Genomic DNA, 144,179 nt, shown 5'->3' with positions numbered 1-144,179 from the left:
AAAAAATTAAAGTTGTAGCAACAATAGTCACACGCGTGAGTTCTTTGGTTCTTGTAATAGTCTTCCAAGTATTCTTAAAAAATTCATAGCATTTGTGATAATTTAAACCCTCTACATTGCTTTTGTTGTCTCCTCCACATAAAGCAACCAATTCTTTGAATCATATTTTCAAAAATGGTATTTTTGAAATTCCTATGCGTAATAACTATATTCTTCCCCTTTTATTTTCTTTTACTGAAATTCCTTCAACCTCTCATCCGTAATCATGCCCTAAGTTTCCCATAGAGAAGAACATGGGTTTCGATCAGAGAAGGTCACCAATATGTAAACTAGGCACTTGTAACAATAGCTACCCTAACTTCTCCTGACACTCACTCTTCCTACATCATGAAAAATACACTTCCAGATAACTTTTTGATTTAGAATCACACATGCAACAAACATCCTCATCAACATCAAGGAAAAGAAAACTGCAAAGAACAATCCTTTTGTAATATCCTGTGAGGAAAATTTTCATTTGATTAAGAGGAAACTTTTGGTACTTGTTACGATAGGTAGAACATTGAAAATGTGAATGACAATTCTCTTGTGTATGTACATGATTCTCTATGTACTTATTTGTCGTTCCTCTACAAGCGGTCTTTTTTTATGAGGAACTATCATGTGGTGTACTTGTTTGGTAGCTTTTTTTATGAGGAACTATCATGTGATGTACTTGTTTGGTAGCTTGTTTGTAGTTCTAAATTCATACTGTGTGAATGGATGTATTCTTGTCGCATAAAGGAAAATTCTGTGATTGTTGTTAGAGGTTAAGGAATTTAGGGTGCCAGGTACATCCTTGACATGTAGAAATCGAAGGAAACACCAAACTCATAGGTGAGAGTCCATGGCATCCTTTTCTTTTATTGTGTTTACCTTTATGTCTCAAGCCTCTTCCATTGCATATTGGAAGGACAAAAAATGAGCAAAAAAGCCCAAAGAAAAAACTCAACAGAGGTGACCACTGTTTTTTGCTCTCTCCATCTCTTTGTGTATGTACAAATTGTTTTTTCTTTTTCCTTTTTTGTCTTTCCTTGGATTCCTTCGACAAGCCATATCAGAGTTGCGAATGTCACGTCCACCATCGTTCCCTATTGTTCTGCAAGAGGTTAGATTCGCACATTTCTCTTCAAGTACTTCCTATCCATCGCATCAGCCAAGTCTACTCTCCTTCCATTCTACACAAGGAACTTTTGGGTTCAAAGCAAATTCATCTTGCAACTCTATGTAACCCTAAAAAAGGAAAACCCTAAACAACATAACAAAATTGGCAATGTTGAGTCAAAGTCAGATAGGCTGGATTTGGCAGTGGCTCAAGAATGCAAGACAATGGAAATTGGCACCTCCAATCAGCCAAAAATTGTTCAATTTGAGGTTGCAGATGCACTTTGGAGCCAGTTGGGGTGTAACACATGAGCTTTGGTTAGAAGAACGGGCGTGCACTCCCTCCTTTACACTCATAATCACCACTTTGAGCTCATGTTCCACATGTTTGGATCCAAGGGGCTGATGAACATTGCTTTGAGATCAGCAAGGGAATGCGCTTCTCAGAAAATGTCAGTTTATTTTCACATCTCTTGCAAGTTGCACTACAACCAAGGATCCCTTGGAATAATCAAAGAAGTTGTTTGCAAAGGGATAAAGCAAAAATAAATTCTAGGTTCTACTTCTCATTCCTCTTATAAAGTTGTTTTGCTCGGTGGTCTTGGTGTTGGCAAAGGTACTTGGAGTAGCCTCATGGAAAAGCTTCAGTCCATCCCTCATATCTCCACAGGCAATCTTGTAAGAGCAAAGTTTTCCAAGACCCTTGTGTCATCATATCGCACAGGTGAAGGTGCGTGAACATGTCAAAACTCCCGAACCAAGGTAAGCTTCTACCTGACCATATCATGGTTGAACTTCTTTTTTTGCGACTTCAAGACGCGGATCCCTCTGTTGGTTTTGTTCTCAATGTCTTTCCTTGCACAGTCATCCAAGCCACCATGTTGAACAATGTTGTCGACCATGTCAACTAACTTCCAGCTTGATGATGAGGCTCTTGTGGCTAAATGCCTAGCCAGAAGGGTCTGTAGGGATTGCGGCAAGGATTACAACCTTTCTCATGTTGATACCTGCAAGCATGAACGTTAAACCCATGATGGGGTCCTTGTGCGGAAGCGAATGAAGGTGCTCTCAGAGAGCAATTGCGATTATACTTGCACGAGAGAAAAATACTTGCAGAATTACTATTGTTCACAAGGGAAGCTTGTAGATGTGAATGTCGGTCTAGGGGCACAACATGTTTGGGCAGTCACGTAGTGTGATCAAGAGCAGTGTTTGAACCAGCAGAAGCAAGGTAGGCAGTTTCAAAGTACCTGACTAATACAAAGAAAGAAATTGAGAGAGAGAGAGAGAGAGAGAGAGAGAGAGAGAGAGAGAATGAGTTCTTCGTAGAAAAATGTCAACAAGAAAACAATCAAGAATTTTAATTGCTTCACATCAAACTCCTTAATCGTGTCTGTAATTTAATTGAAAGATGAAATGCATTTACAAATTGTTGTCAGAGAATCCGTAGCAAAAGAGAAGAGAAAATAGGAGGGGGAATATGCTTCCTTCCACATGGACACAAAGCTTTGCTAGTATGCACATTGCATGCTCATTAAGCGTGCGTTACTTTTTTGTGCGATCTCTTTACAATTGATGGTATGTTCTACAGATTATGTGAGATAGAGAAAGAGACAGAAAATGAGAGAGAGTGTCTGTATGTAAAGCAAAAATAAAATCAACATAGCTCGAGTTTGAATTCAACATACATTGCAGATATAAGAGTCTTGCATTGGATGAAATTTGACAAAATAGGACATCCTCTGACACCAGAGTAAAAGTGAAACTTTCCTTACCTTGTATTTGTTGCGCTCAAGAATCTTGTACGTATAGTTTTTTCCTCAACCTTAGCAAAGTATTCAACAATGCCTTTCTTTTTTAGCTAAGGATGATGCAAGCTTGGATGCCCTATTTGCCCTTTGAGCATTGATATCATTGGACAAATATGGGAATATGTAATACAATGGTAATTCCTTTAAGTAAAGTGTTACATAAAACCTTGAAATTTTCTACTCTGGGATTACAATAGCTGTAATTGGAAAGGAGCAGAGCAGCTAGCTCTCCAGTATAACCTGAATGGGACAAAAAGGCTGTTGATTAGTAGAGCTCTAGAACGGGTTATCAAGGAGTGTTTGCTTGACTATGAATCCAAGTTTTTTTAAGGGAGGTACTACAATAAGTAGGAAGCATGATCTCCCTTCCTACACCTATCAACCCTCAAGAGTACCCAAAGTGCCATTTATACCGAAGCCAACTATCCAACCCCAGTCTCCATTGCATTTTGTTCATGTGAATGCCTTTCTAGTGACTCAAAGTGGAGGAAAATTCAATGGTATCAATGCCTAGAATTTGGCCATAAGAAGGCCGAATGCCCACAAGGAAATACCCCAAAAGTAAAGCAAAAGTATGACTGATTATGACAATTGCAGGATAGCCCAGTTAGGTTCCTAACCTTTCCAGGGTTAATTTTTACCAAGCAAGTACAAGAGTTCCTTAATTAAATCACATCTTCCTCCCTTATTCAGTCCCTTCTTGGATCCATTTTTCTTTCTCCTTTTACCGTCGACATCAAGCCTACCGAACTACGTCGATTTCCAGACGCATCCGTAGGTCTCACCACCCGACCGGGACTCACTCCCATCCAACCCCAATTTCTAGGACATTGAATGATGCCAAGCTCAAAATATATACCAATGGTTATTACTCTTAGCCAGAAAGGACCATCTCATGTTGCATTCCATAGGTAAACACCTACATCGGCCTTCTCCAAACATGTAAGACAAATTTTACACTTAAAACTTCTATGTTATGCTAGAGCTATCCATGTCAAATCTTATCGATAAAGTTTTTAATCCTAATTAAAATTTGCATTAGGTTCATTGAGTTATAATCTCTTAGTTTCTATTTTCTTTTAATGTCTACTCAAAAAAAAACCTTAAGAATACAACAAGTCTCTTGGGAGTTTAAAGTTTTATTTCGACGTAAGTTTCAAGTTAACCTCATCTTGGGCGAATCTCAATTGTTTTCTTTACATCATTTGCCATCCATAGGTCATCTCCCTGGAAGCGATGGAAGTTTTATGTTCAAGCAACATGGTTATAGGCTCAAGATGGAAGGTGGTAATAAATGGTGAAAGGGATATGCACCACATATGGTAAAGGGCAAAGTAGCATATGGGCTACAACAAGTCACATGTGGCTATAATGTGTAGCATGTGTGAGAAGCATGTGTTAGGGAACTCTATGCAGGAGATTGTATCCATGCACATAGGTACATGCTAGTATGCTTGGCTTTAGGGATTGGTCACACACAGAGTGTAAGCTAAAGGCTTATCCCAACATTAAGGCCCCGCAATTTGGAATATGATTGATAGTATGATGAGTTTCCATATGCAATGAAAGATGGTATAATAAAAAAAAAATTGTTTATTTTTAAAGTGATGCAACACCAAACCTCAAAATTAATTTGGTAACAAGAAAATAATGGTAGCCTAGTGGTACCAATACTTGCCATAAGCGCTTTGGAAACACTCCGTGTTAGAAAAAGTGTTTTTAAAACATATCATACAAAAGGTAGATTGATATAAGGATGATATAATGAGAGGGAATTTCTACTCAAAATTGTACAAAATGTGTTAACCTAATGACATGATAGAATTTGCAGCTCAATAGCCAAGCAACTTACTTAGCTCAAAGATAAATTACAATATGAATAGAATTGAGTCCTATTGTTTTCTAGACAAATTATTGACAAGTATACTCCCCATAAGTACTTCCCATTTGAGCTTGTTTTTATATCATAACTATAATCGAAAGTTAGACCCAAGGCTCTTAGTGTTAGTATAATAAATTTAGCCATAACGAAGTACCTTGTAAGGTACATATCGGGGAGTCACTTGATGTTTGGGTGTTAAATTACACGTACACTTTACTCGCTAGCTATAGATTGACATTTTGTCTTCTTATATTGGTCACTATACAGTGGGAAAAGATGGTGATAACGACTAAACTCCTGAAGTTTAAAAGAAAATGTTAATGAGTTTGAGGAAACCGAGTATGCAAGATGACATGAGAATTGTTGTTAAACAGTGATAAAAACCCAATTTTTGCTCAAACATGGGTTTTTAGTGAAGTGGTTGTTCATAAGGAATGAAAATTTGAGTTTCTGAGTTTGTCAAGCTGAAGTAAAAATTTTCTAAAAAACATGGACAATGGGAATGTTGAGTTACTTGAACCAATTCTTTTACTCTTTTGGTTGCTTGGGGATGGGAATGGAGAGAGCTTTTGGAAGGAGCTTTGAAGGGAGCTTTTTCTAAGCCTTTCACTGGTATAGTATTTACAAGAAAAAAAGCTTTTCGTGCCTAGTTGAAGAGAGCTTTTTGAAGGAAGCTTTTTTTTTGTTATTTCACAATCCAATAGTACATTCAAAATAACATGTGCATATGAACAAAACCTTCGTTTTCATCAGTGGAGTTGTCCGATAACTCCACCATTTCCACATTTAACCTTGAGGACATATCCACACATATTTTTATGACCAACAAAAACTTTGTGGACAAGGTTGAATCCAACACAAATTGAAATTGTCTACCTAATGTCACACTATCTTTCACTTGAGTCTGAATGTCACCATTTGTAGTGGAAATGATGGCAAACATCTCGTTGTTACTACAACCCCCATGATCTACATGATTGACCATGGCATAGTCATGGACCATAATTGAATTGGGGGGGGGGGTTCCACCATTTTCTCTCGATTTTACTTGTAAGAAAGTTCCATCAACTAGATTAAGCCACATGGCATGGGAGTGGGAGAATCAAGAAGGAATATTTGAAGGTGGTTCCATGAGAAAACTCCAAGAAATGGGAATGGGCTTAAACAAGGTTATCCGACCTTTTCATGAGATGGATAACAAGGTAGGGACTGAAAAAAGGAGGATGGGCAAAGTAGAAGGATGTGGAAACTGGCATAATGATGGCAAGAGGGGGGAGGTGTGTGAGTGTGAAAGCGGGCAGCCCAACAAGTCAAAGTGAGGTGTAGCAACATGATGACGTGGACGATCGAGCGTATCGCGTTGCAAGCAGCACACACGTGTGAGTTGGGAGCGGGAGCATGTGGTTAATCCCACTTGTTGTGAATAATAATATGGGCATTGCAAAGAGACAAGAGAGAGATTTACAAAGGCTTAAATTATATTTGCAAAGGTCAATTACTATCATTTTATTATTAATTTCATAACATAATTGAGTTCTGAAAAAAATTGGCAAATTATTATTCCCTTTCGGGATGAGTTCCCCGGGAGCTTGGGAAATTTTACACCACCGATTAATAGAGAATGCATTGGGGTTATAATACTCAAAGGTTTATTTTATGAATTTGCCCGGAATTCCTTCCCAATTTTTTCCACTTGCTAGCGCCCACCCAACAACAATCCTTCTCTTGTGTTGTTCCCCCGTTATAGGTAGTTATACTCTCTCTACTTTGCCATGGCCAATCTCCATTTTTTAATAGATTCGCCGACATCTTTTGTTCCGCGCTTAGGTGTGTTACCAAAATACCCCTCTAATTTGTGGAAATCCCCAAAATACCCCTCAAAATTTCAAAAATTTCCCAAACTACCTTTGTATCTATTTTGGTTGGATTGTTCAAGATTTCTAATCATTATTCCTTTTTGACAATCGAGATCCGTTTATGAGAGCTTAGCATATAATTGGACACAAATTACCTCTTAAAAAAAGGCAATTATGTCTAAAACTAATGAAGCAATTCATCTCCAAAGCCTAGTTAACCAGCTGAATTCCTAGTTTTAGCATCTTGTATTGGTAGAGTAGGGCTCCCCAATCTTGTATTGATAGACTAGGGCTTCCCAATCTTTTACTGATAGAGTATGTAACCATGATTTAAAAAAATCAAACCTATATAATCTAGCGAGATCCTCTCACCACAGCTTTGCAAAATCCCCCTCTCCAAAAAAAGCCAATAATGACTTAAGTTTGCATGGCGGCATCTCTCTCTCTCTCTCTCTCTCTCTCTCTCTCTCTCTCTCTCTCTCTCTCCATAAGCACGTTAAGAAAACCAATAGTTCAGAGATTCCTTTTTGTTCTCCCACCCCCTTGAGGGCCTGGCCTTCTAGCCTACCCCCACATTTCTATGCACCTGCACTCCCCACCTCGCTTAGCCTTGCCCATTGGGCCTCCTACCCTTTGCACTTCATCTCACCACGTACAATCTCAACACCCATGAGCAACACCTTGTCAATCTTCAGCTTCCTTCTTTTTGCTGGCAAGGAAACTCTAACTCGATTGCTACTATACAACTGCTAGTTGTTGAGTGCTCCCTTCTCCTACTTTTCTGTTGGCCAACCATGCCCTACCACGCCCTCCCCATCCCCTTCCCATCGTTAATTACCTTTCTACCTATCATCATGAGTTGGTCTGTCTTTTTCTCTATCTCGGACCCCTCCCTTCATGCTGACAACTCCTTGATCTCCTTTTTGTGCTTGCTCTTCACTCTCTCCCCTAAGTCCCTCTGTCTCTCACATAGATTTTCTCTCTTCCCATCCCCCCCCCTTTTGTGCATGCACTTTTGCACCTTTAAAATGCATATGCATGTGTTAACTGAGTCAACGTCAGTTAACAAAAGCTACTAAAGACCAAAGATCGAAGATGTACAAATGCACATCGAGGATGAATACAAAGAAGCAGTGAAGATTGGAGTTACACACTTTTCACATTTTTTCAAAATGGCCATGTATTGTAATTTTTTGAATATTTTAGACATTGTGATAATTGTAACGTGTTATGGGCTCAATAAGAGTTCCAAGATGTAAAGCATAGGTCACTTAGTATACCTAGGTTGCAGATACAATAAGTGTGGAGTTTCAAAGGTCTTGAGCGCCGGACATTATACATTTTAGACCTTGGCTAAGGTATAAAAGCCAACATTGTAAACATTTTATTAAGTTTTTGGATAAGAAATACACAACGTGAGCTAACGGTGCTTACTTCTCTCCTTCTCGCGCTTCCTACTCCCTCTCCGGTTGTCACATTGCGATTGCGTTTGTTGCATTGCGATTGCGTTTGTTGCATTGCAACCGCAGGTAAGAGCTCTACACATTGACGTAAGCAGTTCACAATATTTCGTAGCATTTGGCATCGCCGACCCGCGGCCTAATTTCATCATAACTAGGAATTTTCCCTTTGTAAATCAGAAACTAAGCATAGGCGGAGTATTGGGGCATCATTGCTAAGCATTTAGATGCATTATGGGTTGAAAGACTTGACTAGTGTATAGAGGCTACAAGAGGTTGTCAATCTCTCGAAAAACAACTAACAACTCGCATCTAACCCAAGCTACACTCAAGTGACTGAAATCACCAAAAGCCAATCGCTCATCGGCAAGCAAATCAGATCCGTTACAGCATCAAATAACATCCAAACGTAACGAAACTTATAGGAAAAGTTTATAAGACCTAAGCACACATGCTTATGGTCTCAAACCCCACTTTAGGTCAAGTTCCAAAATCACGATTATTAACAGCAGTGGATTTTGGACCTAGTCGTTTTCGACCCAGAATGCATCTAAATGCTCATCAATGATGCCCCAATACCCCGCCTATGTTTAGTTTTCAATTTAAAAGTATAAATTCCTAGTTATTATGAAATTAGGCCGTGGGTCGACGACGCCAAAAGCTACGAAACACTATGAACTGCTTACGTCAATGCGTAGAGCTCTTACCTGCGGTTGCAATGCAACAAACGCAATCGCAATGTGACAACCAGAGAGGGAGTAGGAAGCACGAGAAGGAGAGAAGTAAGCGCCGTTAGCTCACGATGTGTATTTCTTATCCAAAAACTTAATAAAATCTTTACAAAGTTGGCTTTTATACCTTAGCCAAGGTCTAAAATGTGTAATGTCCGGCGCCAAAGACCTTTGAAACTCCATACTTATTGTATTTGCAACCTAGGTACATTAAGTGACCTATGATTTACATCTTGGAACTCTTATTGAGCCCGTAACACGTTACAATTATCACAATGGCTAAATAATTTGGGAAATTACAATACATAGCCATTTTGGAAAAATGTGAAGTGTGTAACTCCAATCTTCACTGCTTTTTTGTATTCATCCTTGATGTGCATTTGTATCTCTTCTATCTTCGGTCTTTAGCAGCTTCTGTTAACTGACGTTGATTCAGTTAACATTTCTCCCTTCCGATTTTAGTGCCCGTCCTCGGGCACTGTTGAAAGGTGTCCCTGGAGGCTGTGGAAGGTTTTGATTGATTGTTGATGGCCTGATCTTCATGTTGTCGTTGGATTTGTTGATGAGGTTCATTTTGCTGCAGCATCTTCATTGGTCTAAATAGTCGATTTTGAGAGATGATGTTGCATTTGTTCGTTGTAATAGCATCATGATGAGGTTGATGTTTATTTTTGAAAAGTATGTATAAGGGAAGTAGAATGATGAGGTTCTAAATTAGGGTCTAATACTTAGATGACCAAAGGAAAAAAACCCAGTGGGAAAAAAGAGCCTTTGGGATACGCGCATTATTGGAGTATTTATTATCATGGAAATATTAATAAAGTACTCAAGGGATTATTTGCTGATAGATATAGAATTAAACATTGTGATATCCGTGGAAGTTTACTGGGGCGACGCCAATTTGCCAAGGTCAACACCAAGCGATGGGGAGCGTTGGGCAATCACCAAGCCTGATATTCGCTCGGTGCTGACTCCATCATCACATGTAATGATTTTTAACCCCAAGGTCAGTACCAAGCGATAGGGAACATTGGGCAGTCCTCAAGCATCCTATTTGCCATGTATTGACTCAATTGTCGTATGTAATGACTTTGAGAGCAAGGTCAACACCAAGCGATGGGGAGCATTGGGCAGTCCCCAAGCTTTATATTTTCCCAGTAGTTACTCAACTGTATTTTTGTAATCACATCACCATGGTCTTCTTCGTCGGTTACACCAAGGTCAACACCAAGTGATGGGGAGCATTGGGCAGTCCCCAAGCTTTCTAGTCGCTCAGTAGTGACTCCATTGAATTTTTTCTTACCATTGTCGGTTGTCATGCCCCAAGGTCTTTGCTGGCACTTGTAATGGCTTTAACATGAAGGTCAACACCAAGCGATAAGGAGTGTTGGGCAGTCCCCAAGCTTCCTATTCGCTCAGTAGTGACTTATTGCATGACTTGTTAGTTAGCATGAAATTGGTTTGTTTCCTGTTGTAGTCCACTCAAGGTGCATAGATGGAAGCAAAAAGAGTGTCTGATGCATATGTCCAATGATGGGACATCCTATTTATGCATACACAGAAATGCATGGAAAACAATATGATGTGCAAGAAAGATTTTGAGGGGTTTTTCAGAAAGATGGTGTAGCTATAAAAGCATATGACATGACTTTGCAAGCTGGCACCCCTTTAAGAATGGTTTTCATTGATGAGGATATGTGCTCTCATCTTACTGTGTATTGTGCGTGAGTGTTGGACTGTACGACACTCCACCAATTGTAGGTTAATAGACTTCGACTCTTGTGCTCATCTCATCCAACATGAGCAACATGACTTTAGATATGCTCAACTCTTCCAGTTTGAGCATAAGCCTAATAACCACGACTCTTAGCACAGAGTTTAATATGACTTGAAGCTTTGGGACTAATGATTTTCTCATTTTATGGCTCAGCAGCCCGACTGTGACTATGCCAAAGAGTGTTTTTTGCACCCTGGCAACTTGACTTTTCACCTTCTTGTGCTTACTACAAACATTTCTTCAGGTAAAAGTAAGCTTGAATCCTCAAAAGAGGATTAGTGAAGGACCAAGTTGGCATTGAAGGTTTCTTTTGCCATACCTGTTTTATCATCTTTGAATCTACATTCATGTTGGTTGGGTTGTCCTTCTTTGACTGTGAAGACTCCATTCTCTGTTTGATTCTCCAATTGGGCGTGGTGATAGGAGTCTTTGATGTTGTTGTAGGCCTCTCTTGACTGTCAGCATTTGGCTTTTGACTAGGAGCATTGGAAGACTTAGGAATCCAAATCTCTTAATGACATTTGTAACTCCTTTGTTGACTCTCCCTTGCTCTAGGTCTTGTTGAGTTTTTTAAATTTTCATGCAGGTCTGGTGTAGTTGCAGTTGGCTTGGGTTGACTGGTAGCCAAATCTTTGTATAACCTGTGTAGAATCCTTGTCTGAGAGGAAGATCCTTTGAGATCCGTCTTTGTTCTGTATCCCCTTGAGAGTTGTGGTTAACTTTAGCATCTTTCGATGTTGTTCTATTGTATACCTGCTTCTTAGGTATCCTAGGAGATTGTCGATGTTGATACCTTGTGGGCCTTCTTTCTTGGGAGGGACTTGATGCTACTTCATATGCCCTTACCTGCGGTTTTGGTACCCATATCTGTCTATTACTTCCATAGTACTCTTGTGCTTTGCAGCTCCATTGTGATGCTATCCATCCCATGTGTTTGTCTTTCTGTGTTGATTTTCCGTACTTAATCCAAACTAGATCATTGACTTTGACTAAACTGCTTGAAAAAAACACCTTGCTTGACTTTCCTTTGTTTCCGTGAGTACTTTGGCTGATACACCTTTGCTTTTCTGGGTGTCCCCTTTGAGGTTTCCGTTGGGTCAGCAATTGACTTTAAGTCTTGAAAGCCTGACTTTCTTGAAGAAGCTAACCCATGAGGGTTCTTTGATGTAGAGGCATACAGTGTCACACCTTCTTTGCTAATCGATGGAAGTTCCACTTTAGCTTTACCTTTGTCTGCAACCCCGTTCTTCTTAACTTCTGGCGTTGGGGGCATTCTCTGCTCAATAGCTTTCGTGGTTGCTCTTTGCTCTGTTTGATCTGCACTTGCTATTTCCTGATTTTCTTTAAGCTCTTCTGAAGTTCTAATTGTTGGAGATGAATCATCTTCAATAAGCTTTGCTTTGGCAACGGTCTCCATTTTAAGTGTGCTTGAGGACTTTGTGTTGTCGTCCACGGGTGACCAGTCTTGGTCTTCATTCTTTGTTGTCTCATTAGATTGAATCCTGTTTAGATTCTGAATCTCTGACATCTTTTGGGCCATTGGCATTCCCATTATGATGTCTTCTAGCATATCCTTTGCTGTGATCACGTGGAATTGAGTTGTGATGATCTGTGAACTTACTTCAATGGTGGTGGAGATGATTCCCCAGTATTCTTCTCGTTTGTTTCCGGATATGCTCACAAATTCAGGAGCATCTTCCAATTGTGGTTGTCTACATCGTTTCCAAGTGCAAAAAGACATGAGGTTTTTATCTAGCTCAAAATCTAGCTTTACTTCTTTTGACAGTTTTTCTTCATTCTCACCAACAAGGTTGCACTTGATCTTCTTAGGATTTGTGCCTGAATTGACTGCTTTTGTCGTGGTAGCGTCCTTCGATTGAGCTTTATCTGCATTTTCTTTGCTTTGACCACCTGCTTCAATCGATGTTGACTCAAATGACTGTGATACTGTACTTTTTTGCAATTGTTAAGCATTGTCCTCCAGCATCTAGGTAACCTTTGATCTTAGGAGATCCACTGTACTTTTTGGCAGAATCTGTCTCTTTGGAGGAGATTTTGGTGGTAACCTTTGTGTAGCTTTTTGGACTTTAGATTCCATTGACTTTGACTTTTTTGTCACATGTTCTAGCAGCTTGAGGCTTTGCATCATCTTCAGATAGTCCTTGACTTCAAGTTTAGCATCCATAGGGGCTTGTACAAGGTCATGAACCTTCTGGGAATCATTGCCATTTGCATCTCGATATGCATATGTGAGCTTGGTCTCATGAAATTGCTTGAACGTTATGGGATTTTTTGGTTTTTGACTCTGACTTGTGGAGATCAACTAAAACTTTTGTCCCTGATGATCTTCATAGAAGAATTTTTCTGCAGATTTTGATGGGATTTGGGTTAGTGGGAAACTTCCAACAACCATATAGACTTTCAATGGTTTTTGCTTTAAAGGGGTCTGCTGGCTAGAAGTTCTTGGGCTTCTAACTGGTGTAGCATTTTCTGGTACTAGAGCTGAGCTTGATGAATTTGCAGCTCCCCCCTTCCTAGGGTGATCACTATAGCCTGCTTCATTGTGAGAAGTCAAAACTGTTTGGCTTTGGTTGAGTCTCACCTTTTGGGATTGTGAAGGTACACTTTGGGTAGCACTGTTGACATTTGGCATATGTAAACCTTCTGCATAGTTTCCTATGTATCTTCGTGAAACATGACAAATTATTTCCCAAGTCGAGCTGTAGATAGCATTATCTTTGCCCTGATATTGTCTATCCCATGGGTCTCCTATGATATGAGCTTCTGTGGTTTCAGGACCCAAGGCATCATAGATGCTAGGCTCTCGTCTATATCTACGACTGTTTTGATCAAAGTATATGCTTGTTTGGTCACAACATCGAAGCTTGATTTCCGATGGAGGAGAGTTTGGCTCTAAACAGATTTCTGGGTTCACTTGGGTAATATCCTTCAGCTCTAGAGAGGATGGGCTATAATGTATTATTTCCTCTGAAATGAACCATCCTTTCTGATCTATCACTGGACGCACTTCTATGAGCTGGTATGTGGGCCGTTCAAACATTGGTTGATCATTTTTGTATAGTTTTCCCTTTTTGGTCTACATAGTGTGCATATGCATTATGTGTACCATACAAAGCTAACATCATTCTGTCTGATGTGTCCCTTAGACTCGTGAATGATTGCACACTTGTGGCACTGGATGCAGAATCATTTGCAAACCTAACAGTCTTTTCACCCTTTGGTGATATCTCGATACCTTTACTAAATTCATGCAAGAATTTGTTGTTCAAAGAATCAATTTTAAGCTTTTTAGGTGCATGTGCATCTTTATGCTGATTTTGTACTTGCAGTGTTTTTATCGATGCTTCTAATGGTAATGCAGCATCATCCGATTGCATTAGAAGTGACAAGTTAAATGCACTTAGATCGAGCTTCGCAATTCCAATTTGCTATGTACCTTGCTTGGCGGTTGATATGTCCCTGTTGTCAGGATTTCTTTGACAATCTTCAGAAAATTGTCCACCTTTTCGTCCACAATCTATACGCCATGACTGGTGGTATTTCATTTGGTTCTATCATGTCAAGCTCTAGTTGAGAAGTTTCTGCTTCTATGCTGGCCAGGTTGTCGGCATCTTCTTTTAAAACACTAAGCATCAAGCTGTAGAATGCTCCATCTTGACCTTTGTACTGTCTTTGGCTTGGTTCTCCAATTAGATTTTCTTCTATTGGTTGATCTCTTGGATCTTGCAATCTGGTTCTCGACTATATATCTGACCACTGTAATCCATGTACAATGACCCTGATTGCATATGCACTAATTGGATGCTTTGTGGACTTGTGCAGGTTTCTAGATAAACACTTGGGTTGACTGTTTGAACTTCTATCTGCACTTCATCTTTGAGCTTGCAATACCTGGATCCACTAGAGTCTGTGAACATCTGGGAGTTCTCTAAATTTGGCTTTACTCTGATCAATAAGATCTTGGCTCTTGTGCTGCTTTTGCTATTCATCAAGTATCTATGGCCTTTTGAATGTGTATACAAGACTTTATCTCCATTGTAGCCATAAAGCTGTTAAATCTGCTCTGTTCGCAAACTCTGATTCCAAGAATCTGGCTTAAGTCTCAATTTTACGATCCAAATTTCACCAAATTTGATTTGTGGAGTCTACTTGATGTGCTTGACCCAGTGGTATACTCAGTTGTGCAAAATTTCTCAATTCTGGAGCAAATCTAAATAATCGCGATTATTTACTGCAGGTTTTTTTTTTTGTTCAAAAGTAAATAATCGCGATTATTTCCTTTTGATAATTTTTGGTCAATTGAGCATGTACACTTGTTTAACACATCAATATAAGCCTATGAGTCAAGTTTCACTGAATTTGAACAAGATTTACCAAGTCACACTCAAGTTCTCGACATTCAGTAAAGATTTCAGTTTTTATCAAGGTTTTGGTCTATTTTGTAATCCAAACTTCATGAGCCTTTACAAAAGATGTTTGCAATCATGCTTAGAGTCTATGGTATCAACCTTGATCAGTTTTGAGCCAAAAGTTAATAATCGTGATTATTAACTTTTGACCTAAAATGAACAATTTTTTCAACTTTTTCCCTAAGCAGTCTTTTTATGATCTATTTTGAGCCTATAAATCAAGTTAAAACTTATTTGGACAAGATTCATCAAGTTTATCAACTGTTTCATGTCTGCAGACTCTGATTTCAAGAATCTGGCTTAAGTCTCACTTTTGTGATCCAAATTTCCAAAATGGATTTGTGAGGTCTACTTGATGTGCTTGAGCTTGTGGTATGCCCAAATATGCAAAATTGTCAATTTTTGGAGCAGATGTAAATAATTACAATTATTTACTTCTGTTAATATTTTGCAAGTTTTTGTTCCAATCTTAACACAGATCTGTTAAGCACCTCAAGTTAAGGTCTCTAACCAAGTTTCATCAAGTTTGGACAATTTTTGGTCAAATGGTCATCAATATTCTGTCCGCAGACTGACTTTGTAAAATTGGTGACAATTTTCAATCCAATGATCCAAATCTTATCATATTTGGTTTGTGGGCTTATTACAACATGGTAAAACTAGTGGTATGCTGACTTGTTCAAAAAAGTTGAAAATGAGACAGATGTAAATAATCGCGATTATTTACAACTGATAAATTTTTTCATCTTTTTGATCAAGTGATCATGTACACATGTTTATCACATCAATATAAACATAGGAATCAAATTTCATCAAGTTTGGACAAATTTTTCTCCAATTTACACTCAAGTTTCAAAAATTCAGTACAAACTTTAGTTTTTACCCAATTTTTTGCTAGTTTGGTGATCCAAATCTTTTGTGCCTTTACAAAAGTTGTTTGTACACATGTAATGAGTCAATGGTATGAACCTTGGTCAAATATGAACTGAAAGTTAATAATCACGATTATTAACTTTAGGCCCAAAACTGACACTTTTTTTAACTTTTTCATTGAACAGTCTATTTATGATCTATTTTGAGTCTATGAATCAAGTCAAAACTTAATTTGGCCTAAAATATCAAGAAAGTAGATTAACTGAGTTTTGGTCAACTCTTGAAAATTTTACCTCAAAGTGTCCTTGAGCGTACCCACTGGTTCGTACAACTTTTAGGCTTACTGTCCAGTTGGATTGACTGGTTTGGAGTCTTTTAGTGCTATTTCTAGTCGTAGACCTGAAACTCTGCAACTTCACATAAACAACTCACAGATGATTTGTTTGGAGCAAGCAATGTTCTGAAATCCACCTCGGATCCTACTTACCCTACTCTTAGATTCGAATGCAATAGAATTGTGGAAAGTGTCCACAAACACTAGTTTTCTTGTTTTTTTATGGTTTCTTGAGCATTGATCTTAAGACTTGTCTCACCTTTCAATCATTCTCCAAATCCTAATCTAAATCTACAATCCTACAATCCTAAAGGCACTCAGCAAATACGATTACTTCCAAGCTACCTCTACACATCAAAAGATGACAATCTTAAGCTATGCGGTTTCTAAAAAGAAAGTTTTACTCTAGGTGAACCTAGAGGAAGTTAATGGACAACTACACAAGACGCTCGTGTTTTCCCTAGTTTAGGTCTATTCGTCCTCCGCAACGGCGCCAAATGTGGGACGCATCTCTAACCTCACCATCCTATCTTATTGCAGTATTAGCGAGAACCACGATTAATTTATCAAACCATGGGACGAAGCTGACTCGACTAGTGCATAGAGGCTACAAGCGGTTGTCAATCTCTCGAAAAACAACTAACAACTCGCATCTAACTCAAGCTACACTCAAGTGATTGAAATCACCAAAAGCCAATCGCTCATCGGCAAGCATATCACATCCGTTACAGCAAATAACATCCAAACGTAACGGAACTTCTAGGACAAGTTTATAAGACCTAAGCACACATGCTTATGGTTTCAAACCCCACTTTAGGTCAAGTTCCAAAATCGCAATTATTAACAACAGTGGATTTTTGACCTAGTCGTTTTCGACCCAGAATGCATCTAAATGCTTAGCAATGATGCCCCAATACCCCGCCTATGCTTAGTTTTTGATTTAAAAGTGTAAATTCCTAGCTATGATGAAAGTAGGCTGCGTGTCGGCAACGCCAAAAGCTACAAAATACTGTGAACTGCTTACGTCAATGTGTAGAGCTCTTACATGCGGTTGCAATGCAACAAACGTAATCGCAATGTGACAACCGGAGAGGGAGTAGGAAGCGCGAGAAGGAGAGAAGTGAGCTCTGTTAGCTCACGCTGTGTATTTTTTATCCAAAAACTTAATAAAATCTTTACAAAGTTGGCTTTTATACCTTAGCCAAGGTCTAAAATGTGTAATGTCCGGCGCCCAAGACCTTTGACACTCCACACTTATTGTATCTGCAACTTAGGTACACTAAGTGACCTATGCTTTACATCTTGGAACTCTTATTGAGCCCGTAACATGTTACAATTATCACAATGGCTAAATAATTCGGGAAATTTGAATACATGGCCATTTTGGAAAAATGTGAAAAGTGTGTAACTCCAATCTTCACTGCTTCTTTGTATTCATCCTCAATGTGCATTTGTACGTCTTCTGTCTTCGATCTTTAGCAACTTCTGTAAATTGACGTTGACTCGGTTAACAGTATGTTGTCATTTCGGCACTCCCAACTCCCACCTTCCCTCCCCCCACCCTTCCCACTACGGGCCACCACTTGCCTCTTGTTACCTTCCCACTGCCTAAGGTGTCAGCTCCACTCGCAAAATCCCACTTCCACCCACAGAAACCTCAACTTGTGTCATAAAATCTAGTATCTAGCCAACCTAAATGATTTTCTCATATTAAATTGATCATTTAATGTGGGAGAATAAACACGAACAAGGGTTAGAATATGGACATGTGCTTATGGATTTGTCTCAACACGGGGCCAAGGTTAAGGGGTCCAAATGAGAGATGGTCTGTTAAAAAGAAATGCTACCTAATGGAGCTTAAATATCTTAGGGTTAGCTTCATTAAAGACCTCCAAAAGTTAGTGTTAAAAGGTCCTTTGACCTTAGGCAAGCTAAGGCTGACCTTGAGGTGCGAATCCTACCCAAGCATGAGGTGCTTGTTGTGCTTGCTAACTAAAGTGTTTGTGGGAACCTTTCCCAAGTTTGAAGTGCTTATCATGCTTAAATGACTAAGGTTCTCAAAGTGTTCAATTCAAACATAGACTCTTAAGAGGCATAAATTGCTTCCATGCTTAAATGACGAGGTGCTTGAAGTGTTCAATTCAAACATGATATCTTAAGAAGCACAAAAGACACATGTCAAGATCCTCCACATGTGGCCCTCATGATGTGCTTAAATCTTATTGTATCAATTTTAAGGGAGTCCATTGAAAATTTAGATGCATAAAAATAAATAATTAAGTTCTTTCTTTCAAGAGGACACATGTCCAAATGGTATAATTAAATAATACGAGAGAGAGAGAGAGAGAGAGAGAGAGAGGTGGACCAAGCATGAGAGGGGGATATACTCTCCCCCACTCTCTCTCTCTCTCTCTCTCTCTCTCTCTCTCTCATTGTGTGGAGTGCAAAGTGCAAGAGCTCCATCTCCTTCTCCAAGCCTGTTGAGAAGTGGAGAGCCTACACCAACACTCTTGGCTATGGAATGCAAATCCAACCAAGACCCATGCTTCAATGCTTAAGCTTTTCATCTTTTTCATCTTTATTACTATGCTATTATGCTATGTTAAGCAAGAAGAGTGATGATAAGTGAGGAACTATGTCTTTCTCCTATGGATGATTCTTCTTCCTTCTTCCTAAGTTTGAGGCCTTGGGACTGAGGCTTGGGATAGATAATACTTTTTGCGAAGTTTACGTTATGCTTGATGCATGAAGCTTTCCATCTTCATTGCATCACCTAGGTCACAAAGGAACACAAAGATTTGTTGGAATTAGGGTTGCAAAGAAACACACACAACTTGGAGAAGACGAAGGAAGCTCAAGGCACACAATAGAGAGTGTGTTACTTAGTGTGCAATGGAAAAAAGATAGCCCTAGAGTGATGGGCGTATATACAATGCTCGGGGGAAAAAACCTCCTAAAGAGGGAAAAAATGCCATGGCAGTCCTAATGTGTTCACACACATCACTACCACATGTATATGGTAACAAATTCCTCCTGGAGTGATGCAGTGAACGAGAGCTGGCACATGAGTAAAGGGAAGTGCCATGCCCTGAGGACAGGATCAGTCCACAAAGGGGAGTAAGCCCAAAGCTTTGCGGAAAGCTTCAAGCTTCTCACAAGACAATGCCTTTGTGAAAAGATCTCCAAGGTTGTCCTGTGTTGGCACATAAGCCAAGCTGATCTCTCCTGCTGAGAGCCTCTCCCTGACATAGTGGTAATGCACCTCAATGTGCTTTGTGCGAGCATGAAAAACTGGGTTCTTCGCAACTGCCAATGCGCTCTGACTGTAAGTGTAGATAGTGTTGGCAGTGTCCTGTCCGACACCCAAATCAGCCATAAGGCGTCTGAGCCATACACACTCAACCGTAGTTGTGAAGACTGCCCTGTACTCAGCCTCACAACTCGAAGTGGCCACAGTAGGTTGCTTCTTGCTCAACCATGATATACATGAACTGCCAAGCATGAAACAAAAACCACTTGTGGACACTCGCGTGTCAAAACAACCAGCCCAATCTGAGTCCGAAAAAGCATGTAAGTCTGGCGGCAATGATCCCCCCTTGGGATAAAACAAGCCAAGTTGTAAAGTGCCACTAAGGTAGTGGAAAATTCTCTTGACAGCCTGCCAATGCTTAGACCCTGGGCTATGCATAAATCTGTTGACTTGTGAGACTGCAAACTGAATATCCGGCCTCGTGTTGCATACATAAATGAGGCAGCCAACAGCAGTTTGGTAAAGAGTGACATCAGCAGGATTGCCAGCATCATGTAGACTCAACTTCAAACATGTTTCCATGGGAGTGGCAATAGGTTTGCAATCCTCAAGTCCAAACTTACATAGCAATGTCTCTATGTAACTTTTCTGACACAAGGCAATACCACCATCACACTGCTTAAACTGTATGCCCAAATAATGATGCAACAGCCCCAAATCTTTCATCTTGAAAGTAGCATTCAAATCAGCCTTAAATTCAGCAATATGTCTCTCATTTGGTCCAGTGATCAGCAAATCATCAACATGAAGAACCACGATGAGAAATACATCACCCTCACGCTTTACATACAATGTGCTTTCTGTTGGACTGTTACGAAAGCCTTGTTTGACCAAATGAGTGTCAGCTTTCTCATACCAAGCACGAGGAGATTGCTTCAACCCATACAAAGCCTTGTTACATTTGCACACTTTGTCCTCTTGTCCTTTTATGACAAAACCGCGAGGCTGCGTTACATAAACTTCCTCAAATATGTCACCATTCAAGAAAGTAGTAACAATGTCTGATTGATGTACATCCCAACCAAAATGAGCTGCCAATGCACATAGAAAACGCACAGTAGTCATACGACAAGTGGGAGCAAAAGTCTCTTCATAATCTATGCCTTTTTGCTGTGCATAACCCTTTGCAACAAGTCGAGCCTTATGGCGATCGATCTCACCATTCGGCTTGCGTTTCAACTTGTAAACCCACTTCGTACCAATGGCCTTTTTGCCAGGAGGCAAATCACATAAAGTCCATGTGTCATTTTCTATAAGTGCATCATATTCTGATTGCATGGTAGCCATCCAATTTTCTGAATTCTCTGCTTCATCAAAAGACAGAGGCTCCTCAACATCATGTAAACTAGACACAGCCAAAGCATAACAATCTGATGCATAAGATGCATGGCGAGAGCCTGAACGAGTATTACTAGACAAAGGTGCATCCAATTTACTATCACGCAAAGTGTGCACCAGCCATTTTTGCATACCTCTAGCCTGCTCATTTTCAGCCCTTTCCTCATCAAGTACATCATGTACATCTGCATCAGTAATAGGCTGACCTAAAATAAATTCATAAACCCCCATAGGCTGTACATTTGCCTCATTGGAACTTACATTCGTATTTCCACCACTGAAAAGAGGCAACAAAGTGTCATAAATGTCTTGTGAGCTTACATTACTGTCTCTAGTACATGACAGCAAGGGCTGAACAGCATCTTCCACAAACACTACATCCCGAGAAACCAGAATACGTTTTGTTTGCGGATGATACAACCTGTAACCTTTGCTTTCAACACTATAACCAAAAAAAATACATTTGACAGCCTTATCATCCAATTTTCTGCGCTGCACTTGTGGCACCAAAGCATATGCCAAACAACCAAAAACACGCATGTGCTCATTAGAAGGTTTTCTATCATGCCATGCTTCATATGGAGTAATAGACTGCAAAGCTTTCGTAGGACACATGTTAAGTACATAAGTGGCACACATAATGGCCTCAAGCCAAAAAGAATGCGGTAAAGCTTGACTTTTGACCATACATCGTGTCATTTCCGTCAATGACCTGTTTTTCCTCTCAGCAACACCATTTTGCTGAGGTGTATAAGATACTGTACATTGGTGTTTTATACCACAACTAGCCAGAAATGCATTAAATTCATGAGACATGTACTCCCCCCCTCGATCGAAACGGAGGGTGCCCATAGTACATTTCGAGACATTTTCAACCATAGCCAGAAATTGTTTGAAGCACATAAAAACTTCGGACTTCGCTTTAAGCGGAAATACCCATACATGCCTGGAGTAATCATCAATGAAAGTCACGAAGTACAGGTAATTGCCCAAGGACGGAGTTTGCATGGGCCCACAAACATCACTATGCACAAACTGCAACCTGCATGTGGCCCGAACTGAACCATCTTTGGAAATTTAGAACGCTGCATCTTACCCAAAATACAGCCTTCACAAACATGTTTGACAGGTGCTTCAAGAGGTGGCAAAGAAGCAACCATATCAGATTTTTGCAAACGCAGCAAACTGGCAAAATTCAGATGACCAAAACGTGCATGCCAAAGTTTTGCATCTGAAATAGCCCTTGAATCTGCAACAGCATTTGCGAAATTTTTTCCACACTTGTCATACAAAGTGAGCTTATACAGCCCACAACACAGAAGGCCAGATGCAACAATTTCATCACCAAAACTGAGATCATGAACTGTACATCTGTCATCCACAAATTTGACTACAAGTCCAAGTCTAGCAAGTGCGGATACAGACAAGAGATTCTTCTTGATCCCAGGTACATAAAGTGCATCAACAAGTGTGAAGGAACTGCCATTAGTAGCAGTGAGCACAATCTTTCCAACTCCCTGAACTGGATAAGACGCGTTGTTGGCACAAGTGACTGAATTCCCATGAGGGACAGACTCGAGAGAGGTAAACAATTCACAATGTGAGGTAATGTGCTTTGTAGCACCACTGTCGAAATACCACACATGTGAATCTGCAGGAACTGACAAGCATGCATCATGGACAGCAGGATTGTAAGTGCACTCTACGCTAAAAGCCCATTCTGCATCAACATCAGCATTACAGTCTCCTTTCACAGAAGACTCAACAATGGCTGCATTTGTAGTGGAACCAGCATTTGCAGTGGAACCACCCTCTTTCTTCTTAGCCTCTTTGGCCTTCAACTTAGGACACGACTTGATCAAGTGATCATTGGCTTTACAATAATGGCAACGCATCTTCTTTTTGCCCTTATCACCAGAATTACCAGACGAAGTACTGCCAACAGAAGCATTAGGAACATAATTTTTGCCACTCGCAGCAGAACCATAAGAAGTGGCTGCATTACTGTTACCACCCTTTCTTTGAGAAGCAATAAAAGCATGTTCAACTGCACGCTGCCTAGTTCTCTTTTTTCTCAAAAGTGATTCTTGCAACAGCAATGTGCATAATGCATCAAACTTGACAACTTCAGGATTTCCTTGGGTCATCAGTCTCCAAGTACTAGCAAAAGTCTGGTAGGAATCTGGTAAGGCATCAAGAATAGTCTGCACAAGGGAAGTGTCTGAAATGACTTCACATGCAGAAATAAGCTGCTCATTGATATCCTTGACACTAGCAAGGAAAGTGTCCATATCATCTTCCTCATGCATAATCTTTGACTCCATCTCTTTACGCAGCAAAGCAATTTTAGCCTCATTGCGGCTTGCATAAAGACCTGCTAGAATATCCCAAGCCTGTTTTGCAGATTTTTTAAAACGGATGTAAGGAACAATTGTGCTCTTCACAGAAAACGCAATCAATGCATGAGCATGCGCATCCTTAACATCCCAACGAGCTTGTTCTGCCATAGGCAAAACAACTCTAACAACTGCAATCCTTGCAGCAAGACCTGCAACATCCTCAACATCGCCTACATCCTCAGAACTAGGACGTACATCAGTGCCCTGCACAATGTTCCAGACACCCTTTGACACAAAAACATGTTGCATCATATAAGACCACATAGGGTAGTTGTCCCCATCCAACCTGTCCTCAGCAGCAAACATCTTGAACACATCTGTGTTGTTGTTGTCAGGCATGGTAAATGCTGCACCTGATGTGAAAACTGCCCAAAAATAGGAGAAACAGAGCGGGAACAACCTGTGCTATATAGCACAAACCGTAGAAGACTATAAGGCACCTGTTATGCAGAAAACGGCATTGACAAAAATTCTGCAGAAAATGACGAAATAGCCTGTGCAACACTGCCTGTAGTGGAAACGGAGGCCGAAATGAGCCCAAATCAAAATTCTCAGCAGACCAAGCTCTTCGACCTTTCCCAAAAATTTTGTCGACCTGCGAACGCTCGCCAAAGCTCACTGATATCGGAGAAAATGAGCAGGTGTGTGCTGGAGCAGCTGGCGACTACGCCCCGGAGGACGTGACCTGCTCTGATACCAATTGTTGGAATTAGGGTTGCGGAGAAACACACACAGCTTGGAGAAGATGAAAGAAGCTCAAGGCACACAATAGAGAGTGTGTTACTTAGTGTGCAATGGAAAAAAGATAGCCCTAGAGTGATGGGCGTATATACAATGCACGGGGGAAAAAACCTCCTAAAGAGGGAAAAAATGCCCCGGCGGTCCTAGTGTGTTCACACACATCACTACCACATGTATATGGTAACAAGATTGTACAGTGGATCAAGTCTCTCTTGATGGGAATCTATAATACAAATACCTTTTGGACGGGAGAGCGTCTCCAAGTAAATACAGCCCTCAACTATTGTCATGTTCTCTAATACTCTCTCTCTCTCTCTCGTTAAAGTATTGTTCATACCAAGTTAATTAAGTACTATGTTTGTAACATTTAATGCCTAGTAACTTGTGTGTAGCGGAAAATAGCATAGACATAGTGAGCATTTCACTAGAATAGATTTCTAATGAGCATAGCAAGAGTGCTTGGATGGAGAGAGCAACAAAAAGCATAACACCTAGTTAGATAGGCATGACCAATACTTCAAAAGAGAGAGAAATTAAGCTATTGACAACAGTTGAGGACCGGATTTATATAGAGCCGGTCCCCCCTTCAAAAGGCTTTGTATTATAGGTTTCCCCATCAAGGGAGACATTTTACAATACAATTCTTCATGTTCCTTCAATAACTAGCTAGTGCAAAGTAGATGGAAGCTTCAAGCACTAGCAAACACTTTAAAACACAACATCAATTCCCTCACGGTCTCAGACCCAAGACCTCACACACCTTTGAATATGGTGATAGCTAGCGGGGTATGAGAGTAGATTGAGAGGAAGAAGGAGTAGTCTACGAGAAAGACGTACATCTCCTCACATAATCACTCATATTAGCATAGCATAAATTAGTAATTAGCATGGTAGAGGAGATGAGCATGCATTGAAGCTTCGCTCTTGGATGGATTTGCATCACAAAGCCAAGAGTTGTTGGTGTAGGCCTCCCTCCTCACAAGCTTGGAGTAGGTGATAAGCTTTCCATTAAAGCTTGAGAAGGAGAGAGAGAGTCTTCTTGCTTCACACATGAGCTAGTGTGAGTGTGTGTGCCATAATGCCTTTGAAAAATCAGCCCCCTTGTTACCATATACATGTGGTAGTGATGTGTGTGAACACACTAGGACCGCCGGGGCATTTTTTCCCTCTTTAGAATGTTTTTTCCCCCGAGCATTGTATATACGCCCATCACTCTAGGGCTATCTATCTTTCCATTGCACACTAAGTAACACACTCTCTATTGTGTGCCTTGAGCTTCCTTCGTCTTCTCCAAGCTGTGTGTGTTTCTCTGCAACCCTAATTCCAACAATTGGTATCAGAGCAGGTCACGTCCTCCGGGGCTTAGTCGCCAGCTGCTCCAGCACACACCTGCTCATTTTCTCCGATATCAGTGAGCTTTGGCGAGCGTTCGCAGGTCGACAAAAATTTTGGGAAAGGTCGAAGAGCTTGGTCTGCTCAGAATTTTGATTTGGGCTCATTTCGGCCTACTTTTCCACTACAGGCAGTACTGCACAGGCTATTTCGTCATTTTGTGCAGAATTTTTGTCAATGCCGTTTTCTGCATAACAGGTGCCTTATAGTCTTCTACGGTTTGTGCTATATAGCACAGGTTGTTCCCGCTCCGTTTCTCCTATTTTCGGGCAGTTTTCACATCAGGTGCAGCATTTACCATGCCTGACAACAACAACACAGATGTGTTCAAGATGTTTGCTGCTGAGGATAGGTTGGATGGGGACAACTACCCTATGTGGGCTTATATGATGCAACATGTTCTTGTGTCAAAGAGTGTCTGGAACATTGTGCAGGGCATTGATGTACGTCCTGATTCTGAGGATGTAGGCGATGTTGAGGATGTTGCAGGTCTTGCTGCAAGGATTGCAGCTGTTAGAGTTGTTTTGCCTACGGCAGAACAGGCTCGTTGGGATGTTAAGGATTCACAGGCTCATGCATTGATTGCGTTGTCTATGAAGCGCACCATTGTTCCTCACATCCGTTCAACAAAATCTGCAAAACAAGCTTGGGATATTTTAGCAGGTCTTTATGCAAGCCGCAATGAGGCTAAAATTGCTTTGCTGCGTAAAGAGCTGGAGTCAAAGATTATGCATGAGGAAGATGATATGGACACTTTCCTTGCTAGTGTCAAGGATATCAATGAGCAACTTATTTCTGCAGGTGAAGTCATTTCAGACAGTTCCCTTGTGCAGACTGTTCTTGATGCCTTACCAGATTCCTACCAGACTTTTCCTAGTACTTGGAGACTGATGACTCAAGGAAATCCTAAAGTTGTCAAGTTTGATGCATTATGCACATTGCTGTTGCAAGAGCCACTTTCCAAAAAAAATAGGACTAGGCAACGTGCAGTTGAACAGGCTTTTATTGCTTCTCAAAGAAAGGGTGGTAACAGCAATGCAGCCACTCCTTATGGTTCTGCTGCGAGTGGCAAAAATTATGTTCCTAATGCTTCTGCTGGCAGTACTTCGTTTGGCAATTCTGGTGATAAGGGCAAAAAGAAGATGCGTTGCCATTATTGTAAAGCCAATGATCACTTGATCAAGTCGTGTCCTAAGTTGAAGGCCAAAGAGGCTAAGAAGAAAGAGGGTGGTTCCACTGCAAATGCTGGTTCCACTACAAATGCAGCCATTGTTGAGTCTTCTGTGAAAGGAGACTGTTTAAATGCTGATGTTGATGCAGAATGGGCTTTTAGCGCAGAGTGCACCTGCAATCCTGTTGTCCATGATGCATGCTTGTCAGTCGTTTCTGCAGATTCACATGTATGGTATTTCGACAGTGGTGCTACAAAGCACATTACCTCACATCGTGAATTGTTTACCTCTCTTGAGTCTGTCCCTCATGGGAATTCAGTCACTTGTGCCAACAACGCCTCTTATCCAGTTCTTGGAGTTGGAAAGATTGTGCTCACTGCTACTAATGGCAGTTCCTTCACACTTGTTGATGCACTTTATGTACCTGGGATCAAGAAGAATCTCTTGTCTGTATCCGCACTTGCTAGACTTGGACTTGTAGTCAAATTTGTGGATGACAGATGTACAGTTCATGATCTCAGTTTTGGTGATGAAATTGTTGCATCTTGCCTTCTGTGCCGTGGGCTGTATAAGCTCACTTTGTATGACAAGTGTGGAAAAAATTTCGCAAATGCTGTTGCAGATTCAAGGGCTATTTCAGATGCAAAACTTTGGCATGCACGTTTTGGTCATCTGAATTTTGCCAGTTTGCTGCGTTTGCAAAAATCTGATATGGTTGCTTCTTTGCCACCTCTTGAAGCACCTGTCAAACATGTTTGTGAAGGCTGTATTTTGGGTAAGATGCAGCGTTCTAAATTTCCAAAGATGGTTCAGTTCGGGCCACATGCAGGTTGCAGTTTGTGCATAGTGATGTTTGTGGGCCCATGCAAACTCCGTCCTTGGGCAATTACCTGTACTTCGTGACTTTCATTGATGATTACTCCAGGCATGTATGGGTATTTCCGCTTAAAGCGAAGTCCGAAGTTTTTATGTGCTTCAAACAATTTCTGGCTATGGTTGAAAATGTCTCGAAATGTACTATGGGCACCCTCCGTTTCGATCGAGGGGGGGAGTACATGTCTCATGAATTTAATACATTTCTGGCTAGTCGTGGTATAAAACACCAATGTACAGTATCTTATACACCTCAGCAAATTGGTGTTGCTGAGAGGAAAAACAGGTCATTGACGGAAATGACACGATGTATGGTCAAAAGTCAAGCTTTACCGCATTCTTTTTGGCTTGAGGCCATTATGTGTGCCACTTATGTACTTAACATGTGTCCTACGAAAGCTTTGCAGTCTATTACTCCATATGAAGCATGGCATGATAGAAAACCTTCTAATGAGCACATGCGTGTTTTTGGTTGTTTGGCATATGCTTTGGTGCCACAAGTGCAGCGCAGAAAATTGGATGATAAGGCTGTCAAATGTATTTTTGTTGCTTATAGTGTTGAAAGCAAAGGTTACATGTTGTATCATCCGCAAACAAAACGTATTCTGGTTTCTCGGGATGTAGTGTTTGTGGAAGATGCTGTTCAGCCCTTGCTGTCATGTACTAGAGACAGTAATGTAAGCTCACAGGACATTTTTGACACTTTGTTGCCTCTTTTCAGTGGTGGAAATACGAATGTAAGTTCCAATGAGGCAAATGTACAGCCTATGGGGGTTTATGAATTTTTTTTAGGTCAGCCTATTACTGATGCAGATGTACATGATGTACTTGATGAGGAAAGGGCTGAAAATGAGCAGGCTAGAGGTATGCAAAAATGGCTGGTACACACTTTGCGTGATAGTAAATTGGATGTACCTTTGTCTAGTTATACTCGTTCAGGCTCTCGCCATGCATCTTATGCATCAGATTGTTATGCTTTGGCTGTGTCTAGTTTACATGATGTTGAGGAGCCTCTGTCTTTTGATGAAGCAGAGAATTCAGAAAATTGGATGGCTACCATGCAATCAGAATATGATGCACTTATAGAAAATGACACATGGACTTTATGTGATTTGCCTCCTGGCAAAAAGGCCATTGGTACGAAGTGGGTTTACAAGTTGAAACGCAAGCCGAATGGTGAGATCGATCGCCATAAGGCTCGACTTGTTGCAAAGGGTTATGCACAGCAAAAAGGCATAGATTATGAAGAGACTTTTGCTCCCACTTGTCGTATGACTACTGTGCGTTTTCTATGTGCATTGGCATCTCATTTTGGTTGGGATGTACATCAATCAGACATTGTTACTACTTTCTTGAATGGTGACATATTTGAGGAAGTTTATGTAACGCAGCCTCGCGGTTTTGTCATAAAAGGACAAGAGGACAAAGTGTGCAAATGTAACAAGGCTTTGTATGGGTTGAAGCAATCTCCTCGTGCTTGGTATGAGAAAGCTGACACTCATTTGGTCAAACAAGGCTTTCGTAACAGTCCAACAGAAAGCACATTGTATGTAAAGCGTGAGGGTGATGTATTTCTCATCGTGGTTCTTCATGTTGATGATTTGCTGATCACTGGACCAAATGAGAGACATATTGCTGAATTTAAGGCTGATTTGAATGCTACTTTCAAGATGAAAGATTTGGGGCTGTTGCATCATTATTTGGGCATACAGTTTAAGCAGTGTGATGGTGGTATTGCCTTGTGTCAGAAAAGTTACATAGAGACATTGCTATGTAAGTTTGGACTTGAGGATTGCAAACCTATTGCCACTCCCATGGAAACAGGTTTGAAGTTGAGTCTACATGATGCTGGCAATCCTGCTGATGTCACTCTTTACCAAACTGTTGTTGGCTGCCTCATTTATGTATGCAACACGAGGCCGGATATTCAGTTTGCAGTCTCACAAGTCAACAGATTTATGCATAGCCCAGGGTCTAAGCATTGGCAGGCTGTCAAGAGAATTTTCCACTACCTTAGTGGCACTTTACATCTTGGCTTGTTTTATCCCAAGGGGGGATCATTGCCGCTAGACTTACATGCTTTTTCGGACTCAAATTGGGCTGGTTGTTTTGACACGCGAGTGTCCACAAGTGGTTTTTGTTTCATGCTTGGCAGTTCATGTATATCATGGTTGAGCAAGAAGCAACCTACTGTGGCCACTTCGAGTTGTGAGGCTGAGTACAGGGCAGTCTTCACAACTACGGTTGAGTGTGTATGGCTCAGACGCCTTATGGCTGATTTGGGTGTCGGACAGGACACTGCCAACACTATCTACACTGACAGTCAGAGCGCATTGGCAGTTGCGAGGAACCCAGTTTTTCATGCTCGCACAAAGCACATTGAGGTGCATTACCACTATGTCAGGGAGAGCCTCTCAGCAGGAGAGATCAGCTTGGCTTATGTGCCAACACAGGACAACCTTGCAGATCTTTTCACAAAGGCATTGTCTCGTGAGAAGCTTGAAGCTTTCCGCAAAGCTTTGGGCTTACTCCCCTTTGTGGACTGATCATGTCCTCAAGGCATGGCACTTCCCTTTACTCATGTGCCAGCTCTCGTTCACCGCATCACTCCAGGGGGGATTTGTTACCATATACATGTGGTAGTGATGTGTGTGAACACACTAGGACTGCCGGGGCATTTTTTTCCTCTTTAGGAGGTTTTTTCCCCCGAGCATTGTATATACGCCCATCACTTTAGGGCTATCTATCTTTCCATTGCACACTAAGTAACACACTCTCTATTGTGTGCCTTGAGCTTCCTTCGTCTTCTCCAAGCTGTGTGTGTTTCTCTGCAACCCTAATTCCAACACCCCTCTCTCTCTTGGTCGACCCCTCTTGCTAAATCCTCTTGCTGGCACCTCATTGGACCTCTCCAGTCTTAGCCAATAGGATTTAAGAAGCATAAGTGATAGCCTTCTGACATGTGCCCCCCTTTTCCCTCTTGTGGGAGATTTAGGTAATTAATTAATACAATCAAACTCTCATTGGACCCCTTTGTCTCCTGGCCAATAGGAATCAAGCAAGCCATTGGGCTGTTGAATGATCATTGGACCCCTTGGGAGACTATCCAATAGTCTTCTAGAGAGCTTAATTCTTATTGGTTCGTTTATTAAGTGTTTTTAAATGAATTAAACTAGATTTACTCTAGCCTAATTCTCATTGGTCCACCTCCATGGCCATCCAATAGGATTTGAGTGCACCTTGTGGGCATCTGGGCTAGGGAGTTGACATGTGTCCCTCATGCCGTCTTTGTAAAGGAAGCTTGTGAGTGTGTGTGTGTGTGTGTGTGTGTGTGTTTCTCTCTCATCCCCTACTTACAGGGCTCGCCCCCTTCTATGTAGGAGCCTTGAAGACTTTTTTAGCACACTCACAAGCATCCAATTTTACTAAGCTTGAGGTAGTGGACACAACCTTTGAATTTTGGAACCTTAGCATTTTGGAAGTCTTAATGGGCTGAACCTTAGGGTCTTTAAAGCCCATTGTTGCACATTGCTCTTTTGTAGATGGCCCCTCCTTTGGATCCCTATTTTCCCTACTGTGGTCGGTCTACCAACTTAACCAATATTTTAGCTTTTTCTCCCGTGGCACTTCCCCAAATTAAATAATTAGTTTAACATGAGAAAATCATTTAGGAGAATTAGATATTAGTTATTATGATAATGTTTATGTTTATATCATCAATTAAGTTCACCCTCTATGTTCTCAAAGTAGTCTCACAAAAATGATCACTCTAATTCTCTTAATTCTGCTATTTTCAAAGTTCATAGACCATTTCCATCACAAAATGCTACGTGAGGAACTTAAACAAGCAATCTATGAGATTGGTGGGTGCTAGCGCCTCGTATTAAGAAATGCAAGAGAGAGAGAGAGAGAGAGAGAGAGAGAGACTTTATTATCATCCTCGCAGGTCAAATATGACCTATGGGACCAAAGCTACACGTGATGTAGTATCTGTATGGTTGATAAGTGACTCTCGATGCTCCAAATTGTGGTGATGAGGGTTGCAATGGAGAGCCCACACTGTGGCTGGGAGAGGAAAGTGTGTAGGTCTAAGTCATGGCTGAAAATGTGAGAGAAGCAAGTTCGGATGTGACCAAAAGCTGAGCATTCTAGTAGTGTATGGTAGTCAAACTCTCAAACTTGCAGAGAGCATAATCTGCACAATTGATTTGATTCTTCTCCATTGCCCCAATGCCTTGTCTCGCATTGAAGGAAATAAAATCTAAGCTGAATGGCTACGATAGTGCGTATCACCGACAAGGGGATAGGCTCAAGCATGTAAGTGTAAGTACGGTTTCCTCTTTCAGCAAAGAACATGGTTTTGTAGTTGGGGGCAATATGGGTGGTGTAATGTATGAAGCATAACCCATCGGATTTCTCCCAAGTCGTAATACATTGGTAATGTAGAAAAGCTTCATTCAGTTGGAAGTAAATTGAAGCATCATGAAACAAGTGTAATGCATCCGATCTCCCAAACCACTTCTTTATGTCTTGCATCCATCCTATGCTCAAGATCTTGCTTTTATGTGTTTTTTGAACTTTTTTGATTGCTTCCTATGCAATTGTAGGAAGTCGATGTGAGGGGTTTTGACGCATCTTTATCATGTACTCCACAACCCTTTTCATGCCCATAACCTCAATTGGAAGAGATCGTGACTCAAGAAGTAGGAGCATATATGGTGTTTGTGTCTTAGCTTGGAGAAAGTTTGTAAGAGAATGCTTTTGGACATTCTCAAACTCTTTCCAAGTAGACTTTGAGATGCTCCCGCCCCACACTTCAACTCCATAAAGAAGAACCGGTGTCACCAATGCATCAAAAAGGTACTTCATGAGAACCCAACACTTGATGTTTCCTGCATTACACATGTTTGCAAATGCATAATATCCTCTCTTTCCTGCTTCCAAAAGACACATAGCATATTCATGCCACTTGTGATTGGACGGAACCTCAAGGCCAAGGTACTTAAAGCTCTCAACAACTTCAAGTGTCTCATTGTTGTACATAATGCATGGTTTCTCCTTATGGTTGGTTTTCACAAGCATAACCTTTGTTTTGGATTCATTCACAATCAGCCCACTATGCAAGCAAAAGTTCTCAAGGAAAACCATAAGCTTTTGTGCATCTTCTAAAGCGTGTGCTAGAAACACTACATCATCCGCATACAACAAAAGCATGATTACCACATTGCAAATAGTGACCTCTTCAATGCCTTCTTCTTTCATAAAGTCAAGTACCATTTGTTCCAATTGATTGATGTATAGACCAAAGAGCATTGGTGACAACGGGCATCCTTGTTTAACCCCAATAGTGCTTACAAAAAAAATTGAAATTTCTCTTCCCATGCGCAATTGACAAATCACCTTCTCATAGATTCGAGAAACTGCAAGCATAAACTCACTTGGCACTTGGAGTTCTTCCATCCTTCTCCATAGATTGTTACATGGAATCATATCAAAGGCTTTCTTAAAGTCCACAAAACAACAATACAATCGCTTGCCTTTCGACCGACTTTCCTCCATGAGAACACGAAGAGTGACAAGATGATCAATGGTGCTATGACATCAACAAAAACCCGCTTGTCCTTTTGCACGCTTGTCATTCTCTTCAGCCCAATCACTCAATTTCGTCTCCATTATACACCCAAACAACTTTTCCATAAGAGACCAAATCATTAGTCCGGTAGTTGTTTATATTCTTTACATCCCCTCCTTTATGCAAAGGCTTAACCCAATTAGTACTCCAATCATAAGGCATACCATGTTGAAGTGCAAGGTTGCGCATATCACACATCCACTCATGGGTAAAATCTCCCATCCATTTGATCATCTTCGGCTAGATACCTTGAAGATCTCCAGCTTTGCGAGTGGCCAACTTTTCAAGCCCACCGCATACATCCTCAATAGTAAAAAAAGAGGGCATACATGGGAGTGAACCATAAAATGGTTTTTTTTAAGTATTTTCTTGCTCATATAATTGCCTACAATGTGTGTACATATCTACAAGACTCAAGTTACCAAAATTCTCAACCCGCTTGCCCCTCAGGTTTCTCCTAAATCTTCCACATGCATGTGCCATTTCTTGGACTTGAAAAAGTTGTTGCTTTACTTCCCATTCTCTTCTCTTCTTTTGAATCAATGCCTTGTATGTATGCAGGTGACTTTGATAGTTGTCTTTGTCCGTAGTTGAATCAAGCTTTATCAAGGACTTTCGAGCATCTTGAAATTCTTTATCAGACCACCTTTTGCGTGATCTATCTTTGTTGATACAATGGATATGCTTTATGGCAAAGCATTCTTTGGCACAAGAATAAATAACTTTCTTGAAAGCTTCCCACTTAGTTTCCAATGGTGTGTCATATTGAAGCTTTGTCATCCATAACTTTTTCTCAACCATATCAATGTACATTGGTGCCCGTTTGAAATCCATACATAGTGATAATTTCTCTTTCCTTTGGCTGAGATTATCATGCTTAGTTGCTTCTCCACATGAAAGGTCAATACATAAGGTCCGATGGTCGGATTCCGGGGTCCATTGGCCAAACATAAAACTTTTTATGCGATACATGATGGCTTCGGAGAGTAGCACATAGTCAATCACATTGTCCCTATTATTTTTCCTACATGTAAATCCATTGGTTCCACTCCACAAGGATACACCATTGGCAATGAGCATACCTGTGCTATTACACATGTGTAAAAGTAACTTTCCATAGTGATTTGGCTCTTTCTCATCCACTGAAGTACGATCATACAAGTGAACTTCCTCCAACTCCCTTGAAATGTATGGCATATCAAATTGTTGAGTATCATGTTGCAATGTTTTTGTGCGAGCATTCATATCCCCAAATAAAATAACATCACCTTTTCCTTTGAAATAAGCAATGTCCTCTTCTAAATTAAAAAATGACTGATTTGTATCCATGCAAGCATAAAATGGGGAATCATGATGAGGAATATAGCAATCGACTATAAAAATGGGTGCTCTTTTTGGTGTCATAATTTTCAGCCATACATAACATTTGTACTTGTCATCTTTCACAATTGATACAAAATCTTCCAATCCTTTCTTAATCATACATGCTACTCCTCCTTGCCCTCTTCGTTGCATGAGATTCTTTGACCACATCAATGAATGTACATTGTAATCCTCCAAGCCGTTAATTTTTTGTGCATCATGCTCCCAAGTTTCAACACGAAGTACAACATTGGCTTTGCTTGTTAGTTCATCAATGCCAACCCCCGCATTCCATGGGTATCCATTACAATTCAAAAAGCATATTTTCAATTGTAACTCGGTCTCATAGGTCACGCCTCCCTATTTGCTCGAGGGACTTGCCCCCTCCTTGGGCACATTTTCTTCGTGAGAGATCTCCTTGTTTTTCTTATTCTTTTCATCATATGCCTTTCGACACATCTTTTGTTGCTTAATAGTACGATCTTCACATACAAAACATTTTGCATCTCTCAAATAGATCCAACTATTATCAAGAATAATCTTTCGTTTGGTCTCATCCAGCATGGTGCATACAATTGGCCGTTCTTCTAAGCGAGGAGCTCCTTGCTTCCCCACTCTGTGTGCTCCATAGACCATAACTCCGGACATCCCAAAGTGGGTTTTGAAGAAATCTTCAATAATAATGGCAAGAGAAGGAGGTGTCTCTAGCTTCTCTTCAAGAATTCCATGAACAGCAATGTTCTTGGAACGTCGCTCCCGTTCCTTCAACTCCTCCATATCCACATTCTCAACATTCTTTGTTTGAACCATAGCTTGCATGAGTGAGGAATTAAGAACCACATTGTTACCACATACATGTCCAAGACTTGTTTGTGCATACATTTTTCGTGTCACATACATCCCGGCTCATTGTCTCAAATTTCTCCTCTTTCAATATATGGTCATGCTCTACTTTGCTCATGCGCTCCTTCAAAGCATTCAGGTCCACAAGAGAGCATTTACATTCCTTGACTCCCTCTTCAAGTTACATCAAACTTGTTGTTTGCATCTCAAGTGACCTCTTGAGATTCTCATTCTCAACCACAAGTACCCTTAGAGTGCCATTCTCCATTGGTCTTTGCCTTGTTTGTTTACGGTCTCTTGCAACGATACCAAGTATGCCATGATCATAGTTTCCAATGTCGTTGCTTGGGTGGTTCTGTTGCTATCTCCACACTTAGGAGATTTTCAATCATTTTCCACGATGCTTGTGGACCTTGTTGAAGAAGAAGAACCCTTGCGAGTGCTGCAAGACATTGTATGTAAAATAAGAGATGAGATTCAACCGTCTTGAACAGAGTCAACTTCAAAAAAGCGACACAATTGATTTGAATTTTCAATGTAGTAAAAAAAATAAAGCTTCATATAGACAATCACTTTTTCCATCCCTCCCATCTTCTCTCTCTCTCTCTCTCTCTCTCTCTCTCTCTCTCTCTCTCTCACACACACACACACACACACACCTATGGCTAGTTCTAGCTTGATTTTAATTTCCTTAATTTTTTGGGACTACTAGCCGGGGGTGCCCAAAGTGTACTACTGGCTCGGATAAAGAATTTTTTGAGGACCTTATGATATCTTTATCTTATAAATGTAAAGGGGACATTTTGCCCTCCAAGGATAAGTTTTCCAAAAAAATGGGGCTTGTATTAACTAAGGTGGGACCGTACCGATACCTAACCTTGTAGTTAATTGACGTCATGAGGGTATGCGGGTTTCATGGCTTTGCATTCCCTGGCATTTTCTGCAAAACCAAGGTGGCTCCCTCCTCTTGCGCTCCCTCCATTATGTGTACTTGCGGCGTGGTATAACTCCACATCCAGTGTAGTGGCCTGTTGTTCTGTGCTGACGATTGGCGGGCACTTGCTCCATAATGCCTCCTATTTCTTCCTCCCTATGTTTGACTCTGTACCTAGAGGCACACCAATACTCTAGTAACTTACTGTGGATGGGCCCGCTTTACTACCATGAAAAAGATGTTACCTGCTCCTAAACCCTATAAAAGGTGATATTTTTTACCTCACTTAGCATTGGTAACATGTGCATGTGTTCTTGATGTATTTATCTACATAGTAGCACTTTCTATGACCTGGCCTACTGGTAGGTACTATTAAGTAATAGATCTATGGCTAAAGGCAAGGAGAAGCAGGCCATTGTGGAGCTGGCCGCTCCGACTCAATCTCATGTGAATATTGGCATTGAAATGGATTCCTGTCCGGCAAAATGATGGTTTCTTGTGTTGGTTTCTCATGCACATTAAGGACATGTATGGCAACTCATGTTTTTGTTTTAAAAAAATCCAATATTTATTGTTGTCCGAATGGTAAAGTTTGATTAGATTGAGGTTATGATGTTATTCCTCATACTCAGTTTGTAATGTCACTTTTGTTGTGGCTTGGATAGTGTATTCTCCTATAAGAAAGCCTTCAATTACTTGTTAAAACATTGAGGATCAAAGTTCTATCAGCGGCATTGGTTGTATGTCCGTTTCTTAAATGAAGGATTTCCTATCATTACACATATTCGGTCCTATCCTTGGCTTGGGTAGTTTCAACATTAATGAGGGTATTGCAGCATGTTAACCTGGTTGTTTGGTGCCTTATAAAGCTGAGCCATAAGGATGATGCTCTTCATACGACTTGGTGATGAAAACCATTTGGTATTATGGACCTACTAATTCGGTATGTAACTTCGGCCAGGCATAGTTTGGCATCAACCAGAGGCTTGATTTTTTAATAAGGTTTCCTCTTGCAAACACTGGAAGTTGTTAACTTGGGCCTCTTTTTAAGTTAGATATAATGAAGTAATGTCATTAACACATAGGGAAGGAATATACTTGATGGTGTTAACCTTCTGAGAGTTGAATATTGTTACCTGTTAGTTGACCTGTATACCAGTACTACCAGCACCAGCACTATTGATAATCTGAAACTAGTACAATTACTAATATGGCATTATAGCAGTTTCAATACTAGTACTATCAATACCAGTACTAGCATTGAAAATATGAAGACTAGTACTAGTACCAGTACTAGTATATCAAACTTGTATCTACATCAGTACACCTGCTCTCTCAGCAGGACTCTTGTAGAATTACCTATTTCCTTTCTGAAGGAGTACGAGCGGAAGTGCGACGCGAGAGAGAGTGCGAGAAGAAGAGCACGACGATATGGTGAACTCGCTCTACTGTAATGTGTAGAGCATAGTGAGTTCTTATTAGGTTTTTACAAAAGAATATGTGTACATACCTGGCGGCCCGCCCACTTACCTGGGCGACCACATTGGGCTTTATACCCCAACAACCTCCCACTTAAAGTCCAATGTGGTACTTTAAGTGTGAGAGAAGCTACTATACAAGCTAATATACAAGAAATGTAGAGAAGTGATGTACTACCCTACACCTAACTGCTTGCGAAAATGCGCAAAGCTCTCTAAGGGAAGTCCTTTTGTAAGTAGATCAGCAGGATTTTCTGTGGTGTGAAATTTGACAATCTGAAGTTGCTTATCCTCGAGCATTTCCCTGATGAAATGATACTTCACATCCACATGCTTTGTCTTTGAGTGATAAACTGGATTGCGAGCCAATTGTATAGCACTTTGACTATCACAATATAACACAAGCATCTCTTCTTTGATTCCCAAATCTGTTACTAGTCGATTAAGCCAAATTGATTCTTTGCATGCCTCTGATGCTGCAACATATTCAGCCTCTGTAGTAGACTGAGTAACACAATCTTGTAATCTAGAACGCCATGATACTGCTCCACCAGCCAATGTAAAGACATACCCTGACGTAGACCTTCGGTTGTCTAAGTCACCTGCATAATCAGAGTCTGTAAAACCCTTTACACTTAGCTCCTGACTCCCATAGCATATATGCATATTCTTTGTAGCTTTCAGGTATCTCAATATTCCTTTCACTGCCTCCCAATGTTTCTTGCCTGTGTTTGACATGTATCGACTTACTACTCCCTCTGCAAATGCAATGTCTGGGCGAGTAGCAATCATTGCATACATCAAACTACCCACTGCAGATGCATATGGAATCTTATCCATTTCAGCCTGTTCTTCCTCAGACACAGGACAATCCTGTTTGCTAAGTTTCACATATGGTGGCAATGGAACACTCAGTGCCTTTCCCTTCTCCATATTGAAACGTTGCAAAACCTTGTCAATATACTCTGTTTGAGATAACCAAATCAACTTCTTTGATCTATCTCTCTCAATGCGCATACCAAGTATATGACTTGCCTCACCCATGTCTTTCATGTCAAACGATTTTGCCATCTTTGACTTCAAAGCTGAAATTTCTTCCAAGTGCTTGCCAACAATCAACATGTCATCCACATACAAAATAAGGATCAGCCAACTGCCATCCTTAGCCTTCTTTGTATATAGACAGTGATCGAACTCACTACGTTTGTAGCCTTGAGAAAGCATAAACTTGTGGAATTTATGGTACCATGCCCTCGGTGATTGTTTTAAGCCATAAAGACTCTTTAACAACTGGCATACCCAATCTTCCTTGCCTTTCTCAACAAACCCTTCTGGCTGCTGCATGTAAATTTCCACATCTAAATCACCATGCAAGAACGCTGTCTTGACATCCATTTGGTGCAACACCAAATCTAATATGGAAACCAATGCAAGAAAGCATCTCAATGTATTCATCTTGACCACCGGAGAGAAGACTTCATCAAAGTCAATGCCTTGTTCTTGCTTAAAGCCCTTGGCAACAAGCCTTGCTTTGTACTTTGGCTAACTATCATGAGCGGTGATCTTATACCTGTAAACCCATTTACAAGGTAGAGCCTTTTTGCCCTGTGGTAATTTAACTAGCTTCCATGTCTTGTTTTTATGCAGAGCTGTCATCTCTGACTGCATGGCCAATTGCCAATTCCCGGAGTCCTTCATTTGCACTGCTTCCTTGTAACATGAAGGCTCATTGCAATCAGTCAACATGGCATAGTTCATAGATGGAACAAACCTATCAGGAGGTCGCGTGACACGTCCAGATCTATGCACAATAGGTGGCTCAGGCTCAGCCAAAACCTGTGGTTCCACTCTATCCTGTCCTTGCTCCTCTTGAGCCCTGACATTTTGTCTTGCACGTGCAGGTCCATCTTCTTGGAAGACAACTCTTCTAATCTCCTCAACCCTCTCTGGTTTAGAATGATATTTGGATTCATTAAAGTGAACATCATTGCTGCGGACAACCTTTCTGGATTCGGGATCCCAAAGTCTGTACCCCATCTCACCAGAATTACCATAGCCTAGAAAGATGCACTTTCTACTCTTTGGCTCAAGTTTGTTCCTAAATTCCTTTGGAACGTGAGTATATGCCTCACAGCCAAAGACTCTGAGATGCTTGTATGAGGGCATTTTGCCTGACCATACCATCTCTGGCACTGAATCCCTCTGCAAAACCTTGCTAGGAGATCTATTTACAAGATGAACAGCTGTTGATACAACTTCAGCCCAAAACCCATTTGGCAGCTGTGCATTAGACAACATACTTCTGACCTTCTCTTGTATGGTCTTATTCATCCTCTCAGCAACACCATTTTGAGGAGGATTGTAAGGAGCAGTAAGTTCACGTTTTATACCTTTTGACTCACAAAAGTCCTGAAAGGCCTTTGAAACATACTCTCCACCATTGTCAGTGCGTAATCATTTAAGCTTCTTGCCACTCTGATTCTCCACAAGTGTCACAAACGTTTTGAAAACACTAAACGCTTCATCCTTGTGCTTGAGAAAGTAAACCCATACTTTCCTAGAGTAATCATCTATAAATGTCATAAAGTAAGAAGCTCCCCCTAGAGATAGGTTAGGCATAGGTCCACACAAATCACTATGAACAAGTGCCAATTGTGTATCTCTTCTACTGCTTCTATGCTTATGTGGCTGTTGTGTTTGCTTACCATACAGACAATGTTCACAGAATTCAAAATCATTAAATGAAAAGCCAGGCAAATAACCAGAACGAGACAAGATTTCCATTCCCTTCTTGGACATATGTCCTAACCGGCTATGCCACAAAGAAACATTCGGCTGCTTGGTTACATTGATTACATTTTTAGAGACATTTGATACATAAATCGTGTAAAGTCCTCCAGACTTTACTCCATGTGCTACTGTCATAGAACCCTTGGATATCTTCCACATGTTCTGTCCAAAAGTGGTGACGTAGCCAGCATCATCAAGTAAACTTGTGTTGATCAAGCTCTTTGTAATTGCGGGAACATGTCTCACATTCTTCAGCGTGAAAGAAGAGCCATTCTGAAACTTCAATTGAACATCTCCAACACCTAAGATCTCACATGTCTGCCCATTGCCTAGCCGAACATGATCTTTAGTGGTCACATAAGAGGTAAACCACTCCTTGTTTGGAGACACATAAAGTGATGCCCCTGAGTCTATAATCCAGTCACTCGGTGCATTTCCATCAGATGCTGTAAGAAGAGCTGAGTCCATTGTATTCTTCAAGAAGTAGATGTCTCCTAACACTAGACTGTCATCCTCTGCAACAGTGTTTGTCACATTTATTTCTTGAATCTTCACTGAGGACTTGTTCTTCTCACCATGGTCTTCGGCTTTCTCTTTGCCTTTTTCTGCTTTCCATTCTCTGCAGTCTCTTTTCATGTGACCCTTCTTGCCACAATGGTAGCATTCTATGTCACTCTTGCCTTTAGCACTGCGGGACTTGCTACGAGACTGATTCCTCTTTCCACCTTTGTACTTTTCTTTGGTCCTTCCCCTGACAACTAAGGCTATTCCTTTGCCTTTGTCCATTGTCTTTCTATTGGTTTCTTCAGTAAGCAGACTTCCTTCTACACCTGCTATGTTCAAACCATCTGGAGGTGCAGAATTACTCAAAGCTGTGCGAAAAGTGTCCCAACTTTCTGGCAATGTGATCAACAGGAACATAGCTCTAACAGGTTCATCAAACTTGACACCTTGAGCTGACAACTGACTATAGATTGTGTTGAATTCATTCAGATGATTGGACATAGGGGTCCCTTCTTTCATCTTCAAGTCAACAAGCTTCTTAAGCCAGTATACCTGTGAAGCTGCACTCTGCTTCTCATAAAGATCACTCAGCTTTATCCATGCTTGATAAGCCGACATCTCGTCTGCTACATTGAAGTTAACGCTTTCTGCCAAAGTCAGCATAATGGTAGAAAGTGCCAATTCATCCATTTCGCTCCATTCATCTTCGTCCATATCTTCTGGTTTTATCCCCTTGAGCTTTATAGGTTTTATCTGCTTCTTTTGTACCAACACGTGCCAAATCTGCTTCTTCCACAATGGGAAATTGGTTCCATCCAGCTTCTTGATATTGTAAAGAGCAGTGTCCTGTGATCCAGCCATAGCTACGCTTCACAGTAGTTTACTTTTCTGGGAAAAATTCGGCAGAGTTTCCCCTGTAAACTAACCTCTGAACCAATATCAACCTGTCGAATGAACCAAGAAAGCTTCAGATTCTGCAGAAATTTTGGCAGAGTCTCCTTTGTAAAATGGCTCTGGTGTACTAAAAACAGACCAAAAAACAGCTCAAAAAACCACTGTCTCTCTAACACTGTAAGCTGTGGGTAAACCTGTCCTGCACCTGTATTCTCTCTGACTGTCCTGTCACTGTCCTGTAAGCATAGACTGCGACAATGCCTCAACGGTAGTAAAGCAAAGATGCAATCCCAACTGTCTAACTCACAGTCAATACATCCTAGCTGCCTATCTAAGGGTGCTCGAGGGATTGCTCCAAGACCTGTATCACCGAAAGGATCTCAACATTCGAGAATCCCCCAGCTCAATAAAACCTCACTTGACCCTCAACAAAGGCTGCAGTAAATCTGACAATACATAGACTTCCCACAAAGTCATACATCCACAAATTTCCCACTGTATGTTGTAACCGCTACGGCAGTTGTTTGCTGCGTGACTCACAGCCAGCAAACGCTCAACAGACATACATCATCTCTGACAATACATCCCATGTGGAAGTACCTGCAATGTTAGGATGAAATCTGGAATATCAAGCAGCAAACACAAGCTACCTGATGAACTAGTGGATGTCGCCTACAGACTGTGTGTAGATGCGCCCGTGTCGTATGTGACACGCCTCCAAGAACTCTGAGTCGTCCTTCGATGTGTAGATAGCCACAAATCAACACTCTGGGAGTGTCGATATCCTCAGCACCTGCAGTCGTAGGCCAAAAACCCCAAATTTGCAGAGTCGGATCTGCACCCGTCGAGACCACGTAGTCGAAAATGGCCTGCGCAGACCTTTGTCGAAGCCGAACGGTGGCCGAGATGACCTCAGAATGAAATTCTGAGAACACCGTGGCCTTCGGGCTTACCCACAGGATTTGGGGCCGTGTCTTTGCCTGTCGAATTTCACTCCAATCTGAGCTGGTGACTCTAGCCTCCTGCAGTGCTGCCCCGAGCCTCGATCTGAGCTCTGATACCAGTTGAAGGAGTACGAGCGGAAGTGCGACGCGAGAGAGAGTGCGAGAAGAAGAGCACGACTATATGGTGAACTCGCTCTACTGTAATGTGTAGAGCATAGTGAGTTCTTATTAGGTTTTTACAAAAGAATATGTGTACATACCTGGCGGCCCGCCCACTTACATGGGCGACCACATTGGGCTTTATACCCCAACACTTTCTCCGAGTATATAGCTCCTGGTTTTACATTCATTCTGGTATTTGCAACATGACAATATGTCTGGGAACCAGTATACTAGTAAACCAGTAGACTAGTATAGGAGTAAAGCAGCACCAGTTCCAGTACTACCAGAACCAGTACTAGTACTGACAATCTGGGACTAGTACCAGTACTAGTATACCTGTGTACTTGTTTAGCAGTATAACAATATCAGTACCAAGACTAACCATACTGGTACTAGCACTGAAAATCTAAAAATTGGTACCAGTACTAGAACCACTATACCAGACCTATATCAATACCAGTACACAGGCTCTTTGTAAGACTCATATAGAATTACCTATTTCCTATTGTCAAGTATAAAACTACTATTTTTCTTCATTTTTTTGGTATTCTTGACATAGACTGATGTTTGGGAACTAATATACGAGTATAACAATATAGTAGTATAGCAGTATCAGTTCCAGCACTACCAGTACCAGTACCAGCACTAAAAGAATGAGACTAGTACCAGTTTTGATGTACCAATATACCAGGATAGTGGTATAGCAACACCAGTGCTAGCACTAAAAATGTGAGACTGGTACCAGTATACCAAGCTGGTAAAGGTTTGTTTATGATGGTGTAATTGGCTACCAAATTCTCTTAAAATTTCTCTTTACTTGCACAAAAAAGTTGTACCTTTGTGACATGGATAACAAACTAGGATGCCCATGCACACTTGCATACAAAGCCACCCAATGCTAACAAAATTTTTGTGTTGTTCTATGGGTGCAGGTGAGGGCTAATTTCTTTGGTTCAGCTTTTTGGTGCTTTATTGTTTGGAAGATTAGCAGATGGTTCGAAGTTTGTGAAGGAGTTTCCACCTTTTGGATGGTGTCTTATACCAACGTGTTGATATTCATTTGTAAAAAATCAGGCTATCTAAGTTTGTTTTGTATAATAAACTCTGTATTTATCTGGGTACCTTGGTCTTTAAACATATATATGTTTGTTTGTGGGTAATATATATAAATAATTAAAACACATACAAATTGCACTTAGATCCAGTCTTAGGACCAGGCTCCTAGTATTGTGCTAGGTCAGGATGATCCGGTAAAAGAGTCAGTCTGAGCTCGGAGATGCTAGCCTCACGCGGTCAATATGAATGTTTTCTGACCGGTTGAAGGTTGAGGTGGCTACCAGAATATTACACTACATCGTTAAATGTATAGTTTGTTTTTTGATTCTGCCTTTTATTATACTTCCTTTCAAATTTCTGGGACATTTCAAATTTCTGGTCATTTCTAACTATGCCTCCTTTAGGCAATTTCGTTGTATCAAGGACTGGATTTACCAATGCAGCCGCTATCATGAGCTTCACTTTTGGTTCTTAGATGTATTCAAGATGCGGAAGCATCTGCTCTTATTGTAGCCTCGTCTAGTAATCCTACTACCTCCCTAATTCACACAATCTCCTTTGACTGCAAATGGGTCAAAACTTTACCTTTCTTGGTTAAAAACAGTTAGGAGGGTGACTCAGTTATTACCGACATTATTGCTAATATTCCAACTACCTCTAAATCTCATAAAGAGGATTTGGCCAAGTTCTCGTCTGATGGTGTTGAACTTGCTAACCTTCTCAGAAAGCAGTGTGAGCTCAACCCGAGTTTTGTCACGGCCCCATTTATTCCGAGTCTTCCACCTACCAGTAGTCTTTCTGTAGGGATGTTGCAGCTGCGGAAGCTGTTAAGAATTTTGGAGAGATTTATGTTCTCTTAGTGAGACTTCGCTTTTGGAATTGGTACCTAAGGTATCCAGAGTCTTCCCATTTCTATCAATTTGACCAGTGGAGGTTGAATGTTTAGGGGTGGAGCACAAACTCCCTAATAAAGTTTTCTAGCTCCTATCTCAATAGAGACCTAAGTCTTTTTTCGCAAATCTGCCAGCTGCTACAATGGAGGATTCTCTGCTAAAGATACTCAAAGGAGTGCAATGTTTGGACAAAGGAGAGCTTATTAAAGCTCCATTCAACATGTATTTTCTGGATTCCAAGAAATGTAGCTCTAATGCAAGTCTTTATGTGAGAGACAAAGGTCTCATGGAATTCAATAAAAACAATGTTGATTATTATGTGGAATCAATATGGGATATTTACAGACCGTATCTCAAGTGCGCCTGTAGATTTCCTGACCCTAAAGCGTCATGTGAGTCTAGCATTATATAGTTTGACCGTGCAGTTTGGTATGCACTCAACAATCTCGAATCTATTTTCTTGGAAAAGCCTACATCCTTTCATCTTACTCTCATCTGCTCGTGGTTAGGTGGACAAGCCAAGGAGTTGGTTTTGGCACACATTGCATTCATACATTTTTGTACATTAATGGTTGACATGCTCAAGGAGCTTGGGGCAAATGAACTAGGGATGCTCCTTACTACTTACGATTCTTACAAAGGGATAAAAACTATTATGGGACTTCTGAAGCCTAAATTTGAAGATGATGAGTCCCCGTCTCAAAAAAGGCCCAACACACTGCTAACTCCAAACTCCACGTTTACTTCCTTTCTTACCCCCTCTTCGTCTTCTAGCTCTAGTTTTGGAGGAGGAAAATCTAGAAGCTTTACAAGAGGAAGGGCTCGCGGGTTGCCTATGTTTTTAAACATCTTTTGGAAATGTGACCGTGCAGGTAACGGTCAATGAGATTGGGAGGCGATGTCTACCAAGAAAAACTGGGGACTATAGTGCAAATGTTGTCATTTCACCAATAGAAATTTGGATTTCTTTTCACCAAAATCATTTTTTGTTGAATGCTTTGATCTAATATATGATGGTAATCATTCTAGATTAAAAATATGGTGTTTGGTTGGAGATATTCTAACCCCATTAAGTGTTTTGTAAAATGAATTTCTGAGACATGAACCTATTTTAAAGTGTAAATGCAAAAATTTTACTGCTTACTGCAAGAATTATGGTTTACTTGGTATGCATGTCTATACAACAAACCTAACTTTTATTAATACTTCTTCTCTTCGAGATTTGCTTGGTATGGGTTTGAATCACATACCTGTAGAACCTCTAAATCCTGGAATGGCACTGTCCGCACTACTGGATTTTCTGGCTGACTTAGCCTTAAAGCTCCAAGTAGAGCAGCAGATCCCACAGGATCTTGTTGAAAAACTTAAAACAGTTTTTCTTCAAAAAGTTAGTCTTTTGCCATATAAATGGCTCATCTTGGATACTACTTAGGTCAACCCAAAAATTATACAATACTGTCATGAGCTGACTGGTGATTGGTTTATTGTCGGCCTTGATAAAGCACCTAACATTGTATCAATTATGTAAGAAGCTTGTTTATGAAGCTGTCCTGGTAAGCTTGAGTGGAAATGAATTTGAAAAGGTGAATGAAACACTAAAGGATGTGACCTTAGCCCTACTAAAGGATTTGGACAATATGGGGTACTGTGAAACTTCATATAAGCTTCCCGTGCTATTTCCAACTTTTAAAAAACACAAACAAAAGTTCAGATGGATTTTCGATGCTTCAAAGTGTATTTTTTCTTGTGTTACAATGATATTACTTCTTGTGACTAAACCTAGTCAGAGCACAAAGAAGGATAGATCTTGAAATATTCAGTGGTATAGAGTGTTGTACTTTCTGGCTTGCTAGGAATTCATCAGAGGTGTTTATCAACCTACCTACGGATATCTATTGTATCTTCACCGTTGCTATTACACAACATTATGAAAATATTCCTCTCTCAGGGAATGATGGCCTTCTTGGAGTGCTCAAAGAGATTATCAACATGGCTTTTTCCAACAAAAAAAAAACAAGGGTTTGAAAAGATCTCACTAGTTAGAACACCTTGTTGGGTTAAAAGCTCTGTCAAAAAGCCACCGCAATGCTATGACACAACTGCTCTAATTATGGTAATTAGATGGATATTGCAAAACTGCTTTATCCAATTAGGGCCAAACTGCTTTAGACAAAAGAAGGGAATACCTATGGGGTTCTCCTGCTCACCTATAATGTGCAATCTATACTTATTATTTTTTGAATATAAATGGTTGTGTTAAAAAATGAAACATTATGAGGAGGCCAAACAACTTTTAGTCTTCAATAACACGTTTAGATTCATGGATGATTTATTGAGTATAAACAATCAGAACTTTAAAGACTACCTGACTGAGATTTACCCACCTTGCCTCTTGATAGAGCCTACCTATCTAGAAGAAGTGGAGGTAGATGGTAGAACTATAATAAAAAAAACTTGCTTTTTTGAACATGGAAATTCAACTTCACTCTCCCCACATTGGACATTACACTACACGTTTCTCTTGGAAGAGGGATAATTTGTCACTTAATCTCGCTAAATTCATTAAAAGGAAAAGTAACATACCTATAAAAAATGCACGTAACACTTGCTTGGATATTATGTCACTAATTATGTACTCATCTACGAACAACTTTTCTGCCAGGAGCCAGAGTAGATTCTGATTTTCTTTGCAATCTAATCAAGAAGTAGGCCCATACCTAATGGGTCTACGACCTTATTAGGTATGTGCCTGGGTATGGGTGGGCACACACACACTTATGGCTAGTTCTAGCTTGATTGTAATTTCCTTAATTTTTTGGGGCTACTAGCTGGGGGTGCCCAAAGTGTACTAGCTACTAGCTCGGGTAAAGAATTTTTTGAGGACCTTATGATATCTTTACCTTATAAAAATAAAGGGGACATTTTGCCCTGCAAGGATAAGTTTTCCAAAAAAAAGGGGGCTTGTATTAACTAAGGTGGGACCGTACCGATGCCTAACCTTGTAATTAATTGAGGTCATGAGGGTATGCGGATTTCATGGCTCTGCATTCCCTAGCATTTTCTGCAAAACCAAGGTGGCTCCCTCCTCTCGTGCTCTCTCCATTATGTGTACTTGCAGCATGGTATAACTCCACTTCCAATGTAGGGGCCTGTTGTTCTGTGCAGACGGTTGGCGGCCACTTGCTCAATAACGCCTCCTTTTTCTTCCTCCCTACGGTTGGCCTATGTACCTGGTGGCGCACCACTACTCTAGTAACTTATTGTGGATGGGCCCACTTTACTACCATGAAGAAGATGTTACATGCTCCTAAACCCTATAAAAGGTGAGTTTTTTTACCTCACTTAGCATTGGTAATGTGTGCATGTATTCTTGATGTATTTATCTACATAGTAGCACTTTCTATGACCTGGCCTACTGGTAGGTACTATTAAGTAATAGATCTATGGCTAAAGGCAAGGAGAAGTAGGCCATTGTGGAGCTGGCTGCTCCCACTCAATCTCATGTGAATATTGGCGTTAAAATGGATTCCAGTCCGATAGAATGATGGTGTTTTTCTCAGGTTGGTTTCTCATGCACATTAAGGACATGTATGGCAACTCATGTTTTTGTTTTTTTTTTAAATCCATTTACTGTCGTTTGAATGGTAAAGTTTAATTAGATTGAGATTATGGTGCTATTCCTCATACTTAGTTTGTAATATCACTTTTGTTGTGGCTTGGATGGTGTATACTCCTGTAAGAGAGCTTTTAACTACTTGTTAAAACATTGAGGTTCAAAGTTGTATCAGCGGCATTGGTTGTATGTCCCTTTCTTAAATGAAGGATTTCATGTCATTATACATATTCGGTCCTATCCTTGGCTTGGGTGGTTTCAACATTAATGAGGGTATTGCAGCCTGTTAAGCTGGTTGTTTGGCGCCTTATAAAGCTGAGTCATAAGGATGATGTTGTTCATAACACTTGTGATAAAAACCATTTGGTATTGTGGACCTACTGGTTTGGTATGTAACTTCGGTCTGGCATAGTTTGGAACCAACCAGAGACTTGATTTTTTAATAAGGTTTTCCTTGCAAACACTGGAAGTTGTTAACTTGGGCCTCTTTTTTAAGTTAGATATAATGAAGTAATTTCATTAACACAAAGGGAAGGAATATACTTGATGGTGTTAACCTTCTGAGAGTTGAATATTGTTACCTGTTAGTTGACCTGTATACCAGTACTACCAGCACCAGTACTAGGATTGATAGTTTGAAACTAGTACAATTACTAATATGGCAGTATAGCAGTTTCAATACTAGTACTACCGGTACTAGTACTAGCATTGAAAATCTGAAGATCAGTACTAGTACTAGTACTAGTATATCAAACCTGTATCCATATCACTACACCTGCTCTTAGCAGGACTCTTGTAGAATTACCTATTTCCTTTCTTTGAGTATATAACTCCTGGTTTTACATTCGTTCTAGTATTCGCGGCATGACAATATCTCAGGGAACCAATATACCAGTAAATCGGGTGGACTAGTAAAGGAGTAAAGCAGCACTAGTCTCAGTACTACCAGAACCAGTACTAGCGCTAACAATCTGGGACTAGTACCAGTACTAGTATACCTGTATACCTGTTTAGCAGTATAGCAATATCAGTACCAAGACTACTAGCACTGAAAATCTGAAAACTGGTACCAGTGTTAGAACCATATACCAAACCTATATCAATACCAGTACATCGGCTCTTCATATAGAATTACGTATTTCCTATTGTCAAGTATAAAACTACTAGTTTTCTTCATTTTTTTGGTATTCTTGACATAGACAAATGTTTGGGAATCGATATACCAGTATAACGATATAGTAGTATAGCAATATCATTTCTAGCACTACCAGTACCAGTACCAGCATTGAAAGACCGAGACTAGTGCCAATACTGATGTATCAGTATACCTGGACAGCGGTATAGCAATACCAGTACTACGTACTAGCACTGAAAATCTAAGATTGGTACCAGTACCAGTACCAATATACCAGACTGGTAAAGGTTTTTTTATGATGGTGTAATTGGCTACCAAAGTCTCTTAAAATTTCTCTTTAATTGCACAAAAAAGTTGTACCTTTGTGACATGGATAACTAGGATGCACGTGCATCACTTGCGTACAGAGCCAATGCTAACAAAATGTTGTGTTGTTTCTATGGGTGCATGTGAAGGCTACTTTCTTTGGTTCAGCTTTTCGGTGCTTTACTATTTGGAAGATTGGCAATTGGTTCGAAGTTTGTGAAGGAGTTTCCACCTTTTGGATGGTGTCTTATACTAACCTGTTGATATTCATTTGTACAAAATCAAGCTATCTAAGTTTGTTTTGTATAATACACCTTGCATTTATCTGGGTACCTTGGTCTTTGAACATGTATATGTTCGTTTTTGGGTAATATATGTAAATAACTATCATAAAAAAAACGACAACAGACACACAGATATCCATGAGTGGGCGCTAGCACTTGAGTAATGAAGCAATTCATTTCCAAAGCCTAGATAACCAACAACTTTTAGTTTTAGCTTGATAGACAATTAGTCCTCTTATGAAAAGCTACAAATTTTTTGATCGTTAGAGAAATTTAATCTCACCAGGAGGGGTATTTTGGGAATTTTGGAAAATTTGAAGGGCATTTTGGGAATCTATGACAAACTGTTTGGGGTATATTGCAAATTTGTGAAATTAGAGGGGTATTTTGGTAATTTTCCCTTAGAATATTCATCGTGTGCGACGCTTTTATTTAAGATAAGTCTCTCTCTCTCTCTCTCTCTCTCTCTCTCTCTCTCTCTCTCTCTCTCTCTCTCGTCAATCAGACGCTAGCGCCCACTTATGGATGTGTGTGTGTGTGTGTTAGATAGATAGATAGCGGCAATCAAGTGCTAGCACCCACTTATGGATGTGTGTGTGTGTGTGTGTGTGTGTGTTAGATAGATAGATAGAGATAGAGAGAGAGAGAGAGAGAGGGAGAGACGGAGGATGAGAGGGATAGGATCGTTTTATTTCACCTTTCATTTCACATCTCAACATGTCGTGACTTTTCTTGCATTTTATTGTTTTAAGATGCTAGAGTGAAGCTTCACCTTGCATAATTCTAGTAAATTCTATGCATACACACACACACACACGCGCACGCACGCACACATAATAATGAGTTCTTTTTATTTCACCTTTCATTTCACAACCTCACATGGCTTGACTTTTCTTGCATTCTATAGTTTAACTCCAGCCAGTGTTTGGGAAAGTCTCTTTTATTAAACGGCCGTCAACCGAGTTTCCTCCTTGCAAAGAAGCAAACCAAAAAAACTAGGAGAAATTTTCAAAATTTGCAAGGTTTTTGAACTATTTTCTCACATACTTCACAGGTTTTTCTTCCCTTTACCATGATTTGCAACCGGCTAGTCTCGATTTTCAACCGGCTCAAGGCTAAGCTGAGGCAATCCTTTCCCGAACACTAAAATTTCCAGTTAAACTCAACCTAATGATTTTATCACTTTCTTATTGTTTTAGAAAGCCACCATGACCCTTTCACTTGTTTTATATGTAAGCTTTCACTACAATGGCATCGACCTACACCCGCTAAAGTGGTTGGCACTGAAATCTCTTTCTTGTGCGAAAGGTGACGTGGTAGATTCCTATCTGTGAATGTATGGTGATTTTGATGTCCTATGTATCAATCTTAACCTGACACGACATCTATGTAGATTTCGTATAATGCAAAATGAAAGAGTGGAGCCAAATTTCCAAGGAGAGTAAACTTTTTGCTCACCAATGCTTCTATGATAGAAGGGCAAGGTGAAAAGTCATTGTGGCCTCCAAAAGATGAGAAAAAGAGTGGCTACCTAGTTATAAAAAATTGGAGGGGGGGGGGATTCCACTAGGTTTTTGCCAAGTGGCTTACATGCAAACATGGCACAGAGGCTTGATGCTATATATAGGGAAGAGGTAGGATGTGAGGTGCATAATTGTGTTTTTTCTCATTAAAAAATTGCCATCTCCTTTTTTCCTACCAAAGAAGGCATACAAAATCCAATTATCATCCTGTTTAAACCTCTTTGGACCATTGGTTAACTTCTTTTACGTTACAGTCACATGATTTTGGGCCTTTAGTTGGGGCCCCTAGGCTGCTTACCGCCCACACAAAGTCCAAACTCCCACCCTATCCATGGTTATCACATTCTCATAATGAGTTGTAGTGACTAGTCCCGTTTCTTTTTGTCACATCGTTGTTTCATGCAAGAAGCATTAGCCTTTATTTTCAATTTGTGCTCTCTCTCTCTCTCTCTCTCTCTCTCTCTCTCTCTCTCTCTCTCTCTCTCTCTCTCTCTCTCTCTCTCTCTCTCTCTCTCTCTCTCTCTACATGCTATAGCATTCAACATGTGCCTTCCCATCTAAAAAGAAAATGGAGAGTAGCAATGATAGTGGATCCCCCCCCCCGCTTGGATGAACACCTTAGGTTCTCTACTTGTGTACAATATACTTGTAGCCAATACATCTGTGAGTATCTTTCTAGTGCAACAACGAGGCTGACTATCAATGGCAGATTTGGGGAAGGCATCATCGGCATTGAGTATGGTTACATGGCATGATGTTGTTAGTGAGGGATCATTATAAGCAGTTGATGACATAAACAAATGATCTCAATTTATCCGTCTTCTCTTTGTATGTAGCTATGTGCAGAGTTAGCATGTTTCCCATGCAACCCCCAAAAATTGTGGGGGAACATAATGTTGTTGTAGAAACTACCATCCAATAAGCACTTCAAAATGATGAGCATTCACCAATACAAAAATCTTGTAACAAAGTGTAATAAAGTCCTTTCAATTTTGGACAAGTATTTTAGCCATCCAACTACATAAGACTAGAGCTCAAGAGAGCATGCAACAACAAGCTTGATAGTAGATAATACAACAAAAAATCTCACCTTGTGTCAGTTACAAAGCCAACTTGCAAAGGCTGATGGTTAAGGTTAATTCTATATAATAGCATAATTGCTTTGTTAAAAAATCTCCATTCCATTTATGATTCTGTACTTTTATTTTAATAGAGATGTAAATCACCTCTATAGTGAACCAAATTTCAAAGCAATGATGAAAGGATCATCTTTGTAATCCCAAGCATCACACATCAAAGAAAAGGGAATATTCTCTTACATTCATCCATCAAAAGAGAAAAGCCTATTGATTAGTCAATTGTGGGGATTATAAGTCTCACAAGAACCCCCACATGTTCCACATGTTATAGATGTCACCCAAGAGTGTTTATACTAGACCATTTCATCAAATTTGATTTACTTTTGAACATGATGTTCCTCTCAATTTTTGTTAATAAGTTTCTAGTTCTGTTCTCATCCTCATGAAGGATTTAGAACTAGGTTGTCTTATCAACCCATATGTAAATATCTATATTTATACATGTTACTTTTTTGTTTCAAAATAGTGTATAATTTTTCATGCACAAACTTTTTTTCCTTATCATCACCAAAAGTGATTAAAAAAACCAATTGGATAAGCTTAGTATGATCGAAACCTTTATGCTTGCTTCTAGAGCAGTTACTATTAGATATTCCATAAAAAATCTTCTAAAAGTAACCAGAGTAGGGGAACCGAGGGAGCTTTGGAAGGAGCTTTTCATGGAAAATGGACCGGTTGGCAAATTTATTGAATAAGCTCCCTCCATGAACTTTGTGATGGATTCCCTAATCTTATGCAAAAAGCTCCCTCCACCAAATGTTGGTTAATGTCGTAGCCCGTCACCCAAAACTGTGCCACCACATCAATAGACACCACTATAGAGTGTCAGTTGGGTGGTTTGGAGGTCTTATCTGCACTTCTAAGAATATGCTTACACACAAGCTACAGTACATATGAAGATAAATGTATATGTTTCATACTCAAGAACATTATATGACTCTTCATTCCACAAAATAAGCATCAAAGTAAACGGTGTTGGATAGAGCTTCTCTGATGTAGCATTTGGTCCATTGTAGAGGTGAGCTAAAGACAAAGCATGTGTGCATGTTTCAATCATTAAAGGATGCAATGCACGTGGTGGGGGAGGGGGAGATTTACTTAACAATTCAAGAGAGAAAAACACACCTCAACTAGCATGATGTTGCCGATGTGAGCGTTAATAAGATTGTACATGATCTACCTGCTGTTGTTTTATTTATTAATTTCTCTAATATCAATTCTCCACAATGACTTAGGGCAAGGTCATGTAAGCATGCTTTAGTGCTATCCAACTATAATAGGTGGTTACTATTCCGCGATGTTGTACCTTCATCATTAAAGTTAATAACAAGTCAGGTTAATATTCAAACGTGTGAAAGAGCAGCAATGTAATGGTGAGTAGCATTTAAAGCAAGGTTGTTGCTGTTGTGCTAAGTTAAATGACAATCAGTGCACTTCTTTTCATGGCATTTGGGTAAATCTTGCAATAGATTACCCAAAATTGTGTTGTCACCTCAACATACATTGATATAGAGTGGCAGACAAAACACGATGTGAGAGTTGGGAACTTGCAAGCGGTAAGCTCAAATACCAAGAAAGGACAACCACAGCGATTGCAAGTTCATGAAAAGAGTTACAAGAGTAGGAAAAATCGACTTAGTCACCAGATTAGATAAGTCCACATATCTCTCTCATAGTTCACGGATAGGGTTATAGGAATAGAAAATAACCGCTTATTTACAAGATCAGAGTACTTGAGAATAAGAATATCTCTTTGTTCAAAAGAATTTTTAAAGTGGTCGACCGTTTATAATGGTCTCGAGGGGTTCACCATTCAGTACCCCCTATATAACGTGCGTTCATGGGGTATTAAAAAAACTCCTCTTTTAACATGTATGAATTAATAAAATGACCCCTTATTTTATGATTTTTTCCCAAAATTGTATATAAAAACCCCTTATTTTAATGTATCTCTGTTAAATTGCCTAAATTTTTTGCATTTTAAAACCCCTCCTATTGAACTCACGTTATACATTAACATGACTACATACCCCGAGATCAATGTCCACACAATGTGAGGTGATATTTGAAATATCTACTCTAATCATGGGCCGATAGATCTACTCCACAATGTTTGGAGACGGTTCCAAAAGAGATATTGCCTTCATGGCATGCTCCACCTCATCTGCATGTCTCTTGTCTCGCTCCTGCATCTCTCTCAGTCGAAGGGCCTACATTTCCAAAATAGTGCATAGTCTGGTGGAGAACACCTTGTTGCTCTCAAATATTTGTCAGAGATACGGCCCATCTGGCTCCCCAACAAAGCCAACGCTCCAGAGTCTCCTCCGTACTGAACGACAACATCGTTTCCATTTGTATATTGTGCAACCAATTGCCAAACAAACCAATGCCCACGTTCCATACTCCCTGCACAACAAACGGATGTCAAAGCATGTAGAGAAACTTAACTTAGAGATAGTGGGCGTCGAATTGTACCTTCCATAGGTGTACCATCCTCCTCTTTTGTCCAATCATCCTCTTGTTGCGAATCAAACCAGGCTCTCTCACCCTTGCTCCCTTCTTCAATCCCTTATCTCTCTCCTCCTTCAAACCCCTTTATTCCTCTCGCTCTCTCCCTTCAATCTCCCTCGCTCTCCCTCCTTCTCTCTCTCTCTCTCTCTCTCTCTCTCTCTCTCTCTCACACACACACACACACACACACACACACACACACACACACACACACACCCTCTCGCTCCCTCTCAATCTCCCTCGGACCCACCCTCCCTCGCTCTCCCTCCTTCTCTCTCTCTCTCTCTCTCTCTCTCTCACACACACACACACACACACACACACACACCCTTGCTCCCTTCTTCAACCCCCCCCCTCTCTCTCTCTCTCTCTCTCTCTCTCTCTCTCTCTCTTTCTCTCTCTCTGTGTGTGTGTTCCGGCAATGCACAACATCTCTATATCGTTAGGGTAACCAAGCACTAATGCCCACTCTTGGTTGCATATGTGTGTGTGTGTGTGTGTGTGTGTGTGTGTGTGTGTGAGAGAGAGAGAGAGAGAGAGAGAGAGAGAGAGAGAGAGAAGTAGAGAGACTTACCTTGAACAAAAGTGTTGCACACAATAATTTCTTAAATTGAGTAAAAAAACATTACTTGTCTTGGTGGCTAAATCTCGCCATCTCTAGACACGCTTTGCCTTGCTTCCATTTCCTAAAAATAATTTCATGAGATGCCTCCTAATTCAACCCCTAAAAAAGATTTTAACCCTCGAGCCCCTACTTGCTCCACTTTCCTTTTTTGCTATACAAAATCTTTGAGGATTTCAATCAAAGTTAGTTCTCTTGGGGGTTGCATTAAAATGGCAATGCAACACCTTACCGCTTTCTAAAACAAACCCTAATGAAGAAGGGGGGATAAGCTTACATTTCAAGCCTTACATAAGACCTTAAGAGAGTAGAAATTCTTGGGAGCAATTTAAGATTGTTCTTTGCTAGGAGTATTCAAAAAGTGATCAAATCAAAGAGAAGTCGAGGCCTTATCCACTCCCTTAAAGATGGGGAAGGGAATGCACTGAAGGATTGAATATGAAATGGCTAAAGTGATGCCTGATCACTTATGCCAGATCACAAGCCAGCCTGATGCCCACTCCCTTGAAGTGGATGAAGCTAGAGAAAATCTTCTCAAGAGTGTCAATAAGACAATCTCTCAACCAGAAGCCAACCTGCTTTAAGAAGGCGTTTATCAAGGAGGAATGCTCTCTTGTGCTACAAGCATTAAGCAAGGAAAAGTCCCTTAGATGGGACATATTGACTACTTGTTAAGTATGGAGCCTGATTTACCCCTTGTAATTGTTAGTCTAAAAAACGCACATTCATAAGGCCCCCATTATGAGGAAAAGCCGTCGTGCACAAGAAAAATCACTCACCGAAAAAATTTACCTGAATATTCCTTTTCGTCGAAATATTATGACTTGGACGGCGGTCGAAAAGTGGTCGGAAAATGGTCGATCGGTTGGTTGGTTGGCCGGTGGCTGGTGGATGGAAGTCTTTGGCCGTTGGCTGAATTCAATGATCGATGGCTAATTTCTAGGCGGACTTGTTTTCTCAAGGGCGTCCACACATAGGCACATGGGAGAATTCAACTCGCACTTGTTTACACAAGGATGGCTACACACGGCTGCCTCTCATGAGAGAGGGCAACCCTTTTGGCTTATAAAAGGAGGCCTCTTCTACACACAAAATACATATTGAAGTTGATGAAACAAGGTGTATGTGAGGTGGTGAGAGTGAAGCAATGAGGGAGCTCCATTAAGGGTATGATCCCTTTGTAACCTACTTCTAGTTTAAAGTACAAAATTCATTAAGTGGCTGCTTTCCTGTGGACGTAGCTCACATTGGGTGAACCACGTATATCATGTGTGAGTGTGTCCCGGCCGGGTGGTGAGATCCGCGGATGCTTTTGGAAATCGGCCTAGTCAGGTAGGCCTAATGCCAGCAAGAAAAGAAGGAAGGAAAATGGATCTCTAAAGGGATCGAATAAGGGAGGAAGATGTGATTTAATTAAGAAACTCTTCTAATTGTTTGGTAAAAAAATGCTGGAACCTAAATGGGTTATTCCGCAATTGTCCTCATCAGTCGGACCTTTGCTCTGCTTCTCGAAATATATTTAGAAAGAACTTAAGGTAGATTGATTGTAAACCTTTCCCAAACAATGTGAGAAAAATAAGAATTGGAAGGTGTGTAAAGGCATGGCCTCTACACGTGGCGAAGGAAACAAGATACCCGAGTCCTGAGATGAGGATAGGGATATGCCTGAAGAAGTATATGTGATTGCTTGAAAGATAATTAGATAATTTTAAAACTACTATAGGAAAAAAGAAAGTAAAACATTCTAAAATGAAAAAAAGGTGGGAACGACCTGATAAATGCACACTTCCAAGGGTATGCAACAGTTTGCATGCTGCTTTCAAATGCTTGAAATGTATTCTTGGTTTGACTTGTTTGGAACATTGTTTTCTAGTATCATACTGCTACCTTGAAAGGGTGCATTTACCAAACGGCTCGGTGGGAGGGTGGATTTGGGAGGGTTAATTTGTTGGCCGAAAAGTTGAATCCAAATTTATGTTGTTCACCATTAAGTTAAGTTAAAAACAGGGAAAGGGATTCCGACCTACGGAGCGAGAATGAAACTTGGCAACGAGGGATTCATATAGCTAGTAAATACACTCATCTTAGGGGAATGCATTGATGACTGTGTTCGGTCATAATCGAGAAAAACGAGTCAGTGACCTTGAACCAAGGGTGAATTAGAGAACTCTCACCAGTTGACTCTGGAAGGTAGAGTTCAAATCTAGTATGATGGATTCATTGGAAAGTTTTTGAATCGATAAGGAAATATATTTCGGAGTTAAGGGTTTCATATGAGAAAAAGTGAATGTTATCACCCCCTTGAGTTGGCATTGAAGAGCAGGAGGAGTCATGTCTTGGTGTCGATCCCAAGCGAGAGGGATGTCAAGAATCGTGGTGTATCCATTTGGAGATGGTGCAGATGGAGGTCCTTGGCATGGCCCTCACACTTTTCCTAACTAAGTTCTTCAAAGAATTCTGGGAGGATCTAAGTCCCCGGTCATGTGAATGGCTAACCAAGCCTTCTTCAAAGAATTTTGGGAGGATCTTAACACTACTAAGTTCTTCAAAGAATTCTGGGAGGATCTTAAGTCCCCGGTCATGTGAATGGCAAATCAAGCCTTGGTCGATGGAATCCTAGATTCAAGCATAAAAAGGGGCTTCATAAAGCCTATCCCAAAGAAAAATTTCTACTCTCAACTAGACCATTGGCGACCCATAATTATGATATCAATGGCATATAAAATTATTCCCAAAATCGTCACCCTCACTCTCTCTCCCCTCTTGGACAAAGCCATTACTCCCCACCACCCATCGACTCGCATCCTCTAATTACCATGCTCAAAGCCAATGCTATGAGAGGGGAGATCCAAGGGTTGACCTTGCCTAACAACGACCAATTCCTAGTGAAGCTTGCCCTCAGATAATTAGGAAGGCTCTAGAGATTTTGCAAACATTTGCCATAGCCTTGAGTTTGAAGTGCAATATTGAAAAAACAAGATTGATTTCACTCTCTGAAAACGACTCATTCGACCCATCTATGTGGACTGGAGAGATAGAATCAAAAGGAAAGATCTCCCATCACCTAGGAGCCTTGCTCGGGGTTAATGTAATGCACAAGCAAAGATTCTAGTGGGCCTTAGATAAGATAAGGAGCACGATGTGAAGGTGGGAGTATGTGTTATTTTCCTTCCTAAGCAAGGTGAAAGTGATTAATTCGTTTATGCTCTTGTACATAGCCTTCACTACTCCGCTCCTAAAGTTAGTCAGATGCAATTGGAGAGAATTCCTGAAACCAACAAAAATATTCTTATGGAAAAATAACATCGAAGACTCGACGCCCTGGTAGCGGGTCAAATGGGAGTCTGTCCTGAAACCAGTGGAGCAAGGTGGTATCAGGATCCTCAACCGTGCAATTCAACAGAGGCCTAGTGTACCAGATTTGTGGCCTCAATCACAAAGCAAGACTGGGGATGGGCTATTTGTCAAAGTTGTCCTCCTCTTCAAAAATCTCATGTAAGTCCTTTTTTGGCTTTCTAAAGGAAGGGAGAAGACGAAAGTTATGTGGACATCTAAAATTTTATTAGCTTATTTCCAACATTGATTTAATATGCCTTTACATGTGAACAATTGTTTCTTTTTGGTCAATGGTTGTTTTTTTTTTTTTTTTTTTTCTCGGGCAAGACTCACAATGGTCAAGGAATATGTTTTCATTTTATATCCTTATGTGTAATTACTTTTTTTCTGAGTCATTCTTTTAGAATATCACGATGAACCCTTCACCTTGTTGCTTTAGAAGTCCTAAGTGAAGCTTTTACTTCTTTTTTTTTTGCAAAACTCACAATTGTGAGTGGATAGTATTAAGAACATCATAAATATACACCAACCTCAAGCTCAGACCGAGCCTTGAGGGTCAAGGATTACAAGTTTTTTGCTTGACAGAGAAATCACAACTACTCCTAGGCTTTACTTATTACAAGATGTCATCATGACATGTATTGTTCTATACCAATCCTCTCAGGCTTGTTTGCCTCCGATCATGTGGATCATCACTCTACTCTCTTGTATGATTTCACAAAAGCTTGCCACAACCAGATCACCCTCAAACACGCGGCGGTTCCTTGCTTGCCAAATATGGTGAAAGAAGTAGTACCTGATTATTTGAGTGCAGACTAGAAGAGCAAGACTTCCCAACCTATTACTACCAAAGAACAGATCAAACTTGAAGAACTTAATTTTCCATGTCCTTTGAATCCACTTGCATATTTTCCCAACCATGCCATTTATTGCCCGGCATCCCATGAAAAGGTGGGCTAGGTCTTCACTAGCTATTCTTTTAATCCCTTTGTAACTTTACTTCAAGGAGGGGCATTCACTATGAGGACACATAGCCATAGGTCACAACGCAAAATTTTTTGGAACTCTCTTTTCCCTTATTTTCTGTCAACTTGTAGCCATCCAACAAATTTTTGCTACCTTATTTTGTTTAGTAGTTATCTTCCTCTTCAAAAATCTCATATAAATTTCTACACCGTGGTAAACTTTCTCATCTACATTTCTTCATTCAAGGAAAGATACAAACTACACTCTACAACCCATGTCACTATCTCCCACGGGGTACTGAAGGAAGGAGCATAAACCCTGTGATTTGGACCGTCCAATCCTCCAAGGGGGAAAAATGGGGGCACTAATTTACCCCTAGCTTATCCCCCTCACATTCTATGGGGTTGAAATTGAGACTTCATGGTTCCATATGAAGGGCTTATCACTACACTATCTTGTGTAATGTGTCCATGGTGAGTGTGTACTATCTTGGTTTACACCCTAGGTTATTAGTTTATGTGGCGATTCGATGATGGAGCAAGTCCGAATCTGGTCACCTAATTTGGGCCCTAGATCCCTTTTGAGGGACCCTGTGCAATAGTGATGAGGCTCTACAACTAACGACCTTCAACCATTAATCTTTATTATTGAATAAAACAATTGACGTTATTTAAAAACAAGGTGAGGAAGCACGAAGGCTTGCTAAGTTAAAGGGGGGATGAGATTTATGGAGAGTAAGTTTAAACGAGTACTTACAATCAAATGGGAATTTTGTTGTGTTTTAATATAAAATTATATTATTTATTATATATACATAATGACAAATAGTTTGCATATTAAGAAAGGCCCCTCAGAAATAATAAGGTGAAAGGTATACATTGCAGATTATCATTTGAAAATAAAATAAAATAAAAATATACATTATATTATTCATTATATATCCATTATACATACATATCTTCACGAATGGTAAATATATTAGGAAAGGCTTTACTTAAATAATGAGGTGAAAGGTGCACGTTGTACATTATCATTTGAAAATAAAATAAAATAAAAAAGAAATAAAATAAAAACAATAAAAATTAAAAGGTACATTGAAAAACTAAAACAAAAGAATATTCTAATGTCTTCATAAAAAAAGATAGATTTAATAAGTTTATAGAATAATAGAATAATTGTTTACAAAGAGTTTAATGAAAGGACTCTTTACAAATAAAAATATATTTTTAAAAATGAATCATTAGGTCTCCCTAATCTTAGAAAAATAAAAATTATCTCAAAACATTTCAAATGCATAAGTGAAGGGTGAGCATAGAAAATGAAAAGCCCCATGTAAATGAAAGTCAAAAGACATTTCATCTCCATAAAAGAGATGGTCCAGTGCAGTGCGCAGTGCACAGTGCACATCGTATACATTTGTGTTTTCCTTTTCTTATTTTTTCCTTTAACATTTTCTTCGTGTCATTTCAATGCATAAGCGTTTCTTCGTGTCCTTGCACTACTTATGTAGTGAATATTTTTTGTTTTGAAGCCATTAAGTAAACCTTTTAAAAAATGAATCAATACTTCACATCATGGATCAAACTCCTATGAATACACTCTTCAATCCTTTGTTGTCTAAAGCCTTTTCTGCATGCCAAAAAAATGAATGTAGGTTTGAGAAATAGCATTTGAAATGATATTCTCTTCAAGATTGTTAAGGCTCTTTTGAGAAACACATGCCAAGAAATTAGAATTGAACCACCTTCATCCATATGGATACTAAGGCCTTTAACATATGGTTGATAAGGCATTCAACATGCTAATTAATGCTAAAATCTCCTCTTCACTATATCAAAGCATTCATCAACCAAAATAAGCATGGATGCATTTTCAGTTATTTATGTAGCTGAACTCAATTATGTTTCAGATAAACCTTTAGACAAATGGCAATTTTAGTCATATTTTGGTCATGAGAAACACATCCCAATCAAAGCATAAATAACATACAAAGTAAAAAGAATTTAATAATATCATTTATTTTTCATGGACCATGACCTTTATGAATGGGACATTTATAAACTATGATTAAAGGCTTGCCAAAATCATGTTGACTGCTAAGCCATCCTTCATGGTCCCTTGCAATTGCTAGAATTATTGAAATTCTTCACGCTATTCACTATATTTTTTAATTTTTATTGATGTTTCCATTATCCATGCCACACAAATGATGGTAGTTAAAAATCATTTTCAATGCAAGTTGCTCATTGGAAATTTCAAGTCATTTCTTCTTCATTACAAGTCATAATTCTACTAGCCAAGCGGTTACGAGTGAGTCGCGTACCTTGTGCACTCCCCTAGTAAGTCTCTTACCTTGTGCATCCCCCCCTTACATTTAGGATAGTGACACTAGTGTGGACATACATATAGTTACCACTCACATTTGTGAGTTTGAAAGAAAAAAAAAAAGAAGAGAAAAAGGATAGTGACACTAGTGTGGTTATAGGTATAGTTACTAAAGTGAGTTTGTTCTCATGGGGTTTGTAGGCCGTGTGCCACATGGAGTGTTTGGTAATAATCATTTTTCGAACCATACCCAATTTCTTTGGATGCTTTTTCAAAGAGTAGAATTCAAAAAATTTAGCTACTTTCAAACAAATTCACAGTAGTTTTTTTAGATTCTAGGTTGAATATTTCCTTGTTTTTTTTCCTTCCTCCTAATTGGCTTTAACAAAATTAAAAGGCTTTTCGAATGGTCTAATATTAGGCTTGGAAAACCTTGGAGGAAAGAAAATCAAGAAAAAAAAACAAATGTATAAGTGCATTCGACCATCTCTATTTATATGCACACAAAAAGTCTTTTGACTTTCCACCTCCATGGTCTTTTCATTTTCTCAACTCACCCTTCACTTATGCACTCTATATGTTTTGAAAAGATTTTTAATTTTCGGAGATTGGGGAGACCTAATTGGCATTATGGAGTGATTCAAGCGGCATGATTGTGAACTAAGATACACTTTTCTCAAACACTAGCTCCATGTGTTGCCATGCTCAAAAATCCCATTTACCCCAAAGTGACCGCGTACGATTTGTAGTTTACGCATGTTTGCATATGCACTATACAAGGCATTCTATAGCAAACACCAAAAGATGTTGATCCCTAAACTAACTCAGAGATTCAATGCGGTACAAAGGAAGTGAAATTGCTTTTGGACGCAATAAATGCAAGGAACATGAAACAAACTGCCATTTTCGACATCATTTGAAGCCTTGGAGCATTTGGTAAAAACATTCAATATTTGGCACAAAGACTATTTGAATTGAAGTGAAATGTGGTTATAAAGTGGTTCTTAGTGGGGATACGAGCTCAATGGAGAAAGATGCAATAAAGCTGCAAGGGGAAAAAGCATGAAGAAAGGCATATGTAGTCAATCAAGTGTGCTTCCCTAGTGTAAGATGGAGGATGCGTTGTGCATTGTGCTTGCATTCTCCATCTTGTAAATTTGCGTGCACACAATATTGTAAGATGGAGGATGCATTTTGCATCGTGCGTGCAATCTCCATCTTCTAAATGGGCGTGCACACATCCCCCACGTGCGCATGCACACACACACACACACACACACACACACACACACACACACACACACATGATACAATTCAGTTTGAAACATTGCAAGGCAATTCTCCTTTCTCTTGTGTGTGAAGAGAACTGTCACAATTTGGTAAAGGGCGTCAGAACCTTTTAAGCACGAATTGAAGGTAAAAAGAGGCTTGTCCCTAAGGTGTTAAGGCTAGAGTTTACATGATGTTTAGACTAATTGCAAGTATTAGTTTTGTAAGCACATTATTAGTATCGTATTTCTATATAGAGGGCTTCTAAGCTAGACTTTAACAAAAGCGGTAACCTTTGAAGTGGAAGAGAGGCTCCCCTTGCTAAGTTTAGCAATATTGGAGGAAAATTAATCAAAGCTATTGTTTCGACGTTTGGACCCTGACACACGAGTATAACTAAGAATAAGCTATAAATGTCCCTTTCTCTCAACAAGTTTTGAGTTCAAAGCTCGTTGGATAAATCTTTGAGGCCTTTTGGGATTGCTCCGATGATGTTATACAATCTTCTCTTAAGCTTCTTTTGTCCATCTCCCATCAGGTCTCTCCAATCTCGAAAAATTAAAAAGCCTTTCAAAACATCTTAAGTGCACAAGTGAAGGGTGATTTTAGGAATTGGAAAGACTCATGGAAGTGGAAAGTCAAGAGACTTGTGTCCATATGAATAGAGATGGTCGAGCGCAATACATTTTTTTTTCTTTGCTTATTTTCTCTTTAAGGTTTTCTTCTTTTTAGGAAGTCCTTGCACTAAGTAGTGAATATATATGTTTTGAAGCCATTTATAATTTCAAGTTCTTGAGCTCAAAATAAGTCAGGTAGATCCATTTAGTTACTTGTGATGTTACCAAATTTATTTGAATCTCCCTCTCTTGCACTTACGTAATATAACGTTCATTGACAACATTCTAATCCCTCCATCTAGGAGAGTTTTCGACAACGTAAAATCCTCTCTCACTATCACACACACAGATCGAAGATACAACAATTTCTCTTAAATGCTCTCATACAACACACTCACACACACTCTGTCTCTCTCTCACACACACACACACACACACACACATACACCCCATTAATAGTGCTGTATGAGAGGAATGGCCTGGAGTGCCCAACCCGACCCCTAAAACAAAACAAAAAATTAATAGTGCTCTATCTCTCTCAAACGGTGGAATCATTCTCTCTCGATTCCTTTACTATATAGTGCTGCACTACCGATCGCTACGTCTGCGTACCCATGACCATCTCAAATTCGTAGCCTCTCCAGTTTCATATTCAACGCGCCAAACAAATATATTCAGATCGGCGGCATCGGCCCCTTCTTCACCAGTTTCATCCGCGAGAGAGAGAGAGAGAGAGAGAGAGAGAGAGAGAGAGAATTATGAAGCGCCAATGTGGTGCGTAGGCTACAGGTTGAGTTCCTCTCTACCTGAGCTTCCTGCGCCTTTCCATGGATCTCCTGCAAAGCTTCTCATCCCAGCAACCTGAGTCTTGGGACTTCTACCTTGTGATCTTAGCTGCTGTGTCCTTTCCTCTTCTTCGCTTCCTTCTCGATACCTGTTTGTTTAAGGTAAGAAGCTTTCCAGCCTATGAGCTGTTTGCATGATGTAAAGCTTCCTGCTCTGTGCTTATTTCTCCCTTCAGTTGTCTTCCTCAATCTGTCACTCCTAGTTTTGTCTCTCAGTTCGGGTTTGGTCGAGTGGGTGCACAGCATGCACCAAAGTACAGGATATAGTGTATAATTGCTGACACAGAAGGAATGTGCCACTTGGGTTCACATTCAGGGGTCCTAGTACCTTTTTGGGATGCGATGTAGTCGCCTCTGTATTCTGAAGTGAATATATAATGCTCGCAAACAGGATCAAAACTCAGTTGGAAAGTTTTATTTGGTTGTTTTTGAAGTGAGGACAGCTTGCATTTTGGCCCCATGATGGTGGAGATACAAGGGGATTATCAATTTACAGTTCTTGTTTTGATGTTTTAAATGGAAATATGGAGAAAGAAAAATTAAAATCTGTGGACATTTGTTGTCACCAGGAGGTGTATTCTGACTTTTATGAATGCTATTTCATTTCTTTTTTCTTCTTTTCTCCTAAAGTTCTTGAAGCGATCAAGGGGACAAGATGTTGAGGGCTCATGACAAGCATGGCTGGTGTCAAACAGTCTAGGGTCATTCCGAGGTGTGTGCTCCAGTTCATAAAAGTCTCAACAACCTTTTAAGATTTGGTTGGTGCTAGTTTTTAAGGTTAAATCTGAAATGGATCGATGAGAGGAATGGTGTCCCAGAGTTATAGGAGTCACTCAAGTGGAAATGTGGACAGCTGGAAACACATTACAAACTTGCCTGACATGACAGCATCTCCTTACAAAGGGGAGCTTGGGGGTGCCTAATTTGTTCTTTGAGCTACATAATGCAGATTGTGTAGGTCGTGAGACATCATAGGATCTTCTCTCTCACAAAACAGGTCATGACAGTAATTGGAATTCTCTCCCTCTCCCTGACCTTTGTGTCATGCTGCTTTTACAGCTATAAATTTTGTACAAGCTTTGAAAACCCTTTGGTAATTTACATCCTTCTAAATGGGTTTTTGTAATGGACGTGGGAATGCCTTTGCACTTGATTTTCTTTGAAAATCAGCAGCATACGAGGCTGAACAATGGTTTGTTCACATTTCCATTTTGGTGCGCAAAACTTGATGAAAATCAAGAAGATGATACTACAGGATAGTTGACACCTCCGCATGTAAACTTGTTTCTGACGATTGCACATCAAAAGTGGTCAAATTTGGGGACACAATATTAGGGTTTGTTGGTATGAATATAACCTAGGCGGGGAGTTGTCATGGTGGTAGACTGGCCACTACATCTCTTGAAGGGAGTGATGTGGTGTTGTGAGATGAGACTCTTTTTGTTGATTCTTTGGGGCTTCTCAAAATACTTCTAATTTTGCAGCTCTTCTTTGTCGTAGTTTGCTATTGAGGGTGAATAATAAATGAAATAATGAAATCGTTGCCAATCACTGGGACCAATGTTTTTCTGTCTCTCTATGTAGGAGCATTGTATCGGCATGCTCCCTTGCTTCGGTGTGTGGGTGAGCGAAGCTTGGCAATTGTGTGTGTGTTTTGTTGGCACTGCTTGCTTGCAGGTACTGATATAGGCGTGGTGCCTATCAAATCTTGTACACATTTTTAGGCTATTTTTTAGGCTTAGTAATAAAAATAGCTTGTCTTTCTCTCTCTTTCATCTGCGCTGCCGTTCAAAGCAGTCAAGAGCTCTCTCTCTCTCTCTCTCTCTCTCTCTCTCTCTCTCTCTCTCTCTCTCAGCAGGTAGGTATTGCGGCCGTCTTCCCATTAGTGTCAGCCTTGTTTTTTGTGTCTTCAAGCCTTGCTTTTGAGTGTGCGTGGAGATGTGTGTAGGTGTGTGAAGCTTTGTTTTTTTTTGTGGCAAAAATTGGGCTTTACCCTTTGCATTACATAAAAACGACCATAGGTCCATATACAAGAGAGACGGAAAAACCTGCAAAAGATATACAATGGGATCTTGGAAAAAAATTCCAAACCAACCACAGGATACATCTAGGGATAAAGATATTCTAATCAGGGAATGAAAGTAGCTATCTGGCTTGTGATAAGCCGACACAAATCTTTCCAAAGCTCCGTCTACCTTAGGCGATGTTGTAAAATACACCACCACCAGTGCTATATATTTGACTTACATAAAGCATCGGCTGTAAACACCTCATGTAGTAGCTCACAAAAGCCAAGGGACTAAGAAAATTAAAGAAACCTCTAGGTTGCGCCTCCAAAATCATCCACATTTACCCTTAACATTTGATGTGGTACTTCGAAAAAGGATGCAAATCTATGGCACAACCATACTGGAAGAGAGGTGGGAGGGACTCAATCATCGTCCACCACGAAAGCCACAGGGGAACATACCAAGGTGCACATTTCTTTGACCAAACCAACTTCCCCAAGGCCCAACTAAGCTGACTCTGTTACAAATCTACAAACTGTCTAATATGCATAAAGGAGTTGGCGGCTGGCCTCAATCATTGTTTGTAGGTGTTTAAAGCTTGTCTTGTTCGATATGGTTTTTGGTTTGGTTTTGTATTTTTGCGTCTTTTTCCTTCTTTGGTTTGGTTTTTGTTTTACTTAGAGTAACAGGGAACAGGCGCTCCCGTTCTCGAAACGCGTTCCGAGACAAGACTCATACTCAGAACGCAGATCGAAACGCGACGGTGTTGTTCCGTCCCTAGGCCAAACCGGAACGGTAGGGAAAACGGGACCTAGAACGAGAACGGGGTGCAGAATGTAGTAACCGTTTAAAAAAAAATGGCTCTTTGGGCAATACTATTTGAAAGTTTTGTTTGGGTTGGGGGTGTATCCTTCCCATCCTGTCCTATATAAACCTCAAGGCTCACCCTCTCCCTCAAGCTCTTGGCCTCAAGGCTCACCCTCTCACTCAAGGCTCTCTCTCCCTCTACCTTGGGCCTCAAGGCTTTAAGCCTCAGACTCAAGCTTGAAGCTCCATCTCTCCCTCACGCTCTCTCTCTCCCTCTCTCCCTCTCTACCTCAAGGCTCAAGCTTGAAGCTCCCTCTCCCTCTCCCTCTCCCTCTCCCTCGGGCCTCAAGGCGCAAGCTTGTGCATCAAGTGAACGTGGGCCCTTGGGTGCTATGAAGAAGAAGGATGAAGCATCATGGAGGGATGAAATGCGTTCTCGAGTGTTGGAAAAGATTGGCACTGCATGTGCATGGAAGTGCAAACTATGCGGCTTCGAAAGGCAATCGGACACAACCAAAGTCTAGGCTCACCTTCTTAAGCTTGAGGAACCAACAAGTATCAATATGCAAGGAGGTGAACGAGAGGTATCTGAAGCCAAGGATGTCTCAAAACTGTTGATGTGTCAAGCCATTGAAGATCCAGAGGATTAGGGTTCATATCTTGGCCGAGGGGCTTAAACCCTAGTAGAAGCAGAAGAAGCAGAATGATTTACCAATCTATAGAATCTTGCCAAGGGGTCCAAAGAACAAATTGGGTTAGGATTAGGATTAAAAATCCTAACTCTCAACAACTTATGGAACCTCGGCCGATGGGCCCTAAAATAAAGCAGTCACAGACACACTGCAACTTGTGTAAAGGTTGATGATGTGGCTGCTTGTACGGATGCCCGTGCTTTGCGTTGACATGTTGACGTGGCAATTGCTCGGATTTTTGAGATTTCCGCTTGCAGCATTGGGCGCTAGCTTTTGGACTAGATGCTTTTAGACTTGATGCTTTTCATGTATTTGGATGGCCAAGGGACTTTAAATATGTACAAGGGCTCACTCTTTGGGATTCTTCTTGCGGGGAGAGGAAGAGCAGAGCCGCATGTGTTGTATCTCATTGAAGCAATATAAAGAAATACTGGAAGGTTCAATTCCGTTGTTTTGAAGCGTCTAAAGTATGTTCGATCTGTTCTTTTCCATTGGTACGTGGTGTCGTCTCATTACAGTGGTATCAAAGCTTTAGGCGTGTGCTTTTTTGAAAGCATACTGTTGGAAATAGGGTTGCAGGGAAACACACACAACTAAACTCACACAGCTTCGAGAAGATGAAGAAGCTCAAGGCACACAATAAAGAGTATATTGCTTAGTGCACAATGGAAAGATAAGTTAGCTCTAGAGTGATGGGTGTATATACAATGCACGAGAGAAAACAACCTCCTAGTGAGGGAGAAAATGCCCTGACGGTCCTAAGTGTGTTCACACACATCACTACCCCGTATGTATGGTAACAGATCCCCCTTTGGAGTGATGCGGTGAAGGAGAGCTGACACCTAGTGAAAAGGGAAGTGCCATGCCTTAAGGACATGATCAATTGACAAAGGGGAGTAAGCCCAAAGCTTGTCTTTCGAGTTTATCATCGATCCTTGGAATGCAGAGTCTGTTCTGGTTCATTATTTCTTTATTTGGGCTCGACTAACTCTGTAAGGTGGTTGGTTTTGGTACTGTTCTACTGGGAATCAAATCAGTCGTTCCGATCGTGGCGCGGAAACAAGCATAGGCTTTTGCATTGGCTTGGTTATGTTTCTATAAAAAAGAAAATAATGTTTAGTTTCCAATTAGCGTTTTGCCATTTCCTAATCAACGTACATAGAGCCAATGCTAAGGTAGGCAAGAAGGTAATCTTGTGTAAGTAATCGTTTGAGCCGAGACCCTCATCTCAAGAATGTTCGTTATCAACTTGACTGCGTCGGTATTTAGTAAGTCTAATGGTGTACTAGTTGGTTTAAAGTTGTTAGGCAAGGAAAAGTCAATCCAACGAAAAAGGTGGGTGGAGTAAGGGGGAGCAAGACTGTCTAGTCATTGCTGACGGTGTGGGTAAAAGAGAGAGATTTTGTGCACGGAGTTAAGGCCATTGTTATGTTGGTTTTTTTAGCATAGGCAAAGCCTTAAATATATGATTCGCTATCTACAAAGGCTAACATCGTTGGGAGAGGCAAGATTCGAATCTACGTAGAAAACCTTCAACAGATTTACAGTCTGTCGCTTTTAACCACTAAGCCACTCTCCCCGTTTTTTGTCTTGTGTGTCACTTAATTGCCCACTTAAGCACTAGGCATTGTTAATGGCGGGTGGGATATCCGGTAAGCATGTCTTATTTCAATACCCTTACACATGCATGCCCTTTGATATGCTTTTAAATTACAAGGTTGACTTGGATTTGATACTTTTGCTTAAGCTTTTCTAATGGCTTTTTTGGTTTTTTTTGATTCATAGGCTTGTTTTTTTCCTTAAACTTAACTCCTCAAGAAAAGGAAACAAATTCGCCTACTACTTTATTTGAGTCAGCCATCACAGATGACGTTAAAGAACTTAGTCTTTATCTATTAATTCATTTACGTTACCTCCACTTTAAGTACCCAAGGCTACTTTATCTTCAGCCCCTGCTAATGGCTGGCTTGTTCAATACCCAAAGAAGTTAAGATAAAAAAAGAAGACAAAACTACTTGTAAGTGGGGGCTGATTATTGGACTTCATAAGTGTGCTACACTGTGTGTGTGAGTAGTGGGTGCAAGTGATCACAGCTTTAATGGAAAGCTTGCCTTCTCCCTTGCTCTATGTAGTGCGATGATTTGCTCTCGCGCATCTCTCCCCCCTTTGCACATATGGTAATGCCCCTCTTGTTGGGCTTCTCAGATGACCACGTACAATTTTAGGGGTTTTATGCGCGTTTGCCAAGGCAAGAGCCTTTTGTACAGGAACCGGACTAGCTAATCCCCTTCAAGTACGCACAGTTCCATCGCTAAGGAATGCGTAAAAGGAGAGTTTTCTTGTGTGAAAACTCATCCGATTTATAGGGGAACTGTCCCATTGTGTGCGAGAGCTCTTGACACACGCGTAAACATGTTTACTCCGCTCAAAATGATGCGAAACAAAAAATTACAGCTTGCTGTGTTTTTCTGCAGGTTTAGGGTTTCACACCTTAACTGCAAGGCTATGCCAGGGGAGCCTCGTGAAAACCTTGGGTGCTTATACAAGACAACTTACAGAGATTTCCCGCGAGGAATCTCGTCTAAATCAAAGGGCGAGTGACCCTACAAGTGCGAGAGCTTGAGAGCTATCCATAAGAGTGATTGGCACGCGAATCGGAGGGCAAAACAGAGAATTACAGCTTGCTGTAAATTTTTGCAGGTTAGGATTTTCACAAGTTTTGATGCCTATAGGTCCCAAGAGCTTCGGGGAAGCTAGGGAATCACTGAATAGGTGTTTTGGCGCAGATTGGAAGCCAAAAACAGAGATTTCAGCGTACTGTAATTTCTTGCTATGCTTTGTAAAGTGCTCCAAAGTGTGTGAAAAGTCACTGTTTACTTGGGATTTTGTTCGTGGAGACTTCTATTGTGGTTATGCTACCGAAATCGGTTTAAGAGTAGGGGAATTTGAGCTCGATAAAAGTGGGAAAGCTTGTAGAAGTTTACATGTTTTTCTCAAGTATAATAAGAATAAAGAGATACCGAAAGGAGCGCCAGTCTTTGGGGCCTACAGGGTGTTGTTGTTTGCTTGGTAGCACTGTAGCTACTGGACCGTGGTTTGCTTGAAGTGTTAATTCCGGTCACAGGTTTCTTTGTGAAGCTCCTAGTTAAAAGAGTAAAGATCGGGTGAAAGCTAAAGTCTACCGCCCTATGGGCCGGTTTCAATTACTCTTTTTTCGAGGCCAGTGGCCCAAAGAACAAATTGGGTTAGGATTAAGAATCCTAACCCCCAACTACTTATGGAACCATCAGCTGATGGGGCCTAAAATAAAGCAGCCGCGCGCACACACACACACACACACACACACACACATACACACACACACACACACACTCCAACTTGCGTAAAGGTTGATGATGTGGCAGGTTGTACGGACGTTCGCGTTTTGTGCTTGACAAGTTGACGTGCAGCTGCACGGATTTCCATGATTTCCACCGGAAGCTTTGGGTGCTAGTTTTTGGGATCAGATGCTTTTAGACTTTATGCTTTTCATGTAAACTTGGCCACGGGCCTTCTCGAAGGAGATGCAGAGCAAAGCCACACATGTTGTACCTCGTTGAAGCCATATAAAGAAATACCGAAAGGGACGCCACAGTTTGGGGCCAGTGCACTCAAGTGGTGGAACTACACCACTCTGTGTCTCATGTAAAGTGTCTCTCTTTTTGTCACGTGACACATCCAACCCTATGTGTCCGTGTAACAGGGTTCCGTCAGTCCGGTAAGTCTAGATTAGAAGTGATCTGGCACTTTTGTGAGTCTATTTGTAGACCGTGCATGCCCAGTCACTTAGCATAGATGCATATCCTCTGGTTGCACACAGCATGATCATCAGTATTCCCTTCAGAATCCATCAGATTCAGTTAGGGGAATTTTCCAGTGCATTTAGCCTATTTTCCCTATTTTTGGTATTTTTCACTTATTATTTTTAAGTGACTTCCCAACAAAAGTAGGTAGGGTAATTTTGCTAAGTTAATATATAAGCAAACCCAAGTTAGCACTTTCTGGCAGAAGAGGCAGCAGGAGCACATGCTCAACAGGCACCTTCTTAGCAAGAACCTCGTCAAGCTTGCTTGGTGAGGCCAACCCCCCTTCAGCCCTAGCGTTTTCTGGATCGCCACCCTCTAGCCATCCTTGGCGTTTTCCCCCAACAGCCCATCGCCATCAAGCACCTCTTTCCTGGCGTTTTTCCCAAGAACCGGCAACCCGACACCGGCCACAATCCCCTAGCGTTTTTCAGCCCAAAACGTTGCAGCCATCATCGGCGTTTTTGGATTTCAGGCCCATATCAGCCTAGCGTTTTTGGCTAGCAGCAAGAAGGCATCACGATTTCATTTTCAGCCTTTACCGCAGTAGAACAACAGCGTTTTCAGCCTATGGTACAGCAGTAGAAACAGCCCCAATTGATTGCAGAAGTTCCCCCACTTTCAACCCATAAAAACGCAGCCAAAACAGTCATTTTCAGCCACCGAAACAGCCCCGAAATTCAGCAGTTAGAAGATCACAGATTTCAGCCCTAAAGTCGTCGTCGTCATCACCGTCGTTGTCATTGGCATAGTCCTAAGTTGCATTAGTCCATTGCATCCACATTGTACCACTTTGTGCAATCATAAGTAGACCACTCTCGCCGACGAGAGTGGGGCCTTCGGAGGAGGGTTTTACGTCTCTGGTGTCATATCTCTCTTCTCTCTCTATCTCTCAGTCTCATATACTTGCACGCACATTGTCCATTCACTTTGTTCGTGATCATAGCATTTTCCATTAAGAACGGAAGGCTCTCCCTTCCATAAGAACAAAAGGAACCTTGAGCACAGTTCGGAGCACTCATCTTGAGCAAAGCGCAAACAATCATTCCGCTGCACCTAACATTGGTATCAGAGCTTTGGCAGTGTTCTGTATCACTCAAGGAAAGAACCACAAGAATCACAAGAATTTTTTTTGCTTGTTGCGGTCGCACGAACCCAAGTTCGCTTGGGCGTGTTCCTAATCGTGTTTTGTTGAAGAGTGACAGGAATCCCAAGAAAGAAGGGCTTGTCCAGCCTCCCCTTGTGTCTCTTTTCACTCATTGAGAGCGGACCGTGCACTTAGCGGCCGGCCAATTGACGTGAGGTGGGAAAAAGCAACCTTGGTGGGAGCGCAAGGCTGCCAAGGGGTGCGCCCGCAGAAAAGAGTAGAACTCGGGTGAAGAGAAGATCCTTCTCAAACGCGGTTTGCAAGTGAAATAAAACCTCAAGAACCTCAAGAACCAAGACCCCCAAGAACCCAAGTTCCTCGTGAACTTAAGAACCCAATACCACAAGAACCCACGACTATAGAATGGTCATCACTCCAAGCGGAATGGATACTTCGCTCGGAGGTGATGAGCATGAGAGAGACGAAGAAGAATTTTTCCCACCAGGAGGTTTTTCCGACCCTCCCCTTTTTCCATCTACTACGACAAGGATTGCACTAACTCCTATGGAGGCTTTCGACAAGAGGATGATGGACAAGAAGTTAGAAGACAAAGCAAGAGATGCCGAACGAGAAGCAGAAAGAAAAGCCTATGAAGAAGACATGGCAGCCATAGAGCGCCAGTACCAAGAAAGAATGGCAGCCATAGCGGGTGAGAGCGAGCAAGCACGCTTGGAAGCCAAAGCAAGACAAGCAGAATATGACCGCGAGACCACAGCAAGAATGCAAGCGATGTTGCGACTCTTTGCTCAAATGTAGGCACAGATTCAACAAGATCGGGAAAAGGAGACTCTCAGTCTCTTCTTCTCCAAAGCATGATACACAGGATTTGCATGATTGTGTGAAGCATGATGATGATTTTATTGATAATGGTTTGCATGACGATTTGAATGATATTGCTAAGCATGATGATTTGGATGCCAATGATTTGAAGAATGATTTGGATGACAATGACAAGCATGATGATTTGCATGATCAAGATGTGAATTCTCACGAGCCTAATGATTTGCATGATCAAGAGGTGATTTCTCACAAGCATGATGAGTTGCGTGAAGATGATGTGATTGTTCACAAGGATGATGTGTTAGTGGATGCTTTTACTAGCGAAGCTAACCTCGTTGCAGATTCGATCAATCACGAAGGATCGACCTTGGCTCTCGAGCGTAGGTCCAAAGAACCCTCACAGGAAGTATTATGTGTTCGCATGATTGATAGCACGCATTGTTCGAATGTTTCATTTGTGATCGTTTCCTGTATTTTAGTCAACATCCTTATGTGATCCCTTTTCCTAGGCATGACATATTGTATGTTGAGCACGTTTCTCTCATGGATGAGCACGAATGTATGCGGATTTTTCATGAAAAGTTGAAAAGTAGGTATGTCAGGAAGTCACATTCCATGTCTCTTCCTTGGCATGACACAGTTGTAGAAAGAGCACATGATAGTATGAGCACCAGGCATGGGCATTTCCATGGTGATTTGCCACAGTTGACTGCTTTCGATCAAACAGGAAAGATTCGATCTCATTGTTTGTATGTGTTTGATGAATGGGTTGTCACTCCGTCTCTATGTTCATCTACATTGTATACACAGTCTTTAGAGAAGACAAGATTTTTTTCCTTCACTTTACATGGAATGGGTATGTTCATGGTTTTGTGTTGGAGATTGTTTCATGAATTTTCAGCCATGGAGATTCTTGAAGACGGAAGAAGCAGGACTCTAGAAGAAGTTGAAGCAAGGAAGGAGCCACAAAAGACTTTGTGTTGCTTTCGGCGCGGCCCAAAGAAGCAAGCGTTGCAGACCTTTATGAAGTTCAAGTACCGCATGACCCACACATCAAAGTGGGCCGGCGAAGAGTCCCTTCCAGGATTCCGAAAGCTATTGGCGATCTCCCTCGACGCCATACAGTTCGGTATCAGTACCTCACTTTGAAAAGGAGGGGATGTCACGTGACACATCCAACCCTATGTGTCCGTGGACAAGCTACAACATAACAGGGTTCCGTCAGTCCAGTCAAGTCTAGATTAGAAGTGATCTTGCACTTTTGTGAGTCTATTCGTAGACCGTGCATGCCCAGTCACTTAGCATAGATGCATATCCTCTGGTTGCACACAGTATGATCATCAATATTTCCTTCAGAATCCATCAGATTCAGTCAGGGGAATTTTCCAGTGCATTTAGTCTATGTTCCCTATTTTTGGTATTTTTCACTTATTATTTTTAAGTGACTTCCCAACAAAAGTAGGTAGGGCAATTTTGCTAAGTTAATATATAAGCAAACCCAAGTTAGCACTTTCTGGCAGAAGAGGCAGCAGGAGCACATGCTAACAGGCACCTTCTAAGCAAGAACCTCGTCAAGCTTGCTTAGTGAGGCCAACCCCCCTTCAGCCCTAGCGTTCTCTGGATCGCCATCATCTAGCCATCCTTGGCGTTGTGAGCGGATTGAAAACACACACAGCGTCTCTATAACGACCCGACACACACTCTTGGGAAGATACACACACACACTATGGGGCACCACTTGGCTTAGACAACACACCTGGCCGAGACAGGGAACACACCTCGGGAGTGAGAGGAGAGAGACTATCCACTTGCCCACTCCACACAGACACACACACACACACACCCAAAAAACTCAGCTCAAAAGAGGAGAATTTCTGATGTTTAGATACAATTGAGCTTGGGCCAACACCAATGGGGAAAATAGCTCACACAATATGGGTAAAATAAGCCAGATACAATCACAAACTAGAGCAGAAACTTCGCTCATAGGAGAAACTTACACAGAAAAACAACAGGAAAAGAGTGAGGAATTTGGCAAAATGGACAGCGCCATCGCGTCCGGAACGGCCCAAAACCCCAATCTACAATGTCAAAGTGCTCAAATCCGACCTCAGATGAGCAGTTTACGGCCAAAACCGGCTCCAAAATGAGCAAAAACACACCTGCGGCTGTTCCTCCTTTCTTCTCCACGTTTTTTCTGGTCTTCTCTCTCTTCTTTCAGTTCCCACACTTAGCTTTTTTAGTTGGGCACCCTTGGCCTTTTAGATGACCTCAAACGGACCCCGAACAGGCCAAAAACTGACCTCGCAGTGCATAGTTGTCACCTTTTTGCATCATTCGCACACCTGGCACTCAGCTTTTTTCCAATAATGCATCTCGCCACCACGTGAAGTGGCCCCAAAAAGTGGTCCTAACGATGACCTTTCTGCATAACTCTCACAAGAAAACACCCACGTTGTGTCCGTCCTCATCCGCGTGCAAATATTGACCTCGTTCGCCCTCCTGACGCCACTAGATGCCATCTGACGCACCTGCTGACCTCACGTCGTCGGCCCGCGGATAGCTTCCTCGAGAAGTTTTACGCGCTATAAACTCCTCATTATTGTAGAAAAAACATACTGGTACTGGTGATAGTGAAAATCGATGCTCTATGTACACCCTGTCCTACCTGTACACATGTGGGCCCCACATAACCACCTGGCTAAAGAAAATGGGAAATCCTTTATTTGATGCACCATGCATATATATGTACATATGCGCAATCCCTTGCTCCAAAAAACTCCTGACATAATTTGCCCATCCCCTAGCCTGCTAGATCATTCATGATCAGCAGCAGCAAAGAGAGATATGAGACTCGCCGCATCACAGGTCTCCTCATCCCTCACCAACACTGCTTGATCCACAGACAACTCATCTTGCTCCACCATCATCAATCTAGCATGATACAATTTAAGACGCAACCCATTTACCCTTGACTTATGTAGAACACCATCCAGGTTAGCCAGCTGATATGTGCCATTTGGAAAACACTCCACTACCTTGAAAGGGCCTTCCCACTTAATTTGAAACTTCTTTTGGAAGGTGTTGTCCAGCTTACTATTGTAGCGCAAAACCAAGTCATGTTTCTTGATACCCTTACTTTTAACCTTTTCATTTATCTTTGCCAAAGCCTTATCCTGCATCTGCCCATAATGCTCCAATGCGCTCATCCTATCCAACTGGACCTCTTGTAACTGCAAGAGCCTCTCTTTGAATGCATCACTAGGCGACCCAAGCAACTTCTCTAACATCTTGACCGCAGGCAACTCTACCTCCACAAGCAATAGTGCTTCCTTTCCATACACCAAATGAAATGGAGTAAACCCTGTACCTGTCTTCACTGAAGTACGGTAAGCCCATAATGCACTAGGCAATTCCAAATCCCAATTCTTTCCTTGGTGCTCTGTCACTTTAGAAAGAATTTGTACCAACTCACCATTGAATCTTTCATTTAAGCCATTACACTGCGGGTAATAAGGAGTGGTATGCTGGTGCCTAATCTTCATCTTTGTGCATAAGAAGTCTAGCTGTTTAGCTCTAAATCCTGGCCCCTTATATGAAAGTAGCTCTAATGGCACCCCAAACTTGCAACATATTTCATCATACACAAATTTTGCCACATCCTTTGCAGTGATCTGTTTTACTGCTATAGCCTCTGCCCATCTAGAGAGATAGTCCACTGCCGTCAAGATATAGCTTTTGCCCCTGCTTGTGATAGGTAACGGGCCTATTGCATCAATCCCCCACTTTTCAAACACATCAAACGCCATAATGGTTTTTCGTAGCTCTGGCTTCAACACTCTTCCCAAATGCTTGACACCTATTGCAAGACCTACACCAATGGTGAACATCCTTGTGCAAACTAGGCCATACATACCCCTCTTGCAAAATCTTATGCAAGGTGATCTTTAGAGCAAAATGGCCACCACATGCGCCTTCATGATTCTCTTCCAACACTCTGTAAAGGTCCTCCCGCCAAGGTACACGTCTCAACACGAGATCAGCCCCTTTCATGTATAAGACATCACCAATCAATTTGTACCTGTATGCTCTACGCACAAAGCCATACTTCTTAGACTTCTGAATCTCCTTTTGAATGATTCCTGTTAGCAAAAACTCCTCTTCTTGAGCCAAACTTTCCCGGCCATGATAAAGAGGTAAATTGGTCCTCAACACGAATAGCTCCCCAATCATGCCTTTAGCTGCTTCATGTGCCTCTCCATTTAGAGCACGTTCAATGTGTTTGATGCTCCATGCTTCAAACTTTTTTAACAGGCCTTTGATTCTAAAGCACATTTCCTTCAATGAGGTGTTCTTGCTCTTCCACACACCCAGCACTTGCTTCACCACTAACAAGGCATCACCTTTTATGCTCAACCTTCGAACCCCATGCTTCAAACAAATGTGTAATCCGGCTTCCAATGTAGCATATTCAGCCTCATTGTTACTATGCGCATCCAATTTGAACCCTCTCTTGCATACTAGCTTCCCCTCTGGATCATAAAGTGCTATACCCCCTGAAGCTGCATCGTGGCTCTTTCTGTATGAACCATCAAAGAACAACACATGTGCATTGCTGATCTGTGGCACTTCTTCAACTACCTTTCTCACCACCTCTTCCTTAACAATAAGGGGATTCTCCTTGTAGGTCAACAAATCAGCTAGGGTAGCCCTTGTACTATCTTCCACTAGAAAAGAGAACTCAAACCCTTGCAGCTCAATTACCCATTTCTTCACCACATTTGACATGTTAGTACCATTAATTAACTGTGGCAAAAAGGCATAACTCGTCAAGAAAACAAAAGGCCGTGGTAGCAAGTAATGACGAAATCGTCGACAAGCAAATATTACACTGGCCATCACTAGCTCTACTTCCAATAACTTTCTCTCCGCTACCAACTTCACTCGGCTTGCACAATACACTGGCCTCATATAATGGCTGCCCTTTCCCTTTTGCAATAGCATGGCTCCAATGGCATCATCCCCTACTGATGGATTTACATAAAAAACTTTCTCCCAATCAGGAGCTTGCATGGCTGACAACCCCCCTAACACCTCTTTCACCTCTTGAAACACTTCTTCACACTTGTCATCCCATTGCAATGGATCATGCTTTGCCACTTGCTGTAATGGATAAAGAATCTGAGACGACAATGGAATAAACCTTGCCATGTACTTCACTTTGTGTATAAAGGTTGCCAATTGCTTCGTACTCGTAGGTGATGGAAGAAGAATAATAGACTTAACCTTGTCTGGATCAGCCTCAATGCCATTTTCTGACACCATGTGGCCCAATAACTTCACCCTTGGCTGTGCTAGATGACATTTCTTTGGATTTAGTTGTCATCCACATTCATCATATCGAGCCAATACCATCTGTAGCTTCTCATGGTGTTCAGCCCTACTGCTATAAACACAGAAGTCATCCATAAAAGTTTTAACACAACTACCAATGAATGGTTCCAACACCCAATTTGCTCTCTCTTGATAGAAGGAAGGTCCATTTGACAACCCAAATGGCAATACTGTGTAGCAATAGCAGCCCCATGGCGTAATAAAAGTTGTCTTTGTGCTGTCTTTAAGAGCAATCTTCAATTGAAAATAGCCTGAAAAACCATCACACACACTATACCTCTCATAACGTGCCACTGAATCCAAGATCTGATCAATGAATGGAAGAGGATATGGGTTCTTCTTAGTGGCTGCGTTTAAGGGTTTAAAATCTACACAAATTCTCCACTTCCCATCCTTCTTTGGACTGACTACAATTGGACTCACCCATTCTGTGGTCTCCACAGGGACTATGAACCCTGCCTTCAATAACTTGTCCACCTCTTCTCGCAAGGCTTCCATTTGCTCTTGACCCATCCTTCTTAGTCTTTGCCGCACTGGCTTAGCTCCTTCTTTCAGCTCTATATGCATCTCTTCGCCCTTGAACCCTCTGATCTCTTCATATGAAGTAATGAACAAATCAGGAAAACTAGCCAGCATGTGCAAATATATATCCTTCTCCATAGTTGAGAGGTCTCCACTGATCATTTGTGTCATCAATTCCTGCTTCTTTGACAACTCAACCTTGGTTTGCATCAGCCCTTCAATCACTTCATAAGGCCCTTCACTTTCATCTTCAACTTCCTTCGCAAATGCGACTAAACCACACTCCTGGATTTCTTTATCCATCAAGAGAAATGCAACATCAGCATCCTCATCACTGTTGGTAGTGCTATCACTGTCCTCATCTGTCACCGTGGAAGAGTGTTCATCACTAGACTCATCCTCATCTTCATAAAGCTCCTCTAATCGTTTCCTTGTGTCCATATTATAAAGTTTCTTGGTACCTGTCTTTCCATAGAGGCTAATCGTACCATGTCGCCAATCTTGAACAGCTCCCACTGCACGTAACCATGGTCTTCCCAGTATAATAGGATATGCTCCCAACCCTGCTGGCATCACATGAAAATCAACCACTGCCTTTGCATCATATGCCTCCACTTCTAAGCTCTTTACAACACCTAAGCATTTTACTTTTTGATGGTTTGCCAATCTGATCCGAAAACATGACACCCCAGCCACTGTGAGACCCATCTTCTCAACGCATGAGTGTGTTATGACGCATATTTGGGCTCCGCCATCCACATAACCTTGTCCCAAATTTTTCCTTTTATGCAACACATCTACTATTGGACAAATGTCTGGTAGCTCGTCCATTGCCAACACCTTCACTGAACCTCTCTCTGGCTCTTTCTCCATTGGGTTAACCATCCTCTTCCACTGTCGCTTTAGCTTAGGCACCATCTCTATAAGCTGCCCAAAAGTAACATCTGCCTTCCTGCTCGTCAGATCCTCCTTCAAGTCATAGCTTAATTGCCCATCCCCTAGTGGAAAATCTGAAACATGAAACTTTCGACGAGCTCTCCTTTTCCTCTTGGCCTTGACATCCTCGCCTTCATGGCTCTTTCCTTTCTTCTTACTAGGACCTGGGGCACTTCTTCCTTCCTTATCCTCTGTGGTCCTCTTCCCAATAGGCATCACTAATGTATCCTCTAGCTTTGATGCCTTCTCCAAGGTGACTACACTTAGCACTTTTGTCTTTCCCTTTTCCTCCCGGGTCAGTCCACTGGTTCCTTCGTCTCCCTTAATTTCGATGCCATAATCATTTGACCTAGTTAGCACCTGTCTTGGCAATGGATACATGTCTCCCCCCATCCTTGGTGGCTTATCACATTGCGGGCTGATGTGACCCAACTCTCCACAATTATAACATGTGGGCGTCTGCCTCCAAAACCTACCATTGCTTTGTCCAACACCATTCCTAGGCCTTTCTTCACCTCCTTGTTGATTTGCAAACCTCCCTCGACCTCGATTATTTCCCACTTGACCTAGCATGTTTAGGCTGAGATTCTTCATCAAATCTACCATTTGCCTCATATCTTGCCTTAGCCCATCATCTTGCACTGCTGTAGTGACCACTGCTGGCATAACCTGAGTAGTAACAGGAACTACTGGTTCATGATGAACCCCTGACATGCGACCTTGTAAAGATTCTATAGGCTGAAATTCAGACCTCATTGGCAAAGACTCCACCTCTAATTGGCTCATTTTCCTCAGCTTCCACTCTTTGTTCCTTGCTACCTTTAGTGCATCCTCATATGTCCTAGGCTTCTTTAGCTCCACTCTCCAACGTATATTCTCCCAAAGACCAGCCAAGAACCTGTCCTTCTTCATTATGTCAGGCGGGGGTACCTGTGGTGCTAAAGCCTTGCACATTCGCTCCCATGCCAATGAAAACTTACGTATGTACGCATCTACTGGCTCACCTTCCTTTTGCACCAAAGCCTGTACTTCTTGCCACACCTTGTCAGGATCTTCTATCTTCACAAACTCCACTTCCAAACCATGTCGTAGATTGTCCCAACTCAACCTTACAGGTGGATCAGCCACACACAACTCCTCTTCAAATGCTTTAGACCAAACTCGTGCATCACTCTTCAAACAAATTTGGAGAAGGCGTAACATTTGCGTAGGGTCATGAATCTGGTTGCTAATGCAGGCAACCTCCATCTTTTCCAAAAATTCTTCCACATCTTCATCACTTCTTCCATGAAACTAGGGATAAGAGAAAGCCATGGCTACCCAAATTATGATGCTTTGAGAACCCCTTCGAACACACATGCAAGAACCCAAAACTTTTCACTACCCAATCCCTAGAAACTTCAATGGAGCTCAGCTTTAGATAAGGACAAACACATGCACATCAAATGAGTTTTCATAGTTGATCATTGGAATTACAACAGGCAAAGGACATTCCAGGATCTCTCTCAATCTTCTTGGCCCAAACATAAAGACTATGCGCTGCTAGAAAAAGATCTTCCTGGACACATGAACATTAATCTGAATTCTTTGAGTTAAATGAAAAGGAGTGAACTGAGGGCCATTTTGATCATCCATTAAAGCCAACCATGAAGCTCCCAAGAAGGCACACCTGACTCAACCTCTGATTTTGCCAAAATTTCAGCAGCATAACAGCATAAATGGCTCAAAATACCAAAAAACCAGCCATCATAACTTGGGAAAATTTCGACAGAGTTTCCCCAGAAGTAGAGCAATGAGAACCCAAAATATAGACTGTATCTGTATGCATAAACTGCCAACAATAGAACCCGAGCATCAAATAGGACTCACTAGTACATAGCCTATGGCGAGGTCACAAAAAGGGTGCTCCAGCTACCTGTATCACCGAAAGGATCTCTACATTTGAGAATCCCCCAGCTCAATAAAAACCTCACGCTATCGACCCTCACACGAAGGCTAATGCAAATCGCATATAGTCAAGTCTCAGAAATGACTATCTTCCAGACCAAGTCTCAGAAATGGCTGGGACTGCCAAATACAACCAAGTATGGCTCCACAAATGCGTACAATGGCAGTTTCCACAAGTAACGTACAATCCAGCAGACAATGCGCTCAAATAGGCGCCAAGTGATGCATTCCCACAACAACTGTAAGTGACATCACTGCTAGTATATCACTGTACTCCAGCTACCTGTACCTGTGTGAATCACCTGTACTTGTACCTGTCCCTGTAACCTGTAACCTGTAATCTGCAACCTGCAACCTGTAATCTCGAAGCTCGAAGCTTGAAGCTCGAAGCTCGAAGCAGAAGCTACTCGAAGAAGATCCTCCGTGGGGGCGCCAAAAGAATGTGAGCGGGATGAAAACACACACAGCGCCTCTATAACGACCCGACACACACTCTTGGGAAGATACACACACACACTATGGGGCACCACTCGGCTTAGACAACACACCTGGCCGAGACAGGGAACACACCTCATGAGTGAGAGGAGAGAGACTATCCACTTGCCCACTCCACACAGACACACACACACACACACCCAAAAAACTCAGCTCAAAAGAGGAGAATTTCTGATGTTTAGATACAATTGAGCTTGGGCCAACACCAATGGGGAAAATAGCTCACACAATATGGGTAAAATAAGCCAGATACAATCACAAACTAGAGCAGAAACTTCGCTCATAGGAGAAACTTACACAGAAAAACAGCAGGAAAAGAGTGAGGAATTTGGCAAAATGGACACCGCCATCGCGTCCGGAACGGCCCAAAACCCCAGTCTACAATGTCAAAGTGCTCAAATCCGACCTCAGATAAGCAGTTTACGACCAAAACCGGCTCCAAAATGAGCAAAAACACACCTGCGGCTGTTCCTCCTCTCTTCTCCACGTTTTTTCTGGTCTTCTCTCTCTTTTTTCAGTTCCCACACTTAGCTTTTTTAGTTGGGCACCCTTGGCCTTTTAGATGACCTCAAACGAACCCCGAACAGGCCAAAAAACTGACCTCGCAGTGCATAGTTGTCACCTTTTTGCATCATTCGCACACCTGGCACTCAGCTTTTTTCCAATAATGCATCTCGCCACCACGTAAAGTGGCCCCAAAAAGTGGTCTTAATGATGACCTTTCTGCATAACTCTCACAAGAAAACACCCACGTTGTGTCCGTCCTCATCCGCGTGCAAATATTGACCTCGTTCGCCCTCCTGACGCCACTAGATGCCATCTGGCGCACCTGCTGACCTCACGTCGTCGGCCCGCGGATAGCTTCCTCGAGAAGTTTTACGCGCTATAAACTCCTCATTATTGTAGAAAAAACATACTGGTACTGGTGATAGTGAAAATCGATGCACTATGTACACCCTGTCCTACCTGTACACATGTGGGCCCCACATAACCACCTGGCTAAAGAAAATGGGCAATCCTTTATTTGATGCACCATGCATGTATATGTACATATGCGCAATCCCTTGCTCCAAAAAACTCCTGACAGTGTTTTCCCCCAACAGCCCATCGCCATCAAGCACCCCTTTCCTGGCGTTTTTCCCTAGAACCGGCAACCCGACACCGGCCACAATCCCCTAGCATTTTTCAGCCCAAAACGCTGCAGCCATCATTGGCGTTTTTGGATTTCAGGCCCAGATCAGCCTAGCGTTTTTGGCTAGCAGCAAGAAGGCATCAGCGATTTCATTTTCAGCCTTTACCGCAGTAGAACAACAGCGTTTTCAGCCTATTGTACAGCAATAGAAACAGTCCCAATTGGTTGCAGAGGTTCCCCCACTTTCAGCCCATAAAAACGCAGCCAAAACAGTCATTTTCAGCCACCGAAACAGCCCCGAAATTCAGCAGTTAGAAGATCACAGATTTCAGCCCTAAAGTCGTCGTCGTCATCGTCATCACCATCGTCGTCATTGGCATAGTCCTAAGTTGCACCAGTCCATTGCATCCACATTGTACCACTTTGTGCAATCATAAGTAGACCACTCTCGCCGACGAGAGTGGGGCCTTCGGAGGAGGGTTTTACAACGTCTCTGGTGTCGTATCTCTCTTCTCTCTCTATCTCTCAGTCTCATACACTTGCACATACATTGTCCATTCACTTTGTTCGTGATCATAGCACTTTTCATTAAGAACGGAAGGCTCTCCCTTCCATAAGAACAAAAGGAACCTTGAGCACAGTTCGGAGCACTCATCTTGAGCAAAGCGCAAACAATCATTCTGTTGCACCTAACACTTTTAGTTAAGTTGTTTTGAAACGTCTAAAGTCGGTTCAATCTATTCTTTTCCTTGGCATGTGGTGTTGTCACGTTACAAAGGATGCCACCATCAAAGCCAACAAATTAGAGAAAGAAGTGGCCAAGCGGAAGCGTCCTGCAATCGACCCTAAGGAATTAGTTTTTCCCTCTACTACACCTTCGTCCGTTGGTGGTGATAGTAATGCGGCGACGGTGGAGATGGGGGCGACATCGCAATGCCTAGTACTACCCCGGTCTCCACTCCCAAACCTCACCAATGCACTCTACATACCACTTGGGATCCAAAAAGAAAGGAGGATATGGATGCAAGTGTTGTATGCTTCTTCTATCATGATCACATTTACTTCATAAAGGCTAGTACTACCCCGGTCTCCACTCCCAAACCTCACCAATGCACTCTACATACCTCTTGGAATCCAAAAAGAAAGGAGGATATGGATGCAAGTGTTGTATGCTTCTTCTATCATGATCACATTTACTTCATAAAGGCTCCGTAAGACTTAAGTCCATCTTCTCATTGCTCAATGATCAATCCTCTCATGAGTATTTTAGGATTTAGAAATAATGACCGGGTTCATGTTTACCTCTTATGTACGTCGGAGTACTTCAAGTCTATTATCTATGTGTTGTCTCTTATGTATAGGTTGGAGTACTTCAAGACTATGTGCATGAGGCTCTTATGTAGAGGTCGAAGTACTTCAAGACTACGTGCACGAGGATTGGGGAGTATGGGCCATGCTAGGTGCCACCCTCTATGGAGGCCCTCCGCACTACTTTACTTGATAGAGAGAAGGCCATTGTGGAGATGGCAACCGATAACATGAAGAGGCAATGGAAGAAGTATTGAGTGACCCTTATTGTGGATGGATGAAGCGACACCAGGAGGAGATTCATTCATGGTGTTGTTGCCTATCCCAAAGAGGCGATGTATTTTGTCCACTCAGTAGATCCATAGTACCATGGAGACCTTGGCTAAGGAGTTTGAGACGACAAATCTTGGCTTGCTTCACTACTTTCTTGGACTTGAGATATGGCAGATAGAGAGGGACATCTTTTTCTCTCATCAACGCTATGTCAAAGAGTTGTTCGAAGCATTCGGTATGACCAAGTACAAACCTATCCGATCTCTATGGATTCCAACTAGAGTCTAGAACCCCTCGTATGTAGCAGATGCTACAAAGTATTCGAAGCTAGTAGGTTCTTTTATTTGGGTATCCAATACTCAGTTTGATGTCAGTATCTTAGTGGGACTTCTTAATTTGTTATGCAGAGACCCGCTAAGTCACATATGGAGCAGACTCTTCGGAACTTGCGATATTGTATCTGTCAAAGTAATTAGCATCTGGTATGCGATTGGAGGTACAGACTTTAAGATCATTCTTCAAGGATGGAGTGATTCAGAATGGGGTGGAGATCTGGATAGATGATGGTCGATTAGGGGTTATAACCTTTTTTTTTCTTTTGGCCGAGGAGCAATTTAATGGAGCAGTAAGAAGCAGCCTACAGTCACCTTATCATCCACAAAGGTGGAGGATAGGGCTGTTTGCTCTGCTACATGGGATTCAATGTGGTTACGGAGGCTATTTTTGGAGATTGGCTTGCCACAGCAGACGACCACAATCTACTCTGACAATCAGAGTTGTATAGCCATTGTGAGGAACCCACTTTTTTTTATGCCTTGACGAAGCATATAGAGATACAATACTATTTTGTTCGTGAGAAGACCAAGGATGGCTCTATTCGACTAGAGTATTGTTCTATGTTAGATAACCCTGTTGATATGCGAGATTATTCCTTCATGCTAGCTTCCTTGGATTGGTGCTGCCATTGCCTGTACGGTGGGTGGTAGACACTTAAGGATGTGTTCGAGAACATCTGTTGTCTAGATTCGAGATCCATTGGTTGCCTGGTATTGAGAGGAGGTTGCTCGCGGCTGCAGACTTGATCATCAACCGTTTCACCCTTTTCCGCAACACATTTGACAATTTTGAGGGTGATCACAATACTTTGCACATGGTATCGGAGCTCAAGCGTCTACAGTATTTAGATAATCCCCTCCCCCCTCATAGATTTGCAATCAGTGGTCCTCTCCTAAGGCTTGGGTTATTGAAAATGCTAAGCAAGGAGTCGTGAGGCTAGTGCTTTTCAAAGGTGTGAATAGCAAACGAGTTGACATCACTGCAGCTGAAGAATAAACTAGCAGATTGGCTAAAGTGAAAGAGGCAAGGAAGAATGGCAAGTGGGCAATCTACAGTGGAGGCAAAGCAATCATTGCAAAGTTTTGTGTCCCGCTCCCCAAGGAGGGAACACATCCTCTATGGAGATTATCTACTTTTCAATTTGTTTATTGAAGCCCCATTGTAGCTGTACCTCTTAGGAGTCCTAAGAGGGCTTTTTCAGAAGAACTATTTTTTTTTTTGTTTTTCTATGCCTTTATATGGCATGTGCCATGGATGCCAAGAAAATGTAACAAAGATGCCTCTAAAGAATGCCAATATCATCTCTCTCTCCCCCTCTAGCTCCATCAGAGTTTTCGTTAGAGCCATTGCCCCTAGCAGCCATTGTTCCTTTCTTGAGGCACATCTTGTTGGGTGTACATCTTGTATGCAGGGCTAGAGCCTAGATCCATATGCTACTTATGTTGTCCTTGAGCCTGACTTGCTTAGGTCAATGAACTGACCTGTTTTTGAACTCGTTCTAACTTCTAGACCGCTCCCGGGCTCCTTTAAGAACTGATTTGGTAGATCTAGGGTCGATGGCTGCCCTTTGTTATCAAAAACACAAAATTGTGGGGTAGGCTTGGGGTGCCAAATGATGGACAAGTAGGGCTGATTTTTAGCTGTCCTTATCGCTGGGTATGGAGCTGATATGAAGGCCCTTTCTGCTGATCACGATGGTGGTGCCCCTTGATGCTTGCAAAATGCAAGAGAAAAGGGCAGGTTTGGGATCGCAACAGGCTGCCAGATATTAGGAGATGGAAGCCTGAATGAAAATGATGGCAATAGGGGGCTCAAACAGAAGATGGAAGATGGAGAAAGGATCCTAATCAGCACCAAGAGCTAGAACCCAGGAGGTGTACCTTGGAACCATCAGTAAGGAGATGGACTGTTGGAGGGTGGTCAGCCGATTGGCACAAGTCATCCATCAGTTGATCATCAGTGAAGGTACATCCATTGCGAAAGAGTAAGATGCAATCTCTTGTACGATCAATTCATGCAATAACAAAGCAAATACTACGTTGTATTGAATTGGTGGCCCTTGAGAGGGTTTGTTGGGACCTCACGGCGGTGGTGTTCTCTTTGTATTTGTATGTGAACAAGTATAAAGAATATTCAATTGATCTTGCCATGTTATCCTTTTTTCTTTGTACATTTTGATTTTGTGTTTTGTAGAAATGTTGCAGCCTCTCTTTCTAGACCATTTTAACCCTTATGAAGTTATATCTTCTCACATTGTAGAAATGCCCCACTATGATGACATCGGGTAGCTTAAGCAAGAAATGAGCATTATACGGCATTAAGTTTGTTATCCATACAATGGGAAATTCTTGGCATCATACATGTTTAGCAAAAAAACTCCCAAATCTTCAAGAGACTTTGTAAACCCTTTCATTCCGTGCTGAAACTTCTACTCAAGAAAAACAAAGGACCCTTCAGCACGAAAAGGATCAAATTGGGTCAAAATGCAAGGCATTGCGATGGAACCTGTGCCTTAAGTTATCAAAGAGCCATTTGAAATTTCGTTTGTGGTATCCACCATTAAGTGAAAATATTGGCAAGCTAGTCAAAAGATTTACTGCTAGCTCAGTGTATTAAAGGTAATGATTGATCATTGTCTATATGTTCTGTGGTCTCAGAGAGTGGCCATTTGGTGCCTGCATCTTGATGGAATCGGTTCTGAGAAAGCTTTGAAGGATGCTAGTGCAGTTAAACTTTCGAAGTTCAAGGAATCTTTGTGGAAGTTTTCATGCTACACAGGCTGGGAAATTTTTATCTACAAAATCAGTATGATGGAGCCTTGGTTTTACAATCATGAAATGTACTTCAGTGGATGGCCCCATCAACCTTTGAAGTAAGCTTCTTTTTCCTTGGAAGCTTTTGCCTGTATACTTGTAATAAATAGAGATTGTTTCTGCAATCTTTTATAGTGTTTTCTTCGAAGGGATTGCGGCTCAGATAACACATGTTTCAATTAGTAGGAAAGCACCATGTTTTTTTTCTGTTTTCTATGTTTTCACAGGGTTTCCCGAGTCTAGGCATTGGGCTGTTCAATCAACTGGCTTGACATTTGTGGAATATCTTAAATGTATCTTCTGGGGCTTTCATGGATCCTTTTCTGAACACATTCAGTCTGATACACGTCTTTCAAAAATGTTTGATTTGCCATTAATTTACTTGTGTACGTGGGGATGCGCAACTAACATCATATGCCTATGGACATAAATGCAGAATAGTCCAATGTAGCATTGACAATAAAAAAGCATGGGAGCACTTTTTTTAATTTTGAGGTGTCTAATAACTCTTGAAGTATCAACTGATAAATCTGCAATGCTCTTATTTTTTCTGTTTATCAGGCTCCCACTGAAGCTATACTACACATCCCAGTGTGGTTTTTATGTTTACGGTCTTGTGGCTCTTATTGTGTGGGAAACACGGCGGAAGGATTTTGGGGTTATGTTTGCTCATCACATTATTACCATACTGCTGATCAGCTTCTCATACAGTGCAAGGTGAGGAAGATTTTTGTGTTCTTCTTTATCTTTGAGAGTTACTGTTAAGGTATGTGGCTGCCCAAGAAATGTAATTAGTTTTTGGTAATGAACCAAATTCTTTGTGATAGCTTAAGTGCAGCTCATAGCTTGCATGTGAAACGGTCCACTGTCCTCTGAACCTGCGATGTCAACCAATTTTATAAAGAAAATCAGTATTTCATGTTTGTCTCCTTTTTTAATGTCACATTGAAATATTTTTGAAGCACAAAATCGGCATATGCAACCTGTAGACAACCTTCTTTGCCTGATGTATGAGAAAGTCTTAGCCATTGTTAGTGAGGTCCTCTAGATTGAGCAGCTTGGGCCTTCAACTTCTCTAGAGGACTTTTGAGTCTTGACCAACCAGGTTTATAGTCAGTGTAAAACTGCTGTTTTATTGAGGTTCATGCTGAAAATAAATTTATAAATGAGTTCTCAAAAGTAATTACTGCTGTGTATTGTGATAACCATACACCTACACTCTTTCTTTTTTATGCATATGCAAAGACTCTTCCAGAAGTGTATGAAAATGGAAGGTTCCCTTGTGATACTCGTGCCTGTACATGCATGAGAACACCCACATTGTTTGACACACAGTTCACAATGATTTCTATGTATAGCCGTATCCTACATTTTTGTAAATTACTGCATCTGTCGACTCCATGTGTTTGTGCAAGTGTGGCTTCAAGTCTGCACAACTGTGGTTTATATTTATGGGTAATGGAATAGATCTGATGTATATGCATGTTCTTTTACTTAATACCATTCTTTTACTTAATACCAAGGAGCGTGCTCATAGTGCTATTTTCTTTTGTTTTAGGTTTCTAAGAGTAGGTGCCATGACCTTGGCTCTTCATGATGTGAGCGATTTGATAATGGAGCTCGCAAAACTATGCAAGTACTCTGGGAAGGAGCTGACTGCTAGTGTCTGCTTTGGAGTTTTTGCAATCTCTTGGTTTACTTTACGATTGGTGTACTTTCCATTTTGGGTCATTCGAAGCACCAGGTGTGCTTTGGTTTGGCTGCGGGGTTAGAATTTTTTCACCTACTTCTCTCATGTGCCAACATGTCTCTTTTGCAGTTATGAGCTTGTAAAGGTCCTGGATCACTCAAGCTCTTATCATACGTGGATCTTCTACAGCTTCAATACCATGCTCATAACCCTGTTAATTTTTCACATTTATTGGTGGATGCTGATATGTAGAATGGCATTTAGACAATTGCAGAACAAAGGGAAGATTGGAGAAGACATAAGATCAGGTATTATGACATTGGCTGCCTGTTTTCTAAATTTTGAATTGTTAAGGTAGCAAGATCATTTATTTAAAATTAAACAAATAATTCATTTAAAGAAGAACAGGCATGTAGTGGACTTGGCATAAATGGGGACACCAAGTTTGCACTTCTGTGAACAATCCATTTATAGGAAGGCTGCAAATTTCCGCATCAATGAGGCAGGCAGTGTAAAACTGCTGACGAGGGCTGAAAAGGCTTCCACAGTTCATCCCTTGAGAATTTACCCACCCTGTCAATAAGTTTAGCAACAAGAGCAGCACTATAAACATCTGGGTCTCTAATAGACAAACCACTCTGAATCAGCAAGTTCCAAGCTAATGGGTCACGTGTGTCATGCATGCTATCAGAAGTTCGAGCAAGCCCAGTTGAACAAGCCCAGAGAGATTTCTGGAGTAGCCTTCTCAGCTGGGAATGATTACCAAAGTGCTGCGTCCAGCAAGCAATAAACCATGTAGTGGCTGAAGTACCTGATCAAGCATAGCACTCTCTCTGCCAAGGGATAGGCAGACAATTGATGATGCGTTAGTTATTACCGAGTGGAGGCAAGTACAACATCAAACCGTTGAGAAGGTGAAATATCGAGACCAGTTCAAAACCAAGATCTGCAACCAAGAAATCAACCTGTGCGCCCAAAAGCTAAAAGAGGTAGGACCACAACTGAAGTGCACCTTCTCAGCAAGACCAGCAAGAAGACCTAGCGTTTTTCACCAAGTGCAGATCAGCCCAGCGTTTTTGCCACTTGTAGATCACCCTGGCGTTTGCAGATACCTTAGCGTTTTCTGCAGCAGATACAGATTCAGCCCTAGCATTTTTGGACCAGCATTTCAGCCTAGCGTTTTGCAGATTCCAGGCGTCATAACCATTTTTGCATCAGCGTTTTCAGTTTTCAACATATAGACTCCGTATCGCAGCCCCCAAACCTCGCAGATCTCACCTTCCCGCAGCAGATCCTCGCCGCACGGTTAGATCAGCCAAAGTTTGCAGATTCAGCCCGGAAAACGCAGATTTGAGCATCTGCGTTTTCAGTGCATCGTCGTCACATCGTCGTCATTGCCGTCATCACCTACATAGAGTCAAAATTCAGCAGATACAAGATTTGCAGATTTAGCCCTTAGCGTTTTCAGGTTTCAGCCCGTCTCGTCGTCGTCCTCATCGTCGGCAAGTCCATTGCATTGTAGAGATTTGTGCAATCAATAGTAGACCGTGCCGGCACCGCCACCAGGCTACAATGGTTGGAGCCCATATGAATACCCTTATTATCCATACCCGGGATATGCGCCTAACCAACCCAAAGATTTCAAAGATAGCGGCACGACAATCAAATTTTTCACTTTTTCTGGGTGAAAGATCGCAACAAAGCATTGTAGTTCCTACAACAATTCGACAACATCTATGCTTTGGGGAACTATACAAAAGAATCCAAGATTTCTCATGCAGCGGGATTTCTTAGATGATAATGCTATGCAATGCTGGAGTTCAATCGCGACACAACCGCATGCTCCAAGGACCTGGCAAGCTTTCAAGACAGTTTTTGCACGTAGTTACATGACTTTGATGTTTGAAGTCCGGATTTTGGCAGAGTGGGGCAACTTGAAAATGCTTGCCACCGAAACCATGGACGACTATAACCAAAGGTTTCTCGACGTGTACCTTCCGGTGTCCTCCTTGAAGTTCATTTCCTTGGAGGACCAGTGTGAGCACTACACCATTGGACTACCATCATCATTGCAGGAATATTGTCTCTCCAAGCAAGTCTCTACCATGCAAGAGCTTATGGACCATGCCGCGGTCGGCTACAAGCTCATGAAGGGAAAGTTAGAGTTTACCACAGAAGAACCTCCGGCCACTAACCAGAACTCCTGGCAACAAACGAACAAATTTTCGGGAATTCCGTGAAAACTAACCTCAATGGCCTCGTTTGACACACCGTCAACGAGACGCCTTGTTACAAGAAGGCCGATGCTTCGAATGTTTCCAAACAGGGCATACCTTCATCACATGTCCTTAGCGTGCCTCAACGTCTGCAGTGAAACCTTCTGCTCCCACGTCAGACAAATCCCTGGGGCCACGTCCTGCCAAGAGGGCTAGACGTGCTATTGGACTAGTACCCGATATTTATGGTATACACCTCGAGAGATTTAATGAATTATGCAGAGCTTATGGAAAAGTCAACGGCTTGAAAGCCCTTATTTTCTTTGACCCTGGAGCTATGGAGAACTTCATCCACCCAGAATTCTTGAAGCAGATGCACTTCGATTATGATGCAGAGGGTGGAGAAATTGAAGCTGAGCTAGCCATGGGGCAAACTCAGAAAGTGGTACCGCTCATTGGTGCTCTTGCAGTGACTATACAAGATTATCATGGAAAAGCCGATTTCCACATTATGAAGCTGGGCAATTGTGACGTTCTCTTGGGCATGCCCTCGCATGACAAGAATGATGCAACTCTCCAGGTTCGGAACCGAACCATCACCATGATGGAGAAGGGCAAGCCAATCAAAGCCCTGAATGACCTCTCTAGTTGTTTTCTAGTTAGATACTTTTGAACATTGTTTGAGAAAGTATTCTTTGAAGTTTGTTTGAAATGGATGCTATTTGTTTTAAACCTGTCTTGGTGCCGATTTGAATTGTTTGACTTTGGTTTCAAATACTGGTTTCAATGATTGGTGATTTTACTCCCGGGTGGAGAAGTGAGAAATACTGTTTTGGTATTGTTTGAACCTCGGAACGACGTAGGCCGATGCCTAGGGAGCGCTTGGTTGTATACTTGAAGCCCCAAGCGACGTAGACTGCGGTCTGGGGAGCGTTTGGTTGTACAGTCCTCTGAGCTCATGGCCTGGACCTTGTTAGGTTATTTGCGTGGGGAGTGACGAGGTAGTCGTTGAGTAACTTCATACTGCAGACCGTTTGTCTCGGGGGAGTGCTCAACGGCGTTGTTTGTTGTGTCTTGTAACATGCATATGTAAGCATTTGTGTTGCATTGTGATGTGCCAACTACTGAATATTCCTAACTGGATGAGATTGCATGGGTATGTAATTTTAGTGCATCAAGACACCCGTGGAAGATCAGTGCGGTCTGGGTGTGATGTCTAATTTTACTATGCCAGCATATCAAGAGTTTCGATCGGGACAAAAGGAAAAGCCAACTCCTTGATCAAAAGAGTTGAAAAGAGAAGCCAACTCCTTAACAAGAAAACAAAAACCAAACTGATTGTCCCTCGGAATGACCCTCTGAATTTTTTTTAAAGCTAACTTGAGTTGTTTTGCATATATGCTGTAATCGCGGACGATTGCTCTCTTTCAAGAAGGGGGGATGTCACAAACTGTTGACATGTCAAGTCAGAGTAGAGCCAACCTTTAGATCACGGTTGAGGGGCATAAACCCTAAGAAGAACAAGTAACAAAAGAAGAAGTCTTATCTCTTACGTTTTGAAAAAGCACGCCTAAGGGAACGAGTTACGAAAGGGAAAGGAGCTGCTTTTTTTGAAGCTTAGCATGAGGTATTATGGCCCTTTCCAGATTAAAGAAAAGATAAATGACGTCTCTTTTCGACTCAAGCTGCCAGATACTTGGAAGATTTACAATGCATTCCATGTGAGTCTCTTGAAACCTTTTAAAGGTGCGGTGCCAGTTGATGGGGAGCCTGATGAGCAACCCGAAGTGGAAGAGAGCGAGGAGATACTCAGTCGTGAATAGATTTTGGCACACAAGGAAAGAAAAGTGAAAGGTAAAGTGATTTGGCAGTTCTTAGTTAAACTCAAGAACAATCCGGCATTGGATGCGAAGTGGATGGAGGAGGAGGACGTAGCAGATACTCCTCAGATTTTGGAACTTTACCTTGAGGCATTTGATTTAGTTGCGTCTACTCCGAGAGATCCCGCAGATTAGCAGGGTTGAATCTGGTGCAGAGGGATCGCACAAGAGGAGAGTCACTCCGCTCCTTTGTCACAGATTACCTGGATTGAATAGAGTCATTGTTATCCCTTTGGGTTTCTGGGATACTGCCGTGCTGGCAATCTTTTGCTAGATGACTTTATGAAATGGAATTCTCGAAATTGAACATGAATGATTTGTACTCTCTTATTTGACTTTTTTGAGTGCAGGAATTGAAAGACGAAATGACTGCAACATTTCGGTCTTATAAATCTCTATAGACTTGATCGCAATAAGGATTAGTTAATCTGACATCAGTGAGGTCCTGGATGGATCTAGATGCCGTACTAAATACGTTGCTAGCAGTGATGGTTTGAGATTTGGAATGAATTTTTCTGTGATTGATTTGTCATGCGATGTCTTGTGATGTCATGTGCAGTGATGTGACTGTTGTCTTCGTACAAGTGCTGGATGTGTTGTGTCTAGTGCGTCGGTACTTAGAGTCGGTGTCTGCTGAAATGGTTTATGTCATCTGTCTATTTTGCAGGCGTAATCGAGGGCGATTACAATTCTTTCGAGTGGGGGTATGTCACAAATTGATGATGTGGCAGTTCTACCCCTGCGCACGCGCGCGCGCGCGCACACACACACACACACACACACACACACACACACACACACACATGCAGACTGCTGACGTGGCATGCAGATTATACGGACGTTGCTGTGGCAGAACGTACGGATCGCGTGATTCGTGCTGGCTGTTGACATGGCAGAACAATACGGAATTCCGCTTTTGCGTTGACAATTGTACGGAATTTTTGTAGATTGCGCTGATTGCTTTTCTTGCAGTTTTTGGACCAAGTTGCTTTTGGAATACTTTGCTTTTGAGTTTATGGCTTTTGGGGCTCTGCTTTTAGCATCCCTTTGTAAGAATAAAAAGGGCCCAAGGGCCTCACTTCTCAGAGCATCTAGACGCAAAGTCTGAGAGCTGAGGACCCGTGGGAGTTGTACTTCGCTCAAAGATCAATACAAAAAGAAATACCGAAAGGGGCTGAACTGATCAAGAAGGGCCCAAGGGCCTCACTTCTCAGAGCATCTAGACGCAAAGATTAGAGCTGAGGACCCGTGGGAGTTGTATTTTGCTCAAAGATCAATACAAAAAGAACTACCGAAAGGAGCTGAACTGATGGAGTTGTGCCGAACTCGAATGAGACAATAAACGTAAGGAGGCTGAATTGGCTATCTCAGATTGCGTATCAGTTTGTGGTTGGAACGACGACGAGAACTGCAACCGCGTGCCAATGTTCTCCCAGATTGCCCCCCAAAACAAACTTGTGAACTTGGGATCTTTGTCCGAAACAATAGACTCAGGCATATCATGTAGTCAGAAAATTTGTGTGAGAAACAATTTAGCCAAATGATCAGACTTAACCGTCTTCTTTATCGGAATGAAGTGAGCTTGCTTATTGAATCTGTCGATGAGTGTCCAAATGCCATCATGCCCACTATGAATCTGGGGTAGATAAAAAATAAAGTCCATTGCTATGCTTTCCCATGGTTTGGAAGGTATGGGTAGAGGTTGTAGAAGACTTGGTTCCTTATGCCTGTCAAACTTGACCTTTTGGCATGCTAAACAATTGCGAATAAACTCGTTCACATCCTTTTTGAGCCTCGGCCAATAGAAGTAACACTCTACACTTTTCAGGGTGGTATCTATGCCACGGTGGCCCAAAAAAGATGGGCAGTGGCACTTTGTCATAACCTTTTCCCTCGACGGTTGTGTAACACACAACATTGTTTTCCGCATCAAATAGCCTTCCCGTATAGAATAGCGTGCAATTGTCTCCCCACTCTGTAAACGGATATAGATGTTTGCAAAATCAAGGTCGATGGTGTATTGATCTACCATATCCTCGAAGCTTTTAAAATGAATAGCCAAAATCAATGGCTTACGAGACAACGCGTCTGCAATTAAATTCTTTTGCCCCTGAACGTAGACAAATTGGAAATGATACTGTGAGAGAATATTAGCCCACCACATTTGTTTTTTCGAAAGCTTCTTCTGAGATGGGAGGTAGCGTAAATGTTGATGGTCGTGAACAAAGTAAAATTGGCTCCGAGTAGAAAATGTCGCCAGTGTGTAAGAGCATGAATAACTGCCAAAAGCTCTTTCTCATAAGTCTGCGCAATCTGTTCAAGACGTGAGGATGTTTTCGCTCCTCAAAGCTGCGGCCGACATTAGTTTCTAGTTTCGAGAGATTAGAGAGGAAGGCGGGAGAGAGTGTGCTCGAATCAAGGGCAAGGTGCAAAACAAACAAATTGAAGAAGGAGAAGAACGTATGTAGCTATTGAGACGGGGCCAGGGACCCTCTTCAAAGGCCTTACACGCAGCCGCTACCGCCTTATCAACATCCGTCGCGTCACCCTTTGCTACGTTCGTGAGCGCCTCCCCCGTCTTTGCGTCCAGCGTCTTGAATGTCTTGCCTGCATTTCAACATGCGCAACAAGATCGTCAGATAATAATTAGAAGTTACTGCTTAAGCTTAATGACAGAGATAAGCTAATCGCAGACATTCGCCCACGTGCATACACACAGACAGACATGCAACCTTTCATTTCCGAGCTAATTTAGAACATTACCAGCATGCAAGCAAACCCTTAATCACTGCGATTCACATCATCTCTCTCTCTCTCACTCTCTCTCTCTCACACACACACACACACACACACACACACATTCATGCACGGGAGCTGGTGGCCTTACCTGAAATGGCATCCATGAACTCCCCATTTATAAAAAGCTTAGTGTACTTGATGGAGAAGCCAGGGTTGGTAGGTGCATGCTCAAAAGAGGGAGGAGCCATGGCAGCCAAAAGAATCCCATAGAAGGTGTTGTGTGTGTGTGTATGAGAGAGAGAGAGAGAGAGAGAGAGAGAGAGAGAGAGAGAGAGAGAGAGAGAGAGAGAGAGAGAGAGAGAGAGGGGTTTGGGGGAGGGGGGGAGGGGAGCCTTCAAAAGGCAAGGCTCCAATATATAGAAGAGCTTTGTAGCTTGACCTTAGCATTGGTGTACAAGGCAATGATGCTATGTGCTATTCAATACAAAGTTAAGTGGCCCCTCAAGGTGATTATGGGGTGTCTGCTAAGGGGGGATTCACATTGCTTGAACGAAGGATCTCTCCATGGGCCTCTCCTTGATGTGGCAAAATTTGACTAGCGCATACAAATCAATAGCGCTTCTGGGCCTACCTAATCGAAGGGCAACCTCTCCCCTTTGGAACAAGTAGTTGCTAGAGCTTTTGTCATCGTGGAGTGCAAGCTAAGCTTAATCTCGTGACCCCTCCACTTGCAAGCCAATGGTGTAGCCAGGAGCTCGCTCGCCATTTGATGCCCTTTCTACTGGAGCTTTTTATGTGTTCTCAACACGAGCAGTGTGAACAAGCCGAGGCGGAAGGTGTGAAGGGAGAGTGGTGTTCTGGGGTGTGCAGCCTAAAATGCACCATTAGTTTTAAGTTCCATGTGAGCAATGCAGTCTTTATAGACAACATCCCTTCTAATTTCTAAAGTCAAAGAAAACATGCCTATTCAATAGTTGGAGGGCCACCTTGGAAGGTGCTTCCAAAATCTTCCAAATGGACCTTCCACCTTAGACCAAGGGCACACACTACCACCCATAGGATGGATAAGAGTGTTGCTACAATCATCGTCCATGTTATCTTACCGTCCCCTCATTAAAGGCAATGCAGTCTACTAAAGACGGTCTCTCTCTCTCTCTCTCTCTCTCTCTCTCTCTCTCTCTCTCTCTCTCTCTCTCCATCGAGAGGACCTTTAATAGAAAAGCCCACCCACACTATCAAAAGCCATAGCCTCTTAGAATGTGGTAGTGTGAGGCTTCTCGGTATGGCATATGAGCCTCTATCCATCCTATCCCTTGATAGCCTTGCTAGAAAGGCCCCTTGCCAATATGCCATGTGGGCTCTTTGCCCGTGACCCTTGTCCTTACACTATCCTCTTGGAGAAGAGTGGAGTGTGCTATGGACATATATACAAAATATGTAGAGTTTAGATGTCTACCCAATGCCCATAAGCACTCAATAGTGTGTAAATTTCTTGGAGGGTAGACCTTTGTTTAATAGATCAACACAGTTATCATTTGTGTGAATCTTGACAAGCTCTATGCACTCGTCCTCAAGAGCCTCACGAATGAAGTGATACCTCAGATCAATGTGCTTTGTCTTCGCATGAAACACTGTATTCCATGCTAGTTGGGTAGCACTTTGAATATTATGATGCACAATTGGAACCTCTATAGTGATGCTCAAATCTCTCATTAGACAAGAAGCCATGTAGATTCTTTTATGGCATGAGACATCGCAACATACTCTACTCTTGCAATAGACTGAGACATACAAACTTGGAGATAAGATCTCATGAACCATGCCTCTCTTCTATTGTTGCTGTTTACGACAGATTGTGTGGCCAAAATAGGAAAGTGTCCATATGCACTAGCAAGGGTTTGATGAAGTAAAAAATGACCTCTGAAGTTGTCGAGATTCCCGAACCAAACTTCTTTGAGATGAGCTTTAAAGAGCACCCCATTGCTAGGCGAGTGCTAGGCACAAGAGGGAAATGGCTCCTTACACTCAACACTAAAATGGTAGCCTTGCACTCGTAGTAGTAGGGACGAAGGTATGACGTGGCTGAAAACCCTAAATCTGCCAGAGAAACCCTAATTGCAGAAACCCTCATTTCTGCCAGAACCCTAACTGCTGGAAACCCTAACTCCCTGGCGGCAGAAATGCCACGTGGCAGCAATACGGATGGCCGGAAATTACGGTGGGAATTGCGGAGGAGAAAGCCTGCGGCAGATTTGCTTTTTGGCAGATTTTTGGTGATGCTTTTTTTTTTTGCTTCATTAAAGAGAAGGCCTATTTGCTTTATTTGATGATTGAGAGAGAGAGAGAGAGAGAGAGAGAGAGAGAGAGAGAGAGAGAGAGAGAGAGAGAGAGAGAATCACTCTGCTTTATTTACAAGCTTTTAACTGCAAGCTTTTGGAACAGCTTTTGGGGCTCTGTTTTTGGCAACCCTTGTAACTCTTTATAAGTGAAGTTGGTCTCTCACTTCTCAGAGCATCTGGACGCAAAGTCTGAGAGTGAGACCCAACCACTCTTGTACTTTGAACTCAGATTAATACAAAAAGAAATACCGAAAGGGGCGCCAGTCTTTGGGGCCAATATCTCTAGGCACGGAACTCCGCCTGGCCAGTGCAAATCTATTGTGAACTGTGAACTGTTTTGAAGTGGTTATTTGGTGCTGTCGCGGTTGATTCTTGACCTGGAGTGTCCAAGTCTGTTACACTGGTATCAGAGCACGACCGATTTCTCTTCTACGAGAAATCCGATTCCAATTTTTTTTCCGCGGCACCTATGGCTTCACACAAGGATCAATTGACTCCCTCTGCATCCGGAGATGCGGGAAGGGATCACAATGAAGATTCCGGCAGAGAGTATGGCCCGCCTCGGCCTACTCAGGAGCAGCAACGAGAGATGGAGCGTCGTCAATTGATCGGCGATGCAACAAAGATGATGCTCAATTTTGCCAAGGACCCAAAACTTGCAAAATATATGAGTGAGACTTCTTTTCAGGAAGTGCACGAGCAGTGACAGAAAATTACAACACCACCCGCAAAAGAAAGGCATTGAATTCCCGGGATATTTGGGTCGTCAGTCGGCATTTGATAAGGCAAAGAAACAGAAGAAGCGTGTTCGATTTGAAGGAGTATCCAGTTCTTCTTCTGACAGTTCTTCTAGCTCTTCGGATTCGAGCGAAGAAGACAGAAAAGGCAAAAAGCGAAGCAAGAAACAACGCCTCGGAAAGGGCAAGAAAAAGGCAAAGAAGTCTAAATCTCGCCCAGTGAGCGACAGTTCTACAGAGGACTCGTCTACTACAGACAGTTCAGACTCTGATGACAACAACTTTTATGCGAACAAGAAGAATTTTTATAAAGCCAACCAGTACGACTTTTTGGAAGATAAAAGCAAGAAAGTCCGAGAGTTTAAAGAAGGTGGAGAGTCAATCAAATTTGACACTTTTTCAGGATATAAAGATGCTTCGAAGGCTTTGTCTTTTATACAGCAGTTTGACATCGCTTTCGCAGGAGGACGCTACTCAGAGCACTCCAAGATTCGGAGAGCTGTTTCTTATTTTAAGGGGAATACTCGAACTTGGTGGTCCACGCTTCTTTTAAACAAGATTGCACCAGTTAAATGGCTGAAATTTAAGAAGCTTTTTATTTCTTCTTGGCTAACTCAAGAGTATGAACGCGATATATGAGCTACTTGGAACTATCTTGAGATGACCAAGAGAGATACAGTGGATGCTTATTGGGAGAGATTCTGGAGCTCTTTTCTACCCGCCTCTTCATTCAAGAAGATCACGTTCAGAGAATAGATTGAGCGGTTTACCTTGGGTCTACCTACAGAGATCCGAGATCACTGCTTGGAACAAAAGTCAGCTTCTATTCAGGAGTTGATGAGTCATGCGAAACTGGGTTTTGCCATTCACTCTGGCAGCCTGACCTACCCCACCACCGATGAGGTCATGACACAACGAGCCGAACAGACTTCAGCGAAGGAAAGTAGAAAAAGAAAGAGCAACCCAGAAAAGAAGGATGCACGACCCAAGCTTACTCCTTAGGAGAGAGCTCGCTTCATCAGGGAGGGGAAGTGCTTTGGATGCAGGGAACATGGACATATCTCCGCGAAGTGCCCTAAAAAGGCACAAAAAGAACAAAATGACAAGGACGACGAAAGGCCCGAGAGTTCGAGAGCAGCTGAGGAACGTGGAAGAAAAGGCAAGATGAAAACAGGACTGGTTCTAGATTGTGTGGGTACCTATCCCAACACCATGGACGAGAGTACATAACTTTGTCGAGCTTGGGGCAAAGTGAAAGACCAAGAGGGCCTGATCTTCTTTGATGGAGGAGCCAAGGCCAACTTCATTTCACCGGAATTGGCGGCGCGGTTCGAGATCACTCCCGATCGGATGGGACCACTTGCGGAGGCTGTTCTAGCGGCACCCGGCAGGGACGTAGCCATTACACCTGTCATTGGCAAACTCCGGTAGCATTGTCAGGGGTATTTGGGGCATGAGGACTTTTTCATAATGCCTTTGAAAGGTTGTGATGTTCTCTTAGGGATTCCCTGGTACCACAAGAACAACACCGTGGTCAATTATCAGGCGAGGAAAGCGACATTGACTACAGAGAAGGGCAGAACCATTGTACTTGACATTAAACTGAAGGGCGAGTCTGTCCCTATTGTATCAGCTTCGGCCATTTCTAAATTAATGAATACTATGGTATTTAGTCAATATTATGCATCATGGAGCTGATGGTTATATTGTCTTGTGGGTGACTACCATGGGTCTATACCTTGCACTTTCCTTCAAGGGTGAATTCGGGCTTATCCTGGATTCATCTAGGTATATCTAAATTAATGAAATCCAGTCTGTTTGTTTACTCGATCTTTATGAAAGAATTGAGTAATAAGGATAGGACAAATATGTCTAAACTGATAAAGAACGCCAAGATTTTCTCCACTCTCACACTGATTGCTTCTTAGAGGGCCTATTAGGCGAGTTACCACCTGCTCGTCTTGAAGATCATACCATTGATCTAATACCTGGAAGCACTCCACCAAACCGGCCACCTTATCTTGTGAGCCAAGCACAGAATGAAGAGATTATGAACCAAGTAAAAGACCTCTTGGAAAAGGGTCTTTCCAGCCTAGTACTTCACCGTATTGCTCTCCAATGTTGTTGGTTTTGAAGAAAGACGTATCTTGGAGAATGTGCATCGATTATAGAGCTCTCAAACAAAATCACCATCAAGAACAGATTTTCGATTCCTAGGATCGATGATATACTCGACAGATTACAGAAATCCTCGTGCTTTAGCAGGATTGATTTGAAGAGTGGATATCATCAGCTTAGAATCGTGTCGGGAGACGTCTATAAGACAGCTTTTCGGACGACTTTTGGGTTATTTGAGTTTTTGGTGATGCCTTTTGGCTTAATCAATGCTCTTGCGACATTTCCTTTAACCAGTTATCCATGCTCTTACTCAGTGGCGGCATTACCTACTCGGAGCGGATTTTACTGTCTTTACAGACCATCAGAGTTTGCGCTACTTCTTATCACAGAAGCAGCTATCGGAAAAGCAGATGTGGTGGGCGGTCATCTTGTCACAGTTTCACTTCCAGATTGTCCATGTTTAGGGACAGAAGAATGTGGTGGCAGATGCTTTGTCTCGAAAGCCATTGGTTCTGGCTATTTCCGCGATACATCATAGGAGCTTCGAGGATATGGTCGACCAGTATGCCACAGATACAGATTTTGCAAACGTTTTCACACAGATACAGGATGGAGAGACAGTAGTGGGATATTCCATTCGGGATGGCTACTTGATGAGAAAAACCATGTTGTGCGTTACACAGCCGTTGAAGAAAAAGGTTATGATTGAATGCCATTGTCCACCTTTTACGGGTCACCGCGGCATTGCTACCACCATGAAAGCGGTAGAGAGATACTTCTTTTGGTCGAGACTCAAGAAGGATGTGGAAGAGTTTGTGCGTAGTTGCTTAGTATGCTAGATGGTCAAGTTTGACAGGCATAAAGCACAGGGATTGTTACAGCCTTTACCCATACCCACCCGCCTTTGGGAAAGTATTGCAATGGATTTCATTTTTGATCTCCCGAGAACACAGAGTGGTCACGATGCTATCTGGACTGTTATTGACAGATTTAGCAAACAGGCTCATTTCATTCCAGTGAAGAAAACAGTCAAGCTGGATCACTTAGCGAGACTGTTTGTGGCCCAGATCTTCAGATTACATGCCATGCCTGAGATGATTGTCTCCAACAGGGACCCTAGATTTACGAGTTTGTTTTGGAAGTCAATTTGGGAGAACATTGGCACGCGGTTGCAATTCTCGTCATCGCTCCACCCACAGACTGACGGGCAATCTGAGATTGCAAATTTAGTGGTTTTAGATTTATTGAAGTCTTATATCTCGGATCAGAAGACTCAATGGGGAAAGTACTTACCTTTGGTGGAATTTGCCTACAATACCACGATACACTCTTCGGCGGGGAAGGCGCCATTTGAGATTGTTTGTTCCACCCTTCCTAAGCACGAAAAATAAGATTTTTGAAGCGGATGAATATACGCGTGACTTAGACACGGCTGTTTGCCAAGGTTCGCGAGGCTTTGCAGAAATCTCAAGAACGACAGAAAAAGGCAGCGGATCGCCATCGTCGCGACTTGAAATTGAAGGAGGATGAATGGGTGCTCTTACGTTTTGAGAAGGCACGCTTGAGAAAGAAAAAAGGAAAGGAGAGGCTTTTTCCAAAGCTTAGTATGCGATACTACGGACCTTTCCAGATCTGTGAAAAGATAAATGATGTCTTCTCCCGACTGAAACTGCCTGACACTTGGGAGGATTGACAATGCATTTCATGTGAGTCTCTTGAAACCTTTCAAAAGTGATGTGCCTGATGATGGGGAGCTTGATGAGCAACCCGAAGTCGAGGAGATCCTTGTTCCTGAACAGATTTTCGCACATAAGGATACGAAGAATAAAGGTAAAGTCCGAAGGCGGTTCTTGGTTAAGTTCAAGAACTATCCTGCATTGGATGCGAAGTGGATGGAAGAGGAGGACCTAGCAGATACTCCTCAGATTGTGAACTTTACCTCGAGGCTTTTGGTTTAGCATAGTCTACTCCAAATGGAACCCAGAATTCAGCTTGGCCGGAGATCTGGTGCAGTGGGATGCACAAGAGTGGAGTCACTCCGCTCCTTTGTCAATAGATGCCTCGATTTTGATACTAGAGTCACTAATGTCTCTTTGAGCTTCAGGGATACTGAGAGCTGACAGTATTCGGCTGTATGACTTTATGAAATGGAATTCCTGAATATGATACTGATTTGTTCTCGACTTCTTTTTAAGTGCAGGAATTGATAGACAAAATGACTGTAGCATTTTGGTCTAATTGATCTCGAATAGACATGCTTGCAATAGGGGTTAGTCAATCGGACATCAATGAGGTCCCGACTGGATCTAGATGCGATTGCTAGCTACATTGCCGATAAATCATGGTCTAAGATCCGAATGAATGTTGAATGTCATGTGATGTCGTGTGATGTGATTGTCGATTGGTACATGTGCTAGATGTGTGTTCCTAGTGCGTAGGTAATAACAATCAGTGTCTGCTAAGACGGTTTATGGCGTTTGTCGGTTTTGCAGGCGTAATCGAGGGCGATTACAATGCTTTCAAGAGGGGGGTATGTCACAAAGTGATTACGTGGCTGAAAACCCTAAAATCTGCCAAAGAAACCCTAATTGCAGAAACCCTAATTTCTGCCAGAAACCCTAACTGCTGGAAACCCTAATTTCTGCTGGAAACCCTAACTCCTTGGCAGCAGAAATGCCACGTGGCAGCAATACGGATGGCCGGAAATTACGGCGGGAATTGCGGAGGAGAAAGCTTGCGGGGCAGATTTACTTTTTGGCAGATATTTGGCGATGCTTTTCTTTTGCTTCATTAAAGAGAAGAAGGCCTATTTGCTTTATTTGATGATTGAGAGAGAGAGAGAGAGAGAGAGAGAGAGAGAGAGAGAGAGAGAGAGAGAGAGACCTGCAGCGAACCCTAGGCCTGCAACGCGAACTTGTCACGGCACGAACCTGCTCTCAAGCAACGCGTGAACGTGTCCTCTCTGTTCACGGACGGGCAACATGGTTTCGCGAATCTGCCTGCTGCGCGCGAATTTGCTGCCTTGCGCGAACCCTAACTGTAGCCTACTGCGCGCGAATCTGTTGTTGCTTGCGCGAAATCTGTTCCTTGTGCGAAACCTGCTGCCTTGCGCGAACCCTAACTGTGGCCTGCGCGAATCTGCCTACTGCTTGAGAGAGAGAGAGAGAGAGAGAGAGAGAGAGAGAGAGAGAGAGAGAGAGAGAGTGTCCAAGCTACACTTTGGGTCTTGCTCTTAGCATTTGCCAGTCTCGCCCATTCTTCATGGCGGCTATGCTGGTCTCGAGTGCTCCTCACAACGCTCCATCACCACTTGCCTGTCGCGTGGATTGCACTGTCGACCTATTGTCACGCATTGACTCCAAAGTACAACACTTGGCTCAGCGTGCCTTAGTTGGCCGGATGATTGGACAGTCTCCACCCCGATCTTCTATACGTGATTGGTGTCAGACTGCATTGGGCACTACTCAGGGACGGATCTCGGAGCTTACACTCCTTGGCAGAGGCATATTCATGGTACGTCTTTCAGATCCCGCCATCGCCTCAGCTCTCCTGGCTCGCTCTATGATACTCTCTGATCGCAGGATGATGTACTTGACGAGGTGGTATCCCGAGTTTTCCATTGAGGAGTTTGACAGTCGACACCTTATTCGAGATTCTCTCTGACGCTCTCCTTCCCGGATATGCCTCTCCATTTTATCGATGAACATCTCCTCCAGACGATTGCTGCTCATTTTGGCTCGATAGTTCCAAGGTCCTGTATCTTCTCATCTGGCCCACCTCGCATTCAGGTCTTGGTGTTTGGGGATACTTCATTACCAGATAGAGTTACTGTGGCTGTGCGTGATCGAGACTACTCTCTCCGTATGGTAGTCACTGGCCGCCCAGGAAAGTGCTTACGCTGTCACGAGATGGGACACTTTGCGCGAGATTGCCCCACCCAGCCACGTCATCGGCGGCAACAACAGCCGGCTCGGGGTAGTCATGCTCAGCCACGTGGTCAGCGTCAACAGTCGGTTCCTCCTTCTCACCCATCTACTAAAGCACCTTAGCAGCCTACAGGCGCTCCTCGAGCTCCAGCCCTCCCTGTTCCTCCCTCCGCTTCAGCTCACACTGAGGCAGCATGGCAGACAGTGGGTCGTAATCATTCCTTCCGTCCTCGTCAGCAACCAGCAGCGTAGCCAGCTCCCAGTGTTACCCCTCCAGCTCCCTCTCAGGTTTCCACCACCCCCTTACCCCCCTGCATCTCCTCGCCATTCTTCTTCTTCGCGACAGGACCACTTACCTCTGCTACCAGCTCCTCCTTCACCTGCAGTTCCCCTGCCCGCTCCTTCCCCTCTTCCCGAGGTCCCTGTTCCTATGCAGATGGATCATTCACCGCTACTACCTCTCCCTTCTCCTCCTCTTCCTCTCGCCCTTACTCCTCCCCCTCCTCCTTCTGGTCCTCCCCCTCCCTCAACAGCTCATACTTACGTCTCACGCAGTTTTCTCAGCTCTTGCCCTCTTTCCTGGGGCACTCATCGGGCTGAGATGTGCGGTGACTTGGAAGGGCCATTGCGGGTGCAACTCTATCTTATGCATCACAAGACAGGTTGTGTTCCCTCTTTAATAGGCAGTCGCTCTCAGCGTACCCATTCCTTTTTCTTTCCATTCCACGCTGCTCAGGAATGGTCCGAGGATTAGGTTCTACATTTTGTGCACGCACAGACTATGGCTCAGCTTCATTTATGGTTGTCTCCTTCCGCTCCTTGTCTCCTCACTACCCTTCATGTATTGGTGCTATGGAGTGGAGTGATGTTTATGCTTGCTATTCACTGCCTATGGTCATTCATGTATCCTCAGATGTGGTGCTTCCTATGTCTATGCGCATTTGGGGTGTCAAAGCTGCAGCATCGGTAATGCAATGTAAACAAGCTGAGGTCCGCAGTTGGTGCAATGAGACACCATATCTTAGAGAGGGTTTGCGGGTAGCTTTCTTACCGCCTGAAGCTCACCCCTTGGATGGCCCAGCTGCCTCCAAGAAGATGCGCAGTTAGTCAGATGCTATTCAAACTCTTTCATGCAGTCTTGGATTTACATGTAGTTTCTTGGAATGCTAATGGTTTACAGACTTCTCGGGTAAAAGGTTCCCATAAGCTTTTACTTCGTAGAGATTACACTCATGTAGTGGGCACTGTGGATATATTGCTAGTACAGGAGCATAAGATTGCCACTCCCTTTGGCAATCTCATGCCCTTGGGCGCCCGCACTTTTTGGGAGCTTGCTCTGGTCCTCTTCATGGACAGAGTTGCGGTGTATGCATCTCAGTGGGACCACGTTACTTGGCCTCAGTTCAACAACATGGCACCCTTGTCCCTGGCAGAGCAGTTTATGTTTCTATTCGGATTCGGGAATCTATCATTGGTTTTATGTCAGTCTATGCACCCACTACTCCTCGGGAGAGGGCTACATTTTGGTCCTCTTTGGCTGATGTTCTACCTGTTGTAGACTCTTGGGTTGTTGGAGGTGACTTCAACAACGTTGAGAGCGACTCTGATTGGGGGGAGCCATCACACCTCCAGTTCTATCATCCATCTCTCTCGATGAGCAGCCAACTTGGGATCGATTTCTTCTAGCTATTCAAGGTGTTGACGCCTGGCACATACCCTCTTTTGGTCACCACCTACACTTCATTACTCTTGGGGGTTTCAGAGACAGCAGGGGAGATTATTAGAGCGACTTGATCGTTTTTACATTGGCCCTTGGGCAACAGCTCTAGGCGGATTCACTACTATATGGAGAGGGACCAGCCTCTCAGATCATTTACCCATCTCATTGTTTATCTCCTTCACTAGATCCTCTACACAGAGGCGAGGCTGCCGCATCCCTGACAGTGTTCTCACCAGTCCAGTATTGCAGCAACAGATTCGTGACTTATGGTCCACGGATGCTTCTTATTGTGGACCCCCTGGAGAGTTTCTTGCTCATTGCATTACTTTGTCTAGTATTTACTGCCGTGATCAGACCGCTATTATTCATCGTCAATTGAGGGTACGCGAGTTAGATCTTCACATCCCTCTTGGTTGCACTCAGCGCTTGCTCGAGGAGTGGCCTCAGGATGCTTATCTCTCTGGTAGACAGACAGAGCTCACAGAGGAGATTCGCCGCGTATAGGAGGCTAGGTCTGAGTTCACTCATCATGCTTCAGTATCTCATTGGATAGCTAAAGCTGATCGAATTAATAAAGACTTATTTGCTGCGTATAAAGAGCGCCCTCCCTGCACCACCCTTCGGACTTTGTGCGATGCTCAAGGGACACTACATATGCATCCTGATGTTATACTTGATATGTCTGCAAATTATTTTGAGACATTGTTCACTGTTGATGTATGCACTACTGAGGTTTTACATGCACGTGAGCAGATCTCGCATCACATGCGACACCGTTGTACAGACACTATGACAGAGATCTTGTTGGTACCCTTCACACTTGCAGAGCTCCATGCTGCCATAGAGAGTCTTGATCCATCCTCCTGTCCAGGAGAGGATGGCCTCACTATAGCTTTCTTTTTGACATATTGGGATGTATTGCATATACCACTGCTTCGCGGTTGTCAGGACATCTTTGCATCAGGATATATGCATCCGGATCTTTGTTCAGGTCTCAATCTCTTATTCCGAAGGGGGGTGACACCACTCAGCTCCGACAGTGGAGACCTATTACCCTGCTCCCTTCGGTCTATAAGATATTAGCATTTATGATCAGCCATCGCTTGCGGCCGTTCTTACTAGATATTATTCATACTTCTCAGACAGGCTTTGTCATGGATCGATGCATCTTGGATAATATCTTCACTTTTTATGAGGCAGTGGAGTGGGCCAGATCATCTTCTTAGCCTCTCGCTTTTTTCATCCTTGACTTCGAGAAAGCATACGATCGTGTTGAGTGAGACTTTCTTGAAGGAACATTAGCCAGGATGGGTTTCCCTTCGAGATGGATCTCAGGCATTTCCGCTCTCTTCAGGATTGCCAGCAGTGCTATTACTATTGGTGGTTGTGTCAGTCGCAGTTTTGAGCTTTCTCGATCTGTCCGTCAGGGATGTCCTCTAGCAGCATATCTGTATTTGTTTGTAGGAGAGACTATGTCCGACTTTCTTCGTGCTCAGAGTCATGCATTTTGTGGCTTGACCATGCCGGTACCTACAGCTCCAGACCTTATCGATCAGGAGTTTGCTGATGATACTATGCTCATGTTACGCTATTTGCTAGCTGCTCTTGATGCCATGTGGGAGACCCTAGAGGTTTTTTGCATTGCCAGTGGTGCACGCATTAACTGGCATAAATCCTATGGGTTACTGGCTGGTAGTGATGACATACCTACTTGGGGGGTAGCTGATGGTTTCATATGGCTGCGACCGGGTCAAACATGGAGATATCTGGGCTTTTAGGTTGGATTAGATGTTACCTCATAGCAGCAGTTTGCACCCGTACTACAGTCTATTCGCAGGAAGCTATGCCATTGGTCTTCACGTCATTTGTCGTTGGCTGGCTGTGCATTGGTCGCCAACCAGGTCATTCTGGCTACAGTATGGTATACGGCTTCTTGTTGGATGTTACATTCTGGTGTGATGGCTCCGCTCCGCCGCCTAGTGCAGAACTTTTTATGGAGTGGCACAGACAGGACTATTGATACCCGTGCTCGAGTTTGCTGGTCCACGATTATTCGTCCTAGGTCAGAGGGAGACCTTGGCATTATTAATCCAGAGTTACAGAGCCGCGCCCTTCTTACCAAGCTTTTTGTTCGGGGTCTTTTTCCCGGACAAGAACCTTGGAAGATGCTTCTTCAGGCCGCTCTTTGCGTAGTGACTCCACGACTCGACACTAGAGATGGTCATACTTGGTAAACAGGGTATCGTTTTCTCTTTACTGATGCCCCCTTGTCCACCACCTCCCTCTCCCCCTTCATCCGATCACTCCTTCAGATTTGGGTTTCCATGCGACGGGCTATCATATGCTCACCTCCCTCATGTCGTGAGGAGATTGAGCGCCAGCCTCTCATTTGGAATGTTGCAGTTCTTGATTCTTCGGTAGATCCACCCCGTCAGCTTGGAGAGAGGACTCACATTGATTGGGTTGCCTGGGACGCTGGCCCTGTTGTCTCTATGCGGTTGTTTCATGAGACACGGATGCTAGATGCTGATTTTGTGGCAGAACATTATGACATTGGTCGCGGGGTGACAGACAGACTGCTTGAGATTGATTCCGCCGTTCCTTCACAATGGGATGCAGTCATGAGAGGCACGGTTCAGATGCCTCCCCATTGTGGCTGGGAAGGCCTCTTTGCTCAGAGCACTCTCTTATTAGTTCGTTTAGACACCATGCTGTTCACAGTTGATACTGACCAGTCTAAGGGGATTCATGCTAGATTGACATATGATGCCACCTTTCCCACCCTGTCCTTCCCGGAGCTCAATGGCAGGCCATCAGAGTAGTTGGCTCCCGCGGGAAGCGTCGTTGTGTTTACCCTCGTTTCGCTTCCGCTGATGCTACACTTTGGAGGCTTTGGGTGTGGGAGGGTCGTGCCCTATCTCAGCTTTATTGGGACCCAGGAGAGTGGCATTGGCCTCACTCTGACCCCACCTGTGCACCTGTATCCTTCTTTGAGTACACTGTCAGGATTGGACGGTTAGCATTGATGAGACAACAGCCTGAGCAGCCCACGTGTATGCGTTTCTGGTTACATTCAGGTCTCTCTCATGCCTATCTGCAGCAGTTTTGGTCCGCCATCTGGGATTTACATGCGGCTCGTCGTATTTCTTTTTTCATGTGGATGATTGCGCATGCGGGACTTCCAGTTGGGACTTGGCTAGCTACTATGGGTCATGATCCGTTATGTACTCGTTGTCCTTTGTGACTCCTTGAGTCACCTGCACACTGTCTTTGGTCATGCTCAGCTTCCCATGTAGTGTGGCTTGCAGTTTGCTTTCTACTTAGCAGAGCAGGTGTTCAGCATGGATTTCTTACTTGGGGATCTGTCTCATGGTTGATGCCGATGCCCAGCCCCCATCTTTTTTATGAGGGCTCAGACATAGATCCAGCCTTTATGCTTACCTCGGCTGGTTATCGGCGAGGGACTTTGGCTATGCTACCACAGATTGCTTGGCAGGGGGATTCTCAGACACGTGATGAGGTTTTTTCAGTCATCACTAGTATTACACTATGGAATGCTTGGAGAGCTCGTTGTCTCCACATTCTCAGTGCGGCTCCATAGCTCCTTCAGGATACCCTCACTGCCATTTGGCTGGACATCATTCACACCCTGATTTGGCAGTGGGATTCTTCCTCAGGTGCATCTCGAGCAGCCGAGGCTCGCCGATTTTCCTTTCTTCGGCATTGGGCACGATCCCCACTCTTCTTCACACTTACAGGTGGACAAGTTACGTGGCATTATGCCCCTCCTCGGTGGTTTCTCCTCCACTCGTCACACCGACCACCATGAGATTGTTTTAGTCGAGTTGTCACTATAGTGGCTCTCCTCCTTACATTCAGCTTGTACACCCCACGTGATAGGCTATTTTGGCATTCACTGGGGATTATATTGTACTCAGTAATATACAGCCCTGACTTTTTCCAAAAGAGAGAGAGAGAGAGAGAGAGAGAGAGGAGAGAGAGAGAAGAGAGAGAAGAGAGAGAGAGAGAGAGAGAGAGAGAAGAGAGAGAGAGAGAGAGAGAGAGAGAGAGAGAGAGAGAGAGAGAGAGAGAGAGAGAGAGAGAGAGAGAGAGAGAGAGAGAGAGAGAGAGAGAGAGAGAGAGAGAGAGAGAGAGAGAGAGAGAGAGAGAGAGAGAGAGAGAGAGAGAGAGAGAGAGAGAGAGAGAGAGAGAGAGAGAGAGAGAGAGAGAGAGAGAGAGAGAGAGAGAGAGAGAGAATGAAATGTTATATTAACGTCTTCAAAAGGCCAAAATGACCTATGAGACCAATCAGTTACAAAATAGTGAATCTAATACCATGTCTGGGTACAAAAGAACTAGAAAAGAACTAGAAGTGGAACAAAATACTACTACTACTACTACAATCTAAAACTACGTGGGTGTAGCAGTTGATACAATAGGTACCCGGTAAACTGGATGTAACAGTGTGTGAAACAAAGATGGAAGAAATGGTGAGGATCCATCCTCATCTGCACTCTGGATGTCGAGAGAGTATGGCTCGAATCTTCTGTTGTAGTCTCCGTCGATGCTGTGTAGCTCCTCTCCTCAGTCGCGGTCGTCTGTATCTCTGTAGCTCCAATGCTCGGTCGATGAGAGTGCCAGTAGTGGTCGAATGAGTGTGGGACGAGCTTTGCAGTGGTGGCTGCTCCTCTGGCTGTCCCATATCTAGTGAAAAGAAATCTGTAATGTGTCTCTGGGACTGCCTCTCTCTAGCTCTCCCCAGTAAAGTGTCTCTATACCTGTGTAACTCAAGTAGATATAGTCCAAGACATCTCTGATCCTCATAACTCATGACCCTAGATAGAGGACCAAAACCCTCTCTGAATAAGCAGTGGAAACGTCCCCGTATCTCATAGAACACTGTGCAATGACATATGTAGTGCAACTCTGTCTCTGGCTCTCTCTGGCATAATCGGCATATCCTGCTGTCTGCTGGTATCCCTCTGAATCTACCAGTCTCAATCTCGAGCTGATGTGAGGATGTGCGTATTTGACCAATGGCACAACGCAAACCATGAGACATATGTGTGTCCATGTAGCTGGGTTGAATCACAAACCCATCTCCTGTGAGGTGGAGAAGATGCTCTCTATAGAAAGCCATCTTCGTGCTCAACTCCTGAGGCGGCTCTATCCATGTCCTCTTGGTGTCGAGCTGGATCAGGTCCTGACGAATGAGTCTAGTGATCTCCACCCGTGTAAGAGACAGCGAGGGTGCCTGAAGAGAATATTGGAAAGGGGGCAACCTGTCCATGGTGAAGCCATGCGTCTGAAACCATGAAGTCATCTGTGCATACCAGCATGAAGTGTCCCCCTGTAGAGCTAACTGTCTGGAAGACTCAAGGGCCAGTCTAGCATATCTGTCTCTAGTAGTATCCCATAGGCTGTGCACAAAGGACACTGATCTGGTAAGCGCCTCAATCTCCATGGGGGGGGCAGCTAGCTCTGCTCGAATGATCGCATGAGGTACGAAGGCCTTGGCTCTAATCAATCGGGAGATCATAGATACCAAGGGCCTCTCCATACGTCTCCAACCATCCTGGCCTACAGAAGGTCCCCATACCTGTACCCCATACATCATAGCTGAGGCTACTAAAGTATCAAAGAGCCATAACTTTGTCCGAGGTTCCTGGAACTGAACCTGCGAACACATCCTCTCCAAGCCTCCCAAGGCCGCATAAGCTCTGGTCAGTCTAGTCTCTGCTGCTCTCCCCAAAGAAAACCTCGGCCCAGTGAAGACTATCCCAAGGTAAGTGTATGCATCTGTATACTCCACAATCTCTTGACCATACGTGAAGGTCGGTGCCGATCTCCTGATCCACTGCGGTGTGGTGTTAAACACCATGACCTTGGTTTTACCAAGGTTTACAGACAATCCACTATCCTCTGCAAAACTGTGTAATGCATCCAACTGTCGCTGCATACCCTCTGGCGAGTCAGAGATCAAGACAATATCATCAGCATATAACAACAATGGGATCCACGTCCCTGCCAGCTGGGCACCTCTATCACCCTCTCTGTCAATGTAATCAGACACCTCATCAACATACATACCAAATAGAGTAGGAGACAATGGGCAACCCTGTTTCACCCCGATAGTGGAGTGAACTAAGTCAGATATCCCCTCTGGGGTGCGTACATGTCCCATCACTGATCTGTATAAAGCCATAATCCCCCAAATCAACACTGTGGGCACCCCCATCTCCTGCAGTCTGCGCATCAGTCATTGCAAGCTTTTGGGGCTCTGCTTTTGGCAACCCTTGTAACTCTTTATAAGTGAAGTTGGTTTCTCACTTCTCAGAGCATCTGGACGCAGAGTCTGAGAGTGAGACCCAACCACTCTTGTACTTTTAACTCAGATTAATACAAAAAGAAATACCGAAAGGGGCGCCAGTCTTTGGGGCCAATATCTCTAGGCACGGAACTCCGCTGGGCCGGTGCAAATCTATTGTGAACTGTGAACTGTTTTGAAGTGGTTAGTTGGTGCTGTCGCGGTTGATTCTTGACTTGGAGTGTCCAAGTCTGTTACACTTGATAAAAAACAGGACACGTCAACCAAAAGAAGAACCTGAAGAAATCCACATCCTCTAGACACCACTCCCCATACTTATCCCACCAATGTAGTGAGCGTGGTTTGACATATCAAGGACCACATTGATACCTTCTCTAGTGGATAAGCGGAGAACTTGCATCATGGCCATGAGGAATGCAAGAATTGTGATTTGATTATTGTCATCATCATCACAAGGAAAGCCACTTGCCACATATTTTAGCAACAAGGCAAAATGAAAACACATCTACAGCTTGTGGTGAAGAAGGTCAAACACAACTTGCAGAAGGCCAATGACACAACCCACTTCAACAAGTATGCTCTGTTGAGACATAGCCATGGTGTCAATTCTTTTATGAAACACCTCTAACTGCTTCAAGATGTAGAATGTAATTTTCTTCAAATTTTTTGCAGAGGGATGATATATATATATATATATATATATATATATATATATATATATATATATATATATATATATATATATATATATATATATATATAGAGAGAGAGAGAGAGAGAGAGAGAGAGAGAGAGAGAGAGAGAGAGAGAGAGAGAGAGAGAGAGAGAGAGAGAGAGAGAGAGAGAGAGAGAGAGAGAGAGAGAGAGAGAGAGAGAGAGAGAGAGAGAGAGAGAGAGAGAGAGAGAGAGAGAGAGAGAGAGAGAGAGAGAGAGAGAGAGAGAGAGAGAGAGAGAGAGAGAGAGAGAGAGAGAGAGAGAGAGAGAGAGAGAGAGAGAGAGAGAGAGAGAGAGAAGAAAGAAAGAAAGATATTTTACGTCTATGTCAGGCCGAAATCGGCCTATGAGACAAATCAAATATACATGATGTGTATGTCATCCGTCTATCGGAAAGACAAAGGAAATAAAACTGATACAAAACTGAACTGAACCGAAAATAAGTAGTGATGTGCTGAAGATGGTGATGGTGATATATCCAGGGGATATCCGAGGAGGGATGGAGCTCCATCTTTAAGGGTATATGCATGTCTATGTGCTCAGGGTAGTACAATCATGAGAGTGCATCAAGCTATCTAGCTCCATCCTGTACTAATGGAGGGGTGTAATATGTGGTACATGAGCAGGTCTGGTGCCCAGGGCTGCCCGGATGAAAGCTGCAGGGTCGGCCCTCATCTGAGCGACTTGCTCCTCAATGGCATAGCGCTCTCGGGCCCGGATCTCCTCAATCTGTCGATGGTGGAGGCTCGCACCCCTGTAGCCACTAACTGGTGGTCGTCGTCTTGCTCGGCTTGCCTCGGCCTGTGGGAGTCACTCCCCTTTGAGTGTCAGATGAGGGGCGGATGAGAGAGAGAGAGAGAGAGAGAGAGAGAGAGAGAGGGGGGGGGGGGGGGGGGGGGGGGGGCTGGGGCTAATGTGAGTCGGAGTACTTACTACTGGCATGAAAGAGGACTGTTGTCACAACCTGCTGACGTGTCAAAGCCCTGAAGAATGGGGCCAACTTACAAATGCCGGCGGAGGGGCCTAAACCCTAAGAAGAACAAGTAACACAGACGAAGAAGTCCTACCAACTTATGGGGACTCCGTCCGATGAGGCCCCAAGTGACATAAAGGATTCAAATAAAGCTGGACTCTCTCACACACACAAAAGACTTACGCAAACTGATGACGTGACAGATTTCCGAAAATTACGCCGACAGTGTTGATGTGGCGGGCTGTATTGATTTTCGTGTTTTGCGTTGACTGCTGATGTGGCAGTTGCACAGAAATCCGTGATTTACATTGGCAGCTTTTTGGCATTGCTTTTGGACCAGATGCTTTTGAGTTTGAAGGGTTTTCACTGTAAACTGCTTTTGGGGCCTAAGGCCTTTAAATATGTGCTAAGGGCTCATTCTCTGGCATGCTTCTTGGAGAAGGTGCAGAGCATGGAGTTCCGGCTTGTATTGTGTTGATGCAATATAAAGAAATACCGAAAGGGGCGCCAAGGTTTGGGGCCAATACTGTCTGGGGTGGAATTCCGCCACTTCGTATCGCGTGTCGTCTCTCTCTTTCAGTTCAGTTGTTACTGAAGTGCTAAAAGTCTGTTCAGTCTGTTCTTTTCTATTGGCACGTGGTGTCCGTCTTGTGACAGTGGTATCAGAGCATCAGGCGTGTGTTTTTCTGAAAGCACACCGGTCCTACAAAAGAGCAGACAGAGCCATTGGAATATTTACTTGAAGTATCTCCGGGCCCCGACCTCGTACTTATTAGCCACTCCCACCCTTACTTCATCGCGTATCGGGCGTGCTCCCGTCTTCATCGCTCTGTCTTACAGGGCATAAGCCATAAAGAACCCACCACATAGAATTCTTGGATTCAACAAAACATTTGCAGTTTCTGCTCAACGAGCTTCCCGACATCCTTTCACAGCATCCTTAGCAGAATCTTTCGATGTTGCAAAGTTTTCAACAATTTTTGAACTACATGTTACCCCCTCTGATGCCACAGGTGGTACCTCCTCCTCCGGCACTAGAAAGTACGAGAGCTTCCAACCGGCAGGAATATGGTGCAGCCATTTGACCCTGATTCAGTACAACTGCCTTTGCCACCGCCATTGCCCCCACCTCCACCACCACCGCCACCAAGCTACAATGGTTGGAGCCCATATGCATACCCTTATTATCCATACCCGCCTAACCAACCCAAAGATTTCAAAGATGGCGGCACAACAGTCAAATTTTTCATTTTTCCGGGGTGAAAGATTGCAAGAAAGCATTGCAGTTCCTACAACAATTCGACAACATCTATGTTTTGCTGCAAAGTTTTCAACAATTTTTGAACTACATGTTACCCCCTTTGATGCCCCAAGTGGTACCTCCTCCTCCGGCACCAGAAAGTACAAGAGCTTCCAACCGGCAGAAATATGGTGCATCCATTTGACCCTGATCCAGTGCAACCGCCTTTGCCACCGCCATTGCCCCCACCTCAACCACCACCGCCACCAAGCTACAATGGTTGGAGCCCATATGCATACCCTTATTATCCATATCCGCCTAACCAACCCAAAGATTTCAAAGATGGCGGCACGACAATCAAATTTTTCACTTTTTCCGGATGAAAGATCGTAAGAAAGTATTGCAATTCCTACAACAATTCGACAACATCTATGCTTTGGGGAACTATACAGAAGAATCCAAGATTTCTCGAGCAGCGGGATTTCTTAAAGAAAATGCTAACATCACAAATGCTCACATATGCATGTCTTCAAGACACAACGAACAACGGCGCTAAGCACTCCCTCGAGACGGACGGTCTGCAGTATGAAGCTATTCAACGACTACCTCGTCACTTCCCTTGCAAATAACTTAAAAAGGTCCGGGCCATGAGCTCAGAGGACTAATACAACCAAACACTCCCCAGATCGCAACTTGCATCGCTTGGAGGTTTGAAGCATACAACTGAACGCTCCCCAGACATCCCATCTACGTTGTTCAAAGGTTTTCTAGTGTACAAAGAAACACTTCCAAGACATCTTGACTGCGTTGTTTCGTATTTTTCAAGCATACGACAAAATGCTCCCCACAAATCTCATCTGCGTCATTCTGAGGTTCAGACATTATCAAACAACATTTCCACTACTCCACCTGGTAGTAAATCACCAACCATCGAAATAAGTTTTAAAATCAAAGTCAAACAATTCAATCGGCACCAAGACAGATTTAAAACAGATACAATCCATTTCAAAAAAATTCCAAGCAATATATTCAAACAAATTCTCAAACAAAAGTTCAAAAAGTGTAACTCAAAAAGCATTCTCGATGTTAGCCGAGTTCGAAAGATGACTAACTTTCTATCCTGAAACGTGCACCAAAATTAGGATTGGATTCCTTCCATAAGGTTGTAGCCGACTGCTGCATGGTCCATAAGCTCTTGAATGGTCGAGATTGGCTTAGTCAGTCAATGTTCCAGTAGCGGTGATGGTAGCTCTAAAATATAGCAATTACATTGGGCTTCCAAGGTTATCAGTTTGAGAAGAGACACTTGGTGAGAGATATTGAGAAATTTCAAGTAGGGTTTTCGTGGCAAGCATTTGAGGATATCCCACTTTGCCAGAAGCTGTGCGCAAAGAAAGATGTCAAGTAGGATGTAACTTTGGGCAAAATTTTTCTTTAAAGCGTCCCAAGTCCTTGGAGTGTGCGGCTTGGTAGCGAAGGACATCCACTACTGCATGGCATTGCCTTTGAGAAAAATGGTGGCTCGAGAAATCTTTGATTCTTTCGAGTAACTCCCCACGGCATAGATGGTGTCAAACTGTTGCAAAAGCTGGAAAGCTTTCATAGGATCTTTTTCCTCCAAAAAGTGAGAAAAATTTCTTGTGAAATCTAGAAGCGCCATCTTGCTCTATCTCCTCTTTGGGAGGACCGGTATACTTTCAAAAAAGCACACGACTGAAGCTCTGATACCAATGTAGCGGGAAGGCACCACTTGCCAACGGAAAAAACAGACTTCAAATAACAACGGAATTGAAAGAGAAACACTGCACACAAGACACGGAGTGGCGGAATTAGAGAGAGCATTGGCCCCAAAGCCCATCGCTTCTTTCGGTATTTCTTTATATTACTTCAACTCAGTACAACGCCGGTACTCCGTCCTTTGCATCTCCGTGCGGGAGCCTGCCTGTGTGAGAATGAACTTGGGCACATATTTAGAGGCCCTTGGACCTCTAAAATTGGTTTACATGAAAAGCATTAAACCCAAAAGCATCTGGTCTAAAAGCTACAGCCAAAATCCATCAGCATGATTTGCAAAAATCCGTACAGCTGCCACGCCACCAATCATCACAAAACGTGGAACGTCCGTACAGTTGGCACGTCATCAGCTTTTATGCAAGGGAATTTGTGTGTGTAGGTCTTGCTTTATTTAATGTATTTATAGCCCTAGACTTTGGCCCCTATTAGACGGAGTCCCATAAGTTGGTAATAACCCTTTTAAAATTTGGGCCACTCGGCAAGACTTGCAAGTTGGTAAAACTTCTTATGCTACTTCTTATCTTAAAGTTTAGGCCCCTTGGTCAGGATTTGCAGGTTGGCTAGGGTTGGGTCTGGGAAACCCCAACCTGTTGGGTCTTTAGTGGCTTGACACGTCAGCAGTTTGTAACATCATTGTTGCGGATGCTATGGTTATTTGTTTTTCTACGGTTGTTCAAAAATGGTATTTGGGGCTTGCATCATCGACCAATATGGAGAGTTGGATTTCCAAGCACGGTAATTGAGCGTGAAATTTGCACTAACCTCTTTGGTGGTGGAAAAGTCTTATACGAAAGGCTTGGAATTGCAAATTGCTCTCAAATAGAGGGTTTTCTTTTGGCAATATCTCACAGGTAGCTCCTTACTGCTTCTTTCTGGCACGTCGGCACGTTGCTTCTTCCTTATGTTGCTATTGCCGCCAACTTGCTGAGACAATACCTAATATGTTATGACGTTCTCATAATCACGATTTCTTTTGTGTGGAAAAGTGTTCTACAAAAGGCTTGGAATTGCAAATTGCTCTCAAATAGAGGGTTTTCTTTTGGCAATATCTCACAGGTATGCTCCTTACTGGTTCTTTCTGGCACGTCGGCACGTTGCTTCTTCCTTATGTTGCTATTGCCACCAACGTGCTGAGACAATACCTCATATGTTATGACGTTCTCATGATCACGGTTTCTTTTGTGAGGTTACACAAAGGTTGCAATGTTGTTTCCCTCATCTTCGTTATGGAAGACTCTTCTGGATTTTTGGCCAACTGAATCCACCAATAAGATTTACCACGTATGACAAACTTTCTTGCTTCGGTGCAATTTAATGCTCTTTGGGCTGTTTATGATGCACACAATCAACTTCAGTAGGCTTTTTGTTGTGGCTGCAGTTATTTAGCTTTACCCTACTCATAGTTTTGTACTCAGGTCCTCCAATCTCTTCCTGCTTGTTTCCATTTGGGGGACATTTCACTTGAGCATTTTGAGGTTTCTAGCTTTTTGTTGTGGCTTCACCCATTTTGGGTGGCCATGTCTTGTAGATCATTGTAATCAGTGGAAATTTTTGCCCAGAAAAGAATGTGTGTGTGTGTGTGTGTGTGGAGCATAGATTGCAGAACACTTTCTGTGTTCCTCCCTTTATATCTGATCTTTTTGGTGGGTTTTCCTCGCTTTGAGGTTTCCAACTGGTAAATTAATCAAATTAGATTTACTATAAAAAAGAAGTATTTTGTTCGGTATTGGTCACATCCCTTATGTCTTATCAACTGAGTTGAACGTTATAATGTCTCATTAGAACAGTTTAAATATATCAATAGATGGTTTATGCAGCAGGCTTGCTTTCAGAATTTTACACTCGTTTGTTTGTCTTATCCAGATTCTGAAGAAGAGGAGTAACACTTACAACAACGTTTTGCCGTACAATACATTTTTTATCTGTAGCAAAAAAGTGGCTGCTTTATTATTTGCACGCGCAGTCGCTTATTGTGGTAGCTCTTCCTCCGCATTTGGATGATTGCATTGATATGTCGGTCTCATTTGATGGTTAAGATGCTAACTTCATTCTTGGGATTTTTCGAAGAAAAAGGAAAGAGTGTCTGCGTGGAAAACATCAAGTCTCTGTGCAAGGGCAGCAGGGCTCAACACCGACATCATCGTGTTTGAAGGAGACGATCATGGTCATAAAGCACCTGTTGAGGTCTTCCCTGTGAATTTCAGAATGATGTTTAGAATAACACAGCCTACCCCATAAAGTTTTGATAGCCTGATTAGAAATCCTCACTTTCCTCTCCTTTCTAATTGTTTGTATTTGTTGCTTATACTCCAATACCCTAAGACCTTTTTCTTCAGTGAAAATTTGATGTATACTGATGTATGAATGGAGCTCGGAGCAAAATTCGTCCCATACTACTTTTGGAAGGGAACATTTGGCATAATGCATGGAAATTGCATTTTTGACATAATCCAAGCAAGAAGGTAAAAGCATCAATAAATTGTCGAGGCCACAAATACCCTGGGGGTTGATTGCAATCCTTCATTCCATTGTTTGAGACATACCTTGCATGCATGGAAAATTTTTGTCGCTCATCTCGATGAAGTGCACGGCTTTTGGTTTGTTTTGGCAATTACCCAATTGTTTTTGAGGTAGGGTCTGGAAGATAGTCCGCTATTTGTACTTTGAGAGCATTCATAGTTTTTGTTTGAAATTTTTGCTCTTGCTAGACTACATTTTGCCAAAATTTCTCCAAGATTCTCACCATAATTTCTTGCCCTTCTTACTACAGTGTTTAGCTCTTGTAGTTATGATTGTTCTTTTGAGAAAGACATTTCTAACATTAAGAAGTTCAATAACACAAACTTTTCCATACAGAAAGAACAGATTCAAGATGTCTTAATCCAAAAAGGTCAATTAGAGTCACTCTTTGAGCATCAAGGGCGCGTTGGCTACACGGATGCACAATTAAAAATGCTTGATGCCGAAGCTAAGTCCGCTATTCGTTTACATTTTGCAAACTCAGTGCACTTCACTATTGTTGGTGAAGCTACTTCTAAAGCCTTAGTAAAAAATTATGGAATAGTTACGAAAGCAAAAGCACAAGTAATAAGATTTACATTATAAAGAAGCTATTTGAGTTTTGCATGAATGAAGGTGACAGTTTTTGAACACTTCAATGCACTCTTAAGCCAATTGACATCACATGAACTTGATTCGATAAAGAGGTGCATTCTATCTTCTTGTTATGCTATCCATCTTTTTCACGAGACAATTTTTGCACGACCATACGTAACTCTTGTTAGGGTAAACCTACTTTCATCCTATGCCTATGTGAACAACCCCTTAGGGTGCTACTCACACTCTATTGGGAAACATGCCTACACCTAGCACCACAATTGCATACCACTTGAAGCAGCCACATGTCTCCTAATGCACACCCATCTAGTGGATGCACTAGCATCTGCCACTTCCATCATTTGCATATACTATTTCATCTATAAACGAAGCACTATATAAATTATTTTATCAATCAATCTATTTACTTTGTGGTTATTTCGCGTTGCTTGCTTACGTCATTTTTAAATTAGCACGTTAACTTAATGTATCAATTATGAATACCACTAATTATTATCCGCCCTAATCGAGCCTTACAACTTTGGGTCTGAGGTAAAATTGATCTATAATGACGTAACCGTTAGTTTGCTCAGTAAAAAAATTCATAAGAAATCTATGGAGCCTAGTAAGCAAGGTTATGCTTATGTTGCTATTTCACATAGACAGAGGGGTCGTAATCAGGATTGTGACAAGAATAAGACTTTCGTAGCAAGTCTAAAGGATCTACACGTAATGTTGAGTGTTACCATTTCCACAAACAAGGGCACATGAAGAAGGATTGTAGGCTTTTGTAGAGACATAAAAGACGTCAAAAGGCAAGAAGAAAAATGACAGTGATGGTAAGGGCAAATCAAAGTTAGAAGAAATCAACATGGTCGAATCTACTACGACTTCAAATATGCCTAAGATAAGTGGTCCTTTAGATGCTTTGGTTTTTACTTCAGACATTAGAGCAAATGCTCTTGTTACAGAAGATACCACTAATGTACAAAATTAGGTCATTGAGTCTGGTACTAGATTTCTAATGCATAAGTAAAGAACCAAGCTCTATGTGCACAAAAAGGCATAGTGAAGCTGAGTGACTCTTTTGAGTTTGACATTGTGGGTGTTGGAGACATCAGATTGGTCTCACATGGTGGTATGGAGTTTATGTTGAGAAATGTCTCCAAGCTCGCAAAAAGCTTGATTTCAATATGGCAACTATATGACGGGGGTTACATGATCATCTTTGGGAACGGCTCTTGGGTCATTTAAAAGAGAAATCTTTTGATTCTCAGAGGGTAGAAATATGGTACCTTATCATCTATGTATGTATCATGTGTATAGCTACCATTGACTAAGTTGTGGCATAGCTGACTAAGCTTTATAAGCCAAAAGGGAATGATAACATTGGCATGTTCTGACTACTTACCTATGCTAAGTTTTTTTAAATTTTTCTATGTGTGAACACTGTCAAGTCTTTAGGGGGAGCTAGTTAGTTTGTAACTTTTTTTGATGACTCTACTAAGAAGGTGTGGGTGTATCCTTTAAAACACAAGGAAAATGTCTTCTCTACGCCGATCAAGTCTTTAGGGGGAGCTAGTTAGTTTGTAACTTTTATTGATGACTCTACTAAGAAGGTGTGGTGTATCCTTTGAGACACAAGGACAATGTCTTTACTACATCAAAAGCTCTTAGAATTGTTTGAAAATCAGTCAACCAAAAGCTCAAGAGCTTAAGGATTGATAATGATAGAGAGCGAGAGTGCGTATCTACGCTAGACTATATATATATTTATTGTAGACAACTCTATATGGTTTACAAAACTCCACTATGCATCATGCTAGTGTCAATCATCGTACAACTGACAATCCCTATTGTAGATGCTCCCACTGCAGCTGCTAGGTCGGGCCTCAACACTAGTAGGTCGTACATGAGACACTCGAACGCTGACAAAATCAGCTCAAACCTGGATATTACTCGTCTCCTTTGTGCTATCTACATGTACTACATCATTAGGACTATCCATTGCATATGGATGTGTCAACATCAATACTAGGATGGCTACGTCTCTCTCACCCATAGACGTAACTGTGCATCCTAGAACCAACTCATCAACCTCTAGCATGAGCAGATCAAAGAACTCCATGTCTGTTATCTCTGTATGTGTCTCTAGGGAGCAGACCCGCTCTACCTTTGTGTGTACAGACTCCAACAAAACCTGTTGTGTTTCAATAGACCACTGCCGCTCTACCTCTCTATAGAGTCTGTAGTGGAAATGGCCTATGAACTTTGAGAATAGCGGAATTAAGAGAATAGAGAGCATTTTTTGTGAGATTACTTTGAGAACATAGAGGGTGAACTTAATTGATAGTAGCAACATAAACATAGTACTTAATTAACGGCATGAACAATACTTTTGCAAGAGAGAGCGTATTAGAGACCACGACAATAGTTGAGGACCGGATTTACTTGGAGCCGGGGTCTCCCCTCCAAAAGGTGTTTGTATTATAGATTCTCCCATCAAGAGAGACTTGATACAATACAATCTTTATGTTCCTTGTGACATAGGTGATGCAATGAAGATGGAAAGCTTCATGCATCACAAGCATAACATAAAATTTGCTAAAAGCATTAGCTATCCCAAGCCTCAGTCCCAAGGCCTCAAACACCTTCGAAGGTGGAGAGAGCTAGGGGGAAGTGAGGGTAGAGAAGAGGAAGAAGAATCATCCATAGGAAAAAGAAATAGTTCCTCACTTATCATCACTCTTCTTACTTAGCATAGCATAATAGCATAGTAATGAAGATGAAGAAGGTGGCAAGCTTAAGCATTGAAGCATGGCTCTTGGTTGGATTTGCATTCCATAGCCAAGAGTGTTGGTGTAGGCTCTCCACTTCTCAACAAGCTTGGAGAAGGAGATGGAGCTCTTGCACTTTGCACTCCACACAGTGAGAGAATGTGTGTGTGTGTGTGTGGGGGGGGGGAGGGGGGGGGAGGGGGGAGAGTATACCCCCCTCTTATGCTTGCCTCCCCCCCCCCCTCTCTCTCTCTCGTATTATTTAATTATCGCATTTGGACATGTATCCTCTTTTTCCTCTTTGAGAGAAAGAACTTAATTATTTATTTTTATGCATCAAAATTATCATCGGACCCCTTTAAAGCCTATCCAATGGGATTCAAGCACATCATGAGGGCCACATGTGGAGGATCATTTGGACATGTGCCTTTTATGTTTCTTAAGATGTCATGTTTGAATTGAACAAACACCTAGTCAATTAAGCATGGAAACCGTTTATGACTCTTGAGAGTTTATGTTTGAATTGAACACTTCAAGAACCTTAGTCATTTAAGTACGAAAAGCACCTCAAGCTTGGGCAAGGTTCCCACAAACAGTTTAAGCACTTTAGTTAGCAAGTCGACAAGCACCTCATGCTTAGGTAGGGTTCCCACCTCAAGGTCAGCCCTAGCTTGCCTAAGGTCAAAGAACCTTTTAACACGAACTTTTGGAGGTCTTTAATGAAGCTAACCCTAAGGCCTTTGAGCTCCATTAGGTAGCATTTCTCTTTAACAAACCATCTCTTATTTGGATCCCTTTAACCTTGGTCCCATGTTGAGGGCAGATCCATAAGCACATGTCTATATTCTAACTCTTGTTCCCGTTTATTCTCCCACATTAAATGATCAGTTTAATATGAGAAAATCATTTGGACTGGTTAGATATTAGATTTTATGACATTACCTCACTCTTGAAATCATAAGCGTCCTCAACTATGAGGTAGAAGCGATAAAGTCTTAGTTATTAGACTACATTTCTTAGCGGGTAGAGGATCCCTTTTCACCCTACGACATCATTCCAGAATGGATGACTAATCCATTTGGTGCTTGGGAAACGTAGCTGCCGCAAGCATGTCTGCTCTTTAGTCCATATCATACTCCCAAAGTAGAGTGACAAATTCTACTTGGTGTCGTCGTCATCACAAACATGATTCTAAGCATGCATACAATTTAAATTTGTGCACAAAAGAGGATTAGTCTTATAAGACAAAAATATTGTTTATTTAGAAATCATTTACATTTGCTTACTGTAGTGCATCATTGTAAGCATTGACAAGGTTCATACTATCCTTAAGATGTACTTCTTGCATCCATCTAGCATCTTCAAAAGGATAATTTTTGAACTTAATAAGATACCATCGGATAATCTTACCATGCCATAGTACCTTGTCTTCATGTCGAAGGATAGCTTTGTGTTGTAGCACCTCTTCTTGATCTTTGATTTTTGGAGGGTCTTCAATAATTGGCTCTCTTAGTGGCTCTCCTTTGTAGGGCTTAAGTAGGGTCACATGAAAAGCATTGTCTATGAGCCAATGGTTGGGCAACTTGAGTTGATAAGCCATGTCATTGATTGGCTTCAAGATTTGAAAAGGACCATAGTGTCTTTTTGCTAATTTAACATAATACTTTTGATGGCCCGTAAGATTTTTTCCCATCGTTTGCCTCAATCGAGCCTTGGGAAACTTAAGTAAGACCCAATCATTTTCTTTAAACTTTATGGCCCTTCCGTGCTTATCAGCAGCTTTTTGCCTTTGTTGAGAGATGGATATAGCCTCCTTAATTTTTTGAAAAGATTCTTGTAGATCACGACTATACTCATCTCAACAGCGAAGATCTTCCCATTTACTTTAAGTAGCAATGAATTTTAGGTCTTCCCTCTTTGATCTCAAAAGGTGCTTTTTCTGTAGTAGTATGGACAATATTATTGTATGCATACTCTACAAGGGGTAAGTACTTCTCCCATTGTGATCGTTGATCTACTTCTATAACATAAGTCTTTAGTAGATCGAGTATTGTAAGATTGGCTATTTTACTTTGGCCATCCATTTGTGGGTGGTAGGCCAAAGAAAATGTCAAATTTGTACCTAGATTTTCAAAGAGACCTTTCCGAAAATTATTGGCCATTTTAGGATCTCTATCTGACACGACGGATGTTGGTAATCCATGGTGGTTGAAAATCTAAGATATGAACATTTGGTGTGCCTTAATAGTCTTTTTGATAGGAATGAAGTGTGCTTGCTTGCTAAACCTGTCGACTATTGTCCATACTCCCGTATTCCCATGGATAGACTTGGGTAATCCAAAGATAAAATCCATGGATATACTCTCCCATGGTGAATTAGGGATTGGCAATGGCTGGAGTAATCCAAGTTTCTTCCCTCTATCATACTTAGTCTTTTGGAATACCACACATTTTGAAACATACTCTTGTACACTTTTATGGTAGGCCAATAGAAGTACGTCTCTACTCCTTGAAGAGTAGGTTGAATGCCTTCTGCATAGGGAGGAGCATGGGATTCATACATGACTTTCTCACGAAGGGAGTGGGTAACACATAGCCTATTGCCATGGAGAAGATAACCATCCTGCAAGGTGAATGGTTCCTCTTTCTTCCCCAAAGCAAGTGCTGACATTACATCTTTAAAGTCAGGGTGAGTAGCATACTCATCTATCATAGAAGATAGATCATTGTGAGTTGCTATAGACACTGCATTGACTTTTGGTCGTTGTGAAAGTGCATTGGCCAGTTGATTGTACTTGCCAGCAATGTGAGCAATATGAAAATAAAATTACGAAGAAAATTTGCCCACCTCATTTGTTTGTCGAAAAGCTTGGTTTGCGTCATGAAGTACTTGAGACTTTGGTAGTCTGCTCGTAAAATGAATGGAGTCTCCAATAAATAGTGATTCCATGTGTCTAGGACATGTAGAACATCTAAAATCTCTTTTTCATAAATACCCACGACCCGTTCATCCGTAATGAGCCTTCGGCTCTCATATGCTATGGCATGCCCTTCTTGAAGCAAGACTACTCCAAGGCAATCACCACAAGCATCACATTGGACCTCAAATGGCTTTGAGATATCTAGTAGCATGAGAATTGGTTGAGAGATATAAAGGTGCCACGAGAAGCGTGTGCGAGTGCAAGTGCGAGAGCAGAGAGAGAAAGAGACCTGCTTTGGGTGGAGTGCACAGAGCAAGGTTATCCTATTTCAGCTCCTTATTCTGTAGTATTAAAGAATAGGTATATATGTGGTTAAGTTAGTAGATGGGTTAGTAGTAAGTGGGATGTCCAGCCAGTTGCAATGAAAATGCATTTGTGTGACTTTGGCTCTAACTTCTGTTGAAGTTGCTTAGGTACGTGACCATAAGCTTCACAACAAAAAACACGTAGATGGTCATAGTGGGCCTTACTTTTAGACCATAACTCTTTTGGAATCTCATAATTCAATGGCTTACTAGGCGAACAATTTATAATGTGCACTGCAGTCAAGACGGCTTCTGCCCAAAAGCCTTGTGTGAGATTTGCCCGAGAAAGCATGGCTATGACTCTTTCCTGAATTGTACGATTCATGAGCTCAGCAACTCCATTCTGAGTTGCTGTGTATGGTGCAGTAAACTGCCTTTTAATCCCCCTTTCAACACAGAAATTGTCAAACGCCTTGCATACTCTCCACTGTTGTCAATCTGCAACCTCTTGAGTTTCTTGCCAGACTGATTCTCAACGAGTGCTAAATTTTTTTGAAACACATGAAGAACTTGATCTTTATGTTTCAAAGGATATGCCCACACCTTTCAAGTAGAGTCACCAATGAATGTCACAAAATAGATGGCCCCCCTTAGAGATTTGGCTGACATAGGACCACAAACATCACTATGTACTAAATCTAGAGGTTCAGCTCGTTGTTGACCCAATGGTAAGTGAACGAACCTAGTCTATTTGCCATAGATACAATGCTCACAAACAAGAACGTCAACATAAGACAAGACAGGTAAGTAGACAAAACGAGTCAGAGTTCTCATTCCTTTTTGGCTAATATGACCTAGCTTGCAATGCCACAACTCAGTAGACGCCAGCTCGGCTATAGATATGTAATCATGACCAACATCTGACAGATGCATGGAATACAAGCTACCATGCTTCTAACCTCTGAGTACAACAAGACCTTTGCGTACTATCCAAGAACCATTGCCAAATGTGGTGTTGTAGCCCAAATCATCAAGCTGACCAACAGAAATCAAGCTTTTAGTCAACTTGGGCACATGTCTGACATTACATAAAGTAAAGTGTGTGCCATTCCTTAGATGCAATTTGTGGTTTCCGACACCCTCAATGTCTAGTTCATAAGCATCACCAAGTCTCACTTTGCCACAAGAGTGAGAAAGTAGAGAACCACTCTCTATGTGGTGTCACATGGAAACTCACACCAAAATCTACTATCCAATTCTGTGCATATTCCGCATCTTCTGTAACAAGAGCCTCGACAGGTAGATCTGCTGTGAAGACCATTACGTCAAAGGTAAGTGGCATAATGACCGCCGCTGGGAGAGTCTCTACAATAGGAGCATTTGAAGACTCTAGCACATTAATCTCCTCTAACTTTGCTTTGCCCTTGTTTGAATCATCAGACTTAGAAGTTTCACCGGTCTTGCTTTGCTGCCATTTCTTGTAATCCTTCTTCACATGCCCTTTTTTATGGCAATGATAGCACTTGACATTATGCATAGAACACCGAGACTTACTAGGTCCACGTTCCTTGCTTTTGGCCCGACTTTGAGTGCGACCCCTCTGTCTATCACTAGCAACATACGCATCACCATCCTTCTTGCCTTCGAGAGATTTCCTGCAAATTTCCTCGGTAAACAGACTCCCAAGGATGTCATTGTACACTAGACCGGTACCAGATGCTGAGTTGCTAATCACAGTCAGAACATATCTCAAGACAAGGGTAAACTGCATAGCAAGAAGATACATTTGATTTCCTCATCGAAGACCAAACCCTGAGTGGTCAACTGAGTGAAAATGATATTAAACTCATTAATGTGAGTAGAAATAGTGGCCTCTTCCTTCATAGGAAGGCCAAACAACTTCTTCACCAAGAAAACCTTATTAGTGGCACTTTTGTTCTCATAACTGGAACACAACTTATCCCATACATCTCTAGCAGTCCTTTCTCCAACCATAGTAAAGTACACAGAATCGGCCAAATGCAAACGGAGGGTAGATTTGGCCTTAGCATCAAGTTTATCCCACTCAACATCTGTATACTCGCCCTCTGGGTGCTCCATGATAGGATCCACCTGGCCTTTTTGTATAAGAACATCTTGAATCTACTCTTTCCATATAGCAAAATTTGTCCCATCACATTTTCAGATATTGTAAATATCCTTTTCACCACTACATGACATGGCTGCAAACTAAAGATAATATGGCGATAAACACTAGTAATTCTGGGAGAAATCTGGCAGATTTTCCCTAGAAAAACTGACAGAATCTCAATCTAAAACTATCACAAGAGATCAGTAACGCATCAAAAGTAATGCTCTCAAAGCATAAGACAGGCACATCAACCACCAACTGTGCATAAAAAGTCAAAAGCTGACCCAAGACTGCCAACACGGCATCTCAAATGCCCCTAGACCTCTCTATACATGTCCTATGACGAGGCCACAAAAAAGGGGTACGCCAGCACCTGTATCACCAAAAGGATCTCAACATATGAGAATCTCCCAGGTCAAGAAAACCTCATGCTATTGACCCTCACAAAATGTTATGTAGACAAGAAGCCAGCCCAATTTCAAAAAGGGCCTCCGAACGGAGTCTCAGAAACGGTCGGATTGCTAGAAACAAGCCAAATCGGCTCCACAAAAGGTACATATGGCAGTTTCCGCAACTCAACATACATCCACTTTTCAACAATACTGCAAGGTGCAGTATACGCGCTCAAACAAGCGCCAAACAAAATGTGCAAGTAGTAAACAAATCCCTGCGGGGAGTAAAACTGCTCTTAAAAGAGCTTAAGCACTATCAAAAGTGCCAAAACAATGCATATGCGCATCAAGTACTCCCACTGAAATCTGTACTGATGCAAAACACTGCAACCTGTAAGAAACCTGGATGTCCTGTATGTATGCAAGAACCTATGAGGAGATGGATGCCTGAGAAACCCGAGACAATGTCGATGCCAAAAAGTGCTCCTAATCAGCCCATAAACACCATCTCAATAACACATAATAGCCATAAAATGGCTATACACAATCCCAAAATAGTCTCTGAACAACCTGCACCTGTGTCCTGTACCTGTACCTGTACCTGTAGCTGTAGCAAAAATGGAGTTGAAAAACAACTCCTGAAGCGTAGCTTGGATGAAGCTTTTGACTGCACGAACAACTTCAAAATGGGGGTAAAACCCCAGGACACCTACTGGAAATGCTCTCGGAACACTGAATTTGCCGATGCCAAAATCGAAAACCTGTTTGTACTTTTGAAAGCGCGCATGCGGACGCGAAAACGGCAAGCACAAACCCTGCTCTAATACCAGTTGAAGGTGCCACGGGAAGCGTGTGTGAGTGCAAGTGCAAGAGCAGAGAGAGAGAGACCTGCTTTGGGTGGAGCTCACAAAGAAACATTATCCTATTGCAACTCCTTATTCTGTTGTTTTAAAGAATACGTATCTAAATGGTTAAGTTAGTAGTTGGGTTAGTAATAAGTGGGATGTCCGGCCAGTTGGCCTGAATCCCAACAAGATAAACTTCTCTTTGAGCTTGTCAAAATCATTTTCCTCCTTAGAAGTCCATGAATACTTAACTTTCTTCTTTGTTAAGTCATGTAATGGTCCTACTATTTGAGAAAATTTTTCTATGAAGCGTCTATAGTATGCACGTATACCAACAAAGCTTCTTAGCTCATGTAGATTCCTTGGATTAGGCCATGCTTTTATTACCTCTAACTTTGATGGATCCATACGGATACCATCTTGAGAAATAGTATGACCTAAGTATTGAATCTCTTGAAGGAAAAATTCGCTTTTCTTTTGGTTGAGAAAATGCTTGTTCTCCCTGAATGCTTGAAAAATCACTAGGAGATGTTGCTTGTGTTCCTCCAAGGACTTGAGTAGATGATGAGATCATCAAAGAACATTCTAGTGAAGTTGTTGTAGGGTCCAAATATTTTCTCCATCAATTGACTGAATGTGGCTCGTGCATTGGTCAAGCCAAAAGGCATGACTAGATATTTATAAAGACCAAATGTTGTACGAAACGCGGTCTTTAGGATATCTTCATCCACTATCCTTATTTAATGATAGCCACTTTTAAGGTCAATCCTACTAAAGTAGGTAGATCCATGTAGCTTATCAAACGGATCTTCTACCTGAGGCACATAAAATTTGTTTTGATAGTGATATGGTTTAGTGCTCGATAATGTACACACATACGATATGTACCATCTTTCTTTTCTACTAAAAGGATTGAAGAACAAAAGGGAGAGGAGCTAGTCCTCACCATCCCTTTGTCTACCAATTCTTGTACTTGCCTCATGATCTCCTCTTGTTGAGCTTGGGAAACTCGATAAGGAAGCTTGTTAGGCGGTGAGCTTCCTAGTAGGAGCTCAATTCGATGGTCATCATCCCCTCGTTTTGGAGGTAAGTCCATAGAATATCATCGATGAAAACATCTTGGAATCCATTTAGAAAAGTAGACAAGTCTAACTCTTCTTAATTCCTATCATTTCCATTTGATAAATCATTAGCGTCATTAGTGGATTCTTTGACAAAAATCATCTACGCAAAACTCGAGCTTTTCATTGACTTATCAAAACCTGGTGAATTTACGAGTGGTATAGTACAACCATAGTCATTAGCATCTATATACATGTTCTTTCCCCTGTAGGTGAAGTAGATTCTCCTTTCAGGGAACTTCACGTTGGCAGCCATGCGATCAAACCATGGTGACTCTAGGATAGCATCCTCATGTTGGAGAGGAGAGATAAAAAAGTCTTCTTTGTCGACATAGCTTTGGACATGAAGCCTCAACTTCCCAATCAAGGGAATAACGGAGGCTTCTGTGTCAACCGATACAATATCTCCCATCTCGAAAGCTTGAATGCCCAACTTGGTGGCCAACTCCGTTGATATGAAGTTGTGAGTAGAGCCAGGGTCAAACAAGATGAAGGTAGCATGCTCCCTTACCTTTTCCCAAGCATATGAGAGAGATGATCCTTTGCAATGAGCATCCTCTTTTGGAGCTTTGATGGTGGAAGCCCTAGGAGTCTCATTGCAAGCATTTTCTTGGGGCAAGAACGATAGCCATGTCCTTGCTCCCCACACTTAAAACACTTATGGTCCTTGAGAAAAGATTCAAGCTCTTCATGAGAGAGTTTGTTTGTACCTTTGTAAACTCCCTTCTCCTTGGACCTATTGTTGTTATTGTTATTGTTATAGGAAGTGCCTTGGGAAGAATTTTGGGCATTGATTTTCCCCTTTGCATCATTTTTGTCTTTGTTTTCCATGGGTTTGACATTCCATCTAGCCCCTTGTTGGAAATTTATGCAGGAAGCAACTGTTAGCAGTGGCTAACACATGCTACACCAAATATGCATCAGAAAGTGGGAGATATGCTATGTATGTCACAATATTTTCCACTCACTTTGTATAAGTCACTTGGAGTTCCAAAAAGTTGTATATGCTAGGTAGAGGGCTCAAGCTTAAACCCATAGTAGAAGGGATTGTGGTGAAAACCTTTAAAAGAAAGCCTTTATGCAAGGAGGCTTCATTCTTGAGTATCCACTTTTGAGAGCTCCCTCTCTCTTGAGTGTTCACTTTATGGTCTAGCCTCGAGCTTAATGCCTATGCTTAAGAGGCTAGTGCTAATCATTGTAATTAGAGTAAGCTCTTCTTGATTAATCTAATTCATATTTTCTCGTTAATATACTTCTTCTCTACATTTCGTTATGTCATGGAGTAGTATTACACTCTCATTATTCTAGATTTGAGAGAAGTTTGTACTTCTTGCTATTAACCACTCATATTCTTCACTAAGCATTCAATTTGTGATATTTAGCATCACTAATTAGGTTGATTAAGTTGGGTCTTAATCTTGTAATTAGTGTATGTGCCCTATTTTTTGCTTGTATGTAGATAGGTTTTATGAAACTCTAGCACCATTCACCTCGTGTGTGTAGCTATTGATGAAGTGCCGTGATTGACATGTGGTAATTAGTGTGTGCTTATCATTAGTGTGCTTGGGGTTTCTAGTCTATGGTAAATCAGACTTCCGTGGACTTGATGTGTGTAGGAGTTGATAGATTAGTGATTAGAGAATGATTAAAGTTAGTCTTGCCATGGCTAATCTCTACTTGCAATGGAGAGGTGATCTCTTGAATCCTCTATTTTTATTCATCCAATGCTCGTGCTTCCATGCCCTAGCCGGGTAGCCGATCCACGGATTTGATAATTTTGTGTGGGTTGCGATTAGGTCGTGGTACAATGCCTCCCTATATTTGGCGCCGTTGTCGGGGATTGATAACCTAAGCTAGAGAATATAGGATGTGTAGAATAGAGTAATTTCACTACTAATTTCTCGGTTTTTGAGTATGTGTAACTCAATTTTGATTTAATTTGATGATTTTTGTGCAATAAATTGATGCTAATGTTGAGTTATGAATACCCAAACCCCTAATTCCACCTCCAATTTCACTAATTTCATACTTACCCTTGCTAATTTTGCTTCATTTTCATGCTAATTTTCACTAATTTTGACTACCTTTTCTAACCTAACCGCTAACAATTGAAGTGTAATGAATGTTAAATCCCCTTTTTAGAGGTGAAGTCATCACTCTAAAGTTAATTGTGCTAATTTATGCCTAATTTGATGATTTGAGTGTGATTTTTGGCCTATGATGGTGAATTTTGGAGCCGATTTGATGGTGTGCACACTTTTGTGGGCAATGATGCGTCTTTGCATGGAGAAAATGGATAGCTTGGAGTGTAATTATGAGATGTAAGTGCACTCACTTGCTCATGTCAATTCTTGATTGATTAATATGGTTCAATGTGCTAATTATTTGCTAAAATTAGGTGTGTAACACAAATTGACCTACACTTTGCACCTAATTTGATTCACTTGGAATGAAATTGATGATCAAATCTTGACTAATGAACCTTGTGTGTACAAGATAATGCTTAATTCCCATCAAGAATTCATGTGTGCATAAAAATCATTGTGTGTGTGCATGCACCAAAGAGCAAAAAAAAAAGTCAAAAATTTGAAGTGTGTATGCACCTAAGTTGATGGAATTGAGATTTATGAGTATGCAACCATGCAATTGATGTGTATGCTAAGTTAATTCAATCATTGGATAAGCGTAACTGCCAAAAATTTGAGCAAAAATTGAGTGTGTGTGCCCATCCAAGACCACTTGATTTTCTATAATTGATGGTCAATTAGGGCACCTAAATGATTTTTTATTGAAATGTTCATAAAAACTGTGTGCAATCATTAGGTGTAAGCCTAAATGCATTGCCAATTGAGCCAAATTTGATAATTTGCGCTTAATTTTTGAGTGTGTGCATTGCTTGATTGGGTAAAAATAGTGCTATTTTTTTAAGAAATTAAGCATGCATGCATTCACTTATGCTTGGTCAAGTGTGAAATTTGAGCATTGCAATGTGGAATTGATGTAATTTTTTCATACAATTTTGGTCTAAATTTGGGTGTGTGTGCCTACTCAATGGCATGTGCAATCCGGTCCTTGAATGAATAATTGGTATTTTTTACCAATTATGATGATTAATTTGGCCAAATATTTGATATATGTGTCACAATTGGCTTGGCAATTGGGATAGATCACTCAACTGGTACTCAATTTATGCAGAATTTTTGGTGTATTTCCATGCTAACAATTTGATGAACATGGAAAAAATGCACTAATGTGTGTGCGTACTCAATGGCATTCAATGCCCAAATTGGGGATGAATAATTGGTAGCAATTATCAATTATGATGATTATTACTTTTAGGGTGTATGATTGACTTGAGATTATTCAATGGATACAAAATTGAAAATGATTTTATGTATTACCATGATCATGTATGCCAATATTAAAATGGAATATGGTAAGAAGTTCCAATGATTTGTGCAATCGTCGCAAATGTTATAATCAAATGTGTGTGGCCATACAAACCAAAATGACAAATCCCAATGGGTTTGAATGATTAAAGCTATTGGAGATGAGCAATTAATTTTGCAATGATGATAATTGGGATTGGGTTGGCAAGAGAGGGAACGTGTGCACTTAGTTTGTGTATGTACATTGCATTAGTTTCAAATTGAAAATTGTGCATTTGTGAGTTCGAGTTTCATATTAGCCGAGCATAAAGAGAAGCAAGTACATGATGAGTTTTTGGATGATGTGAGAGCCAATTTCGTGTGCACACAATCTATGACCGCTCCAATTGAATTTATTCTTCTCAAGTATCATCTATTGAAGCATTCAATGTTTTTGATGATTAATGCACAAAAATCGTTGATATATATGATCGTAATGTGTGCATTGGGTGAAAAGTTCATAGTGGCTTCATGGTCTCGAAACATTTTTGGGTGTAGGATTTACAATAATCGTATGACTGTTTGAGTGTTGCACCTACAAGAATTCCTAGATGGAATGACCATTATTGGGCATGTTTGAATGTGGTCAAATTATTCGTTGACCAGTGCTACCCACATGCCCAAATGGACGCCAATATGAAGGGCACATAGACTACAATCTACAATTGCCCACTTGTGGCGCATGACAACACGCTCAGCCCTGCCCGAGTCCTCAGCTCATGCCACAAGTCTTTGTGCCATGTTGCATGCCATGCCAGTGTCACATATGGGCTATCTCTACTCTCTACCTTTTTTGTTGCCCACTAACGGCTCTCATCGACCCTCCACACACGTTGTACCCATATTACAGATAATCATAAATGCATCTGTTGAGCACGCTTGCACAATTTGCTTTAGCAGCTTTACCCCACCACACCCCACTTGGCCTTGGAGTTTCTTGATAGCCATCCGTGCACCACACACCAGTTTTCTCCTTACACACCGCAATGGTGCAGCCTGCCTTGCTCGGTCTTTAGTCTCTTTAGTCCGATTGCCATAAACATCTCATGATGGAAGCAATAAAAAAGTGCTAAATAATGAAATAATGAAGCAAAAAAGTGTCAAGAAAAAGTAGCAAAAATGCTACTAGACACATGAAAAGAAAAATTTCTATGTTATGTTGTGTTTTGTGAGGCCTAGCGCCTTATTTGCACTTGGCAGGCGAGGGGAATCACCTTGGCTCCCTTGATCAAGGCCCTAAACCTATGCCCTGGGCTGATAGGGGTTAGCCGTCGCCTTGGTAGTTTAGTAGGCTTTTGAAACACCTTTTTGAGGGTTCAAGAAGCCCAGAGTCACACCTAGACTTTCCTTGGGGTGGTAGCCTTGTATTGTGCTTTGCTTTTTTCTATGAATGACAAAAACAAACTTCCATGAGCTTCAAAAAAAGCTGTGACAATGTACTAATGAATTATGAACTTTTTTATAGCCCATACACATGATAGACTTGAATGATTTATTAATATTGGTCACATAGTTTTTAGGCTAGTAAGTTTATGAACTTGCATTAGCCTAGGGTCATAATTGATTGCTTGTGTTTCATGCATAAAACTAAAAGTATAGGTGTCTTTTATTATTTATGTTATCTAGTTTTTGACTATAATTCACCCATCTTTTAGAAGCAAAAAATTCACTTTGCATGATTGCTCATTGTACTTCATGTTTTGTATCCTTGTTGGCCTTTGATGCTCATTACTTGTTCTTATATTTTGCAGCTCAACATATTCTTCCATGGACTTGCTTTCTACCATGTGACTGTGTTTTGCTTCACCGGCACACGAGGATGTGCGCCAAACTAGGAAGGGGGAATGTTAGCAGCGGCTAACACAGGCTACACCAAATATGCATCAAGCGGGAAATATGCTATGGATGTCACAATATTTTCCACTCACTTTGTATAAGTCTTGGGCTCACTTGGAGTTCCAAAGTTGTATATGCTAGGTAGAGGGCTCAAGCTTAAACCCATAGTAGAAGGGATTGTGGTGAAAGCCTTTGAAAGGAAGCCATTATGCAAGAAGACTTCATTCTTGAGTATCCACTCTTGAGGATCCACTTTTGAGAGCTCCCTCTCTCTTGAGTATCCACTTCATTCTTGAGTATCCACTCTTGAGGATCCACTTTTGAAAGCTCCCTCTCTCTTGAGTATCCACTTCATTCTTGAGTATCCACTCTTGAGATCTCCCTCTCTCTTGAGTGTTTACTCTATGGCCTAGCCTTGAGCTTAATGCCTATGCTTAAGAGGCTAGTGCTAATCATTGTAATTAGAGTAAGCTCTTCTTTATTAATCCAATTCATATTTTCTCATTAATATACTTCTTCTCTACATTTCATTATGTCATGGAGTAGTATTACACTCTCATTATTTTAGATTTAAGAGAAGTATGTACTTCTTGCTATTAACCACTCCTATTCTTCTCTAAGCATCAATTTGTGATATTTAGCATCACTAATTAGGTTGATTAAGTTGGATCTTAATCTTGTAATTAGTGTGTGTGCCCTATTGTTTTCTTGTGTGTAGATAGGTTCTATGAAACTCTAGCATCATTCACCTCGTGTGTGTAGCTATTGATGAACTGCCGTGATTGACACATGGTAATTAGTGTGTGCTTATTATTAGTGTGCTTGGGGTTTCTAGTCTATGGTAAGTCAGACTTTGATGGACTTGATGTGTGTAGGAGTTGATAGATTAGTGATTAGAGAATGATTAGAGTTAGTCTTGTCATGGCTAATCTCTACTTGCATTGGAGAGGTGATCTCTTGAATCCTCTATTTCTATTCATCCGATGCTCGTGCTTCCATACCCTAGCCGGGTTGTTGATCCATAGATTTGATAATTTTGTGTGGGTTGCGATTAGGTCGTGCTACAATGCCTCCAACCATGGTGTGGTGGATTACTTCGGTGATAGAACCAAGCCATTGGGAGTTGACATACTCGGCCATTTCTTCAGGTAATCCCGCACAAAGTTTTTGCTTTTTCTCAGCGAAGACTATCTTTTAAAAGACAATAGCCTTGAGATGTAAATCTCAAAACTTGTCCACATATTTGTGAAAAGACTGATGTGAGAGAAGCTTTAAACTGCACCATTCAGTAAGTACTTTTTTCTTTGCATCGCTTGCAAGGAATTGCTTCATGATGGAAACTCGTAGAGTTTTTCATGTCTTTGGGGCTTCGTCGTTGCCATGAAGGATAGACCACCATTGACGAGATGATTTCTAGAAGTGCATAGCTACATGGCGTACCTTGGTGGACTTCGTGAAGCCCTCATCTCCAAAGGCCGCATCAAATTGTTGGATGAAGGCCAATACTTTGTCAGTGGCACCAAAGGTTCCATCGTAGGTGAGAAAAGAGATACTCTTTCCTTCCTCTTTGAACTTCTTGAGCTTTTGTGATCTTCGCCATGCAGGGTATGATTTGCGATGTCCTCCCCTCTTGTATTCTAACTTTCATCGAGAGAGGAGGAAGGTGAAGTAGAAGGAGAAGAGGGTAACCTCTTTCTTGACCTTTTCTTCCTTTGTTTTCTCTCTTGCATTTCAGAGTGATAAGGAGAAGGACTGTGTGTTGACCGTTTCCTCATGGGAGGAATTGGCGAGATCGTCTAGACCGCCGTCTTTGTTGAGTCACATCTTCAGAAGAACTAAGGGATTCGTTACTTTCTTGTTTTTTGGATTCCTCCTCTTGTATGGGAGAGAATCTTCTTTTGAGGGTCTCTTCAAGAGGCCTCCTAAGCTCTCTCTCCTCTTGGAGAGGAAGGGAAATATTATAAGCACGAAGTTGTTGAGTAACTTCTGCTTGCAAAGTAGGGTTGCCCATAGCTTGGTACAACCTAGTAACAAAATAATTGATAAACATGGGGGCATCATCATTAGCACCTTCATGTGCAAAATCAAAGTTATCAATAATCATTCTACTCTCTTGGTTATTGTCAACCATGCTAATTATACTTATGTGTTTACTTAGTGTATTCTTTAGCAACTCAAAACCTTAGTTGTTACTCCTCTTAGCCTTTGAAAATAAGCACTTAAGTATCTACACCCACGACTCGAATTGGTTAAATTATAGAGAGTAGTGGAGTGGGTCTAACATAGCACAATTGCCGAGGGATGGCTCCTTTCGGACTTCTTATGGCTCAATAATGGTAAAACCGTAGGCAAGTCTAAAAAGACCCCATTATTAAGACCAAAGCTCTCGAGGTGGGCACCATATCCCGCATAGTGGGCTCAATAAAACCGATAATAGATCCCAGTCCCACTTGCCCTAATATAATTAACAAAATCAACCATTAATTGGCTACTTAAGGACCTCTCTTCTTAAGAAAAAAAAGAGAAACCAAATGCTCTGATACCAATGTAATGGAAATGGCCTATGAACTTTGAGAATAGCGGAATTAAGAGAATTAGAGTGATCATTTTTGTGAGATTAATTTCAGAACATAGAGGGTGAACTTAATTGATGCTAGCAACATAAACATAGTACTTAATTAACTCGGCATGAACATTACTTTTGCAAGAGAGAGAGAGTATTAGAGAACATGACAATAGCTGAGGACCGGATTTACTTGGAGCCGGTTCCCCCTCCAAAAGACGTTTGTATTACAGATTCTCCAATCAAGAGAGACTTGATACAATACAATCTTTGTGTTCCTTGTGACCTAGGTGATGCAATGAAGGTGGAAAGCTTCAGGCACCACAAACATGACATAAACTTTGCAAAAAGCATTAACTATCCCAAGTCTCCATCCCAAGGTCTCAGACACCTTCGAAGGTGGAGAGAGCTAGCGGGGAATGAGGGTAGGGAAGAGGAAGAAGAATCATCCATAGGAGAAAGAAATAGTTCCTCACTTATCATCACTCTTCTTACTTAGCATAGCATAATAGCATAGTAATGAAGATGAAAAATATGGCAAGCTTAAGCATTGAAGCATGGCTCTTGGTTGGATTTGCATTCCATAGCCAAGAGTGTTGGTGTAGGCTCTCCACTTCTCAACAAGCTTGGAGAAGGAGATGGAGCTCTTGCACTTTGCACTCCACACAATGAGAGAATGTGTGTGTGTGTGGGGGGGGGGAGTGTATACCCCCCTGTCATGCTTGGTCCCTCTCCTCTCTCTCTCTCTCTCTCTCTCTCTCTCTCTCTCTCTCTCTCTCGTTATTTAATTATTTCATTTGGACATGTGTCCTCTTTTTCCTCTTTGAGAGAGAACTTAATTATTTATTTTTATGCATCTAAATTCTCATTGGACCTCTTTAAATCATATCCAATAGAATTCAAGCACATCATGAGGGCCACATGTGGAGGATCATTTGGACACTTATCTTTTATGCTTCTTAAGATATCATGTTTGAATTGAACACTTCAGGCACCTAGTCAATTAAGCATGGAAATTGTTTATGCCTCTTGAGAGTTTATATTTGAATTGAACACCTTAAGAACCTTAGTCGTTTAAGCATGAGAAGCACCTGGGCAAGGTTCCCACAAACACTTTAAGCACTTTAGTTAGCAAGTCGACAAACACCTCATGCTTGGGTAGGGTTCCCACCTCAAGGTGAGCCCTAGCTTGCCTAAAGTCAAAGGAATTTTTAACACTAGCTTTTGAAGGTCATTAATGAAGCTAACCATAAGGTCTTTAAGCTCCATTAGGTAGCATTTCTCTTTAACAGACCATCTCTCATTTGGACACCTTTAACCTTGGCCCCATGATGAGACATATCCATAAGCACATGTCTATAACCTAACCGTTATTCCCGTTTATTCTCCCACATTAAATGATCGGTTTAATATGAGAAAATCATTTGGGTTGGTTAGATATTAGATTTTATGACAGAGTCTACAGGCCCGTCCTGCACAGGTAAATGCTCTGTCTCGTTGAGCACGGTGGAGCTCATCCATGAAGGAGACACGTATCGTCTCTGGCTCAGAACATGCCAGCAACAAAATCGAGACTATGTCGTCTCGAACCTCAGATACATGCATTGGATATACCAAGCCACTGTGGGCTTCTGTGGCAATCACTAATGAACCATAATGCATCTGGAAAGACTTCTCTCTAAGCTGTGTCTGACACCCACAATTTGCTACCTGTCTCACTAAGATCAAACTCTATCTCAGCTAAGGAACATAGCGCATATGTTGTAGCGTGTATGATGCACCACTGGCAATGACAAACAAACATCTCCTGCACTTGCAATGTCAAACACCAAACTAGCCAAGTGCAAACAACCAAAGCTCCCACTAGAGAAGGCGCTAAAACAGTCACAATGTGGTGTGATGTAGAAGACTGCATCCTCATCTAGCAACCATCATGGAGAAGTGTCACCTCTCAAATACATGTAATCAAGAGGAACACTAAAGGAAAACGTGACATCACCATCAGTGGCATATGAAGCCATCACTCTAGGATGTGTCAAAACCTCATCTGCACCACACATAGATCTTTGTTGCTGTCTCATACATCTGAAAAAGCAGCACCTAATGTACCTTGTGTGACCACAATGCCACATCACATGCATCGGCAACTACGAGATCATCGTCTCTCACAAGTCATCACTGTAGACTCTAAACTATCACCCATGTCTGCAACCATACGTGAATATCAAGAAACCAAACTATGGCGAGAAATTCTGGGAGAAAACTGGTAGAGTTTCCCTTGTAAATTGAGCAAAACCTCAATTACAATCGCTACAAGCACTTGAACTACAAGTACATGTATTGCTCCATTCTGTCAGGCACCTAACCATTCACTCAATGTGCATTGCTGCTAATGAAGAAAGGCTCACTAGT

The 144,179-nt window shown here is 42.0% G+C and overlaps 1 protein-coding gene across 2 annotated transcripts; it reads left to right on the top strand.

Moving 5' to 3' along the window:
- Window positions 1-65,189: 65,189 nt before the first annotated feature.
- LOH2 (LAG1 homolog 2) lies at window positions 65,190-122,327 on the top strand. Of its 2 annotated transcripts, XM_086521619.1 has the most exons (7): window positions 65,190-65,607; window positions 89,783-89,997; window positions 90,500-90,655; window positions 91,497-91,682; window positions 91,758-91,936; window positions 121,409-121,633; window positions 122,216-122,327. In XM_086521619.1, the coding sequence occupies exons 1-6, from the start codon at window positions 65,488-65,490 to the stop codon at window positions 121,609-121,611; spliced, it is 1,059 nt and encodes a 352-aa protein (XP_086377745.1). In that variant the 5' UTR covers window positions 65,190-65,487; the 3' UTR covers window positions 121,612-121,633; window positions 122,216-122,327. The 2 variants fall into 2 exon arrangements, with proteins under 2 accessions (XP_086377745.1, XP_086377749.1); XM_086521623.1 differs by lacking the exon at window positions 121,409-121,633 and having other exon boundaries at window positions 65,199-65,607.
- The last annotated feature ends 21,852 nt before the right edge of the window (window positions 122,328-144,179 follow it).

This window comes from Adiantum capillus-veneris, chromosome 1, assembly GCF_014529385.1.
Source record: "Adiantum capillus-veneris isolate H3 chromosome 1, ASM1452938v2, whole genome shotgun sequence".
In the NCBI taxonomy this organism is placed as follows: domain Eukaryota; kingdom Viridiplantae; phylum Streptophyta; class Polypodiopsida; order Polypodiales; family Pteridaceae; genus Adiantum; species Adiantum capillus-veneris.
Note: the sequence above shows the minus strand (reverse complement) of the source record. Positions and strands in the feature narration are given on the sequence as shown.

Bases quoted from the DNA above. Each gene is read 5' to 3' on its own strand.
- LOH2 (XM_086521619.1), top strand. From the start codon at position 65,488: ATGGATCTCCTGCAAAGCTTCTCATCCCAGCAACCTGAGTCTTGGGAC. The intron at 65,608-89,782 runs GTAAGAAGCTTT...CTGTGGTCTCAG, and splicing joins TCGATACCTGTTTGTTTAAG to AGAGTGGCCATTTGGTGCCT. The intron at 91,937-121,408 runs GTATTATGACAT...AATATCTCACAG, and splicing joins TGGAGAAGACATAAGATCAG to GTATGCTCCTTACTGGTTCT.